General features: G+C 43.4%; 1 pseudogene across 1 annotated transcript; it reads left to right on the top strand.

Annotated features, from left to right (window-relative positions):
• The first annotated feature begins 26,180 nt into the window (after positions 1-26,180).
• Positions 26,181-120,618, top strand: LOC308334511 (cadherin-22-like; annotated as a pseudogene). The gene is made up of 10 exons: positions 26,181-26,273; positions 38,741-38,859; positions 60,861-61,104; positions 70,261-70,436; positions 73,675-73,811; positions 84,278-84,393; positions 107,915-108,046; positions 112,567-112,681; positions 113,624-113,725; positions 120,059-120,618. The product of its transcript is annotated as a cadherin-22-like (transcript).
• Positions 120,619-144,179: the final 23,561 nt, after the last annotated feature.

Genomic DNA, 144,179 nt, shown 5'->3' with positions numbered 1-144,179 from the left:
TTACTGCAGCGCAGAGATGCTCTGTTACAAGTAAGTCCCGGGATTCAAAATGTACAAAATAATTGGTATCAAAATGTACCAGAAGTATACTCATTATACAGAATGTCTGTATAATATATAGGCCTACAGACATGTCTTTCACAAGTTTTCAAATGTATAAAAAATCTTCTGAAAATAGCAGATCTACAAGCTTTTTTTCAAATGGCCATAAGGGCTGAAGTGGTTAATGTATGTTTTGTATAATAATCTAAATATATAAAGTAACAGTACCGAAAAGTACAATATTTGGATCTGAGATGTAGTGGAGTAGTAGTAGCCTAGTATTGGAAATTAGGAATGCTCAAGTACAGTACAAATACCTCAAAATGTTTTGAGGTCAAAGGCTTTTGTGTGCATGAATGAGCACAATAAATGTCTTCTTTGGCTGTGGTTGTTCGTCCCCAAAGGGCTACAAGCTCTGGTGCAGATGATGCTTTTAGGTTGAGCTGGTGGAAAATGCCCCAGTAGGCAACAGAGACAAAGCTTTGTACAATAGTTACCTTGTTGTCCTTTACATATTGTTCTAGCACTTTGAGATCTGATATTGGCTGAGATGTCGACTCGGAGCTTGTGATTCATGCGGCGATAAAGAGAGAGGAAATAAAATAAACATGGGGCATAATCGCCTCTGAAGTCCTCATGAAATATTTAGAAGATTGCATATATTAAGGGATTAGAGACTGTATGTAACATGATTATCAGCAAAACATCCCCAGCGGCATCAAAGTGAGAGGACATGAAAAAGGAGAGATGGGGTGGGAGAGAAGTAAAGAGAGGCAGAGGGATAGAGATTATGGGATTATTTGAATACGGGATTATTTCAATAATGAAAACAAAACATTAACAGGATATTTGAAATAAACATGAAGAGAGCCACAAAGTAAACAAACAGATGGGTTTGTATTCTTGTTTCCCCTCTGAAGGCATTTATCAGTTTTTAGACCTTCGGTAATGACCTACAATCTCTGCTAATTGAATACCACGCTGTGTTGAATATACTTAGACAGGTTTAATATATGTGCTTCCTTTTGACTGTCAATAAATCACATGCTTGTAAAACCTTAATCAAGTCTGTTCCCACTTTACATTTATTTTAGGCGCCGCGTTATGCAAACCACTGTGTATTTTGTATGCAAGTGTCATACAAATGAACATGCCTAGCCTAAAGACAAAGAGAACTATCGAATAGAAAGAATAATTAATATTGTCATTAGCATAATTTGTTTACCGTGTCTGCATTTATCCCAGTGTGGTTTTACTGTTTCTGCGCCAATAGCCTTTGATGCACACAGACCCTTAAGACTTAAGGAACAGATGTAGTGTAATTTGTAGAACACACACACACAAACATACATGTATTGGACAATTATTGTGTGTCGTTAAGATGAGGGTAAGAAGACACACACACACACACACACACACACAGCATAGGCTAATAGAGATTCCTAGAAGAAGCCATACCATAACAGAAAGCCAGCTTGACCATAATAGGATGGTCAGTAATGTGAGAGGATCATAACAGGAAATTCATACCAGCTGGTTCAGAGTAAACAGTGTGTAAGCGCACACACAATCTGCCACACCATACAGAGACGCCATACATAGGCATGCGTAGGCACACGCACATTAGACACATGTTGAGAAAGGCCAAGACACGTTTCTGTGAGAGGCCCCTCACTATGAGGTCAGGGCCTTTTACACATGTGGAGCAAAGTCAGAACAACAGGGCTGTGAGCTTATTGGACGAAACCCAAATCTGGGGGTACAACCCATGGAACATATACTTCCACACAAAGAGAGTTTGGGGCAGAATTTGGAGTGTGAATTTGGAGAGTAGGCTGTAGTGGAACCTGAGTGCTCATGTATTCTCCCCTGTCCCCCAATCCCCATGTAACTTGTGCTACAATAAATATACTATGTTAAAACCTTGAACCACGGGTCTTCATCCAATCCGACGGACAGCGTGTCCCATCACATCATTTATCCTACATTAATGGCGTCCAACGTGGTATGCGAATTGCCCCCAACGACGACTTTTGTGACAGGTGAGTGTGAATTTTTTACATTAATCCACACTCACCCGTCCGGTCGTTCCGTTGTTATGGGGGACATCGCAACAGACCCAACAAATCCACTTACTGGATGGGACAGGGCCCGTTGGATTGGTTGGGCCTGCAAGGAGTAGTATTGTGTTCAGTATTTTTTTTTATGGCGGTTTATGAATTTTTTCATTTTTTGATATTTTTGTTTTTGTGTCAGACGAAATTAATTTGACTGTGTACTCTGCTAGTGGATAGCAGACGGAATTTATTTTACTTTGTTTGTGCGCACACTCGCACAAGCATTCTGTGCTAGTAGTTTGGTTTCTGCTTTGTCGAAAGTGACGAAGTGGCGGCATGTTCATGTGGATTTCCAAAGGGGGTCCGGGTGATTTGGTTCATGGTTCCTGAGATGTTGGTTTTCATGTGGATCTAGAGAAGAGAAGTCCGTGTGATATGGTTCATTGTCTGTGACGATGTATGTTGTCTCTATTATTTAGCTATAATTTGGCCTGCCTGAAACATGGAATGAAAAAATGAAATGGAGACAAGGATATGAACCCTGCCTCCACACTGTGATGGAGGCTATTTTTTCCTGTGCCTGTGAGATGGCAGTGGCAGTCTGAATTACTTTGGGTATGGCTTCATCAGTAAAATGGCAGAGACGGATCAACTCTGTCATAGATGAATACAGCCTTGTGTTGCGATTAAATAGTGGACCCGGGGGAGGGTAAGGAGACTGAGAAAGAATTGACTGAAAGAGTTGACTGAATTAAAGAGTTGACTGAATTGAAGAATTTACTGAATTAAAGAATTGACTGAATTAAAGAATTGGCTGAATTAAATATTTGACTGAATGTATAGTGCCTGTCTTCGATGCAGTCGCTGGTTCAAGGATTTGTGTGTTTTGTTTTATTTTATGTTTGGCATTTCTCCTCTCAAAGGGAGAGAGAGAGGATAGAAAAAAAGGTGGGGGCTATGCAGGCGCACACGCTCCTGGGGCTGTTTTTGCCTTGAGATCTTTCCCCCCCCTGCTTTGTTCGCCCTTGCAAGGGGGGCGGGGCTGGGGGGATAAAAGTTTCTGCGGGAGGTGTAGATTGGCCGATGGGTTCTTCCCCCCCCTGCTTTGTTCGCCCTTGCAAGGGGGGCGAGGCTGGGGGGAGGGGGGTGCTCAGCGTCCTATTGGCTGCTCATGTGTGATTTTTTGGAGGAGCGGCGTGAAAAAGAGTGAAAGTTTCTACGGGAGATGAGATTGGCCGCTGGGATTTTTGTTGTCGGAACATGTTTTTCTCATGTTCTGAGGGGGGATGATGGATATAGATGGATTAATTTAATTTTGGGACTAGTTATTAGGAGTTTAATAATTCGGAAATAGGCTAAATGAAGGACTGGAATTAATGGATTAAGAAATAAATTGGAAAAATACCTAAACTTAGGTAAGAGAAATACATTTACGGTTATTATAGAAAGCACTAAAAAGGTGTAATATGCTATAATGATCGTGTGGTTGTTTAATTAATTGCGAGCCTGTTTAATAGTGCTCGATACAAAACTGGGGGCTGTCTGTGTTATAGGAGTCATTGTTATTTCAACACTGGTGGTGTTGCATTATTTGCATAATAGTATCGATTGCGCGCCGCGGTCCGGTAGTAAAATTATTATAATTGGCTAAGTTGGACACGGCCGACTGCAAGGAGGAAAGAAATAAATTACTAGATGGAAGCTAAATTGTGGTGATTGACTGCTGTCTTTCTGAGCGGACGACAATGAGTCATTTATTGGTGCCACGTTGCGTGTGATTCGCGTTATCTAAATTCCGTGAACAATGCATATTGGCAGCTCGGGCGATATAAATTAAAAGTTGTGGCTGTGTGCTAATATTGGCGACTACACATTACACACTATAACGGGATATCAACAAACTACGTCATCACGCCTTCACGTTCACGCCAACGATCTTGGTTGGTTTACAAACGATCACGTGATCACGACCCTCCATTCTGTTCGAAAGATCCACCAGGATCCGCCATTTTGTGCCTGGTGGCTGGTGGTCGCGCGGCACCGTACTACGTCAATTGTAACACAGACGCTTGCACCCATGAAGGGACTTGCGTGTAGGGCAGACCTACACAGAACTGCTCCATGCACACAGTACGCTGTGGTTTTTTATGCATTTATGACTGATGATGACGCACGAGCGTTATGCTGTTTAATACAGTGACAACCTATTTAGAGACGTTTGAAAGCGAGTTTTGAATGGTTTGCTGACTTTTAACCTGTCATTGATCAGTGAATGCCGATAAAATGTAATGTTTAAAGGCGATTTAAAATGTGGGCTAAATTAATCAGAGGTGAAAATGGTAGTCATAATAGTTGAATCTATTACTTCACTCAGTTATTCTAACTGAGTGTGGGATTAAAAGTAACTTTTGGTGAAAGAGTAGCATTACAAACCTCATTTTTGATCAGTGATGGTTTAAAAGGTGGATTGACTTTTTCATAACATGAATAAATATAGATATTATGGCGGGGATGCTCATTTAATTTGACAAAGTCAATAGCTCTATGTGTTGTGTTTTTCTGGTGTTCCGAAACTCAGAGATTTAAAGAAATGTGGGTTTTTGATTTGGGGGTTTAAGCAAAATTAAGAAGGTATGAGACTGCATCTCTCATTGAAATGATTACACTGAGATAATAAGAATAAGTAGGCAATAGGTTGATATTGGAATGTTTAACCCTACAGAGTTGTCTTGTTAGTAAGACGCATGAGTAATTGAATTATGAGACAAAATAGCGTTTAGGGTGAGACAAAAGTATGAGTCTCCTGTGTGCAGGGAGGAGCACACAACCAGGTCACAGAGTGACCATCTGGGACCACTAACCAGATGTGGGATAATGGGGGACCTTTTTGAATGGTGTAATATGAGTAAATGTGTTTATAAATAAACTAGATAAACAAACTGATTAATAGGAGGTTAATAAATGAAACGGTGCATGACCTAGATTAGATAAGGGAACTATACAAATGTTACTGTAGATGTATGATGTTTAAAGTATTTAAAAGTATAATATAACTATTATGCAACTAAAGGCCCTTGTTTGGGTACAATCTGTCCGTGCAAAAGGTCTCTTTTGGAAGCAATACGTTGCTTCATGTCATTATTCACTATGTGTCATTGGGTCATTTGAGTGGGTCAAGGGAGGCCCCTCTCAGTAAAAGAGACAGCAATTACTACTACTGTGGTAGTACCGATTTTGAATCTATTTTGTGGGAGTGGTATAGATCATGTGTGTGATAATTGGAGAACTGTTACTAATGGCATAAATGTTTGTGTTCTTGTGCCCATGCACGACACGCGGAGTATCCAGTGATGAATGACACAGAACCCAAATCTCCCCTGACTGCTGAATAAATCTGAGGCAGAGAGGAGACGCAGAGACATGCTGCAAACGCAGACGGCAGATGACCCGGACTGCAGCAGTTTGTAAAAGACCTGCCATGACATTTGTAGTTTGGACAACCTAGTCTAGTAGTAATTGTGAATCAAGTGTTTGAATGCTGGGCATGCATGAGTCATATCATTGAAAAATATAATAGGCAAAGCAAGGTTATGTCACAGCGCTGACCTTGAACATTTTCTTATTTTGGCGGCTGGAATGGGGACGGCGACTTCGCCTAGCCACGAAAGCCTGAAAACAGGGAGGAGCTTAGTGAGTATAAGATTGGGGAAGGTAGTGTATCCAGGGGGGAATATTGTTCAATGATATGAGTCACATGATATGATAGGTGTGTGTTTTGATTGAAAACGTATGATAAGTAGTTGTGTGTTTTGACAGTGAATGGTTGATGAATGAGATGTATGACAACAGTACACCACAGCACACATTCTAGAAGTTTGATTGACCCATAGGTATTAAGAAACGACCTAGGTGGGAAGGACTGATGAGAGTGAACTCTGGGGAGATGAATGTTTTGAAAAAACGATGAATGTATGGTTGACGGAATGAACTTCACAAATTCTCCCTTTTGGAATTTTGCATTGGTGAGAGGTTATCATGTCATGTAAGGTGTTGCTGGAAGAGGCCCTTTGTTCTAAGTGTGTGATAATTAAAATAGATGAATATGATGATAGAAGAAAAGCATAGGTGACACATAGTAAGCCGATTATACCGGATATGTGGTTGTGGAGAGAAACAGTGGAACTATGTATACAGAGTGACAGTAATTCAATGCACGGATAAAAGGTGCTGTTAACAGAGAGAGTAAGATGTACAGGATTCGTATGAGGACCTAGTTGGAATGATCGATAAAGAACTGAATACAATGATTAACTTTGGAGTCTGATGTCTTAAGTGATCACGAGTAGATGAAAACAAATACTGGCTTATGGGACTGTGAGTTTTGTGGGAGGGTGTCGAAGCGAAGGCAGAGACGCGCGCTTCCTAGAACTTATAGTGCACTAGGACCATTGGGAAACGCGTTCCTGTGGTCGCAGATCAGCTGGTAGCTAATTGTGCTGAGAGGGACGAGTTGGCCCCCGGGGAAACCTAAAGGGTTAAAGCTATATTGCCCCTCAGCAGACTGAAAGAAAGAACTTGGTGATTTGACATCAGTGAATGTCCCATTTCTTGTGAATAACGACTTCTGGGACATATAATAGTATTTCAGTGTTCAGTGTTAATAATGGCTGCTGACAAAGGGACACAAACAGTGTTAATACTGGACAGAGGGACTCAGACGCCGCAAGGGTGGTCGTATGCGCCCCCAGAGGGCATTAGGGCCGGACGTGGTCCGTGTTTCATATGTAACCGTTTTGGTCACTTCGCAGATAGATGCCGCCTGAACCCACGGCATCCCTTGGTTTCAACAAGGGCAACGCCTAGGGGAGGGCTACACTAGGGCTGAGGCACTTACAACTAGGGGAGATGTGTCTCTCTCTCTTGGATCGTGTCCACAGGTCATAAGACTGCTGTGGTTTTACATTTCAACTTGTTTGGTCATTGTTTGGTGTTTGTTTGTTTGTTTTGTTTGACCATTTTGAGAGGGTTTTGTGGTTAGTCAGTATAGGACTGTGATTTGGTCTAGGATGGACTTTATGAGGTGGGTTTGTAAGAGGGAGACCCAGAAATGTTGACACAGCCCGCTCCACGGGCCCCCCCCCCCCGTCCTCGGAGGGGGACCGGGGCTGCTGCTGTGAAATCCAGTATTCCCTGTTCCTCTGACTGATATATGCACAACATACAATTTTCTCATGACACGTAGTTACATATAGGAACATGTCTATCCTATCCTACCTCCTGTTTCTTCTGAGTATAAAATGGGTAAGGTAAGGTAAGGTACGGTGTGCCGGCCTTCCGGCGAAGACGTTTTTCTGGACGATTTTTTTATGTTTGTAGCTTGCGGTATTGTTTGGAATTGTATTGTGTTGTTTGTTTTTGACCCTAGGGTGGTGGGTCGTGTCGTTTTCGTTTTTTCTTGCTTTATTTTTGTTTTTTGTTGTTTGTGTTTATGTTTTTGCATGGCTGTCGCCTTCCAAAAACAGGGAGGAGTGTAGAGTATCTAGTATTCTGTAGCTTCTGTTTGTCTGTATGCATATAAGATGCACAGTATACAAAAACCTGCGGGTTCTGAAATTGTGCCTGAAAAGCCTGCGCACAAGGGGTAAAAAATAAAGATAACTATAGGGAATTTTGTGCATTTAGTAAGGTTTATACTACATGATAGTAGGCAAACTGACATACTATAGATGCAGCTAAGGGAATCTCTTCTCTTCTTTGGACAGTGTAAGGGGCTTTTGATGATATGGGTTTCCGTATTCATGTATGTTGTTTTATTCCCTTTACAGGTTGTTCTTTTGTTTATCATTTTTGTCTGTAGCCTTGTTTTGGTGTGTTCTTATTCTTGTTTGTTTTTGTTTGCTGTAGCAATCAGAAAACAGGGTGGAATGTAGTGTAATTTGTAGAACACACACACACAAACATACATGTATTGGACAATTATTGTGTGTCGTTAAGATGAGGGTAAGAAGACACGCACACACACACACACACACACACACGCACACAGCATAGGCTAATAGAGATTCCTAGAAGAAGCCATACCATAACAGAAAGCCAGCTTGACCATAATAGGATGGTCAGTAATGTGAGAGGATCATAACAGGAAATTCATACCAGCTGGTTCAGAGTAAACAGTGTGTAAGCGCACACACAATCTGCCACACCATACAGAGACGCCATACATAGGCATGCGTAGGCACACGCACATTAGACACATGTTGAGAAAGGCCAAGACACGTTTCTGTGAGAGGCCCCTCACTATGAGGTCAGGGCCTTTTACACATGTGGAGCAAAGTCAGAACAACAGGGCTGTGAGCTTATTGGACGAAACCCAAATCTGGGGGTACAACCCATGGAACATATACTTCCACACAAAGAGAGTTTGGGGCAGAATTTGGAGTGTGAATTTGGAGAGTAGGCTGTAGTGGAACCTGAGTGCTCATGTATTCTCCCCTGTCCCCCAATCCCCATGTAACTTGTGCTACAATAAATATACTATGTTAAAACCTTGAACCACGGGTCTTCATCCAATCCGACGGACAGCGTGTCCCATCACATCATTTATCCTACACAGACTAGTCCAGCAGGCGAGGCAATGAACAGAATGCAGTCGGGCTGGAACAGCCAAATTGGTCAGCTGAAAAGACCACTGGGATGTTTCATAAAGCACTGATTACCTCGCTGTGTTTGTTTGCTATTCTTTCATGACAGGCAGGTACCTGATATCTGTTGTTGGACAACAGGCAAGGCAATACACGTTTAGTTGTACAGCACATTTCAACAACAAGGCAATTCAAAGTGCTTTATACTCCAGGACCCTGGCTAAGATATGTACTGTATGGACTTCATTTAGCGGAGAATATCTCAACTGTTCTAGGCAAATATGACCGCTGCAAACAACTTAGGAACTGTGAGAAATTCTCTATCCGGGGCGAAATACCTCCATTTCCTTCATTCAATTTGTTTCTTATTTTTATCTGGTGAAAGAATGAAAGAATAACTTTATGCATACTACAATAATAAATTATGATTTAAAAAAAAAAGAAAGAAAGAAAGAAAGAAAGAAAAGAAAACCTCTTATTCCTTTTCATACTTCTTTGCCCAAACAACTGGGAGCCACGGGAGAGGGCCTAAGAGCCACATGCAACTCTAGGTTGCCTACCCCTGCAATAGACCATTATGCACACGGCGGTCATCTTTCCACAAGTTAATGGCAGGGTGGAAACTAGCCACAATTTGCCATTGACCGCCCATACCTGTACATCTAACAGACAAAGTCATATCTAATTGTATTACATTTTGTCAAACTCGCCAACATTGCAGCTGCACGAAAAGCTTGAATGAAGCTCTTTCTATCTGCAAAGCGTTTGTTTCATAAAAATCCACCATGTTATGAGTTACTTTATGTCAAGAAATTCCTTGCAAAAGATTTTTGAGTGGTGCAACCACTCCTACAACCAGCAATGTCCGTGTACCTGTGTACCTGTGTGTATGAGCACGAGTGGTGTGCGCATGCGTGAAATTGGAACGACACGAGTATGTGACTTATTAATACCAGTAGGGGGCGCCAGAAACAGAGAGAGGGGTATGCTGTGCCTGCTGCCTGCTAATGAGAGAGAGAGAGAGAGAGAGAGAGAGAGAGAGAGAGAGAGAGAGAGAGAGAGGAGGGGGAGAGAGAGGGGAGTTGCACCACTCGGTTCACACGTGTGTGATTTTTTTTATAAGTGTTGGAGATTGGAAGCGCTCCCTTTCAGTAACGCAACATCCTGCTGCCTCCTGCATTATGTGCAAATTCAAAACAGGTGGTACGCAGGGCCGTTGAGTGATTATTCAATGAGCACTTCCAAACTCCAATACTTTCTTGACAAAGTAGCTCATAACATGTCTACCATGGATTTTTATGAAACAAACACTTTGCAGATAGAAAGAGGATATTTCAAGCTTTTCGTACAGCTGCAATGTTGGTGTGTTCGACATAATGTTATACTATTAGTACTGTGTCTGTTTGGATTTGGTCAATGGCAAATTGTGGCTAGTTTCCACCCTGCCATTATCTTATGGAAAGATGCCCGCCGTGTGCATATTGTCTATTGAGCATTCAAACATGAGTATTCTGAACATTTTTGAGCATCTCAGAAGTTCTGTAGCTCCAACGGTTTAGAAGATAGAGGCATGTTTTAAGTGGCGGTTATTTTTAAAAGGGCGTGGTCATTTTGGGGTATTTCGCCCCGGATAGAGAATTTTTCACAGTTCCTAAGTTGTTCACAGCGGTCATATTAGCCAAGAACAGTTGAGATATTCTCCGCTAAATGAAGTGCATACATATCTTAGCCTGGTCCTGGAGTATTACACATAACATTAAGCATTAAGACATTAAGAAGACACAGAACATTATGAGAGTGCAAAATAAATGTATCATAAAAGGACATTAAAAAGAAAACGGGGATAAAGCAAATAAGAGAATAAATGTACAGTGCATAATAAATTACATGTGATTTTAAAACAGTAAAGGCGTGTCTTTGTGTTGCAACGACTGAAGTTCTAAACCATTCAGTGCTTTATAAACAGCAGGATTTTGAAATTATTCTTTAGGGAGCCAGTGTAAAGATATAAGAACTAGGGTGATATTATAAGGACTTGAGCAGCAGCATTCTGAATCAACTGCAGCCGTCTGATTTTTTATTTTAATTAATATGCTTAAGGTGACTGTCGGGGGATTTTGTAATTGTGTTAATGTGGCTGATGAAATTCAGGTCTGAGACTGAGAGACAGCGAGATCAATTCGTGGCGGTGGCGACTCGCCACGACCTATTTTTTTACGCCATGGCGTATTCTTCATTATCCGCCATGGCAGAACAGAATCCGCCGTGGCGAGTACAGAATCCGCCGTGGCGAGTTGATCAATTCGTGGCGGCAGCGACTCGCCACGACCTATTTTTTTACGCCATGGCGTATTCTTCATTATCCGCCATGGCAGAACAGAATCCGCCGTGGCGAGTACAGAATCCGCCATTGTTTATTATTTTTTTGCGTGCCGTGGTGCAGGTTTTATTGTCCTAGTAGTACAATTCTCGGAATTATTTCATCCTCTTCTAGCGTAACGGTTAGCGCTCTTGCCCCTATAGTCAAGGCACTGTGCCGACCCAGGTTCGATTCTTGCAAAAAGCAAACTTTTTTTTTTTAAAGTTATTTTTTTACCCGTACATAGAGTGTGTGTGCGTGCGTGCGTATACAGTGTGCGTGCGTGTATGCGTGCGTATACAGTGTGTGTGTGCGTGCGTGCGTGCGTGCTTCATCGTATTTATTATTATTACCTGCATATTAATAATAATAATAATAATAATAAATACGATGAAGCACGCACGCACACACACACACACACACACTGTATACGCACGCATACACGCACGCACACTGTATACGCAGTGCCTTGACTATAGGGGCGAGAGCGCTAACCGTTACGCTAGAAGAGGATGAAATAATTCCGAGAATTGTACTACTAGGACAATAAAACCTGCACCACGGCACGCAAAAAAAACAAAAACAATGGCGGATTCTGTACTCGCCACGGCGGATTCTGTTCTGCCATGGCGGATAATGAAGAATACGCCATGGCGTAAAAAAATAGGTCGTGGCGAGTCGCCGCCGCCACGAATTGATCTCGCTCCACCTGCTGAGACTACACCAAGATTTCTGGCTTGGGTTGTGTTTTTTAACATTACTGATTGAAGCTATAAGCACTTTTAATCATTCTTCCCTTGGCACCGAAAACAATGACTTCAGTTTTACCTTTGTTTAAGAACCTTCTGGCACATCCAGTCATTTCATTGATTTGTTCAACAGATTTACACAGTGTTTTTAGCGGAATATCATAGTCCCCTGACACAGTTATGTATATTTGTAGAGGCCTCATAATGAAGCCTTGTGGAACTTTTTGTCCGCCCCAATGTGTATACCTAGGCACAAAGTAGTCCTTTTAACCCATTCAAGACGGGACTTTTGGTGTATTTACCCTGCGAGCTTGTTGCTATGTACAGTAGATTAGCAGCATAAGATCAAATCGGCCTCAGTCCCACTTCTCCCATTTTCAACCTTCATACAATTTGTATAATTCGTCCATCTACATTACTTGGTGGGCTGTGGGCGATTAAATGCACTGCCATTGACATGTATAGCTCGTCAATTCAGGGTTTTCATTGATTACATTAAATTGCGCTCTTCGCCAACATGAATGGCTCTAGGTTGCTAGGAGACAGATTCAATTTTGCGTTACTCCATAAAATCGCCTGAGATGCAGTCACATAATTTGCCCCTTAACAAATCTTTATAATCCTAATAGAGGTCATACACAAGATCTTTCTTTATGCTCTTTAATACCAGGTTCTTGAACAAGTGAAGGAATAAAACAAACAATCAAACTCCACTCACGGCGGGGGCCGCTGCGGGGGGCACTGAAAGCAGCAGCAGGACGCAAGTAACTAGTAACTAGTAACGAAAGCAACCAGTAACTGTAATGTGATTACTCAATTTGAAGGAGTAGTGTCGTTACTTACTCGTTACCGACAAAAGTAGTGTAATTACAGTAACTAGTAGTGTAGTCACCGACAAAAGTAGTGTAATTACAGTAACAAGTAGTGTAGTCACGACCTTGAGTTGGCAGATCCGATGCCAGCACTTTCCTTCTGTCCTGGGCCCATGTGCACTGTCAGCTGACAACTACCCTGGCTGTCACTTATCTTAACACACACACACACACACACACACACACACACACACACACACACACACACACACACAGAGACTAATATATGCACATATATTTATACAAATACATGGATGGACACACTTGCAATAAAATATACCACAATGCACACACGCACACGCACAAACAAACATTGGCAGTAGTTAGGGCCAGCTTCGGGCTTTAGCTCCTTGCCAAGCATTTCCCTCCAGATTACAGTGACACCCTCTCATTCATATTCTCACTCCATCCTATTTTCTTTCACTGTTTCGTGTTTCCACGAAGCCAGGCAAAGAGATGGGTAGAGAGAGCGAGAGAGAGAGAGAGAGAGAGAGAGAGAGAGAGAGAGAGAGAGAGAGAGAGAGATCGACAGAGAGGTGTAAGATGGAAGTGGAAAATGAGAGGATTTGGGCGGGGTGGTCCCTGGGAAAGGCCCATATAGCGATAGAGATGGGCTGGAGGCTCATCTTGCTCTGTGGGTGTATGATTCAGAGCCCAGAGTGGAAGCAGCAGTCACTGGCATGAGACAGCAGGGGGTGTGGCGGAAAAGAAGCAATTAGCGTAATTAGGAGACTGGCTTTAGTTATAGGCCCTGACAATATGTCACGTCTCATTATGACCCAAACCCACTAGAATTGTGCGAACCTTCAGCCCGCTCATCCTAGCGCTACACGTCGCAAATGGGAAGAAGGCAATAGCGGGAGGGCGATACTCAATACTGTTTTTTTGTTTGTTTTTTTTACTTGGAAAAGCAAACAATGATATTTTCATATATCCAGTTGCTTGGAAAGTGCAAACTTGGCAACCTGGCTGAGTGGCCCTATTGTTTGTATTGCTTGTTTTTATTTCCGTCTAAAAGCAAGCCTTCAATCAATCAAAAAGCCTGGCAAGTGGCAATGTTTCTATATACCAAGTTGCTTGGATGTCGTAAATATGGCAACCTAGCGGGAACACTCCACTGTACTGCACTGTACTCCACTGTACTGTACTTTACTGTACTCCACCGTACTCCACTGTACTGTGCTGTACTCCACTGTACTGTACTCCACTGTACTGTACCGTGCTGCTGTACTGTATCGTGCTGCTGTGCCCTGTGTATGTGTGTGCGCGCACGTGCGTGTGTGTGTGTGCAGTGAAAAGGGGAGGTGCCGGGCAATGAGGAAGTTGTGATTTGCATCACAGCGAATTGTTGTGCAATAACAGTGTGTCTGACAAAGGTAGTATTTGTACAGTAAATATGGCAGTTGTGTGGAAGCGATGCGGTGCATATGGATGTTTTGTGCATGGAGAGATGTGTGCTGCTGACGGAATGGTTTGGTAGGAGAAGGAGCACGGATAAACGTGCTTGTGTACCCCCTTTCTGTTCGGGTAGAAGGATAAGTAAACACGGCAGCCTAATGCAAGGCAACACTCATTCTTTAGACGGTTCCTTGTGTCAGTGCACATTTTCCTCTCTCTGGCCACGCTTCACTGCATATTATTGACTTGCCAATACAACATAAGGGCTTTGGATTAACAATATCCAAAGGTGAGGTCCACAACAATAATGAGAGAGAGAGAGAGAGAGAGAGAGAGAGAGAGAGAGAGAGAGAGAGAGAGAGAGAGAGAGAGAGAGGCCGCAGCTATGTTGCTCCCGAGCACTGGAAGTTTGGCAGCATAATAGATAAGGACTCTAGGTCCTCATTAAGCCTCACTGGGATTGATTCAAATTAATGAAACGTGTGGGCTGGTTTTTATTACGGGTGGTTAGAATAGAGGATTAGATGTTGTGGTGGAGACTGAATTGATGTTTTTGGAGCAATTACTGGAGTTAAAAGGGCTGCTTCAAATGAATTGGCTGATTGAAGGGTTGTTCACTGAAATGCAAAATGTTACAGTATACCTGTATGTGAAGTTATGGTTCAATCATCTCCTTGAATACATGCAAATGTGTTACATTTTGTTCAAATGTTAAATTATATTTTTCTTTCTAGGCAAACGTCTCGCTACCCAGATCTCTACTACACATTGCTTTTACAATGTCCCAGTGCTGGAGTAGTGTCTGGCAGAACAGATTTACCCTGTGACAAAAACAAATTCACCCTCCCTGTTAAATAAAATGTAAATTACTCTAGATGGGTCATATACTATGAAACAGCCTACTGTATGTCTCATGACCTCATCGTGTAGTTAGGCCGATTTAACCGCAAATGTCTTAAATCAATCCTAATCTATCGATTTAGACTTTTGACGCAACTTTTGTTCTTTTAGACTAGAGAACTATATACAAGTTTCTCAAATCCGTTGGTCGGAAAGGACATTTTAATGTTAATGTAAGTATGTGTTTGTATACGTTGGATTTTTAGACTATTGCAGGCTGTGCATTAAGACAACAGCATGCTATGTCTGGACTGTGATTCTCAACGTTTTTAATTTCAAGGACTCATTGTATATCGATATGCATTAGACCACTGACTTACTGCTATTTTTTTGCTCGCTCTGGGACCCCAATCTACACGGTAAAATCCTCTGTTAATTGAACTCGGAGTTGCAGACCCTGTAAGGTTTCATTTGGTTCCTAACTATCAATGGTTTAGCTGGGGACCCCCCTGTAACCCTCAGTCACCGGAACCCATGTTGAGAAATAGTGTGCTATATCGCCTACGCAGCATATTTGCAATGTTCTCCCCTTTAGTTGACATGCTTGTTTTAACATCAACCTCGCTGTACACAGTACACTGTAACAGTGTATCCTGTCAGTCTCAGTGCAAACGAGCCATTAAAATCCTTGCCGGTGTCACATGCACATCTGCTTCACATATACACAGACGTGTGTGAGGCTTTTTATTTCATCTTATTTTAGTGTGCCTTCAGCTTTGTTGTATTTATTCATTTATATGTTTGTTTATTTATTTTTCCTTCCCCCCCCCCCCCTGTGACACGGTAGGGACTCTGAGCCAAGCGACAAATTGGGATTGGAGATGACAAAGCACACATGGCGGAGGGGATTGGACTCTGGCATCCGGGTTCACTTGAATAAGCAGACAAGCTGAACTCCTCCTGGGCCCGGCTTTGATGGGTAGCTTTCATCCGTCTGATGGAGAGATGCTGGCTCTGTCGTCTTCGTGTGTGTGTGTGCGTGTGTGTGTGTGTGTGTGTGTGTGTGTATGGCGTCTATTCCGTGCCACGGCAGACGATTGACGCGTCGTGTCACCGCGTGTGTTGGTCGCCGCTCTGCACTGCACCGTCTGAACGTGTCATTTTTTCCCCATTCATTTTCAATGGGAACGCGATGCGTGAAAGACGCCACGCGCGCACGCGGAAGGTCCCGCATACACACGCATGGATCAACACGTGGATCAAATATTTTCAAAAATCGCGTCAATCGCGTCAATATTTTTTTGTCATGCGGTCATGTGATGCGAAGCATCGTGGCATCATCTCATGCGGAAACACGTGGTTGTTGTTTCATGCGTCATGTGATGCGGTCACGTGGGTGCAGAGCTGGTGCACGCGGCGCAGACGCGGTGCAGAGCTGCTGACACAAGTCATGTGTCGCGAAATTGTTCCTTTGCAGCACACACTCGTACACACACTCGTATGTGTGCACGTGTGACCGCGTGCGCGTGCATGTTCGTGCGTGCGCACGTGCATGTTCGCGCGCACACGCACACACGCACGTGCTGTGTGCGCGTGCGTGCTTAATAAATAATAATAATATTAATATTAATAATATTGCCATATATACATATAATATAGATATCTGTATATTTTTTCTAATATTCCGAAGCATGGATGCAGATTTAATAGTTTATTAAAATAATTATTTATTAAATGTTTAAATTAAATTAATGTATTAATAGTTTAATTTAGTTAATAGTTTAATAGTTTAATTAATTAATGTTTAGATAGCTTACCGACTAGACTTTATAAATGAGAGATGACGGGTGTCACTGTATTTTCATTACGTGATTAATTATCACTTTATACTATTTTGATAACTATTATGAAACTAGTCTGAAATGAAATGAAAAACTATTGAAATGTCCAGCAGGTGTCACTGTTCCCCGTGTGTATTTTCATTACGTGAATAAATATCACTTTATACTATACTAGTTGAATGAATGAATGCCATATAGGCATTCATTTATGAACAAACGATACCGAACAAACTTTATTATTATTATTATAATATATATATATATATATATTATTATTATTATTATTATTACCCTATTATTACCCTATTACCTATTACCTATTACCCTATTCATTATTATTATTAGCCTATTATTAATAATAATAAATAATAATAATAAATTAAAATTATGAATAATCATTATCCGAGGGTGGTTTAATACGCACATGAGTACAATGGCGAAACAATATTATTTATTATTATTATTTTATTATTATTATTATAATGTCCATAGAGCATATATCCCCACCTGAAAGATGCTTATAACTTGCCTGGTGCCAAACGAATAGGCGCAAGTGCGCTCTGCGCAATTTCCGACGGCTTTGTATAACGAACCATGTACCGAAAACTCATCGAACTCACTCAAGTTCAATAAGAGCGAGGCTAGACTCTCCAGTCCTCTTAACAATATTTTTAGAATCTGCTTTTCCTTATAGCCTACCACTCGGCATTTAATACTGTTACAACATGCTCAGGAGTCAGGCATATCATAATAAAGAAGGGAGAAAAAACACGCAAACTAGCCGCACGTTCCACCCTTTGGTGCAATGGCAAGTGGAGCCATATTGCAAAACCAGAAGGCAATAAACACATGCCTATAGTACGGAGGGAAAAAGTCTGGCCCAAAACATTTGTATGGTGAGCACATCCAGTTATATATTTAAAAAAAACACCTTTGTAGGATGTTTCCACAAATAACCAAAATAGCCGCGCTATCGGGAAAGCTACAGGACTTGAGTATGTAAAACTCTGACGATCATTTCATATAGTGGGACCTGAACACATTCAATATTAATCACAAAAACAGGGGACATTCTAAACCACACGATTGGATACACAATCACTGGACAGTCAAACATGACAACTGGATGCAGGGACTGGGAGGGACGGTCAGATAATATCTGACCATATATTATATGACCACTGAGGGACACATGTCTTCTGCTATCATGCTCTCCCGCACAGATTACAGAAATGAACAAAAAGGTCAAAAACACACCAAATCATCTCAAAACGATCGAATCCTATAATTAAACGCTCATACATATACTGGCATATGCAGTCTAATGAGCCAAATCAGGGGCGTTATCTTCTTATAACGTCTGTGAGTGCCCCCCCCAGCCACGCAACTATTTGAATAAAGGTTGTACACATCAGTGAAATGAACCACTAAATCCCTAATTGAGAGAGTGCAAGCCACCACAGCTCATGAAACATATAGGCTGCATGGCTTATGCAGGGCTTAGTGCTTCCCCTACCATATCTCTCCTTTCTCTGGCTCTATGACTTATACACCCATGAAAAATGGAAAATATAAATTTCATTGAGTGTATACCATTTGGAATTATACCAATCGGTTGAGATTTGGCTGATTATAGCCAAAGTTAGATATCAACTTTTTGCGCTACGGGCCATTGGGACTGTGGCGGCGGTGTTTTACCTATACTTGTGAGGACCTCTGCTTGGATTCATGGTGAGTGGCAGTGCGCCCCGAAAAGTAATTGGAATATATTTTTCTTGCCACATTATAAACAAGTTTACTTTACCTTCTCACTGTCTTCAGTGAGAAGGTAAAGTGGGACGGGACATGTAGGCCTGTATCATGTGACATGATAATATTCATGTGCTGTCTGCGTGCATATAAGCTCCAGTGAAATTGTGCGGCTTGAGAAAAAATTGTTAATTTGTGTTGGATAAGGGCTTATTGGTGGGTTTTCCGTAGATATTAAGGAGTCCTTAATATCTGCGTATTAATATCTATTCGGCTGCCGAATACACAAGATTGACTGGTTGTTAACGAAACTATATAGAAAAAAACGCACATCACTTCGTGGAGGTGCTGGGTTCAAAAAGTGAAAAGAGAAGGGAACCCGCACACTCGTATGCTCCAAAAGATAACTTTATTGACGACGTAGTGCAGCCAGTGGTAGCGGATGGAAACTGTCAGCTAGGAGCAAGGCATTACTGACTCGGCCCCCAGCCTGGTACTCTAGTCAAAATATGGCCCTTGAGGAAAATTAATTGGGGAACCTGGAGTATGCTATTGGAATTTAGAGGTACGCCCAAATAATTAATTAGCTATTACCTGAGTACCTGAGTGCGCTGTTCAAAAGTAGGTCAAACTCTGCTGTCACTCAGTCTCCAGCTGTGGTCAACATGCTTAGCATGTTGACCACAGCAGAGAAGAGGACATTTATTAGGCTACTTTGAATATGTTATGAATTAATCTGGCTATTAATCTGTGCAAAACAGCAGTGTGCGGGCGGCACTTATAAACTCTCCCATTGTGTTGTGCAATCGGTGTTAATTAATGAACACCAAATTAATGAGGAATTAATGAGGCCATAACTCATTAAAAATAATAATCATAATGTTTATGAACACACGATTAATGAACAAACGATACCGAACAAACTTTATTATTATTATTATTATAATATATATATATATTATATATATATATATATATATATATATATATATATATATATATATATATATATATATATTAATAATTATTAAAATTATTATTATTATTTTTTAACGCAAACACGTTAACGCGTTAACGCGTTAACGCGTGCATAGCAGTGCATGCGTGCAAAGCATACGTCAAAGCAGCGGTGCTTATGCGCTAAACGCATAACGCATGAACGCATGAACGCATGAACGCATGAACTCATATGCGGTTATGCGGTGTTTATGCGGTGCAGTACTGCAGTACTGACACGCACTGCAGTACAGACACGCACGCACGCATTAAAAAAAATCACGCAGTGACGCGACACGTCAATCGTCTGCCGTGGCATGGAATAAGCGCCATAGTGTGTGTGTGTGTGTATGTGTGCGTGTACGTGTGTGTGTGTGCATGCGTGCGTGCGTGCGTGCGTGCGTGCACATGTGTGTACATCTGAGAGTGGATTTGGAACATGTTGGGTCAATTTCTGGGTCCGTTTTCATAATCCAACGTGCACCTGTTTCAATTGCTGACAAGAACTGTCAGCTTGACTCAGCTAAACCACTAAGTTAGATGCTTGTGTAGGGCATGTGCGTGCGTGCAGATGCGGAGTGGCCGGATGGTAACCGCAAGGTTGCCAGTTCGAACCCGGGCTCCCCCAGAGTTAGTGTCAATGTGTTCTTGAACAAGACTCTGGACCCGTGATTGCTCCATGATGTGTTGAATAAAATGGATGTCTTTGGATAGAGTGAGAGGAGGAGGCAGAGAAGAAAGAAAACAACAGTGAGACTGGGTGACAGACGGGGGGTGTGGAGAGAGACCGATAGAAGGGAGGTGAAGAGAAGCGGGAGTGAGACACAGTCAAAATGAGGGACGGAGAGACTGGGACTGTGCGTGCCTGCGTGCGTGCCTGCGTGCGTGCGTGCGCATGCATTCATGGACTACTAGATTGTGTGTGTGCATACTGAACTATACTGTGATTGTTTACATTGTAAACAAAGGCTCATGGATTTGTTGACATGCATACAGGGATCACTTTGGTGGACTGTTGACATTGGACAGGATTATTTATACTGTGTGTGTGTGTGTGTGTGTGTGTGTGTGTGTGTGTGTGTGTGCGTGCGCGCACGTGCGTGCATGCGTGCGTGAACGGTCCCTGTGATGGGCATATCACTTTTGGCTGATCAGTCTTCCCTGGCCGTGGTCTTCCCATACTACCAGCTGGCAAAGGGCCTGCTCTGGGCAAGGCCCCACAGATGGGAAGCTACGGCCATGTTCTAGAATCAATCCAACACTCTAATAGGTCACGAATGGCTGCACAGTGCTTGCCAATAGCCTTTATGTTAGAGTTTAGGGAAATTGAGAAGGGGGGGGGGGGGGGGTTCTGTTGGTGAGCGCGGGAAGCAGAGTCCGACATATTTACAGTGTATATCATCTAGGAATGAATTGACATGCTACTAATTAGCCTTCGCTAGTGGTTACTATTTTTGTGTAGCAGCCAACTGACAGTGAACGCAGACATGTCTGCTTTCTCTCTCTATCTCTCTCTCTCTCTTGCCATGATTTTTAGACCTTAATTATATGAGTAAATGTGTGCACACTTAATGAAGTACCCTTAGTGAGATTTTGTTTTTCACACACCAAGCAGTTGGTGTTGACTGAGCAAATGTTTCTCAGTTGGCAAAGCAACTTCAGAGCTAGTGTGCACCAAGAAAAATAAGTTTGATACAAATGGCTTCTAATTAAAACACTGTATAATACAAAATGGCCTGGCGCTCCAGTTAAGGCCATCTACTGTATGTGTAGATGTCTAGATAGATAGAAAGGAATTATTTTTTTGCCTTTGAGGCAGAAGAGACAAATAAACAGTTTGCTTTTATTTGTCTTTGAAGTTTCTTCTCTATAGCGTGAACGAGTCTAATTTGAGACATGAAAAGAAACATTTGTGATCAATTAGAGTCAAACAAGGGACATGAGATGATTTGTTTGTTTTGATCCACTGCCAGTCAAACTGGAATTAGATTGTTGCGCACGCACACACACACACACACACACACACACACACACACGGATGCACACACACACGTCCTAGTGGAAGGGTGCATGCTAGAAGAGACCTCTCCCATCAGGATAGCAATGTTTCATCGTAGTATGATACAGGTGATCAACCTGTATTGAATTGTAGCCACCCTTAACTCTAACCCTACGTTTTAACAGCGGGCGAACAGCGGAGAAGTGCACGTGAAATGAGTACCGTAAATGACGCTGCTGCTGTGGTCCAAACTCCATTGCGAAGTGGAACTACCGAACTAGGAACCATTCATTTCGGTGGTATGGGTCCATGTGGAGGGTAATCAAAGCAACACATTTTTGAACGGCGTTCCTCCACCAACGTTTCAACTGTCGCCTCTTCGCCCGCTATCGCCAGTAGTTGCCGAGTACCATGAACAAATAACCGGAAAATACGCCAGGCCTTAAAACGTACCGTAAGGGGACAAGTGACCCCATGAATCAATCAGAAAAATTACCCACTCCCCCCACCAGCATAACAGAGTCTATGAAGTTGTCTATGGACCGTTCGTTCATGCTGACACAGTCTGATCACGTCCCACATTGACATTCAATTTCTCAGTCACCCGAGGAAGAGTTGCTCTATTGTTTTTCCCCTATAACATCACACTAATGCACAAGCATCACTGTCACCGAATGTGAGCTTGCAACCACAATCTCTGTCGCTGTTCACTAATGTCTTTCCCGTAGATCATAATGCAGAAGACGTTTAATCACCGTCCCCATTGAAACGCTATAGCCAGTTAAAGCAGTCACTGACTGAATCTCCCAGCCATCTGTTAGGCCTGCTCAGCATTTTCATGAATGGCACAGATCATGATATTATGTTAATTGCTTAATTGTGTCATGCAGTCCACCTGAAGCATCTGCTTACCATATATTATTACCGACATATTATATTTCTCTACTCATTTATTCAGTTTTTTTTCCCTTTAATTTGTCAAGTCTGTATTTATGTAGGTATATATTCATGTTGGTCTTCATGTTCTCGTTTTTGAAACGTTACTATTCTGCACGGTCCCTTTTAATGCACAGCAGAGCATACAGTTATTGATATAGTTATTGAGATACTTCAACGCAACACTTACATGTCTACATTGACATCAGCGGTGGAAAAAAGTATCATACTCATACTCACATGTTTTACTTAACACACTGCCCAGCTCTCCAGGCCAGAGGGTGGCGCCAGCAAAATCCATGAAATAAGCCTAGAAGACGGGTCACTTCGCCCCCGCCGGACGTGATGTAGTGATCAAGGTTAATTTAATGAGGTTAGGAAGCGAAGACCGTACCGTGGACTCCATATTGCTCCCTGGAGAGAAAGAAACATGCGCAATCGGCTATATGCAGCCAACACTTCCGCGCTCAGCTTCCTTGGTCTCAATTGCGCATGTTTCTTTCCTTCCAGGGAGCAACATGGAGTCCACCGTACGGTCTTCGCTTCCTAACCTTATTTAATGAAATTATGCGTAGCCTGCGGAGTTAGTTCATTCAGTCTAATATTGTATGCACACTTGTATTCTCATTCTCTAATAAATATTAAATCTATTCGTGAGTTGCAGAGAGATAGAGATAGAGATATACTTTATTAGTCTCCCGAGGAAGACATTTGTCTTAGACAAAGGGCCCGCATGCAAGCGTAGCCCTAGTCCATGTCGCCACAGTGCAGCGCCTGACTGAACCTTGGTAATGATAGGGAAGGGACGGACAATGATCCCCATGAATTAGCCTACTGATCACTCATTCTGTCCTCACGTTGTCTCTTGCAGCAACACACTCTCCCACTCTGTTCCCATACAGAATGTTAACCCCATGAGTGCTGGTATAGAAATAGCAGGTACACATTGGTCATTGGACCCGGTCGGAGTCACATTTGCATACAGGGCTGGACCCGCCTGCCTAAATTAATCCAAGTGCTGTTAGGTCAGGTCAGCTACTCTCCTAAACCCTTTTCTCTGGAGAATGCGTATCCCCTGCCCTCTCCCCCAGAGCAGTGGCTTTCCAATAGCATGGATGCTGCCCTCTCCCCCAGAGCAGTGGCTTTCCAATAGCATGGATGCTGCCCTCTCCCCCAGAGCAGTGGCTTTCCAATAGCATGGATGCTGCCCTCTCCCCCCAGAGCAGTGGTTTCCCAATAGCATGGATGCTGCCTTGACCAGCAGTCTGAGAAGGAATCATTAGCAGGAGGTCTGAGCTCGCTAGAAGGCAGGGGGAGAGCTAAATTAGAAGTCCTCCCTAAACCAGCAGAGGCACAGTAGGTTAAACAAGTGGCCCAGAGGGTGCTGCTTTCCTCTCTCTGCTCCTGCAATCTCCCACTCTCTGGAGGCGTGTAAACACCACAGACATACTAATGCTATTGCTTTATTGTTCGTTTTCCTCCTCATCAAAAAGTTTCAAAAACAGACCAATGTTCACTCCCTCATACTTCTCTCCCTCTGTCTCTTTCATTCTCCTTCACTCATTCTCTTAGATTGTTACTGCCATTGTCATCGTCGTTCTTATTGTTTCCGCTCGTCTCTCTAGTCTATCTCAGTCTTTCTCATTCCCTCACTCTCCTTTTCCCTCAACCCTTTTTATCTCTTTTTCACTTCGTCTCTATCTTACACCCCCCCCCCCCATGTCTACCTCAGTGCATGTTTCACAGCAGCCACAGACCGTATCTGTACACTGTTACTCCCTCTGTGTTTGCTTGAATTATTAGCGGGGCTGTTGCTTCGTTGGATAGAACTAATTGATTAATACCTTTTAATCCAATTAGTGCTCCCTCATGCAATTAATCAGCTGGTGAGGTCCGGTGAAAGGCAGACAGATGCTACAGGTCTGGTGTGTGATGAAGAACTCTCTCTCTCTCTCTCTCTCTCTCTTTCTCTCTCTCTCTCTCTCTCTCTCTCTCTCTCTCTCTCTCTCTCTCTCTCTCTCTCTCTTTCTCTCTTTCTCTCTCTATCGGTCTCTCTCTCTCTCTCCACCATCTTCCACACACCTGGTTTCCTGTCCTGTTTTCTGTGCTCCACCATTGCTCTCCTGCTCACTGTTGATTGTTAGCATTCTTGCTGAGCACAACAATCGCTGGCCGAGAACCGTTTGGTCCAGATAATCCCGACCAGAAAGCCCAACCCGTTTTTGTTGTCGTTGTACATCAGAGAGGCATAGCAAAGCGCTGGCTGTGTGTAACGGACAGATGGTGTTAGGGGAGAGGCATTGTGCACAGTTATTTATCAATGTTTATGGCCACAGTGATGTACATTGAATAAATCACACAGTGAATTTCGCTGTGTTCACATTATAGCGCTGAAATGACATGGGCAGCATGTGTGATGTATAATGGGGAAATCTGTACGTCTATACAAAATGCAATAAATCATTCCAACACTGTGAAGTGCTTGCAGATTTATCAGGTTGATAAAGTGACGGAACCCTGTAGTAAAATAAAGTATGTATGTATGCTTGCGTGCGAATCATTTCAGGTGTGTTTTCTATCAGAAGTCTAACATTTCCTGTAACAGCTTTTCTCTTTTCCTCTCTTACAGGTGTGCTTCCTTCTAATCACTGCCTGGACACACTGACTCACTTGACCTCACAGCCAGAGCAACGCCAGCGGATTCTGCAACAGTGAACAGATGGACAGATGGAAAACGCCCTCGGGGTAGAGCTCTCCAAGATCAATCGGTGTCAGCAAAAATAAAAATCAACTAACTGCTTCTCCACTCAAGAATTCAGGAGGCAAACGGGATTGTTTGTGAGACAGCAAAGCCTGGCACAGCTTTTACTGTTTTAGTTACTGAAAGGACCTTGGTCATCATTCGTCTCATGAGCTCATGGAACCGTGCAAATGATCCCGAGGGATCAACGTTTTCTGTTGTTTTCTTGTATGTTATGTTATAAGTCATATTTCTGACAGCACATAGACATACTCAAGGATGGATTAAGGCTGATATTTCTGCTCAGGGAGGTTTTTCTCTATGCCGTTCCCATTTCCATATTCCATTTATATCAGTGATACACAGTGAAATTACCTGTGGCCACATAGCACTGAGGACAAACTTTCCTCTCCCGTTCTCTTGACTTCAGAAACTTCTGGTGCAAAAAGCAAATGCCCCATCGTTTTGTCTCTCCCTCGGCCTCAGATCCCCTTATAGCCTCTAACAGGGCAGTGAAAGGACTAATATAGACTAAGAATGACTGGCTATGTCTCACTGAATACTTTACCAGGACAACTATTCTATATCCAACAGACTCATGGAGAGCATGCATGACCTGCCCTTTGAGCAAACCCATGGCCAGAACCACTTTGTTCCAGAATCTTGTGGATTAGCGTAGAATCAAGACCCGTCTGCCCAGCTGAAGTTGTGGCAATTTAATAGATAACAGACTTTTATACATATATTATGCCCATATAAATACAAAAGGACTATTCCTGTTTCTCTCGCTAGCAGGGGAGTGATTTGCTCCCCCCCCCCCCTTAAAATGTCTCTGTACTGGACAGTAAGATCTTGGACAGTGTTTATAGCGCTTGCTCTCCTTAGTTGTACTTTTTGCTGGTGTGAGGCGTCAAGGACTAGTGCTTCAGCCCCAGGAGGGAGTAGCCTGGAACAGGGCTCCATGTCCCGTGAACGAGTGAAGAGAGGATGGGTGTGGAACCAGTTCTTTGTTGTGGAGGAGTACACCGGAACGGAGACCCTCTACGTAGGAAAGGTAAGGAGTGTTTACTGTCAGTGGTGGAACGTCACTAAGAACATTTACATAAGTACTGTACTTAACACATTGATTGAATTAATTGACGTTTGAACGCTTTCGTCCAGTCTTTTCAGTGGTAACGCAATGTACCCTGAATTTACCGGGCAGTCATTTCTTCTACTATGGCATTTCCGGGTTTTACCCGTGCCGATCTGGCTGGATTAATTTTATTTAATGATTAAAATAGTGCATTTTAGAGAGAAACTGGGGACCTGAGACGCTTCCCAGGTTCGAGAATAGACTTTTACCAAGGTCTAGCAGGCTTTATTTCGGTAAGTGGTTACGTCGTTTTGTTTATTTGCTGGTATTAAAAAAACAGCGCACGGGAGTGGAAATATGACCAGTGGGCTGTGGAAGGTACTTCCACAAGGCGTCAGAGAGAGACACTCGCTGTAAGCATTGGACCAGGGCTAGCACAATTGCACACGCACGTGCGTGCGTGTGCAATTGTGCATGCAAGCGTTTCGCTCCGCGTGTGTGTGTGCGCATGTATGCATGCGAGTGTTTTGTTTGTGTGTTTGTGTGGGCGCACAATGAAATGCATGCGTCACGCCTCCGACAATCTCTGTCCATTTACAACAAGCATTTATTCTCATGTTTATTATTTCACTCCAACTAACTGGGCAACGTTGCCAAGCCTGTCGGTCTCACACTACGGCCACCATTACTCTGCTAATGAAATATGATTTCCCAGTAAACGCTCACTCACACACCAATAAACGGGGAGCTTTGTTCAGTACATTTGGATAATGAATCCTGTTGGACCGAACTGCTCCCACGACTCTCACTTCCCCCCCTGTCTACTTCCCTAATGTGCTCCGTGACAAATGCAGATATAGGTACTGTATAGGCATTATGAAATGTACGGGAATGTCATTTTGCTGAGATATGGCGATGTCGTTCCCAGTCACGTCGGCAGGGATATGGAAACCGCTAAAAGGGCCACTTCACCCCTTTTGATCTTATTTTAATGATATTTGGGACACAAGAAACACTTTCCTTTTATGTGTGTAAGATATTGTAGTATTTCAAATGCCTGATGACTCATCAGGCGTTGATCTCACTTCCTTCCTGGACTACATTGTCTCAGTCAGACAAACATGACTAGGTGGGGCAGTGCACCAAAGCATTGGTGCACAGTGTAGTCATTGTATTAATCCAGCACTCCAGTCAAACGGGTACAGGCTTTAGTTCTGAAATACTATTGGTCCGACTGTCATTAGACCGACACTCTACCCAAAACCCTAACCTAACCCTAACGGCAAGCACGGCGCAACGCAAGTCGGATGAACGCATGGTCGGGAGCGACGGGTGATTTCCGCATGTCGGACCTTTGGTGTGTCGGATCTGCGTGTGCATCCCAGTCAAACACACAGCTTTCATTATGTTCTGACCATAGAGTGCAGATTTCAAATTGTGCTACTGTTATCTTATCTACTACAAATACTATTAACATTGAGTGACTGCATCCAGAGCTGAAATGTTCCTTTAAAGCTCACTTGTCAAGAAGTTGTTCTTGAGTTGCAGGAGGACTAGGTTAAGGTTAGGGAAAATGGGTCCGCGTCAATATGCCGACGGTCCATTGGTCCGATCGACAACCTACCTCAAACCCTCACCCTAACCCTAACCTCCCCCGGGGCAGACACCTAAACCTAACCACCCACCCTCTCCCGACCCCCAGCGCACCTCGGACCAATGCTCCTTCGGAGCAATGGTCCGTCGGATCATAGGGTGCTTCCCAGGGAAAATGTTAAAGTGTGTCTTGTCTGTGTCACAGCAGGCAGTCTACCGGTATGTATTGAAGGGGTTGAAGGTTTGTTGTGCTTTATGTATTGGCCTATAGCCCTCCAGACAGTATTGACTTGTTCTGGGTTGACGTCCTTATTTCATCTTTGTCTGAATAGAAAAAATAAAAAAATAAATAACCATTTCCTTTCCTTTCTGCCAATCCAAGTAAGAAAGTAAGAAGACCTTGCCTGCTGTCATGTAAACTGCTATGAGCAGTTAATAATGAATAATCTTTTTCCACATACTGTATACCACTGTCCCTTGCACAGCATTATGTAGGCTAACAAAACGTAACGAGAGCAAGTTTATTTATTTATGTTGAGGCTCATCAAACAACAAGAGTCACAGCACATCAGACCGCCAAGAGCAGATGATGTAGAATGCTCTCAGGAGGAAATGACACATGCAGTAAATACTGTATGTCTGACATTGGGTCCTATGAGATGAGTTTCTCAGTGTAGCCCAGTTCATAAGCTTCATTCATATCCTTCAAGTAATTTAGGCTGTTTGGGTGGATATAGTCTGGTTAACCAGACTAGGGTGGATATAGTCTGGTTAACCAGGCTAGGGTGGATATAGTCTGGTTAACCAGGCTAGGGTGCATATAGTCTGGTTATCCAGACTAGGGTTGATATAGTCTGGTTAACCAGATTAGGGTGGATATAGTCTAACCAGGCTAGGGTGGATATACCGTAGTCTGGTTAACCAGGCTAGGGTTGATATAGTCTGGTTAACAGACTAGGGTGGATATATTCTGGTTAACCAGACTAGGGTGGATATAGTCTAACCAGGCTAGGGTGGATATAGTCTGGTTAACCAAACTGACTTGTGAGTGTATCTAGGCCAGGGTTCCCCAATAGGCGGCCCGCGGGCCATTAGCGGCACGCGGAGCGCCCCCTTGTGGCCCCTGGAAGAAAGAAAAATGAAAAAATTAAAATACATTTTCAAGACCTCGACCTTGCGTGTGCGGACTCGGCCCCCAGCCTGGTACCCTAGTCAAAATATGACCCTTGAGGAAAATTTATTGAGGAACCCTGATCTAGACAGATGTGATCAGGGGTCCGCTATGGAAGCCCGATCTCACCCAAGCATGGTGACATACAGTAACACGGATTGGCAATTACGTACATGCACTAGAAAACTCTAAAATCCATACATATTACACTATACTACTGTTTGACTGTGACGGAGGCGTGGCTTTCACCCCATTATCTCAGTTTGGGCAAAAGCACTCCCCACAATATTATTTACGATTGCCTATCGGGCTGTGCTCAATCGAACTTCGCAACATTCGCCACAGCAGCTTGCTCGCTTTAGCTCACTCGGTGGTGTCTCTCATTGCTGATGTTCGCTTGAGACGGCAGCCCTCTGTCGCGGTCTAAAATTCAGTGGATTTCAGTGTAATATGTACAGATTGGGGGTTTTCTAGTAGTGTATGTACGGATGTCAATCCGTGTTTGGGTGAGACTGGGTTGGCTATGGATGTCCACATGGAAGGAAAGCAGACCATAGGCAGACATCTGTCTATGCAGATGGTCTGTGGTCTGTGCAGCAATAGGTCTTTCTTGGGTCCATGCATGCCTGTCTGTGTGACCTGTCCATTAGAACTGTCTGTGTGACCTGTCTGTATGACCTTGCCCATGATAACTGTCTGTGTGACCTTGCCCATGATAACTGTCTGTGTGACCTGTCCATGAGAACTGTCTGTGTGACCTTGCCCATGAGAACTGTCTGTGTGCCCTGTCTGTGTGACCTGTCCATCAGAACTGTATGTGTGACCTATCTGTGTGTCCTGTCCATGAGAACTGTCTGTGTGACCTGTCTGTGTGACCTGTCCATCAGAACTGTATGTGTGACCTATCTGTGTGTCCTGTCCATGAGAACTGTCTGTGTGACCTGTCTGTGTGTCCTGTCCATGAGAACTGTCTGTGTGACCTGTCCATGATAACTGTCTGTGTGACCTGTCCATGAGAACTGTCTGTGTGACCTGTCCATGAGAACTGTCTGTGTGACCTGTCTGTGTGTCCTGTCCATGAGAACTGTCTGTGTGACCTGTCCATTAGAACTGTCTGTGTGACCTGTCCATGAGAACTGTCTGTGTGGCCTGTCCATGAGAACTGTCTGTGTGCCCTGTCTGTGTGACCTGTCCATCAGAACTGTATGTGTGACCTATCTGTGTGTCCTGTCCATGAGAACTGTCTGTGTGACCTGTCCATGATAACTGTCTGTGTGACCTGTCCATGAGAACTGTCTGTGTGACCTGTACATGAGAACTGTCTGGGTGACCTGTCTGTGTGTCCTGTCCATGAGAACTGTCTGTGTGACCTGTCCATTAGAACTGTCTGTGTGACCTGTCCATGAGAACTGTCTGTGTGGCCTGTCCATGAGAACTGTCTGTGTGACCTGTCCATGAGAACTGTCTGTGTGACCTGTCTGTGTGTCCTGTCCATGAGAACTGTCTGTGTGACCTGTCCATTAGAACTGTCTGTGTGACCTGTCCATGAGAACTGTCTGTGTGGCCTGTCCATGAGAACTGTCTGTGTGACCTGTCCATGAGAACTGTCTGTGTGACCTGTACATGAGAACTGTCTGGGTGACCTGTCTGTGTGTCCTGTCCATGAGAACTGTCTGTGTGACCTGTCCATTAGAACTGTCTGTGTGACCTGTCCATGAGAACTGTCTGTGTGGCCTGTCCATGAGAACTGTCTGTGTGACCTGTCCATGAGAACTGTCTGTGTGACCTGTCTGTGTGTCCTGTCCATGAGAACTGTCTGTGTGACCTGTCCATTAGAACTGTCTGTGTGACCTGTCCATGAGAACTGTCTGTGTGGCCTGTCCATGAGAACTGTCTGTGTGACCTGTCCATGAGAACTGTCTCTGTGACCTGTCTGTGTGACCTGTCCATGAGAACTGTCTGTGTGACCTGTCTGTGTGACCTGTCCATGAGAACTGTCTGCTCTTTGAGTACACTGGACTATAAAAGGCAAAAGTCAGCACACAGTCCGCTGGAAACTCAATCTATACAGTGTGTGTAGCTCCCTGTTTTAAACACTAGTGTAATGACGGAGATGGAAAGTATGTTGTGCCTTCAGTATTCTGTGTGTTGTGTTACTTTTGTTGGATACAAGTAAGTAAGGCTGCACGATAGTAGAAAAGCATGCGTTCATTTGATAACGTTGTTGAATACCTCAATAACTTCAGGGTAAGTTTAACAAACTAAAAATACATTAATTCAATATGTAAAACAAATATACAGCCTAACAAAAGGCAATATAATGCCTCTGAACTTTGACTTTCAGTTGCATTATTGCACAGCGTCGATGCAATAATAATATTAGGCCTGCTGCCATTCAGGATTTAGAGAATGTAGCGATGATTAGGGCTGTGAATCTTTGGGTGTCCCACGATTTGATTCCGATTATTGGGGTCACGATTCGATTCAAAATCTTTTATTTTATTTTTATTCAAAAGCATTTTTTTTTCCAGATTCAAAACAATTCTCTATTCAAAATGATCATCGACGGGGGCACGGTGGCACAGCTAGAAGGTCCTGGGTTCGATTCCCGCTCGGGGCGCTGTGGGTGTTGGCGGCGTGTTTCCTCCTCCGCGTCATCAGTGCCCATATATCCGAAGGCGGGGTTGGTGTGGAGTTTGCATGTTCTCCCTGTGTCCCCTAGGGTAGGTACTGTAGGTACCCTCACAAAAACATGCAGTAATTAATCCTGGTCTCTAAACTGCCTCCCCCTGGCCAGCCGGGGCGCCTGATGGAGGGGAAAGGAACTGGTTGGAATAACGTGTTCCTTCCACGCGCTACGTCCAACCAGGGAAACTCCCCCCTGTCAAGTGTAAAGGAGCAACTTGGACACTCAAGCATGAAGGAAGCATGAGTTAAGTCCGTTGCTCTCCCCAGGTTGGCGGAGGGTGTGTAGAGCCCAGGATCACATTAGATGATTGACACAGGGGTGAAAAATGGGTTACAAAAATCGTGGGATAAAAAATATATTAAAAAAAAACAAAATGATCATCGATTCAATACATAGGATTTCATCACAATCTACTCCAGCCAACTGAAGTGACTATACAACAGTAACTTGAAATGACTGAAGACATGATGTTTACTGTGATTAGGGTAAGCTTACATTTCATATCACAAACACCATGTAGTGAAAACTGGATTTATTTTGACACCCCTAATGATGATGATGTGATGTCTTTCATCATGGCAAATCTGTTTTCGTGTGCATGTGCGGAAAAAGTGTCTGGCATGCATGCACGCATGTGCACGCATGTGCATGCATGCGTGCAGCATGCGCACGCCTTCTTCAGTAATTCTTCCCCCCGTAATCATCCAAGCTATAATTAGTCCAGCTGTGACATCACATTATCAAAGAGGTACAAAGTGGCTTTAGAACGGAGGAAGGGAAAGTGCACGGCCGTTGGGCATGAAGGGCTTTCACCGATTCACATCTCCTGGAAAGATAAGAGAGGAATTTAGGTTGCTCTGGTTTGTTACCTTTGAAATACTGTTATTAGTATTACCTCTTGATGTTTCCTACCTCTCTCTCTCTCTCTCTGCCTTCCTCTTGGCCGCCCTCTCCCTCATATTGACGGACCAGCCTGTTCTTTCTGTCTGAGGTTCCACATTTTCTCCTTTGTGCCAATCGCCATCTTTCTCGTAATCTCTCCTCTTTTGTCTTGTGCTTTCGCTTCACTGCCACTTTCTTGCCTTTTACATCTCAGTCTCCCGAGTTCAACGTGCCCGTTCCCTTCCATCTCTGCACCTGTCGTGTCTCTGATACAGTCACCTCGTTAGCACCGTTGGCAGTTAAGATCAGAGAGCTTGACAAGCACAGCAGTGAAATGTGGCAGAGATACTCCTGATTACACAGACTTGGATATAAGACGGCCTATTTGCCTTCACTCTGAGACCCTGTAAACCCACAGATTCAGTGTAAACTGCATTCTGCTGAATCCATATACAAACTAGAACTGCACTCTGTCGAGTGCCTACTTGCTTGTTGCACCCAAGTAGGCCATTTAGTGCGCAAGCAGAGCACGCAAGTATACTGTCGACCGCTTGATGCGTATGTCCCGTAGCAGCATATGACGTGATGAACATATGACGTGATTAAAGGACATGCCTCTATATGTAATTTGTGAGTTGATTAGTGGTATACTGTGGTTACTCGGGTCGTTTGATGCGTATGTCCCTTTAATCCACCAGACACTGAAACATATCATCATTACGTCACCATTGGTACATATCTTCATCATGCATCGTAGCACCGGACGAAAACATACCTGCGCGGTCTGCTTGCGTATGTCCCGTGGCAGCGTATGACGTACTGATTACTTGTGCTTGTTATGGCAGTGGTGTCGGAGTACATACATGTATACATTATTATTATAGGGGCATTACCTTTAATCCACCCGACACTGAAACATATCATCATTACGTCACCATCGATAACCAATTATATCCTGGCATTGGTACATGCCATGTTCATCACGTCATATGCTCATATGCTGCTATGGGACATACGTAGCACCTGACGAAAAACATTACTTGCACACTCTGCAAGTAATAAACAGTATCACTCTTCTCTTCTCTTCTCTTCTCTTCAATCCGGGAACCCCTTTTGGGGTTGCTGTTCATGTGTACAGTATATAGCAGCAACTGTAGGTTTTTATTTTATTTTTTATTGTAATATTTGAATAACATTTTTCAGAAAACTTTGGTCAGGATTTAGAAGGTGTCTTTAGAATCGGCCTCAGGTCTAAATGGGTTACATGTAGAACTGATAGTTCTACATGTGTCTTCTACATGTTTCATTTCAAGTCATGGAATGTTTGGGGCCACATTAACCAACATTGTGTATATGATGTTAGTATGTCCGATGTTGTATATTTTCTTTCTTGTAGCCTTAACGTTAAAACAGATCATAAAAGCAATGCTTGTTACACAATCTTCTTCATGACAACCCAAAGTGAAGCATTTTTAGTTATAGTAGAGACTGAGACACAGAACAGGTTAATACAGAGGCAGAGGCTGTGTGTTTGCAGACGTGTGTTAATTAATGCGTGCACACAACTATTCCGGCTCCCATTAGGACTCCCACCTCTGCACGCAGTGTCCAATTTTCTTGGCTTTGTAGTAGACTTTGTGTTTTGATTGCTGCTATGCAAAACATAAAATTTGCTTTCAAACAGCTTCTTGCCATAACTCGGAGGAAAGGCATATCTAATGCATCCTAGTTCAGGCTTGTCCCATGCCATACTACTAACCTTCATAAAGAAGATTATATGTGATGTTTCATCCTCACATTAAGTGTCATCTGAGCTTCCAAACATTGTCTGAATAAATAACAGAAATGATTAACTCCCGAACGGTTTTGCCGACGTGCTAATGATGGGGGACCATTTTCAAACAAAGGCGTGCTGTAGTTTGCTACTAACAGGAATTAGTAGGCTATCTTTTGTTGTTTTTCTTGTTTCTGTCTCTTCAAAGTTAGGCTGGACAAGCTCTAAACTGACTCGGCCACGGTGATAAGGGGGCCGAGACGCGACGGGTGGTTGTGTCATGGTTGCGCCGTGGAAGTATGATGGAACGGGTGAAAAAGTTTGGTTACATTTATATAAAGACAAGAGAGGAGCTAAATGCAATAATGTAGCACAGTTGCACGAAAGGGAACATTTCATAGGCATCCGTCAATAATGCATTGTATTAAACCCAAATGCGATACCTTTGCATGTCTGCACCGAGTCGAAACAACACGAGCCGTCAGCTCAGCTGTTGCAGCGGAACAACCGTCCTCTTCCACCCAAGACATGTGGTGCTTGTTGCCCAGCAAGACTCCGTTGCCATAATGTATAATCCAATTCATAATACGTTTGGGAATCTCAAAACTCCCTCCCTGCCAAGTGCCATAGAGTTATAATAACAAGCCCTTACCCGTTGTGAGATATTGCCCCGTGGGGGGTACTGCGCCCTGGGTGCGTTTTCACATTTTTAATTCACTAATAAATTCATTCATAATTTATAATTTGTTAAATTGGAAAAAGGGCTTCGTTAAAACCTCCATATTATTATGGTCAATGCCTGTGTGAAAAGTGGGAGCGATTGGTGCAGGCAGTGAGGAGCTACGGCGGTGTTTATGACGACTGACAGACAGACAGACACACATTCAGACAGACATTGACTGAATTATAGTATGATGATGATAATTCAATGTGCGACTTCTCAGTCTATCGTTGTCGAAAAGGCAGATCTACAAGCTCACAACGCAGTGCAACCAGACGCAGTGTGAGCTTGTAGATTCATTGGCTATTTTGGTCTGTGTCTGTGACCGTCGTACGATGACGTATACATTGCACTTTTAAAGTGACTGTACACAATTAACAGTTCCCTCTGTCTGTTAGAAAAGTAACGTATTTTAAGGTCCTAGTTAGTAAAATGTAGTGCAAGAGATGTTTTGGTTGGTTAAAATAAAGAGAAGATTATAGAAGGAAATTGAAAAAATATTCTCTCACACACACACACACACACACACACACACACGTCAAGTCATGGCATATACAAACTCTCACAACTGGCCAATAAAAATAAGGTTCTGTTCAATGTATTGTCTCCCATCTTTCCACAATGACAATATAATAGCAAATGCTCAATAGTGGGCTCAATAAGGACCCGGCTCGATAAGCCTGCTCGATAAGGTGATCTTATCAATAAAAATGAACGAGCTCCATCCCTACAGTCATTGCTTAGTGCAGGAAGAAGAGCAGAGAGATTGCAAAACCCCCATGGGAAAACAAAATGGTCATTGCATAATATCAATCCCTATTTTAGGCATTTTCAAAAAAAGAATATTCTGCAGCAGTCCATTGTTTGCGTTCTGGTATACAGTATAAGAAACGGCACTGGTCGAACATCTCTGCTTTGGAGCTTGGCTCTGCTAAATGCTGTGATATTTCCACCTCCTGGTACTGGAGAGTTATATTTAAGACTGTAGTCTTTACATTGTGTCTTCATCTTTTACTGGAGACGTGAAGCGACGCAGAGATGGTCTGATCAGCCGCCGTTAGTTCTCGCTAGTCGGCTCGGTGTGTTGGACGACACGTGGCAGCCAAGTGACAAGTCTATGAACTCTTAGATCTAGATCTACAAGCTCGTAGCGTGCTACGAGCTTGTAGGTCTGCTTTTTTTGAAAAATCGAAGAACGACTGACATAGAAACATAGCTTTTTCAGAAGGATGTAGAAGACATTTATAGAATCTGATCTCAGGTCAAAATGTGTTAAACATCGTAGTAGGCGCCACACATTTCACACACAAGTGTGATTTTCATTTACATGCTGTACAGTCAAATTATCTCTTTGGTCTGCTGAAGAAACAAATTAATAAATTATGAACTAGATATTAGGTATCTAATGTGAAATGGGACCAGCGGGGGAAGGCTATAATCATACTCAGTATACTATTAACTATTAAACAATCGTACTAATGTATCACAGCCTTGTGAAAGCAGCCTCAGACTATGTGCTTGTGAGACATTAGTAAAGCAAGAAATCCTCATATTATTTGTTTTTATTCCTTTTTACAGGTCAAATACAGACAGGCGATTCAGTCACAACAGTTCATTTTTATTTCTCCCCCCCCCCCCCTTCTCCCCTGTACCCTCCCCCCGTCCAGAGACAGCAAGTACAGCAAGAAATCCTGATTATTTTCTCCTCTGTACTCCTTTTTCCCCTGGTGACCAATTTTCTCATGTTTCTCAATAGAAAATGGTTGCACTCTGGCTGTGTATGTTCTGTTTTTCCCATTCCACATTTGACTACGTCTTTACCGCTAATGGTTCTGTTTGCTTTAAAGCTGATGTACGTCCTGGCAATGACCTGTGTGTGTGTGTGTGTGTGTGTGTGTGTGTGTGTGTGTGTGTGTGTGTGTGTGTGTGTGTACAACCGCCAGCATGAATCAGTCCAGTCAGTGAGGACGGACTGACAGATGGATGGACACATCTACCCTGAGGGGAGAGAAACAGAAGCATGCATCACAACAGAATCATCAACTCTGTGCGTGGTGTGTGTGAGTGTGTGTGAGTGTGTGTGCGCTACACAATTCTTCAATGTAGCATTTTTGTTTGTGTAGGCGGTTGGGTATATTATGTTTAATTGAATTAATGTGATTTAAATAGACATGAAAGTAAGAGAATCAAAGACAGTGAGCCAGAAAATACAGTAACAGTACAATAAACAGTGATACATCTCCAGTCACACGTTCATTGGATAACTTTCTCTCCCTCTCTCTGTCTATGTGTCTCTCTCTCTCTCTGTCTATGTCTCTCTCTCTCTCTCTCTCTCTGTCTATGTCTCTCTCTCTCTCTCTCTATCTGTGTGTCTCTCTCTCTCTCTCTCTCTCTCTCTCTCTCTCTCTCTCTCTCTCTCTCTCTCTCTCTCTCTTTTATTATCACTGAAATATTAATGGCGCCAAAAGTGTATACTTTCGCTGTTCAATTATTTGAAAGAAAGGCAGGTAAAAAAAAGGTTGGGGCAAAAGGATGAGCGAAGCAATATGGAGGCACGTGCTTGCATTATTCTGCGGTTTTACGACAAATACTTAATGAAAACCCCCGTGAGGGTGATAGAAGCCTGTATTTAATTAAGCCTTTATAAAGTATTAACCAGGGAGGCTGGGGTGATCTCTACCATAGACCCCATCCACCCCTCCCCCCACTCCCCCTCTCTCCTCCCCCTGGGCCTGTTCGGTATTAGATTGAACCACGGTTATACTGCAGAGAGGGCTCGGAATTATAATTTCAGGTAGAAGGCAACTGTGTGTGTGTGTGTGTGTGTGTGTGTGTGTGTGTGTGTGTGTGTGTGTGTGTGTGTGTGTGTGTGTGTGTGTGTGTGTGTGTGTATGTATGTGTGCGTGCGTGCGTGCGTGCGGGCGCTGAGAGAGAGAGTGCCTGCAGACCCCATAAGCTTTGTAAAGACCCAAAGCGGAGGTTGGGGCTGCTCTCGTCGCAGCTTCCAGAATGTCTTCTAATCACATTAGGGGAGAAGCTCTGATTTATATGGGCTCTTTAAGTTCACTTTTCAACCTCGGCGCCTACACTTCCCCACCTTTAACAATCTCTGAAATGACTTTGATCTCCTAATTTGGGCATCATGTCCTGTAAAGGGCATGCCGCGTGAAGATGGTGTAAATCATCATAGGAACCGCTGTCTTTTTTTCATTTTTTCTTCATGGCAGTGTGATGATGGCTGGCCCAGGGGGAGTTGAGAATGGACCTTAAGCTGCATTGGCTGCTGGGAAATAGATGAGAAAATGGAGGTGGAGGAGAGCACGCTGAGTCGTACGCCTGTTTCAATCTCCAGATGTCATTATGTGGAAATATTCATTCACATAAAGCACTGCTATCCACAGTGGTAGTTGGTTACATTGGAGCTTCACTCCATTGATATGGGCCAGTGCTGTTAGAAATGTACAGGGATTTCAACCTTTTGAAGAATCCCTCCAGGAAATATAGAATAATTGCTTTTATAAGCTGAAGCCATGATAATGTAAAAAGATGAATGAATTGAAAACAAAACAAACAAAGAAAAGCAACGTTTTAAATATATATTTGCATCCATTGTCAGATCCACACGGACTCGGATGAGGGCGAGGGGAACATCAAGTACACCGTCTCCGGGGAGGGAGCGGGCACCATCTTCATCATCGACGAGCTGACGGGAGACATCCACGCCTCTGTTCTCCTGTTTCCTTTGTCCTGGACATGCTGAAACGTTGTCACAGAGAAGAACATCATGGAAGGATTCTCCCCCATATTAACCACTTAAACCCTACATTTGTCGTGGAACAACCCAGGGCTTTTTTCCCCCCTCTCTTCGGGGGAAAACAGGAAATCTACAAGATTTTGTCAAATGTTGGCCTGTTATGCCCAGAAAAGCAATGCTAGGGTTCATGGGGTTACAAAAAAGAAAACAAAATAATGGTGAAGAGAAATAGCAGATAAAACGCGACAGGGAAATCAATCTCAGATAGGAGGAGGAAGGTACAGAGAGTTACAGAGTGTCTGAGCTGTTGCCCAGCTATCAAGGAACTGAGAGATGTGAGCATATCGACTGTACTGTACTGTTAGACAGTATTAGGGAGCCAGTATAGACTGAGAGATGTACTGTACTGTACTGTACTGTACTGCACTGTAATGTTGGAGAAGTATTAAGGAGCCAGTATTGACTGAGATATGTACTGTACTGTACTGTACTGTACTGTACTGTACTGTTGGAGAATTATTAAGGAGCCAATATTGACTGAGATATGTACTGTACTGTACTGTACTGTACTGTACTGTACTGTACTGTACTGTACTGTACTGTACTGTACTGTACTGTTGGAGAAGTATTAACACATTGAGTCCCATGTGGTGGATATAAGTGGTGGTGCTTCAGGGTGTAGCGTTAATGCCACCGAGCTAAAATAAGGCCAATCCTTGCTCTAGAAAACGTGAATGAAACACAAGCAGTGTGGGCGAGGCCCTTGCAACCGTGCATAGCAACCGGAGCGGTTCAAAAATGAAACCCAGCGAGGCAATGCTATAGCTATATCAATGCTATAGCTATATCAATGCTATAGCTATATCAATGCTATAGCGATATCAACGCTATAGCGATATCAAACCTAAGCCTGCTCGGCATCTGTACCCAGCGTCATTCATTTATAGGACAGGTAAGTTATCTCTACGTCCGAGCATAGACATGGCTTCCTCTGATTGGCCTATCGACACTGCCGGCCTTAACAGACTTTCCTCCGAGGTTGATATAGCTATGCTGGATAGTCTGATGCGAGGTTACTTTGTAGTTGAGGGATAAATGGATAAGAGCAAAGTGACACATGAGGAAGAGCAGAATGTAATGCTGAGTGCACTCTGAATGAGGAGAAACCATTCACACAGTGCAAATGTCATGTTTTCACTCTTGCAGACAAAAGCCTTTCATCTAGATTCTTGTTTGCTAAAATGCTGTGAGCTATAGAGCAGCACATCTTATCTCGGTGAAAATGCACAATATGTGGAAAGAAAAGCAGGTAAGAAAGATTGTGAGTGAGGTTCTGGGGTTGTGGCGAGGGTCATTAGCGTCTCGTTAGAGATCTCAACCCTCAGTCGAGAGGACGCAGACTGCAATTTTCTTCTGGGAGGGTTGTCAAAGGACAGCACAGTCTTCAGAAGCAAACCTTAGGCTTAAAATGTAAGAAGCTATTATGTGCTATTGTGTGCATGCATGGATCGGTGTGTCTGTGTGTGTGTGTGCGTGCGTTAGAAAGAGAGACACCCGGATCAGGACTAAATGGAATGGCTCTTCGCTGACTGATTAGAATTAATTCCTGCTTCTTCAGCATGATCCAGACCATGAGCGTTTCTGCCTACACTGCTTTCTTTGAAAGAGGAGCGGGTGAAACAGATGGGAAGCAATAAAATAGTTGACCCCTCCCCCCGAAAAAAATGTAAATAAAATAAATAATGAATATAATAACAGACTAAGCAAATTTATAGAACACGAGATGAAGACGATACAAACCCGGCAGAAGCTTTAACTTATCTTATCCACAAAGAGGAGAGGGAGAGAAAAACACAGTGATAGGGACCAGGTAGCTCTGGTCCATAGCCTTCTACTGCTTCTACGATTCTGCCCTGCGCAGTATAAGGCTATATGGGACTTTCAGTTTTAAATCTCAAAGCGAAATCAGACCAGCCTCTCCTCTTTGGCGTAAATAAAAAGAACGTTTTTGCTACTCACCAAAACAAAGGCAGGTTGTGTCATTAGAAAGCCTACTTTCCTTAGTGGACGCACTCTGAGCCCCCCACCACACGTATAAATGGTACTTTTTGGCCAGAAAGAGATTTTTTTTTCACCGGGGGAAAAATATTCTCTATGAGGCAGTTATCTGGGCAATATCTGTAGAGGGCGCATTGGAGTAACTAAAAGTATTTTTTTTTCCCGGTGGAAACAAAATCCCCTTTTGGCCAAAAAGTACCGTTTATACGTGTGGTGGGGGGCTCAGAGCGCGTCCACTAAGGAAAGTAGGCTTTCTAATGACACAACCCGCCTTTGTTTTGGTGAGTAGCAAAAACGTTCTTTTTATTTACGCCAAAGAGGAGAGGCTGGTCTGATTTCGATTTGAGATTTAAAACTGAAAGTCCCATACGGCGCAGGGCAGAATCGTAGAAGCAGTAGAAGGCTATGGACCAGAGCTAGGGACCTGCAGGGTTTGTTGAAGTTAGGGCACATTCCCGGAAGTTCCAGACCGACAGGAACGCGTACAGGGGGCTGGCCCGGTTCCGGAGATCCGTCCTGCGTCCGAAATGGTTGAGAAATGACAGAGTTACCATGTGGGGTTTCCGTGCTCGGACACAGCCAGCCAGGGACCCAGGGACACACATAGCTGTCTAGGAGTGGTTGCACCACTCAAGAATCACACCCATGTGAAGTGAGGGAAGCTCTTATCATCTTCGCCGACCTCCTCCACATGGCCTAGTTCTTTCACGTCTCAGGTAAATGTGGGGCATTACAGCACACTATACCCCTTCTCATGTTATACCGACGCAAATACTATTAACGATTATATACATAGCCGATTTGCTCAGACACATCTGACGTGAATTCGCCTTTCATTGTCAATGGCAAATGTGACACGAGTAATGACAAAAAGCTGTTTATAGGACTAGCGCCCCTCAAAAAAAGGTTGATTTGAAATCACTATTTTCACACAGTAATATTAAGCAGTGTTGTAAGAAAGAATAGAATAGAATAGATGTTTATTGCAATGTGTATAAGGAAATTAAAAGTGTCAACCGATCAGTGCATCAAATCACTAAAAGCTAAAAATCTATAAAACTAGTACAACAAATGCACACACACAACCGTACTTCCTGTTATTGCACAAGCCCATATTGCACTTTAAAAATGTATAGCCGCAAAAGATCCTGTTTTTGTGACTATTGTTTGCCTATTTATTTGTTGTCACCGTTGGGCTGTTTAGTAATGTCTACTAATAACGTCTTTGCAGGAGGTAATGACGAATCCATCGTCTCCTGGTGTTAAATTATACTATTCGTATATTAGTACAACTTGTCTGAATTCTATCTGACACTTGAACAAGCATTGATCTAATTGCCTTTGTAGTGGTGCCATCGCACCTGTTGGGCCAATCAATTCCATAATGATTGTGTGCCACCTAATCGGACAAATGTGAGAACCATTGATGTGAAGCGAGGCTGTGTTTTGCAAGGCTTTAGACTTGCAGCAGGTTGCGAGCATTATAGCCACACTATGCTCACTTTGCTGTTTCATGGCCAACCGTATATCCCACCGCTTGGGTGGCGGTGGGCTCTGCCATTATAATAAGAAAGTAATCAGGAAGATGCCTTGGGCATATTCATTTTCACTTATAGTGCCTGCCATGTCTCTCCGTGCATGGCTCTGTCATAGCTTACTCAACCCCCACCCCAGCCCCCCACTCTTCTCTACTGGCAGAGACTGGGCAGTGGCAGTCTGTTTGACTGGCATCTGCTACTAAAAATTACAATTGTTTACATGAGGACAGGCAAAGTGCACTGTCAATAAATGAATGATGAATAGGGACGAGGCTTGGGTTCAATCAAATTGATTGTGTTGTTGCTCTGAGCCTTGTGCATGTCTTCACGTTGGGCCAGAGTGGTGAGTGGCATAACGTAAATATTACTATAATGAATTGCATTTTTTTAGCCTTTTTTTTTAGACTTAAGTACATTTCTGCACTTTAGTACAATCTTGAGGTATTTGTACTTTACTTGAGTATTTTCAATTCCCAAAACTTGTACTTCTACTCCACTACATCGCAGATCTAAATATTGTACTTTTACTACACTATACATTTATTTGAAAACGTATTTGCTTCAGTGATAACATTTGGGACAATTGCTAATTGGACAGAGAGATGCATATCTCTCTCTCTCTCTTCTTCTTCTTCTTCGTTTGTTTTACGGTGGTTTGCATGCAGCTGTTCGGTGCATTGCCGCCATGCATATCTCTCTCAAATTAAGTGTTGCAGGCTGGCTGTACTGTACAGACCTCTTTGATAAATGGTTTCTCACTTCAAAACTGTGGGGGTCATCATGTTTCTCGTTAATGGTTCGCCAACCTCTTTATTTTCCAAAAGTGGACGTCACCGTAATGTAAATCACCTGCCATGTTAAAAGCTGTCCATTTGCTGATGGAGAGGCACAGTTCTGTCCATTTAAAATGAGGATGGCTTTTACTTTTTCAAATTCCTCTAATAGTAGTAGTGAAGCCCTGACAAAGCCCTGTGGCCCACTGAATGGTTGAATAGTATTCATGGAGTCCACTTAGACCTGTGCAGTTTGTAAAGGCCAAACATAGTAGGAGGTGGAACAGATAAAAGGCCTGGGGGTGGGGCTGTGTGGCTCGGGACGTGAGAACATGATTTACCTTTGAAAGTAGTACACAGAAGATGAGAAAACACTGTACTACCTGAACAAGCACTGCATTATATATGACACTTTGCTTTCATCGTGATGGGTGATGGCTAGGAAAAAAATGTAGGCCAGTGTGCGTGTTTACATGCATCCGTGCGTGCGCGTGTGTGTTTATTTATAGCAATGCAATGTATGTACAAAGTTCTGACCGTTGCCTGAGATAGGTGTGAAACTAGCATTGGGGATTTTTTTCTTCTTTCTACTTTTGCAATGCCTAAGGCTTGGGCTACACTGGGGATATAATTGACGCTTTGACCATTGAAGCTAGCTGCGGTGTGCAGGTTGTGCGTAAATCCTTATGTGCTCTATTTTTCTGCGCGTGCGCGGGGCATTATGAAGCCTTCGCCTCTCCCTGCGGGACGAACAAATTGTCGGTGCAGCCACCTAGCTGCGTGCGGTTCCGTCCCGTCCCTAGTGTAGCCTGGCCTTAAAGCTACAGTATTGTGTATCTGGTAGGACTTGCATTGCTGATTATTTGAGTTTGGGATATCCTTTGAATATCTTTTCTTTTTGTAAATGTTTTTTTTGTGGCATTCACCTTTATTTTATATTTTTTATGGAGGGACAGACAGTAGGCTGACAGGAAATGGGGGAGAGAGATGGGGGGGGTGACATGCAGTAAAGGCTGCCGGGATTGGGAGTCGAACCCGCGGCACACTGCCAAAGTGGGTTACCAGCCATGGTGCCTGGACCACTGAGCCACGGCCCAGGCCTGTGAATATCCTTTCTAACAATAGCATTTTCATGGTGCTGATTTGTGGATAACAGATTGAGGAGCAGCTTAAATGGTATCATCTTTGGGCTTTTAGCCCCCTCGTTAATGTTTTTAATACCCCACGCCCATGCCTGAGGAAGGTCCGGAGAGACCGAAATGTTCCTTCATTAAATAACAAAATACGCATGTACCGAGCAAATACACAATGTATTCTATTGCTTTCATTGATGTCCACTGGCCTACGCACCTGTGCATACGCCTGACTGTACCCTTACTCATAGTGTGCTTGAAGTAGAGTTGTCCCCGACTAAGGATTTGTATAGTCGAAATTAATATGAATACATTTGCTGTTAGTCGACTGATAGTCGACTGAGCACCCCCAACATCGACTGAGAGGCTTGTCATTAGCCAGATTGAGCACAGCAGGTGAGATTGAGATTATGGTCTATCAGGCCGGCGCACTGTGCGATTCAAGTCACAGGCAGTGGCACATTGCCACACAGGCAGACACACTCCACATGCACATTGGAGATTCTCTCCAATGTGCATGTGGAGTTTCTGACTGTTTTTAACAGTCAGAAAGCATGTTCAAATGTGTTTATGTCCCCCACAGACCTAGTGGAATAATATACAATAATATTTTGTGAACATCGACTGAGAGGTGGTCAGTCGACTGAGACCCGTTCCGATCAGGCCTAGGTCAGCCCTAGCTTGAAGCCTGTCTCGATGGGACCTCTCTTCATTAAAGCCATAGCATTGTTGATTGCTGTTCTAGTCTGACTATTTCCTGGGACCTCTCTTCATTAAAACCATAGCATTGTTGATTGCTGTTCTAGTCTGACTATTTCCTGCTATCAGTGGAAAGTTGCGTAACTTGACCAGTAACAAAGCCCACATAACATAAGGGAGACAAGTGTGGAACTGTTTTAAGTTAACCAGCATTGGGGGCACCAATGGCCGAATGGTTATGGCAAGACGAGTACCGAGTAAGCTTTCATTCCTGACAGAAAATCTCTGGTTCTCTTCCTGAGCCTGGTGGACATTTTTCTGCATGTCACTCCCTGTCGCTCTATCCCTGTTTCCTGTAAGAAAAGAAAGAAAGAAGCCAGTATCATGTGGTCTTAATATCACTTATTTACTATAATGTATCACTGTGAATATTCTGACTGTTACCTTTTTTTGATTATTCAAAATGTTTGATCCATGTGCATTTTTATCAATACTTGATCAATACTTATCAATACTACCAGAGAGCCTTCCAAATGAAACAAATATGGAGAACGCTATACAATGAAAAATCAAGGTTATTGTAATTGACTGTATAGAATATAGAATATGTATATGAAGGGGAAAAAAACAGACCACATCCACATCCACAAGATGTAGCAGTAAAGGGAACGCACCGTGAAAAGCTATTAAAAGCATTGATTTTATCACATTTTCCCTGAGAATGCTGCATCTGCAGACTTGTGCGTGCTAGACTAACCCTTGTTCAGAATCTATCCTATCTTACACCAAACGCAAAATGGCACACGGCACAAATGTCACTACAGTTTACAATCAAGTAGTTATCATTTTAACGCCCCCATTCTCAGTAAATTACCCACAATTTAAAGCGTGCAATGTTAAGTTCACCTCTCACAACGCACTCTGCTTATAATCAAAACCCATCCAAATGTACAGGGCGTAACATTCAACACATTCACACACTCACGTTAAACATTGCAGATGCAAATGCTGTGAGACTCATCATGAGAATGAGATACCAGTTCAAATGTATCTGCTGGTTGGTGTGTGTCTTTCAGCACCATGGAGGAGGAGAGATAGAGAGGCAGGGTATTTATTTCAACACTACACTTTATTGCTGATAGAAAACATGTTCAAAGGAAAATCCATTTGACTATGAAATCTGTTCAAGGACCTCTCATCTTTAAAGAATGTTATGAACATATGCCCTTCTTGTTTTCTTTATCTGCCCCTGCGCAACAGAGCATATACAGCAGTATAAGGGCCATCCACACCAAGAGCATTAACTATAATGATAACTACCGGTATGAATATTGGACAGGTCATCAATATCCATGTTGAGGCTCCGACACAGCCAGTGGTTACAGAACATTAGTTCACATCATCATCATCATTATAGTTATCGTTATAATTATCATTCTTGGTGTGAATGAATTGCCATGAAGTAAGCTGAGCATGTAAATATTAACGTTTAAATGTCAAGATATCAGATATGTTTCTTGGATATAAATTACAGACACACTACAGGAATTACTATTAGTGAACGCATCTGAACGTTATAGTTATCGTTATAATTATAATTATTGGTGTGGGTGGCTCTTAACATGTGAATATAATTAATTGCCATGCAGTAAGCTGAGCATGTAAATATTATGGTTTCTGGACACACTACAGTGTAACAATCGCCCTTCATGCACTAGGGAAAATCATCTACACCTCTCTTGAGTTTCCTCCCTTTCCCCCCGTGTTACTTGGGTGGGTGGCGTCATCAGTCTCTGACAGCTGTCTATCACCCCTGTACGAGGCCCATCACCCTTCTCGTGAATAGGAAATAATTATAATATATTCATAGTCAGCATCACACACAGTTACATTTCCTTTCCTAAAAAGAATAACATGCACAGGATAAACAAAGCAAAATAACAAAACAATGTGGTATTATCAGGAATTAATATTACTGAACGCATCTGAACTGCAATCCCTTAATATTCCCAGCATAGCCGTGGTCCACCTTCCTGTTTCCACTTTATGTTTTTGTTGAGCAGAGAGATGGGGCTGGATTTTGAAGGTGCGTTTTACCTATTACAGTAATATGAGCTGGGGGCGTGAGGTATGTCATATTGCAATTTTAAGCATGTTAAGAAGCGCTTTCGACACCCCGTGGAGTGCGCAAAACGGCCTTGAATTAGTCATGGGAGTGTTTAAGGCGTGTTTGAGAGTTACCCAATCAACATGTCCGTACTATTTTCTTTACCAGTCAGCTGATGTCACATACGGAATGCGCACTTTGGGGATCGTTATATTACATTTCTTCAGGCTGGCACCATAGAAGACATGACATATATGACTTTGTCACATTTGGGTTAATTATTCCTATTGCACTGCATGCTGTCACCTTCATGCCTCAAAATAAGTTGTTTCTATTGAGAAACACCAGTAAAATTATATTTAAATTTAAATTATAATTATATTATATTTGAAATGAGTAATGAGTTGAATGCCTGGTGCGTATGCCCGTGATGCGGTATGGTCCCGTGATGGTATGGTCTTCGCTCGTAGCATTTTATTGAAGAAGACTTGAATCGAGTGTGATACAGCGTATGAAAGCAAACTTCCCAAAGATTATGCATATGTTTTTGTTTTTTTTTAAGGTTGAGAAATGAAAGAATTATGGCCGTTTCTAATCTCAACATTCACAATAAAAAGACGCTGTTGCCATGTCTCAGAGAAACAAGTAAATAGGTCTATAAAAATAATCCCAAAATAAGCGCATATAACAGGGGTCTGTAACCTATTTAAAATGAAGTGCCATGTTTTTATTTTCTAGATATTGAGTCTGCCATATCCAGATTAATTTTAATGACACCACATTAAAATAAAAAACATATTTTGATTGTCCACAAATATAAAGTTCTTACATCTTTTTAAATATTTTCTTGCACATTGTTATAATGATCATTGTATATCCGCCTGCAGTCAGAGTTCATAGTTTTAATGAATGAATGTGATGCATTGTGAGCTGGTAGATCTGCTATTTTCAAAAGTAATCTTGGAAAAATGTAATTACATTTTTGTATTAGCCGTCCTTAGTTGGGCAAATGCATTCATCTGGGGATCCTTGACATGGGAATGTGCTGTGTGAGGATCACTGGTTTAAACAACATTAGGAGAAACCTTTAGAAACAAGAAAAGCAACCACAACTACCAATATTTACAAGCAACTTTACAGAAAAAGAAGCCGCTTATAATAAACAGACTTGGCAACACTCCAGCAGCGTCCCAGAGCCGCTCAAGTGTAAAATCAAACAGTGCTTTTTCTTATTTTTGCGTTTATGAGGTGCCTAGACCCACGTCTAATCGTTATGCGCAGGTCAAGGGGCTTAATAGCAAATTGCGCAAAGCGAAAATAATTAACATATGGACACTCCCACAATGCTAAAATATTCAGCAACGTCGTATTCCATATGTGTGTGCGTTCAACACGGGACGATAAGGCTTTCATAATATGATTGTGCGCAGAGCGAGGCCAATTTATGTATTACCACATGGTAAAACGCACCTTCAAAATCCAGCCCCTAGTGTTTTGTCTCATATCTCATATCACTTTGGACATTGTGGGCTGTATTTTGCGTGTCTTAAGTACCAGGTCTTATTCCCTAACTTGAGTAAACTAAAGACCTGGAGGCGTGATCAATGCCATTTGGCTATTCTGAGTGGCCAAAGAGCATTGATCAGGCCTCCAGGTCTTTAGTTTACTCAAGTTATGGAATGAGACCTGTTACTTAAGACACGCAAAATACAGCCCTGTGTGTCCGTTCTGGTGATGTCAGAAGATGGACACGCTTGCTCACAGTCACCGCTACCTCCTCGCACCTCTGATTCACCTCCTGTTTGATGGATACCTGCTGCTCCCATAGATGGCTTTCACCATGTGCATTAGCAGCAGCACCCATTTCCTTAGCAGAAAACTGGCCGCGTCTCCTCCAACCTGCTTAAATAGCATTGTGCAGGTGCACCTGGCTAAAGGGAATGGGAGACACTCCCATGATTAATTTAGAAACTAAACACGACCCCTTTGCACCCAGATTATATATGCCAATTAACTAGCATAACTGGAGTTGGACACGACCATTTGCACTTGCTCCATATGCTTTAGACCTTGTAGTTCACCAGGCAGTTTAACTAGGGCCATGTATTTATAAGATGATTTAAAGGAGACGGCATGCATGCATGGATGGAATTTAGACAAAACAAATCCAGGATAAGTCAGGGATCAAGATGAGGAAAAGAAATAAGCCTTGGGAAATGTATCTCTCCTTCATCTTTAACTTTTTTTCTTTCTTTCTCCCTACTCCCCCCGCCTAGCATTCTTTTTTTCCCCCCTTATTATTTTAAATAGTACACGCTTGTTTCTCCAATTTTTCCCTGTGAGAAGTATTGCATCCGGAGCTCTCTCTCTCAGAGTGAAGGCACAGGATGTTGCAAATTGCTGAAGTCACCATTAGGACAGCCTGTACTAACCATAGGTGAGACATGTGGAGCAGTGGGATCACAGGAGAGGGGAATGTGACAAGGCAGGTGCATCATATCATACAATCAATACATGCTGCCAACCACCTCTATTTATGTGACCAGGAACATCTACCGTTATGCACTCCACAAGGGTGTCGGACATAATAGATTCTGACAAAGGGGTGTGTGTGTGTGTGTGTGTGCGTGTGCGTGCATGTGTGTGTGTGAGAGAGTGAGATACAATCCAATAAAAGACACAAGTCAGTGGCTGATAAAGACTTAGATTTGTGCTCTCTGTAGGAGTCTATGCCTAAATCCTTGTAGAACTCCCCCTACTCCCCTAGGCTTTTATGACATGGCAGGTTTCTCACTCTCTCACCCTCTTCAGCTTGATGTAATCCATCATTCGATGGTGTCCCACTCTGAAAGTAGCTGATGTGCAAGCTCATTGTGACGTATAGATCTATGTTTGATGCGACACCATTTTACGATTCTCTCTGTCTGCCACAAGCCCCCCCCCCCCCCAACCCCCCTCTCTCTCTCTCTCTCTCTCTCTCTCTCTCTCTCTCTCTCTCTCTCTCTCTCTCTCTCTCCCTCTCTCTCTCTCTCTCTCTCTCTTTCTGTGCATTTATGTGGATGTTATAGGAATGAATCACGTTGGAAGTAGTGAAGAAATAACTTTTCATGTGAAAACACCTCAGCTTTTATGTCTTTAGTAAATGATCCATAATGCGTGCGGGGAGCACTCAGTCCTGCAGATTAAGGCGGGAGGAAGCCGGAGAGAAAGTCACCTGCGCAGCCGTTATGCCCCCTCCGTCGGAGCCAGTGTCGCCACCGCGCCAGTCGAGATGGGCACAAATCTCTTTTACGAGGCTGCCTCTTAAATAGCTGTCAGTCTAGTGTCTTCACACGCGGTGCGCTCCTGTGGCTCGCCTATCGGTAATTGAACCGTCTCCCCCAGAGTGCTGAAATGGTGAGGGGAAGCCATTCTAACCGCCTGTGTTGATACCATTAAACAGAACTCATGCATAAATCCAAGTCGGTAGGGGCCGATATAAAGCTATCACTGGCCTCCCTCGAAAGAAAATCTTCCTCACTTTATTTTACAGGAGATGGCCCCCAAAATTAGGTTTTAATTAAAATCCATAATATTTGTTTATTTCCTCCTAATCTAATGCATTGGTATTCCGTGTTTGTCTTAAGGTGTGATCAATTGAAATCATACATTACCCAAACATTGGAAAGAAACCAATACCTTGGAAAGAGCGACCTTATTCCAACTCACTTACAGTAAGCACATGGTTTGTAACCCCTTCAGTGTTATCATTAGTAGCTTATTCACGCCTCAGTCAGGCCTTTTAATGACAGGAATAGATCATTATAACTGGCAGCAAACAACCAACAATAGCAATACTATAACATGGTCTGTAATGAACACATAGCTCTCCCTGTTAGTGAATCCTATTGAAATAGCTAAGCCATATCCACTTCTACATTAAGCCTGTTGGGGCCTAGTGTTGTTTTTTTCAGCATAATTATTTTTGATTTAGTCTAAGTCTTTTGAATAAGACACATTTAGTCTTTAGTCCCATTTAGTCTTCTGAAATTCTTTTTTGTTTAGTCTAGTCTTAGTCGACGAAATATCAAATCATTTTAGTCTTAGTCTTTGTGGTTTAGTCTTAGTCTTTTAGTCTTAGTCTTAGTGATTTTAGTCTTAGTCTTTTAGGCTTAGTCAAATACATTTTAGGTACACATGGCTGCTGTACTTTATACCTCATACTTTAATGCTTAGTATGAGGTATAAAGTACAGCAGCCTTGTGTTCCTAAAATAGAAAGATTGGATATTGGGTAAGACTGACGTTATGTATCTTTCACTGCTTTGTCTCAACCATTACTTTATGGCTCTGGTCTCAGCCACCGCGGTAGATATTTTGACATTCCGTTTTTTTATGTTGCCACTACTGTTGGAGCAGCCATAAACGACACAGGTTCATCCCGATGTCCTGGGCATCTTTGTAATGTTAGTGTTAGTAAAAAGCATGCAGGTAGAAGAGTAACGTTTGAAGCAGACTAACATCAGTCACTTTTCCATTCACTGTAGTAGAAGCTTGGTGTGGTCGTCTCCGCCTACAGGAAATACGTAGGCTGCGACCATGAGACCCGCTACGGAATCGGTCTATAGCTTCATGTCAGGTAGTGGTACTTAGTATTAGTAATTTGAGGAATTGGGGGTGCTCAGGTGGAGCAGTGGGCCCACCAAGCTGAATCAAAACTGACGGGCTGGAGTGGCACCTGTCAGCACTGGCACACATTGGGAGATTAATTGAATTAACATTTAAATGCTATCAACCCATAATCGCCAGTAGGTTACTCATCTACTTGCTCGGCTCTACTGTGGCCTACTGGCTGCATGTGATTAGGAAACACAAAGTGAAATTACTGCTGCCCGAAGCGAAAACATTGTGAAGCTGCACTATACAACAACTTTGCTTATACATGGCTGGTTAAGACTGAGATTAGGGTTAGGTTAGAGTTAGGGTTAGTAATAGTTGGACAACGCGGCAATGGCTGACAACAACAACAATCAACAATGTCTCAACAAAGTACACCTACTGGTTGATAACACACAAATCCGCTAACTGGCAGGAAATTGTGAACTTGACTAAGACGGTGTCGGGTGTCCCAGTGGGGTTTCCACACTGGTATGTGAGCCAGACAGCCAGTAGCCTACACAACAGAGGATAATTGGCATAATGAGCACAAAAGAAATGGGTAGCCTAAAAAATAAATGGCTACTCTCAATTTAATGAAAGAAAAAACTAATTTGAGGAATTGAGAAAAAAAGTTTGTTGAAGAAGAGGCACAGAGGAAAACATGTTTTTTTATTTGCTGCTTTACACCATTACGGCAAACGGCTAAATAATTGCTGCCGCGACTATACTGTGTCATCTCAGAACAATTTACCATGCTCTTTATCTTTATTTACTGTAGAGAGAGAAAAATATGTATTTATTATGAATAATGAGAAATGTTCTTCATTAGCTTTTCCCCTTCGTTTTTCTTCGTTTTTTGCAATACAGTTTGTGTTACATTTGGTCAAGTCAGAAACTTCAATCCCTACTGTAGAGCATTGGATCGCGATCAGATTTTTATGGTTCCTTTATTTTTATTTACATTCCCAAAAAAGCAAAAATATTTCATGAATTAAAAACAAATTCACTTATTTAGTAATTTCATGAATAAATAAAATACCAATCTAAGAAATTCCACAAATTAGAAGACAAAGAAGAAGTGAAAATAAACGATAGCTCATTAATGTGGCACGAAGCGACTTGCTGTGCGCTTGTAGATCTGCTATTTTCACTAGATTGGGTCCCGGGTCTCTTTGCGTCATGGGCTAAAAGGTTTGGGAAGCACTGCTGTAGAGATCCCTCACCAGTATAGGATCTGAGAGCTGCCATCTAGTAACGACTTCTCCTAATTGTAGCCGGCTGAAATTGAGCCTTTGGGGCCACCGTAGACTGGCTGCCCTGCCACTTCCTGGTTTCCAATCAGTGTTACTATTTAAAGGCCTTGTAGTCTACCAAACAATAGTCTGCTTGGTGGTTACATGGCTGTGGGTCCTGAGACCTGAGTCATACACCTATGCTGGTTTAATGCTGTTGTCAGGGTGAGTGACATGATGTATTGTGTGCGTATGTGTATGTGTGTGTATATATATAGCATTTTAATTATTTTTGTTACTGCCCAGGTTTAGGTCACGTTGACGAGGCCATGTAAAGGAGGAATAACATGACAAAACACAGACACTTGAAGGTACACAATTATATATGCAAACAATTTGGTGTTCTGACTGGATGCAGTATTTTGTTGTTGTACTAAATGGTTGTTTGTCTCCATTTCCATAGTAATCGCCACTGCTGTTTTGTTTTAGTTTATTTTTAGTTTGAGTTCATACGTTTTTATTGCTTTTAGTATTTTGAGCCATTTCGTTTGTTTTCGGTTATTGAGCTGTTTCCTTTTGTTAATTTGTTGTTTCCCCCCCCCCCCATGGTGGCGAGTGTTTCATGTGGACGCCGAGGAGAGCCGAGTGGCGGTTTGGCTGACTGGCCGTAGGGGTTGCTATACCACTGGGATCTCACGTTAGCCCACGATTAAGGTTTGGCTGTGCACCTCTTTTCACGGTGTCGCTCCTGTTGTTTCCATGTATGCTGTGTGCTGTGCTTTGCTGTGCCTGTGCGTGTGATTTGTTATTTTAGCTTCTTAGTCGTCTTATTGGTTAGTGTGTTTTTCTAGTTGGTTGGCTCACCCTTATAGCCTTTTAACTATTTTGCCTATTGGCCCCACTGGCTCCGTAACCTCGCCTCCCCCTTTTATCAATAGTGTTGTACCTGCTTTTAAGAGATTGTTTGCCTTATATATATATATATATATGATATTAAACGTTTTGTATACGCCTTATATATATATATGATAGATGTTTTGTATTCATACTCTTAACTGATTAATACATTTCCGTTCTGTGGAACAAAGTCTCAAGTCATTATAACAAACTTGCATTTGTGGGGAACCCAGTTTACTGGTCTGTTTAATTCCTTGAATTATCTCAAGGTGGCCTAGTCATACAAAAGTAAATCCTTTGATACACTTGGTTACATAATGAAACAGAAGCCAACCAGAGCGACCCAGGCAGCAAACTCCCTGCTTCCCTTCCCTATAAACACAATAAAGTAGCATTTGCATTTATATAGTTCCTCCTTGGACCCAGCTAGGACCCAGAAACAGCTGAGTGTCGAGCTGATTGTTATACCTGGGGAAAATTAAGATAAGAGAATAATCCCAAGGATGGAAATGTCTTTGCTGGACGCACAGAGACAACCAGGTAGACATAATTACCAAAGGCAGGGGTTCTGTCTGTCGCCAGTAATGAAACGGCCTTGTCTCTATATGGCTTTCTGTTTTCAATATGAGAAACACTGTATCATTGATCCTCCTCCAACCGTGCAGTATATCGCGTGCGTGATTTTCTAAGGTTTCAGGCAGATATGGGCCAATTGCATATTCTGGCAAAAATAATGACTGCATTATGTTACTGTACTGTTTGAGCATGCATTAAGAACCACACACACACACATACTGCTTTAGGTACAGTACAGCAGGAGATGAAATGCACAGCTACACGACTAAGCGCTAAACGACTGCTGTGGCTGATTATCATAGCCTCGCACGTGTACATGTGTACACACTGGCATGAGCATATGTTGCACTAGCTGTGTTTGCATGCAAGCATTCCAGCTTCCAGCAAAAACAGAAGGAATGCAATGTTGGCGACAGGCAGCTTGATAGTGATCTGGGCTGCCCGTGGTAATGGCCCCGTGGCTTTTATGATAATCCACTGTTCCGTCTTATACGTGTCTCCTCTCCACCTTGGGAGCGCCAATTGATGACAGGAAACAAACAGCGCTCTGACACCTCCCGCTAATTAGCATCCTTAGCATACGGCCATTATGTGGCTGGACCGTAGCATGACAGGGCTTCTTAGAGAGGCTACAGCTGTGACCTTTGGTGGACAACACCAGCTGTCAGTAACCTATGGACCTTGCCAGGGGAATGGAGACAGACTCCTCGTCCTTGAGGAGTCATGGCTGCCTATGCCAGGATTCTCTGTGCCTTTTCTTTTCTTGTTTTTTTTGTCCTTCCGCCCTTTTAATGTAAGGTGTTTTTGAGTGGTGCAACCACTCCTACAACCAGCTAGCAATGTCCATGTACCTGTTTGTTTGTGTACGTCAATGAGCACCAGTGGTGTGCGCATGCGTGCACCACTGCGCACGCAGCACAGAAACAGATGTTGTTGCTACATAAATAGCGTCAATGCTAGCGAGCTAAAATATAGCCATCCTTGCTCTAGAAAGCACCAATGTTTCCATCTAGACCACCGGATTATCAGCAAAGACCTCCGAAAATCGCGCTAATTGACCAAACCATGGAGAGCTCCGTAGATTAGGAGTTATTCAGCTTTTAGTCTGCCTGTATAATGGGAGGTGGACGGCAGCGCGCATGCGCGATCCATAATAAAGCTAATCTAACGGAGCAGAGAGAGAGAGAGAGAAAGAGAGAGAGGGGAGTTGCACCACTCGGTTCACACAGGTGTGATTTTATTTATAGGGAGGGAAACAGCTCAGCCACTAAAAGGCTATAGTCAGTGGTTGGTTCTTTTCCCAAAGCAGTTAGAGGAAGCTGTTGCCCATTAAGCTTTACAGGCTTTATCTGAGCTTTAACTAAAGCGTGTGACTAAATGTAAATATGTGCTTGTTTGTTGGCTGCCAGAGGCTTGTGCGCATGTGTGCACACAGCTGACGAATAATATAGAACAGTAAGTGGTTAAGAAATGACTTTAAAGAATATTGTTGCTGTGCAAATGCTGATTTTAAAGGTTCTTATGGAAATTACCGCCATATTAGTGTTAGCAGCAATCTGCGATAATTGCTCTCTCTCTCTCTCTCTCTCTCTCTCTGTCTGTCTCTCTCTGCCTGTCTCTCTCTCTCTCTCTCTCTCTCTCTAGTATAATAACTCCTACAGTAGGCATGTAGACACTCATAGGCACACGCAGCAAATAACACAGACATTGGGAAACCCAGAGGTCCCCAAACACCTGCTTTGCTGTTGTACATAAACTATCCTCTCTCTCTCGCCCTGACTCTTTAAGATGTCATTGTCTGTCTGTGGCTTCCCAGGTGGCCTGGCGCTGAACTTCTCTTCATCTGAGCCTGTGTGTGTTCTCATTATCTCTCTCTCTCTCTCTCTCTCTCTCTCTCTCTCTCTGAATAGGAACATCCGTGATTAAGGTCATAGCGTCAGATGCAGATGACCCGACGCGGCGACGTATGGCAGCAGTGCCAGGGTGGTGTACAGTGTTCTGGATGGGGAGAAGTTCTTCTCTGTGGAGAAACACACTGGTAAGCTGCTTGATTCTCCATGTACATTAACCTCTCTCTCTCTCTCTCTCTCTCTCTCTCTCTCTTCCTGTTCAGGTTCATGCTCTGGTCGGGAGCAGATGACGCGAGGTTAGACATAGGCGGCCGGGGACAACAGTTAGGCAGAGCTAGTTGCAGAAATTATCATTACACAGTCACGGATACAGCCTCCCCATTTATTCACAGGCATACAAATTAACCAACTTGCTCGAGGTGATTTTTGCACTATATAGCCGTAAGCATTAATTACTTGTGCAATGTTAGTTTCTTTTACTATGTGCCCATAAGGCATGTTGGGACAGTTAAATCCCCAGAGGGTTATACGTTGAATATCCCCCAAGATGCAGATAGTGTCGCTGTAGAGACGTGCGTCCCCCAGTCAGCAGATATGGCTGAATTCCCTGCTGGTATTCCCGCGGATGGCGGGGATAAGGCCTGAGCCGCGATCTCTCAGGCATAGCCCAGCGTTGGCGTTGCCTGCAAATGGCCCCGCGGGAGAAGCGCTAAACTTTTAATGATCCCTCTTTTTTTGGTCCCTGCCGCTTTGATTCGGTCGGCCCCGGTGCCGGGATGATAAATGGCTCTGCCTCGGCGGGGCTAGCCGGGAGACCAAGCTCCTCGTCTCACGACCTGCCGGTGCCCCTCTACCCCTCACCATTAATCCAGTCCCAGCCAGGCCCCCCTCCACACACGCGCTCACACATAAGGCAAGGCATTTTTATTTATATAGCACCTTTCATACAAAAGGAAATTCAAAGTGCTTTACGGAATAAAAACAAATAGAGAGTGCAACAGTGCACTTTACAATGAATACAGATTATAATAGATACAATTACAATATGATGAAGGAGCATATCAATTGGAACAAATACTCCCACCTTTGATACAAAAAACACAGCTCATGTAAAGCCCAGGCAAGACCTAGCTGTTGTTAGACATCATTGGGATAGGCAATGTTAAATGAATATGTTTTTAAATTGGACTTCCTAATGCAACCTGGAATATTATTCCAAGTGTGGGGTGCATAATAGTAAAATGCTGCTTCACCGGGTGAACTATTAGTAAATAGTAGGCCAGCCCACAATATGTAATATTGATAATATAGATTGTTTTCCTGATCTGTCCTATGCTTCATGTAGTGCGGTACTGCAGTGCTGTACCCGACAACTGAAATTCCCCTGTGGGACCAAAAAAGATCAAAATATAATATAATATCTAATCCGAGGGTCGTTGAAATTAAAAAGGTTAAGAATCACTGTCTCTGTAAAGACATCTCTCACATGTTTGATTGTTATGACAGTATATCGAGGCGTCTTTCTTTGTTTCTTTCTCGGTAAAGAAAATTCTCCCAGGGATTGTTTTGTTATGATGGTATTGTGTATGAAGGCAATTCCACTCACCAGATCATGTGTTTTTTTTTCCAGAGACAGTATAATTAATTGAACAAAAGCAAAACACTTCCACTTCATGGTCGGCTGTGCATTCACAGACCAAGTTCTGTTGAGGAAGACTTCATGGTCGGCTGTGCATTCACAGACCAAGTTCTGTTGAGGAAGAAATAGAGCTATCGTCATTTACATTTTCATGCTCACTTTTTTTCCCTTTCCTATGTAGGCTAGCTTTTTTCGAGTTCCTTAATAGCTAGGGTTTTGGCGTTTTTGACATCCACACTGGCTTCCCCTGTGCCGTGTACGTTAATTTGCAGTCAGCATGGGAGACATATAATGAATATAAATCCTGTAACGGAATTTTACATTCAAATGTATTGAATAAAATTCAATGCAGGGAGTTAAGGTTGAGTTGGGGGGGGGGGGTGCATCATAAATGCATCCCTTCTGGCTTCCTGTGGATGAAAGAGGACCATGTCATTTGCCTCCCTCCTTAGCTCCGCTGCTGCATGTACTTTTGGCTACTCGCATACAAACATGGCCCGGAGCTACTTGGGAGCCAAATGTGACTAGAATCACTGAGTTGTGTTTTCAACACAATGTGAACCTCTGGGAGGGAGAGGAGCACAAGCCCAGGAAATGCAACAATAGATTTTGACATGTAAAATCCCAGGAAACGGTAAGAATAGAAATTACCACACAGTGAAGCGGCTAGCTTCTGTTGTGCCACCGCTGTAGGGCTGGCGGTGGCAGTGTGTATGATTGCATTACTATTCCTACATGGAATGCAGTAATATTATCATGCCATGTATCTACAGTAACCCTGTTGTCCCTATTTCAGTATTTTCCAGGCATAAGTTCACGTTTATTTTCTTGTCTTTTTCAATTAAACAAAATTATTTTCATAGCCTACTCTTTGAATGGTCTTTCACTTGAAACATTCCACATACATTATGCTTTTTTCATCCGGTTCCAATTACCTAAACGGCAATCCTGGGCACGACTCTCTCTTTGCCAACCTGGGGAGAGCCCCGAACTGAGCTCATGCTTCCTTCAATGCACGAGGGGTGATTAGGCCGCTTTTCATTACCTGACAAGGGGGAGTTTCCATGGTAGGACATAACTCGTGGAAGGAACATGTTATCACAACCAGTTATTTTCCTCCATCAGGTGCCTCAGCTGACTATATATTGTTTTTATGTATTTTATATATATTTTTATCCCACGATTTTGCAACCCATGTTGCGGACTGACCTTATGCTTCCTTCTATGCATGAGGAGTCCAAGCTGCTTCTTTTCACCTGACAGGGGGAGTTTCCCTGGCCGGACGTAGCGCGTGGAAGGAACACGTTATTCCGACCAGTTCCTTTCCCCTCCATCACGCGCCCCGGCTGGGGGGAGGTAGCTATAGAAACCAGAATTACTGCATGTTTTTGTGAGGGTACCCACCCTAGGGGACACAGGGAGAACATGCAAACTCCACACAGAAAGGCCCTTTCGCCAACCCCGCCTCGGGTATTGGCACTGATGACGCAGAGGAGAGAACACGCCCCCCAGCGCCCACAGCGTCCCCAGCGGGAATCGAACGCAGGACCTTTGAGCTGTGACAGCACTACCGACTGTGCCACCGTGCCCCCTTGTATAGGTTATATTGTATTCACATACTATTGGACAAAATAACATTTTATTCACAACAGAAGATTAGAGGTTACAATAGAGCTTCTATGTCTTAATGCCCTGATGTTTTATATAAAGCACTTTGAATTGTCTTGTTGCTGCAATGCGCTGCTATAGAAACCTGCCTTGTCTGTCCATGCCTACAGAAATTAAAGTTGACATTACTTTTTTGATATAGACATCTACAGTACAAGCTCACAATGCATATATACATTGTGATGTCTTGTGAGCTTATACATGTTGCTGTTTGTCAATCAACCATATATACAGAGCTTACCGGTATTATGCCATCATACTGTCACACTAAAATGCAAAACTAAAAACATGGAGCTGAAATTCCCCCCATTCTTCTCCTGTGCCTTAGTCACAATGTCAGCAATGACATCCCCAGCTGCCTGCGATTGGACAGGGCAACCTGACCTGAGTGCTGCTACTGTAGTTAGTCCACATAGTGGGTCAGTCACAGCGACCAATACACTGCAGTCATCTTTTCACAAATATCCAATTTCTGGAAGCATGCAGAGGATTGGATTGTTCTTTCTTTTCAAATTCTGCAGAACTCTTTTCTCTCTTTGAAGTGTAAGACCGGTGTGGCTTAACGCAGTAGAGAGCCTGTTTTCAACTCAGCACAGAGCCTGTTGAAATGCAACTACTGAATGTGCTCCCTGGGCAGATTAAGGGAAGCCATTGTGATTGTTTTGTCTACCGACTCCACTGCTTGCACTGTAGAGGTGCATCCTGACACAGGCTTTGCTTTCACCGTAGAGCAGTTGTCATGGAGCTTAATTCTCGCAGAGGCAGGCCTTCATTCCGTTGCCTATATATTATTCATTTAAATACAGCCCAGTCCTATAATGGTATAAGCACTGGGGGGGAAGGGAGGGAGGCGCATCGCTCTGAGCTCACTCGGGGGGTGATGGTGCGATGCCGGTTGATACATGCTCCGTCACCGCAATGACTGCAGGCTCTACGTTTTAATTAAGCTTGCCGCCTAAGCCTCCTCCGCTCCTGTATCCTCCTCCTCAACGGTAGCTTTGGGCTCCACCTCCTCCACGGTAGCTTTGGGCTCCATCTCCTCCTCCACGGTAGCTTTGGGCTCCACCTCCTCCTCCACGGTAGCTTTGGGCTCCATCTCCTCCTCCACGGTAGCGCTTTGGGCTCCACCTCCTCCTCCACGGTAGCTTTGGGCTCCATCTCCTCCTCCACGGTAGCGCTTTGGGCTCCATCTCCTCCTCCACGGTAGCTTTGGGCTCCACCTCCACCTCCTCCACGGTAGCTTTGGGCTCCATCTCCTCCTCCACGGTAGCTTTGGGCTCCACCTCCTCCTCCACGGTAGCTTTGGGCTCCACCTCCACCTCCTCCACGGTAGCTTTGGGCTCCATCTCCTCCTCCACGGTAGCTTTGGGCTCCACCTCCTCCTCCACGGTAGCTTTGGGCTCCATCTCCTCCTCCACGGTAGCGCTTTGGGCTCCACCTCCTCCTCCACGGTAGCTTTGGGCTCCATCTCCTCCTCCACGGTAGCGATTTGGGCTCCACCTCCTACACGGTAGCTTTGGGCTCCACCTCCTCCTCCACCTCTTCCCCCCCTTTTTCCACCACCTCCTACTCCTCCTCCTCCTCCTCCACGTCCGAAACGGACCTGCCCAGCTTCGTACACACGGATCCTCTTGCCATCCACTTTCTTTTTGTCCATTTGCATCGCACACTCGGCTTCTCTTGGGTTTACGAACTTCACAAAGCCGTAGAAACGAGACGACGTGCTCTTGTTTGTGATGACATAAGCGTCGCGAATGGTTCCGTATTCTTCGAAGGCCTTCGCCAACGACACATCTGTTGTCTTGGAGCTCAGCCCTCCGATTAACAGATTGCCCTTGTTGTCGCCTTCTGCACCACTGAATACGTTGATGTCCTTGTCGTCGTCGTACACCTCGCTTGGTATATGTTTGTCCATCTGTTCAAATGCAGACTTCTTCTCAAAGGGATCCACACTGATCCCCCTGTCAGTGACACCCGGAATTTTTTTTCCAGCCATGGCTTTCATCGCATGCTGGTGTGGTAAGGTGGTATTGCTTAAGGTAGCCAACTACGCCACCTGGGGAATTGCGCCCCAGGAGATATTTACTAAATGCAATACTGGACACCCGGAGCACGTAATGACTCCCAAACACAGGTTCAATATACAGTATAATTAGGCAAGGCAGAAACGTGTGTAACCAATATACAAAAGGCTTTATTAAAATACTTAGTTTCAACAATATAAAAGTTATAAAAACAGTCAATCAAGTAGGTATTTCATGTAGCAAGAATACAGTTCAATAAATAAGGTCTAAAGTGCTATACGGGTTATAAAGTGCTAGAGCATGGATATATATTATATATATGTGTAGCACCCCAACAGCCTGGCTAACTGGGGTGTGTTTGAGTTCGTAATAATGGACCCAGACAACGTGTTAAACCAAAAGGGAAAAAAGCACTTTAATTGTTTTTTGTCTTTTTTAGTTTTTATATCTATGAAGAAATCCCTTTTTTTTAAAGTGAAAGTGTTTTTTACTAAAGTAACAAAAATCGTAAACAAAATAAATAAAGAAAAGAAAAGACAGATCGTTATAAAATATTAGACAAGGCTTATTGACCTTCTAAACTAATACAATACACAATACTCAAACTATTAACAACTATCAAATATAGCTGGTATACTATACAAAATGAAATAATATCTAACCCAATTCCTTTCAATTGTTTGCAAACCTAAACTGTTCCCTATCTCTCTCCCTGACTATGAAACCCAAAGGTGTTTGTAAAATGACCTTCTACCCATGAACTTAAACCATAACACTGAACCTTAGATTGAATGGGACGTTACGTGTAAGACAGACTGTGGGCCCACACACACACGCACGCACGCATTCACACACACACACACACACACACACACTACGTTGCAGGCCTGTGCGTCGTCACTCCCGCGATGCGATGATTCTGGTCCCCGCAGCAGCTCCAAACTGACACAGTTCAACTCACAGTTTGTTGTAGACTCAGTACTGGCAATGCACACGTTTCAAACGGCAACACAAGCTGGGCTCCCGGGACGGAACAGTCCTCTCCAAGCCGACGTCTCGACAATCGCGACTAGTTGTTCTCCGTCCAGTAGACTCCACGCTCGTAATAACAAACGCTGAACTCTCTCGTCCACAACGTTTGCGCACCGTAAACGTCTCTTACACTACACGCACATGATGTCCAACAGTAAACATATCCTGGAGTTTGACAGAAAACGTCGGTAACAAACTATTTAAATGTTTTGTACAGTTCTTAAATCTTTCTCTCTCCAAAAACGTCTCTCCTCGTTTCTCCTCCTTTTCCTTCTCCTCTCCACTTCCTCCTTCCTCTCTCTCGCCTCCTCCTCCCTCAAACCCACAGCCAATTGCCGTCGGTGGTACTCACTAAAACCTTTATTGTCCAATCTTGAACACCCACACATACCCACATTCACACAACATAAAACCACACTCCGTAGTCTTTGCTTAATTCTTATTAAAGGATTCAGTTTAACCCCTTGTTTCCCACCCGGGCTACATATGCAATACACAAATACATATAGAATCCGTATGCACTTCAGTTGAAGGTCGGATGCAGGATAATAATGACAGTACTCTCGCTCTGGCCTATAGTGGGCCTAGTTGTATCCAGTTTAGGTGTAATATATATAATACAGCACTAAGTATCTATATATATATACACAAGCAAGGATAGAGAGGAATATGTTATAATACAGGAGGAATATAGATGACGCCCCACGCCCGCTATGGGCTACAATCAACAGGGCACCGTGCGCCTTCTCAAACACTGCGGTCCGAGTGTGGGTGGAATGGTTAGGTACAGTAAAGCAGCAGGTGTGGTGCCAGCCCTGAAAGCACAACGGCTGTATTAAAATACTACTCTTATACTACTAGTCACTGAGGCAGGAACAGCGAGACACACAAACTCACCCGCGTTAATGAGACCAACGTGCGCCGGCGTTGTACTCACTGCAGCGGTAGCCAGGTAATAGTATAACTGTAAACAACAAAAGTCCATGTTTATACTCCCATGGCATCACAGACACCAAATTAATATAAATACTGCGGAGAGGGAGGAACACCAACCTAGGTAGCGTGGTGTTGCTTCACAACACACCAAACAGGACCCAGGAAGGGGTGAGTAGCTCCGAGGCTAAAACATAACAAGCGCTCACAGTCAAGTTCACTGTCAGCCATTAAGTGCAGGCGATCGTAACAGCAACGTATAGAAACATACCTGCACTGAAGTGCGGACCAACACGCTGTCACCCGAGGGACAGCTTTGTGGAGGATGATCGCCTCAATGCAGGAGGAATAACTCCTGGCCGTGGTACGTGTGGCAGTGCACACACCAGCAGTGTGGCAGAGAGAGACTGACAGCTGACAAACACGGCCGACACGTCACCTTATAAAGCCAGCTGGGACACTAATCAAGCCCTAATCAGTGGGCGGAGGACGGGCCGTGACGGCGTGGGAACGCTCACGCCCATCCTGCCACACTGGCAAGCATTTTGGTCTGTGACCTCCACAAATCCGTAGAGCTCATGACGTCCCGATGAGTTGAAAAAGACATCACAATTGATGACATTGTAATCCTGGAATGCATCCGACAGTCCCTGTTGGTCCACTTTTTTTTGGTCAGGTTTCCGATAAACAGCGTGTTCGACTTGTTTACGTCTCTTGGGAGACCATATCCCAAGAGACGTCCAAGTACATTTTTAACCTGTTATTTAGTGTTCTATTTTACAAGGCTATAATGTTTACTATTATTTTAAGTGCTATTATAAGTGCTTGTAACAGAATTATAATTAGATTGGATCCATCGGAACAAATGAGCATTGCGCCTGTCGCAGACATGCGCGGAGATAGTTAATTCAGGAAACCTCAGTGCGGTCGCTGCCGGCCGTTATTGGGCCGCTTCAGCATCACGCTCTCATTCACATGATTCACTCAGCCAATCACACACTCACTCCATCTTCATACCGGCTACAGTGGCGTGCACAGACACTTTGAGGGGCAGGTGCTCAAGTGAAACAAAAGGGCACCTTATCTGGCGCGTGGAACCACCAGCTGCAACAAAATATTTCTCTAACACACACACACACACACAGCCGGCCCGTATCCAGTACTTCACAGATGGAGGGGTCCAATTGCCAACATGAAATAAGTTCCAGTTCCAGAAATAACCGATTTTTTCGATTATAAAGTCATTATTTTCGGGTCAAAAACAGGTCTGCACAGCAGAAACAGCCTAACCTACATTTTTGATGAGCCTGCTCTCTGGTCATTTTAACTTTTTTCAATATTGGCATATTGCCTATGGTAAATATCATAATAACATCAACACATCAATTTAACTTGAACAACCAATGTCAATTTGAAGCAGAGAGAGAGAGAGAGAGAGAGAGAGAGAGAGACGCATCTCTCTATCGCATGTTAAAGAGAGAGAGAGACGCGTCTCTATCGCGCATTAAAAAGAGAGAGAGAGAGGGGGGGGGGTCGCGTTAGCATCAAGCTAAGCGTACGTTCGTGGCGGCGGTGGGAATGGGATCATAATATGCATTGGACTCAACAACTTACTCTGACTATTCTTTGTGCTGGATTGGAGCAGTTGAAGGAAATAACGAGGAATATATATCCATTTGAAACGCGGGCTCCGCCATGACACTAGTCACACAGTAAACAAACTTGCACGTTACCACGTGTAGTACACACACACACGCCAGATTTCGATAGAGAAACCAGCAACCAGGTATGGAAAAACAAGCCCAAGCGACGTTACAGACAACACAAGCCCAGAATGACGAAGTCGCTTACAAAAAGCAAATTTGCCTGCCCTCAGTGATATACTTCTCCAGTACAGCAGTGCAGAACCGAGAGTGACACATTCTTTTGGATGTAAACTGCGGACACATACATCATGACAAATGTATAAATAAATATATTATAAGCTTTTAATCCAGAATTGATCGATGTCACCATGGGCCACATGCTATACAGTATACACGTACAAATAAATTATACAAAACAATAAAAAAGTGTAAAAACATTGACGTTCAAAAGGGCATGTTGGTCCAGAGAGGGCCACTAAGGGGTGCTCAAGCACCCCTTGGCGTCTACGTATGCACGCCCCTGACCGGCTATTTAAACTGGAAGGGTTTGCACTCCTCCTCCTGCTTGCTTGCTTGCTGCGCTGCTGTATACAACCTGCTGCTCACCCTCCTCCACCCCAGCTACCACCTGTCGTTTTTGGCTCTATACTGTTTAGGTACGGGGGATTCGGAGTCCCTATGGTCAGGACTGATGTGCTTGATCTGAGTACCTAAAAAAGCAGATCCAATACATCGCCAAACCAATGAGCAAAGAATGTGTGAGGATGTGTTCACACAGTCTGCCTGTTATAAAGAAAGAGCGACACCTAGATTGCTTTTTTCTGCTGAAAAAAGGGGGGAGGGTTGCAACAGAAGAACAGAAATTAAAATCATGTGGATCTCGGGAACCAGATGGGAATGGTGTTTCCCCAGTGATAGGGTTAGTAATGGTCGATCTAACGGGAGGTCAAACCAATGACATGTTACCGCCCTCAACTGGGTAGTGGTCCTACAGAACCGCAGCCAGAAGTGCCAGTGTTTGAAATGGATTGGAACACTTCACCAGTATCACCACTCCTTGGCTTTCTCCCCCCGGTGGACATCTGGAAAATGATTAAATAGTTTGCATTGGCAAACAAAAGTAAAGATGATGGGGCTTCTTTTACCCGCCTCTGAAGTCTGCAAAAACAGACAGGCAATTAGAGGAGTATAGCTCAGCTGGCCCCTATGGGCTCTGAGTTGAATGTTAGACCCGCCAGATCAGTGATTTATTTTTAAGGGGCGCTAGCCCCTTCCATAAACAGCTTTTGTCCCCACACGTCTCAAGATTTACCATTGACCACGGTACGAGAATTCCGGTCAAATGTATTTCTCGTATATAGTGACTATATAACTATATAGACTATATAAACGAGCAAATCAGCTAACCAATCACAGGCAACAGGCATTCTGATTGGCCAATGGCCAGTACGAGATGATGATGTAAGAGCTGATAGTTCCACTAAATATGACGTAAATTAAACATCAACACTTTAAACGCCATTGACATTGAAGGGAAACTATTACATATTGAATGTTGTTTTTTAAACATTGTATCATGGTTAAATGATAATAACATAAATTGATGTACGATAACAAGAGCGTCCCTCATTTCACACATTTTGTTTTTACCACGGATCGCCACTGTTTGTTTACATCATCCCCCAACATGCTTTGACATCATTTGTCCCAGAGAGAGAGAGAGAGAGAGAGAGAGAGAGAGAGAGAGAGACTTTATCTTGTGGGGCACTAACACCACTGACTGACCCAAATACTGTCAGAGAAAATCATTGTATATTAATGCTGTTGTTTTTATATTGTTAAGCACTTTGTGACACAAAGGTGACAAAAGGTGCTATATAAATAAAGTGTATTATTATTATTATTATTAATGCATGCATGTGCTGGTTCAACACTCAACCCATAACTGGCTATCAAGTGATGGGAACTGATGTCTGGCCCGGTACATGGGACTCTACAGAGGTCTGAATCAATATTCAAGAGAGTGACACTGATGTTTTGTTTTAGCCTCACAGCTCTTGTGGTAATTATACAGATTTAGTTTAGTGAATTAAGATCATCTTAGGTGCCATAATGATATTAATTCCATGTAAGTACAACATCTACGACTCATACATTGTATTTATTTCTTTCACACTGTGTCTAAAACATTACTCTTAGGGCTAATTGCATATTGTTGAATGACGTGTCATGCCAGTTCGGTCAAGACTAATATTGACCTTATGCTGTTTTCATTCAATGTATATCATTAGCCTTTGACCTCTTAGCTTAGGCCCTCCTCCACATTTTTCTATACACAAATGTGTTTCTGCCTAATTACATGATGCACACACAAAAGAGAAGACGCGCTCAATGTACAGTATGGCACCTTTGTTTATTGTCTTTCAGTGACACAGCAAGGCTCTTCTCAATCGCAGACACATTAGCATCACTTGGTATAGTCCACACTGAATAACCTCTGGCTTATGAATAAAACATTGTTATTATTCCCTTTCTAAGGATGGCAATGTCGGTCCATTGGTTGCATGTCGGCCCGTCCATACCTCTCTCTCTGTCCAGTAGGGCTGACAGCTTGTTTATTTCTTTACCTCTCCACAGACAGTCTCATTTTAAAGTAACACAATTGTTTGTTACAGTTGGCTGATTTGTGTCTAGAGTCTGGGGGGCTCATTTCACGAAGGTTATTTGTGAGTATGTTTCTCCAAAGTCCAAAGCGCTCTACAATTGATTGATTGATTACTTTATTAGTCATGGATATAGACAACTCGTGGTACATTCAGACATTAAAAACAACTGGGAACTGGCTAAACGGCAAAGATTACTTTCCCATGCAAGGTCAGTGGAATTAATCAAACAAAAACATAATGATTAATTGATGCTTCACTGCGTTACAGAGTGTTTAAAAATGTGGAAGACATTTCATCTTTTTTCAGCAGATCCATGCGCCACCCCCGCAAAATAATGTGCTTGAATATGTAAACCAGTTCCTATATGTACACTACAGTGTTGTGAATGAACCCTGGCAGACAGTACTGAACGTCTTACTGACATGGATTGACAGTTTTAGCATATAGCACTATTAACACTCAAACCTGCCAGAGATATAGTAATGCATAACCCCTGACAGGAACTCAATAGGAGCTGTCAGTGCAGCTAACAGCAATGGCATAATGTTATACAGTAGTATGTTCAACATGAATTGTCTATGTGAGAACGGTCTGATACTCTGAGAGTTGTGTGAACTGGATGGTATGCTGTTAACATATTGACCACAGACCTCGCTTAACTCACCCTGATCCCGTTGATCTCGTGTGTGTTGATCTTCTGCGCCTGCTTCTTTCTTTGTCTGTTCTGTCCATAGACTGTAAAAAATATGGACAAAGCGTTCCGCGGGTCTAACGTGAACGTAAAATGAAGCCTGTCAGTCCTTGCAATGGAAGTCGCCATCTTTCTAGATCCGTTTTGGCCCAGCTGGCCATTGGCTGGCCCAGACAACGAGGCGGGACTTCCCCCTTCTTCTTCGTTGGTTTTTATTTTGACTCGAGTGGGTGGGGGATCCCGTTCATAGACTGTAACGGTAGCCACGCCCCTCAGAACATGCGCGACTTTATGGTCATTTTTCTAATAAATGGGACCATAATTTTCCAAAAAGAATATTATGACATTAGAAATGAGACTTTAAACTAGTGACTGGAAGCAAAAAGTATTCATGACCATGTTTATTAAGGTAATACAGTCTAGGTGAAGTTGGGCCAAAATACATGGACTTCTATGGGGCTATGGGTTTTTTTGAGCCCAATGAGAGCGCCACAACAGGCCATTATATGAACTTTCATTTCCTTAGTGGCTTCACAAAATATCCGTCTGACTGCCCCCCTGGTTCTGTCTCATCTTCTCCACATGCACTCTCCCTCTAACCTCACCCTCCACCTTTCCTCTTCTTCCTCGTAACACCTTCCATCACTTATTTATTTTCCTTTCCTCCTGTAAGACTTACCCGGGGTCACCAACCAGAGATTGCTTCTTATTATCAATGGTAGTCTATCTATGTGATATGCAGACATACACTGCATGCCCACTGGGAGGTTCCATAAGCCTTCTACACAATTAGCACAGATATGTAATTGCCGCCATAATATTGATACTTGATGAAATACTCAATGAAAATGGCACACTAGAAATGTGTCTCCCTGCATGGAAGGGCTGATGCCTGAGGCTGGACTCACACATGCGTTCATCCAACGTGTCTGAAACACAGAGACTCGCGTGGTAGTGTGGCGGCAGCGATTACAATTTAGGCATTTAGCAGACGCTCTTAATCCAGAACGATTTACAGTAAGCAAGAACAACACATACATATAGTCATCAAGCAAACTAAGAACCTAACATGCAGTAGAATATCTGTACAATGACTATGAGTATATACACTATAGAGTGCTATGTATACATAATATGCCATCTATAAGATCATTTTGGCTGGTTAAAAACCAGGGTAACAGCGATGTCACCGCAACATGTCAAAGGCAGATCAGGGCATAATGTAAGTAGGCATGTACAGGTATACTGTATTACCGTATTATCGTGGCATATAGTGTCATGGTATTTCATTATTTATGTATGCATAATATGTGCATACATAAATAATGGAAGCGGGTGCCCTTACTGGGCTGGATTCAAGACACCTGACTTGTGTCTGAACACAGCTTTGATGGATGTGTTCCGCCTACCTCTGCCCCACCCCCTCCTGGTGCTGCGGCCATCTTGAAAACTGAACACAATATAAACAAAGGGAGAAGGGTGGGGGGGCTGAGAAAGGCCCCTTATTGTTTGGGAGTCCACGTCATGCGACCTCCACACGACCCCCCTCCTTGATGCCTCCACCTTGTTTCATTCATCTCCAGACCCTGGACTCCACACGACCACCCTCCTTGATGCCTCCACCTTGTTTCATTCATCTCCAGGCCCTGGACTTTGAGAGCAAGCGCACGCACAACGTGGTGGTGGAGGCGGTGAACAAGCACGCGGACCCTCGCGTCGTGGACCTGGGCTCCTTCCGGGACCAGACCATTGTGCGCGTGTGAGCGCGTCGGACGAGGACGAGCCGCCTGCCTTCCGTCCGGCAGAGGAAGATATTAGAATATTTTACGAGACTAAAAATGTCGACCATCTGTAAAGTATATAAATGTATGCAGTCAATATTTGGTCTGGGCTACTTTTGAATAAATTATTTCATCAAGGTGTGGCATGGAGGTGATCAGCCTTTTTCACTGTTCAAGCCCAGGTTTGCTTTGATAACAGCCGTAAATGTATTTGTATTGTTGACACCTTCCTCTTGACAATACAACCTAGATTCTCTGTGGGGTTCAGGTCAGGCCAGTTGGCTGGTCAGTTAAGCACAATAATATACCATGGTCAGTTACTAGTAGTTTTGGCACTGTGGGCAGGTGGCCAAATTGAGATGGAAAGGAAAGCTTTGATCTCCATATTAGTGATCGACATAGTGATCGATATGGTTTTTGGCCGATATATCCGATCACCGATTAGTGTACGATCAAAAAGCTGATAGCCGATATTATGAGCTGATATGAATTTTTACTGTAACATAAATTCCAACACAAGAATTCCTTTAAATGCATTGGAGAATATTTATCGCTTATAAAAAGTGCAAGAAGCACCAACATCTTTTCAGTAACACTTCCCCCCCTCCATCAAATGCAGCTTTTCTTTTAATTCAAGTGCAACATTTTTTCAATCTTTATCTATCTATCTATCTATAATTAATTGCATTTTTATAGCCCCAAAAAGGCCTCTGCCCGGGCTCTGGACCGGGCCCATGCCCAGCGTCCATATATGGAGGTGGTCTGTTCTGACCTCACAGCACTCCATATTTGGGCATGCCTGACACAGAAGACAGAACTCCTCAAGCTGGCTGCATATACTCCCTATTTGGGCATGCCTTACAAAGAACTCCATATATGGGCATAAAAGGGAGACAGACATAATATCTGGGTGGGGCATTCATTTCTAACTTGCATCGTTCCAAGTAGGTCAGTGCCCATGGGCTGTAGAGGCCCTACGGGCACCGTTCTAGTTTATCAAAATGTGTGATCTACAAGCCCACAGCACATTGCAGCATGACATGTTGAGAGCTTGTAGATCTGCTGCCCAAACTCTCCAAAGCCATGTGACCTTGTTGTTTTTACTCCACCACTGAAATTTGCCACCTTCAAGATCACTGGCCACTTTTTTAATGCATGTAGAATTTCATTCATTTTCATTTTATAGCAATAAAAGACAATATGTCTCAAAACACTGGCCAACAGTAAAATGATTGGTAACTAAATTAATATGAATTAGAAATTAAGACTGACGATGCTACTGATTGGTTCATTCTTCATTGGCTTGCAGTTAGTTATTGCATATAGCCAAAATGCAATAATCATATTAGGCTGGTCAGGATGGGGGAAAAACGTTGTCCTTCAGTTGGCTGGCACACGCGCACGGACGCACGCACACACACACACACACACACACACACACACACACACACACACACACACTCTCTCTCTGTGACTCTGTCCCTCTCACGTGTGGATTTTATTTTGGTTAATTGAAGATGAAAACAGCAAAGCTTTTTATGGTTACAAGGTTAGTAGCCTATAATCCTTTCTCCTCCCTGCAGTCAGTGCAGTGGCCCTCTCTCTGACTCTGTGTGTGTGTGTGTGTGTGTGTGTGTGTGTGTGTGTGTGTGTGTGTGTGTGTGTGTGTGTGTGTGTGTGTGAGAGAGAGGAGACGTCAGTACAGAGTGTGTGACACACACGGCCGTGGCCGATTATCGGTCGATCACTACTCCATATATGAAGCTGACCTGTTCTGACATTCCATAATCCATATGTTGATCCTTGTCTCCCTTTTGACTGATACCTGTCCATTTAAACTCTAGACGGGCCTTCCCCAAAGTCACCCAGAAGGCTGCTGTCACCCAGGCGGTTATGTTGATCTGACCCCCCATGCCAAAGTGTCAGCACTCTCCAGTAGTCTGCTGTCACTCAGGCGGATGTGTGCACACGACCTCGCTTCTCGCCGTCAGGCGTCCTACTGGTTTACTATAATTAGTGTAATATAGTATACACTATATTCTATAATGTGTGCACGTCCGGTCATTTGTGCTGCGTGCTTGTGTTTACTAATAGAATATTGACATTTGTATTATAGCCTCTTGAAACTGAAATGCCTCTTTGAACCTTGATATGCTGTTATTATTCTGCTGTTGTAATTTTGTAATTACGTAATTATGCTGTCAAAATTTGGTGGCTTTAATTAGTACAGTTGCAGATCTACTGTAAGCTTGTACTATTTTCAAAAAGCCTAAGTATAAAATAGGGCTTAACTGGTCAGTGTATGTTTTGTAATAATAATCCAAATGCAAAGTAAAGCACTTACTTAAATACAGTACTTGAATTACGTACTTGTTTAACATACTTGTTCCACCGCTGGACACAACTACATTGTAAGTGAAACAGAGTGGATAACTTGTGGATAACACTTGGACAGCGCCACTATAGAGAAAGCACAGATATGAGAGCTGCACAGGTGTTGACTACGCTACGCTGTGGACTGTGTTTCAAGTGTTGAAAGCATCACTCCTCTCAAATGAATGGTATTTGAGAACAGTACATATGATGCCGTTGACATTCTCTTTATTAATAATACTACAGTATACTGTAACTGTGTGCTCTCATACGATGGCTGCGGGGGTGGTGTGACTGTGAGGAGCCTTTGTGGGAGAGAGATTTAAAAAGCTGCCGTTGCCCTCGCTGGTTTAGGTTTAGGTTCAGCCAGAATACTGTAGTAGAAGGGAGAAAATTGGACAGGGGAAATAAACAGAAAACCGTCATTGGGTTTTCTGTAGAATTCACGGTGATGTGTTTTGATTTTGCTGGAGCGCATTTTAAAGTCTGCTTTCTTGCTCCGGGGTGGGCAGTGAGTAAACTAAGCAGGGTCGCACACACTGTCACAGCTTTCCAATAAACGCACTGTAACAGATGATTCTTTTTATCCATTTTCTTTGGTGGGTATGTTTTCTTCCCTTTTCTCTCTCTCTCTCTCTCTCTCTCTCTCATCATTAAATATTTTTTACAAGTTGCTCCCGCTCAAAGTAACCTGATATCAACTCAGTCCTTAGATAACCCAAAAATAATAAGTGAGAAGAAAAGAAAAAGGACTATTCATTAAATGTCGCAGAATTGGAATTTCACTTGTAAAAGTATTGTGCTCCTCATGCTTTTACTGTCTCTCTCTGTCTCCGGTTGCAGGTTTTCCATTGATCACAGCACGGACCAGGAGAAGGTCTTCCATATTGATCCCATATCAGGTGCCATCACTCTGGACAAGGTCTTGGATCGAGAGACTGCAGGCTGGCACAACATCACAGTAACTGCAGTGGAAGCAGGTGAGAGACTGCAGGCTGGCACAACATCACAGTGACTGCAGTGGAAGGAGGTGAGAGACTGCATGCTGGCACAACATCACAGTGACTGCAGTGGAAGGAGGTGAGAGACTGCAGGCTGACAGGCACAACATCACAGTGACTGCAGTGGAAGCAGGTGAGAGACAGCAGGCTGACACAACATCACAGTGACTGCAGTGGAAGCAGGTGCATCACCTTCCATGTCCTGTAGAGCTTAGTGAACAGAGACACTCAGTAGGATTACGTCCCCTGTCAATCATACTGTACTGGTCAGGCCGACCTGTTAGAGACCTCGATTTACACTGTGAGTGTTATTTTAACTCTGAGAAATTACAAGTAGAGTAGACCGATGGACTCGCGGATAGTGGAGTAAGTACATTTATTGCGACTGTAGGTCGCAGAATACCATGACAATTAACCTGCAATCAGTTAGTCTGTCTGTCCGTCCGTCCGTCACACCTCGTGACACGCTCCATATATGGCCGTCTCCATAATATGAAGATCACAACACTGATCTTCATCAAACCCTGGATAGCCATACATAGAGAAGACTGGATCATCACCTAGATTTGCATATATGGAGCCGGTCAGCAACTCTACATCTGACCTCAAACCCTTGGATGTCAATATATGGAGCTGACCTGTTCTGACATTCCATAATTATGTTGACATTTTAAAACTTGAAATGGGACATTCTGCACAATGAGTACTTTTACTTTTAGTAGTTTATATATTGCAGTATTGGTAGTTTTACTTAAAGTACCCTTTCTACAACTTCTTTACATGGGTTCCTAATTCTGTCATTTTGCCACCATCAAAGCCCTCCCCTTAAAGTGACTCCATCATTTTACAGCAGTAGATTTTCTGCACTTCTTTCCAGACAGTTCATCTCAGTAGACGTGCTGTGTGATTGTCGGTTAGCGTTAGACACAGTGAAACGGGTCCATTCGGTACACTTTCAGAGTTATACATTCCGTGACTTGATGTACGGTGAATGAAACTCAACTGCACATCAGGTGAATCAAGGTCGGGATATGCAGCTACTGTACACTTGCTCCCCCACTCTCTTAGTCTCGAACAGTGATTCTCATCTCAACCGTTTCGGACGTGGGGCGGCTCGTCGGAATCGGCCCGGCCCCATGGCCCCCCCCCTGGATGTTCCGGGGACCCCAGATGGTAACTCTCTCATATCTCTACCGTTTCGGATGTGGGGCGGCTCGCCGGAACCAGGCGAATTTGCTCCTGCCTCCTGGCTTAAATTGTGCGATGGAGAAAATACAGGAAAAGCCCACGCACAATTTATGGGAAAAACATGGCTCTAAGGGGGATTATACAGTATTACATTTTAAATTGTTCTCTCAAAAAGTAAAGTTGGCTTTGTTAAAGCAGTTAAAGCATGCAGACTCACTGCCTGCCAAGTCATTGCACCTGTCGAATCAAGCGTCCAAACACTTTCTGACTCGAGCTGCCAAAATAGCCGGCAGCTTCCCCGGGGCGGTTCTATAGACATGGACCACGTAGACCAGGGGTTCTCAACGTTTTTGGCTGTGTGAGCACATTGTTTGTCTGTAGTCTACTTTGTAGGGCATGGCATTGAGTCTTTCCTACAGTAATCGTTGTCTAATAACCACATGAACCCAGCTGTAGCATCCCCAGGGATTTGTAGTTTGGCAAATCTTTGGCAAAGAGATTTTGTAGTGTGTCTGCTCGCACGCGCATCCATGTGCGATTGTGCGTGGAAGGATTGCTGTATGTATTCTCTACCTCTAAGGAGTGGATGTAGTGATTTGGGGATTGTATGTAATGCAAAAGAGATTGCATTCTGAGTTGTAATAGTGCCCCTGCTCAACGGGTGAGAGAGAGTGCACAATGAAATGGAGCAGTCTTTCTTCCTCTGTCTCTTGGTTCTTTTTACCATCCCATGTAGCCATAGATACAATAAATTCATGCAAGCAATAAAATGCAACAGTAGCCCCTCAGCAAAACATTTTCGAATGAAATTTAAATTAGTTTTATGAAGCATACATTTAGAGCCATAATTCTCAAGACAAATTGTGTTCTTTTGTATTCCTCTTTATGCTTTTCATGACTGTATGCACATTGTAATGTTAATTGGCCAAAAACACATTGAGACAAAAACACAAGGGCGCACACATGCATGCATGCATGCACGCACGTACGCACAGACGTGCGCACGCTGCCAATATTGAGCATAAACACAAGCCTGTACTTGACAGATAAAGCCTCACGCACTGTCATTTGAAGGAAACTTCCAGACAAGCCAAGTCATCGGTTGATTCCATCGTAATTACAATCCTGTATATGGGCCTGCGTTGCATATCGGCAAGTCTTAAACTTGCTCATTGAGGAGAGAGAGAGAGAGAGAGAGAGAGATAGACAAAAGAGTGAAGGAAGGCTTGTGTGGGAGAAGCAGTACAGTAGAAGAATATTTTTGACAGAAGGCTTAATTTTCTCCATAGTGATTTTGTTATTATTATTTATTTTTCTTATTTTATTCATGGTAGAGCTCAGCCATTATAAGCCTGCAGAGCCAAGAGGTCAGGGTGACACCCTGACCTCTTGGCTACTTTCCAATTGGCCCTTTGAACACCTGTGGTGCAGGTGAATAATTAGGGATTGTGCCACAGAGTCATGTAGTTTTAACGACACCCTGAGTTGGAAAGTAGCCAACACATGCACATGCACACACATGCACATGCACACTACACTACTGCCTAGAGGCCAAGGACAAACCTTTGCCCCGCATTTTTCACAATCGCCTCCACAAGGAGGCCGACTTATGTAAAACACATTCTTTGATTTCATGCAAGTCGGTACACATGATCTCTATATTCATGTGATCGAGACAGATCTGTTAGTACTTTTTGTATCCCATCCTTTTAATTTAATGTAATTGATTAACGTAATTTAGACCTGAAATGGGGGGGGGGGGTTTGACCGGAAATGACCCAATTTTTCTATAACATTTTCAAATAAGGGACACCAATTTTTAATAAGGGACACCAACATTTTTCCGCGCGCCTGACACAGCGGACACGCGTGCCCGGGACAGAGTGACGTAGAGGGTGCGCTGTGACTGGCCAGTCGCTGTGATTGACGGCCTACACCTACACCTAAACCTAACCTTAACCTCAGTAAAACTATACCTAAACCTAACCCTAACCTTAACCTCAGTAAAACTATACCTAAACCTAACCCTAACCCTAACCTTAACCTCAGTAAAACTATACCTAAACCTAACCTCAGTAAACTATACGTAAACCTAACCTCAGTAAAACTAAACGCAGTGGCTGGGGGTTTCCAAGAACCCGGAACGACGGAATCCGTTGAAGAAACCATGCTAGCGTACTGCATGGTTGTCTCCTTTACTGCACAGTGACGAGCCACAGTACTGCATGGTTGTCTTTACTGCACAGTGACGAGCCACAGTACTGCATGGTTGTCTTTACTGCACAGTGACGAGCCACAGTACTGCATGGTTGTCTTTACTGCTCTGTCACGAGCCACAGTACTGCATGGTTGTCTCCTTTACTGCACAGTGACGAGCCACAGTACTGCATGGTTGTCTCCTTTACTGCACAGTCCCGAGCCACAGTACTGCATGGTTGTCTCCTTTACTGCACAGTCCCGAGCCACAGTACTGCATGGTTGTCTCCTTTACTGCACAGTCCCGAGCCACAGTACTGCATGGTTGTCTCCTTTACTGCTCTGTCCCGAGCCACAGTACTGCATGGTTGTCTCTTTACTGCACAGTCCCGAGCCACAGTACTGCATGGTTGTCTCTTTACTGCACAGTGACGAGCCACAGTACTGCATGGTTGTCTCTTTACTGCACAGTGACGAGCCACAGTACTGCATGGTTGTCTCTTTACTGCACAGTCACGAGCCACAGTACTGCATGGTTGTCTCCTTTACTGCACAGTCCCGAGCCACGGTACTCCAAATTCAAATCAGCCTTAACTGTTCCCACTCCCCCATATAAACCTATTGCCTAGGCGAGAGTGACATATAATCTTCCCGGACCGATAGCAAGTATGATATCACCTTGCAACATGTTTTTATTATATATATATTTCTTTTACATCCAGACAGGTAGGTGGGAGAAAGATAGTCACCCTGAGGGCAAAAAAGATACCAAAGTATTTGGAAAGTCTGTTGCATTCCTTGACACAGTTTGAGTTAGTTTGCTTTACCACCGTTGTCCTCGGAGTCCTCACCACAAGCAGGTCAAAGTTCATACTTTATCGATGTTAGTAATAATATGATGACTTTTCATTCATTAAAACCTATATGAACCATGAAACAAAGTGCAGACATTTCTCACTGCAGTGTTTTTTATTTATTTTTTAACATGCTTTCATATAGACGAATTCAGAAACGGGTCTCATGGTCGCAGCAAACGAAATTTCCTGTAGGCGGGGACGACATATCTGCGGAGATCTTCTACTACATTGAATGGTAGAGTGACTGATGTTAGTCTGCTCAAACGTTACTCTTTTACCTGGTAACACCGGTAACACCAGACACTGTGAGTCTGTGGCATCTCTAGTTTGAGTCCCTTCTTTCTCTCTCTGCTCTGCCTCTGTATGAATTGCATGCAGAGACGTTGCAAAAGGAGACAATTTTCTCTTTTTAATCAACGTTTTATGAATGCTAAAGGGGAGGAGGGAGGGAAAGCAGGAGATGATGAGGCATGGCTCAATTTAACAAAATCCTGCGAAATAGTCAGAATGAGATATCAAATTAATTATGCAAAACACTGAATAAGTCACGCCGGCATTTACAGACTTGATGAGTAATTGGATGGGTTTGGTAGCGCAATGCAGATAAGTTTGACGGAATGGCGCATCATAGCAAAAATAGGGGGAAATCACTATCCCCTGGGGAAGGGACACACATACCGTTCGATGTGATCATGACAGAAGAAAAGAGTTGTTGACCTTCAAGAAACTGACTGCTCCTTCTATGATCTTTTATCCAGAGGATTATGTGGGGATCCACCTGGAAATCTTTCAACTTAGTGCAGAGGATGAGGCTGCATGCAGTTGAAAGCTGAGGAAAGGTCCCCAAATAGCCCGTGGCCCCTGTGAAAAGAAGAATATATCAGCAATAGCCTATCAAGACCTCACAAGACAACTTGTAGAGTTTTTATTTGCTAGATTAATAATTCATTTAAATAAAATTATCTGTAAATATATATTTTTAATGATGTATTATTTATGTTTCTTCTCCTTTACAATTGACCCCTTTGACTGCCCCCTGGGGGCTGTAGTCGCCTCTTTGAAAGCCTGTGGACTAAATAGTTTGCAAATCAAACTGTCCCACTGGGACGATAAAGACAAATCAAATCTGCCAAATAAAGACTGGCAATCTGCCAATCGACATGAGCTCGTTGTCAACAGCTCTCGGCTGGTGCGGAGGATGAGGTCAAACCTCCATGTGTAGTTTTGAAGTGTTTTAAGTACAGTATTCTACAGTATATAGCCTACGTATACATTTGAGTGTTAACTGGGATTCATTTGGCTGTATTGCTTCTCATGAGAGACATGGAGTGCCACTGCACAGCGTCCATTAAGTTCCTGGCACTCAAAGCTATATGAAGAGCAACTCATTGACTTTACCACTCATTTGGTCCCATTGTGGAAACACTTACTGATCATAGAAATAGCTTTTAACTGAATTGCCATTTTATTCAAGTCACATTTATTAGCACATTTCATACGACAAGCGCAGACTGAATCTGCTTAAAAAATAATACGATTAATAATAAAAATAAGGAAATGCAAATGTCACCAGTGACACAAATTGAACACAATTATGTATGACATGCAAGAATGAGATTAGGCAGGTTTTTTGTTTGCTTTTGAAGGAAGTTCAGTGTTGTTAAAATCCTTAGATCAACTGGTATAGCATTCCACAGAGTAGGACCATAGTGACTGGAAAGCACCATAATAAACGTAGAGTTTATGCCGTGTATAGTGAGGAGAACTTTGTATGATCTGGTTGGCACCGTCATATCATACAAGTCTGATCGCACCTTATACAAACCCTCCAGAGCGCTCAGATCAGCCGACACAGGGAAGCTGCGAGTACCCTCGCTAAAAACGCCGGGACATCATTCCACACGTCTTAAACTCTTCTCCCACTCCATCTTAGCCCATAGCACTTTCCGTAGTACTTGCCCTAGCCTCGACCTCCTACAGGCGTATGCAAAGGCTCAACTTATGTAACTTAGACAGCATTGTATGTAGACTTAGATAGCATTGTATGTAGACTTATAGCATATTATGTAAACATATAGCACTATATAGTATAAATATATGCATAGTTTATTTATTTTTTAATATTCCACTGTTACGTTCTTAGCTTATGTATGATTCATGATAACTACTTTGTATGTAGCCTACGATGTATTGCCATGCTTTTTATTCTTTCTTAATGTAAATCGCTCTGGATTAAGAACGTCTGCTAAATGCCTAAATTGTAAAGAGTGCATTACAAATCATCTAGCCAGTAGTCCAGCGGTTCTCAAACATTTTGGGCCGTGCACCCCCTGTTACCTCCCGACCTAGCTGACGCACCCCCACACATGGAAATAAAAATTGCATGAGCTATATAGAGACATATATTTCCTATATATCCATATATGAACCTGAATATGACTATGAATATATGCGTGCACCACAACACCACAGTTTGGGAACCACTGTAGTCTACTAGCTAGACATAGTGCCACAGCTCTTTTTTTTGTTAAACCACAAATATGTAAGTTCAGTTACTCCTACAGCTTTGCTTCTATAATGATATTGTACAGTGTATAATACTATTATTGTAAATACAAAATATTATTCCAGTTTCCAGTGAATTTAATTAAAATGGGTAAAGGCATGTCAGCTGTCAATTTATTAGGAAAGTGTTGTTTATACAACAAGGTTGAAACAAAGTGCTGTACACAAAGAAATACTAAAAAAGCAACAACAACAACAGTACATAAACAGGGCAACATAAGGACACAATGCAGTGGAAGCAGCAACTCTTAATCAGTATGTTCAAATGCCAAGGAGTACAAGTGAGCTTTCAGACGTGATTTAAACACAGACAAGGATTGAGAAGCTCTGACATGAGGTGGAAGTTCATTCCACAGTGTGGGTGCTACAACAGAGAATGACCTATCCCCCCGGGATTTCAGCTTTCATTTAGGGATCTTGAGAAGTGACTGGTCAGTCGACCTCAGGGCCCTTGTCGATACTTTGGGAGTTACAAGTTCCGAAATATAGACTGGTGCCAACCCATTTACAGACTTAAACGCAAACATTAAAATCTTAAACTGGATCCTGTAGCGCACAGGAAGCCAGTGTAGGGAGGCAAGGATCGGGGAGATGTGATCATACTTCCGTGTCCCTGTTAAGAGGCGAGCGGCCGTGTTTTGGACTAACTGTAGTCGTGACAGACAGGCTTGAGTAACACCAACATACAGTGCATTACAGTAGTCAAGTCGGGTTGAAATAAAAGCATGTATGAGACGTTCAAAATCATTAAAAGTTACAGCAGACTTGACTTTCGCTAAAAGCCTCAACTGATAAAAACTGGATTTTACCACAGAATTGATCTGTTTGTCCAACTTAAAATCACTGTCCAATTTGACAGCAAAGTTTGTGACCACCGGTTTTAAAAACGGTTGCAGGGGGGCCGGGGGCCCAAATCCAGAGAGGAGGTGTCACAGGCAGTGCTGGGTCTGAACACCATGACCTCTGTTTTACTTTCATTGAAGTTAAGAAAGTTCAGGGCCATCCATGCTTTTATGTCCTTAAGACATTCCAGCAGAGTGTTCAGGGAGTAAAATTAGATGTGCTGTACTGGATTTGGCACACTTATGAAAAATGTCTGTGCATGACTGGGCTGTCTGGGCTCTACACAAAGACCAGCAGCAGGCAGATAGAGCACATTCATACCCTCATTTCCCTCCTGACCAAAGTGACATTTTAAAACAAACCGTTTCCTAAAGGCAAACAGGCTGAAACCACTTGCTCGCTCTGCACGCCTGCTGTGTGCATAGCACACACAAACCTAGGAACGCGATTGATTTAACACAGTTAAATCAAGTATAATTCACTGCTGCAGAGATCCACTGTACAATTTATATGAAAGGTCCCCTGCAGCTGGCGAGCGTCGAACAGACATCGAGCACGACAGTAATCTGTTTAAATTGTTTATTTGTTTATCCGAACGAATACAGAGTTAGAAAGTGCTTCTTGGAGCAGAGAGCATTGTCTCCAAGGATATATAGTTTATTGTCCTATAGTGTGTGAGGACAGGAGTGGTGGTGTATTGTCTGGGTGCGTGCGTGCGTGCATGCACGGAATTCTGACCATTTAGTTGTAAGTTGTAACAGACAAACCGTATGTTTACACTGCAGTAATAATACTAAAACAACATGTGCAACACCGATTACATCTGATGACTAACAACGTTCGTTCTGTCCCGGCGGGGACACATGAGGAGTAAATTAGAAGAAGAAGAAAAGAGATATCTGGCACTGGAGGAGCAGGATTTATATTCCTGCTGCTCAGGGAGGAAAAAAAACAAAACCAAACAGTCTATTAAAACCCTGCATTGATGTGAGGATTATGCTATTAGCTGAGACCAGGATTCCCATTAGCTGCTGCTGGGCTGCTCTGTACAGTCATTGTATTTGTACAATATGTTGGTAATTTGTAATAACCGCGTAAAAATCTCACTTTTTCTCTGTGCTCGGCTAGTCGGCTATTTCTATAGTATACTGACCACCTCTAGTCTGTCTGCCTGTCTGTCTATTACTATAGCACCAGCCGGGCTGACTGTTTGCTGTGTATCCGTTGGTCTTGCCTGTACTTGTTTGCTGTCCGTATGTGTTCAGTCAGTGTATTCAGTGGTGTAAAGTAACTAAGTACAATATTTCTATATTGCAGTATTGATACTTTTACTTAAGTAAAACATTTGAGTACTTTTTCCACCACTGTGTATATTACAGTATGTGCCAGTTTCCCTGTTTCTGTGATCCATAACTTATACTTAGTTGTGCGCCAGAGATGTGCACGTGTTGTTGTGAGCTTGTAGATCGGTTTTTTCTTTGTGCACACCACCCACGCTCAACTGTGTGCAGGTAAGTATTACCCAGGCGTCATCCTCTCGGTTTGAAAGTGCTACTCAAAGTGCATTAAGTACATTAACCGCATGGTAACAGCTGCTGGTTGTACTAGACACATAAACTATGCTATAATTAGCCAGCATATATCTACACCCTGTGGTTATTGCAATTAGGGGGTGATCGCACATAAAGAAAGTAGATAACATATTTAGAGGAGAATGGGTCCTCTGTTTAAATCTCTCCTCCCTTGCCCGCTTTCTCCCCCTCTCTCTTAATCATGCGATTAACAATGGGAGTTAAGATTCAAGGAGTTGTACAAACTAAATTGGGTTTTAATTGTGCTAATTAGGCAATATTCTTGCCTCCTATGTTTAAGATTGTAGCCTTTAAGGGTGTCGCGTGTGTTAACACTTAGCCCGCTAGCATTTATTGAAAAAATAGGATCTAATTCACGCCAGCATTTTTCCCAGTCGAGCTCTTATTTTGAAAAGCCACATTTCGAGTTGTTTACAATATGGGTCTATGCCGGTGCACTGGAGAGCTCCACATCGCCAGCTCTGTTCTATCAAAGAGACGGTTTTGTAGAACAACTGTAGAATAGGTGCTGGCGTTGGGGATCCAGGTTTGTATCCTGCATGGGTATAGGAGGTAAATCTCACAGATTGCAGCTTTAAGGTTTGTCTAGAAAGTGATTGAGGTCATGGATAGAACTTATGGAGTCTTGAGATTTAAAACCTCTTATCCCTCAGCATCAATGCCAAACCTCAACTGGCTGCCTCATGATGGAAATTATGTCTGACTCACTGGTCAAAATATAGAGAAGTTTGCACTCTAAATTCTAGGCTTACTATAGGACTGAAGATGGATGCGAGAGGCTAGCATGAAAGTCCATAAACTAAAGAAAGGTTCACAAGAAAATGAACAAAATGGGGTTAATTTTCTTTCTTCATCTTCTTGTGTTGTAATAATAATCAACATCTACAAAGTAACTAGTAACTTCTCAAATAAATGTAATGGAGTAAAAGTACAATATTTTGTTCCGAGATGTAGTGAAGTAGAAGTAAGTATTGGAAATTGGATTTAATCAAGTAAAACCTCATGCAAAAACCTCAAAATTGTCTTCTGTAGATAACCAGACCATGATGTCTCATTGTCTTCTCTAGATAACCAGACCATGATGTCTCATTGTCTTCTCTAGATAACAGACCCCAATGTCTCATTGTCTTCTCTAGATAACAGACCCCAATGTCTCATTGTCTTCTGTAGATAACAGACCCCAATGTCTCATTGTCTTCTGTAGATAACCAGACCATGATGACGATGTCCCACTTCAGTGGTCAGTATCCGTATCCTGGATGTGAATGACAATCCTCCAGAACTGGCAACGCCATCTGTGAAGACGCCAAGGCTGGTCAGGTAGGCTTTTCAAAATGGTCCGGAAACAGAATCACGATCGCTTTGTGAGCACTTTGTCCTAGTATAGCTTCATTCTATAGCTAATTAATATAAGGAGAGGACTCAAGATACAAGATTATAATCGCTTCAAGTAGTGTCACAAGATGTTTCTCTGCTGTGGTTGTCCTCACACGACATCAGTGAGGTTACATAGCCCTGATACAACACAGACAGGAAACCCTTTCACAGTGTTATGTTGTTGCATGATATCACAGAGTCATACAAGGTTTACCTCTGACATGGAAGACACAGAACGCCCCTATAAAATATATGCATCCATGTGTCCCCCTTCCATAGGTTTCTATATATCCGTTCTTTGGTCATGTGTGTGTGTGTGTGTGTGTGTGTGTGTGTGTTCAAGCATATGTGCATGCATGCACGTGCGCGGACACATTTGGTGCAATGTGCTCGTCGCTGCCTGCTGTCTAGGGTGAATGAGTTCGTATATAAATGAGTATATAATGGAACTGGGGGTTCCCCAGTGAAACCAGCCATAACCAGTTGTAACCAGTCCAGTATAGCATCTGTTCAGTGTGCAATGATAACAGTTCAATACAATAGGCCCTATTGCAGGCCCTATTACAATGTGTGACATGTGTGGATATTTGTGCATCAGACATATACAATAATATAAAACATCTGCTATACAAGATATAACCTGATATACATTTCCTATGCTAGCCTTTGGTGCCTTTGGTTCCTGTATGTCAAAGATTAAAGAAGTGAATAAGTGAGTGAAATTGTTTGCATTTAATTCCTCATCTCAGAAGGAAAATCAGACTTGTTTGAACTGAGCGGTGCAGGCTGTGTGTGTGTGTGTGTGTGTGTGTGTGTGTGTGTGTGTGTGTGTGTTGGGCGGCTCAAAAGTGCCCCTTTAGGTTACCCAGTGGAAATGCCGTACTCAAGCGAACATAATACGGTACATACATACATATGACATAATTATTCTGTTGATACAGTTGTATTGATACAAATAGTTTTGACTGTTCAATATCGTGTGCAGCCATTACTCTCGACAGTGTCTCCACTTTACCTCCCAATGCCGTACATTTTACCCAGGTTATTAAGAGGAAATAGGTTTAACTTATCATAGAGAGAGCAAGGCAGCGAGTGAGCAACAGAGAGAGGGCCAAGGGTGGCGGGGAGATTGACTGACGCCTGACCGTGTGCAGCCATTACTCTCGACAGTGTCTCCACTTAACCTCCCAATGCCGTACATTTTACCCAGGTTATTAAGAGGAAATAGGTTTAACTTATCATGGAGAGAGCAAGGCAGCGAGTGAGCAACAGAGAGAGGGCCAAGGGTGGCGGGGAGATTGACTGACGCCTGACGGTCAGTCGTAGGTTGGAGGCCCCCCTGAGGGTGGGCCCGTTTCAGCCAATCGACTCATATTTGTGTGCGTACGCTTTTCCGTCATTAAAAACGAATGGATTAAGGTTGGCGAACATGCGTTAAAGGGGAATACCACTTATATTCACCATTTTACTATGTCATTAATATACCTTAGCGCTGTTGTGTGGAAATAACAAGTCCCCCCATTCTGTGTTTCCTAGAACTGGAGGTAAAATAGGTAAAATAATTAACATTGTGAATCACAACTTGATGTCAATAAACTCATTATTATTTTCATACCTCCAGTTCTAGGAAACACAGAATGAGGGGACTTTTCCACACAACAGCTCTAAGGTATATTAATTGCATAGTAAAATGTTTCCTCCTTTCACGTTGGCAACCGGATAAAGGTTGGCGAACATGCGTTAAGGTTGGCGAACATGCGCTGCTCCATGCTTGCGGTTATGGTTAGGTTAGGGTTTGAGGTACAATGCTTGGTTGGAATATATAGCACTGCACCCAAAAAAAGGTAGCAACTTTCGTGTGACACTGTAGTATTACAAAAAGAAACAAAAAAACATACAAAATTGACATATGGAAATACACGGTTTGTGCAGAAATAGGAAATGCTGTTTCTGGTGAAGATAACACGTCTATGGTATGTATCCACCTCTGATAAATCATTTCAGACGTTGTACTTCCACCAGGGTCTTGCCAGGTATACTGGTGCTTGGAGAGCAATCACCTTGTCATTGATATTCCTCCTTCCTTCTTTTGTTTTCTTCCTACTACGACAGCCAATCACCATGCCTCGCCTCGCTTGTCTGAACTGTGTCATTATGGCATGCTGCTGGTTTGGCTCTTTTTTCAATTGGACAGCATGATCTATCGGACACTTTGTTCCAGAGGCAATTTAGAAACTCTGCCGTTGGGCGCAGGAAGGCACAATCTGCCAAAGTGTACTGGTGCCAGCAGTGGTGTAAAATAACTAGGTACTGTGAGCACTGAGCGGACACCAACACACTGGCAGTTTGAAACTGGGCCGCTAGGGCCGTTTATTGTCTATTATTTCGCTGGCAGAAACGGCAACTCAAAATGTCATTAAATGAAATCAAATCTCCGCCTCCTCTCTGGCGGGGTGGTGTTAGGATTCTCTATCCTAACGGCTTTAGAGCGCCACATATACGTCGATCCACTCTCTGTCCCCGGGTTGACAGTCCTCTGTTATCTGTCACTCTTCCGGGGAAGTGGAACTGTCATCAACAGTTTTGTCTGGGTAGCGGGTTACCTATAGTGAAGAGAATTGCTTTTATTATCACGGTCATATTCACATAAATGACTGATGAGGAGGTGTGTGTGTGGTGTCGCTTACCGCCGTGCATGCCCGTCATGTCCCCTTCAGCTGCCAGTGGGGAATGAGCGCAAGACCAGACGTACCTTTCCTTTTATTCAAGGCCAAGTGCGCGTGCACTTGGCCTTGAGCCAATAGTTGGGCTGGGTAGTACGTCTGGTCGATGACGAGGCCGAGGAGGCGTGTTCTCCTCGGCTGTGTTCTGCCTCCTCCCCACTGGCTGTCTGGGCCATGACGCTCACCTGGCGGCTGGTTGCCTAGCGACACCCCACATATCCTCCCCCCAAGCTTGTCGGTGCCACCGGAAGCTTCAGTTTCCTCTTCTCCCTCATATCGTCTGGACAAGGCGTCCGCGTGAGCGATGGTTCTTCCCGGTCTGTGTTCTACGTCGAAGCAGTAGTCTTGCAATTCCAGGAACCATCTGGTCACTCTATCGTTCCGGTCCTTATTTCTGGCCATCCATTTCAGGGGGGCGTGGTCAGTAATGACAGTGAAGCGCCGGCCCCAGAGATAATAGCGGAGGTGATGGATAGCCCACTTCACTGCCAGGCACTCCTTTTCCACGGTGGCATAGTTTCGCTCATGTTTCTTCAGCTTCCTGCTGATGTAGGTGACTGGGTGTTCTTCCTCGTCTATGCGCTGTGACAGCACCGCTCCTATTCCCGTCCCTGATGCGTCTGTGTGCAATATGAAGGGCTTGCTGAAATCAGGCGCCTTGAGCACCGGCTCATCGCAGAGCGCCTCTTTCAGAAAGCAGAACGCTCCTTCTGCTTCGGGGGTCCAGGTGACGTGGAGCGGGAGGGTTTTTTTTGTCAGGTCGTAGAGCGGCGCTGCAACGGTAGCAAAGTCTTTAATAAATTTCTGATAATATGATATTAGTCCCATAAATGACTTCACCTGTTTTTTCGTGCCCGGGCGGGGCCAATCCCGGAGCCGCTCCACTTTCCTCTGTTGGGGTTTCACACAGCCTCGGCCCACTGTAAAGCCGAGATAGTCAGTCTCCCTAGAGCCAACGCAGCACTTTTTTGCGTTGGCCGTCAGTCGCGCCTCTCTCAGGGCCCCTAGTATATTTTCCAAATGTTGCAAATGCAACCCCCAGGTGGCGCTGTGGATTATAACGTCATCCAGATATGCTGCCGAATATTCCCTATGTGGTCTTAGGACCCGGTCCATTAATCTCTGAAATGTTGCGGGGGCGCCATGGACACCAAACGGGAGGACAGTGTATTGAAAGAGGCCGTCTGGGGTGGAAAATGCGGTCTTGGGTTTGGCTCGCTCAGTGAGGGGAATTTGCCAGTACCCTTTTGTCAAATCAAGGGTGCTTATGAACCTTGCGGGGCCGAGCCGTTCAATTAATTCATCGGCCCGAGCCATGGGGTATGCGTCAAAGGCAGAGATCTCATTTAATTTGCGAAAATCATTGCAAAACCTTAGAGAGCCATCTGGTTTTGGGACAATTACAATGGGGCTGGCCCAGGGGCTATGAGACTCTTCTATCACTCCTAATTTTAGCATTTTTCCTACCTCTTCTTTAATCGCTATGCGCCTGGCCTCGGGTACACGATAGGGCTGCTGGCGAATAGTTTTCCCTGCCGTGGTTTCTATATCGTGCTTAATTAGGTGTGTTCGCCCAGGGACCTCCGAGAATACGTCACTATTCCGACTGAGGAGTTCTTTTATGTCCTGCCGCTGGGACGGGGACAGGTCCTCCCCCGTGGGGACAGCGGCTGTGGGAGGAGGAGAGAGAGCCGTTAATAGGACAGAGGATGGCACGGGGCCGGGGGCTTTCCACTTTTTGAGGATATTCACGTGGTAGATTTGTTGGCCTTTGCGCCGGCCCGGTTGTTTTACTCTGTAATTTACAGGTCCTATTTTCGCTTCGATCTCATACGGTCCTCTCCATTTAGCTAGAAACTTGCACTCGCTGCTGGGCACTAAAACAAGGACTTGTTCTCCCACCTGGAATTCTCGGACACGCGCCCCTCGGTTGTAGGTGCGCGCCTGGTCTCGTTGTGTGCGCTCCATGTGCTCGCGCACCATAGGCCAAACCTTGCGCGCGCGCGCCTGCAGCTTGTCCACGTGCTCAATGACAGAGCGGTGGGGGGAGGGCTGTGTTTCCCAGGTCTCCTTGGCAACGTCTAACAGGCCTCGCGGTCTCCGCCCATACACCAGTTCAAATGGTGAGAAGCCCGTAGACGCCTGGGGAACCTCTCGGATAGAAAACAAGACATACGGGATTAACTGGTCCCAATCCCTCCCATCAATGTCCACTAGCTTCCGCAGCATTTTCTTCAGGGTTTGGTTGAAGCGTTCGACAAGGCCGTCCGTTTGCGGGTGGTACGGTGATGTGCGAATACGCTTCACTTTTAGCCATTTATAGAGCGTGGACATTACTCGGGACATGAAGCATGTGCCTTGATCCGTTAAAATTTCGTCCGCTATGCCAACCCGGCTAAATAACATCAGGAGCTCGTGTGATACTGTTTTAGCAGTGGCTGAGCGTAGTGGGATGGCCTCGGGATAGCGGGTGGCATAATCAACTATAACCAATATGTATCTGTGTCCCCGAGCTGACTTTGGTAATGGGCCGACAATATCCATCGCTAGCCGTGCGAACGGGGTTTCAATAATGGGTAGTGGGATAAGAGGGTTGCGGTAGGTAGGCTTAGGAGCGTTTATCTGGCAGACTTCACAACTCTGGCAAAAATCATCTACAGCCCTCTTTATCCCAGGCCAGTAAAAGCGATCCAATATTCGATCGTATGTCTTTTGACAGCCCAAGTGTGCACCCAACTGGTGAGAGTGTGCTAGATGCAGGACGCGGGTGATATACTGCTTTGGAACCAATAGTTGCTCTATTTCCTCGTCTCTCTTATTTTTCGTGACTCTATACAACAACCCATTGTGCACGATAAAGTGGGGACAGTTTAAAGCACTCACCCCGTCCTGTTTCTTTCCTTCGACGACCGAGACATTCATTCGGGCCATTTCCAAGTTCGGGTCAGCCCACTGGGCCGTGGCAAATTCTCCCTGTCGAGTCGGGCCTGCCTGCTCCGCTATGGGGAACTCGGCGAAGGCGTCCCCTTCTGTGTCGCCGGTCGTGCTGGGGGGTCCGCGTTCCTCCTGTGCGCTCCTCTCCTCCTCGCTGGCGGCGGTCTCACTCCGTGGCTCGTCCATAGGTGGTTGGAATGCGGGGCATGCGGGTCGGGGGTCTCTCGGGGGCCGCGCTGCGCGTCGGCGTCGCCGGCGGGACGGGCCTCGCCAGCCCGGGTTCCAGTGTCGCTCAAAGAGCGAGCAGTCGGTTCCGATTAACAGGGGAACGGGTAGGTTGGGAACTACACCTGCCGTTACCGTGGCACTGCCTTTCGTGGTCTGCACATGTATCTGGGACACCGGGTAGTGCCGCTGGTCACCGTGCACGCAGCTTACCGGTATCGAGTCGCTCTCCAACGGGCCTGCGTATTCAGCGTGGACCAGTGTGACGACACTACCTGAATCAAGCAGCGCCTGGCTGTCAACGCCGTTGATTTTGACAGGCATGTTGGCGTGACCACGGGAAGCGGTGCCGGTATGGAGGCAGGCCTGGGGACCGTCAGTGCTGCTGGCCGAGGGCATCAAGACATCCGCCCTGCCTGGGCACGCCCATGAAAGGTGGTCGTCCTGGCCGCATACGTAGCAGCGCCTCCCCGGGGGTCGGCCGCCTCTATCCGGGGCGGAGGTGCGCTGTCCACCTCGGGGTGGCGAGCGACCCGAGGGTGGGCCTCGTCTTCTGTCGCGGCCGCCGCGCTCCTCGCCGCTCTGCTTCGGGTTCGGGGCCTCCGTTTTTTCTCCTCTCGTCATTTCAACTATTGCCTGGTGGTTTTCTAGTAGACCTATAAGCTCGTCTACTGATGCGGGGCTGACTTGGGACGCGTATAGCCGGGCATCCGGCGGTAACCCTCTGATGCATCGGTCAATAACTAGCCTGTCTACCGGCGGGAGGTCGCCGGGGCTGGTTAGCCAGCTGTGCGTCGTGCGTAACAGCGCGGACACCTGAGCGCGCGCCGATTGTTTTGGGTGATATGCCCAATTGTGGTATCGCTGTGCTCGAGCGGGGAGACTCAATCCTTGGCGGGCGAGAATAGCGTTTTTTAGTCTCTGAAAGTCTCGTGACTCGGCTAAAGACAAATCTCTCCATGCTTGTTGGGCCTCTCCAGTGAGGAACGGTGCCAGAATACCAGCCCACTCAGCGACTGGCCACCGCTCTCGGGCTGCTGTGCGCTCGAACAGCTCGACATATGCTTCAATATCATCGTCGGGGGATAGTTTGGTAAAGACTTCGTTTGGGCTTTTCGCCGCGGGGGCCGCATCTCGGGCGAAGTGGCGCACTAGCTCGTTAACTGCGGCGTGCAGGTTGTTTTGGCTCTGTAGGAGCGCGTCAATGGCTTGAGCCTGCTCCATTTAAGCCGAGAGGTTGGTGTGGCTCGTGATAAACCCACAGGTTCTCCACCAAATGTGAGCACTGAGCGGACACCAACACACTGGCAGTTTGAAACTGGGCCGCTAGGGCCGTTTATTGTCTATTATTTCGCTGGCAGAAACGGCAACTCAAAATGTCATTAAATGAAATCAAATCTCCGCCTCCTCTCTGGCGGGGTGGTGTTAGGATTCTCTATCCTAACGGCTTTAGAGCGCCACATATACGTCGATCCACTCTCTGTCCCCGGGTTGACAGTCCTCTGTTATCTGTCACTCTTCCGGGGAAGTGGAACTGTCATCAACAGTTTTGTCTGGGTAGCGGGTTACCTATAGTGAAGAGAATTGCTTTTATTATCACGGTCATATTCACATAAATGACTGGTGTGTGAGGAGGTGTGTGTGTGGTGTCGCTTACCGCCGTGCATGCCCGTCATGTCCCCTTCAGCTGCCAGTGGGGAATGAGCGCAAGACCAGACGTACCTTTCCTTTTATTCAAGGCCAAGTGCGCGTGCACTTGGCCTTGAGCCAATAGTTGGGCTGGGTAGTACGTCTGGTCGATGACGAGGCCGAGGAGGCGTGTTCTCCTCGGCTGTGTTCTGCCTCCTCCCCACTGGCTGTCTGGGCCATGACGCTCACCTGGCGGCTGGTTGCCTAGCGACACCCCACAGTACATTTACTTAAGTAAGTAGGCCTACTGTAGTTAAGTACAATTTTGAGGTATTTTTTTTAGGCTACTTTACTGGAGTATTTCCAATACTTTTACTTCTACTCCACTACATATCGGATCCAAATTTTGTACTTTATCTATTTGAAAACTTTATTTACTGTTACTTCATAGATTTTGATTATTATTATTACAAAACATACATTAGCCACTTCAGCCCTACAGTAGGCTACATTTTGGCCATTTGAAAATAGCCGTATTGATACATTTACTTAAGTAAAACACGCAAGTACTTTTTTCACAACTGGGTGCCAGAAAGCGGTTCCCTGCTGTTTTTCGACCCAAACAGGAATATTTACTCTGTGTTTCTTGATGCAAGATGCAGATTGAAAGCGAGTTGCTTCGCAACTGTTGCTATAGTTCACAAGGGGATTGTAACACATCATTCGGCGTTTCATCTCTTACATACTACATTGTAGACTACATGATCTATCTGCGAAGGATGCACCAAATTATAATCATTTCAGAGGCTGTTCATTATCAATACATGACTTAAAAGTTCTATTTCACTTTTTTTTTTTTTTTTTTTTGGATAATAAAGTTAAACTCCACTCCAATTTTGCATTACAAACATTATCCGACACTGTGCAAACTGTAGAGGCTGTCAAAACAGAGGTTCTCAGTGTGTGATCCAGGGACCCCCTGCTAGGGGTCCTTGAGGTGGTTACCAGGAGGCCCCCAGCTAAATGGTTGATATAGTCAAATGGACCGTGTCGACATTGTAACCATTTAAACTCTCTCAGAGTTTAAATAACACTGCAGATTGGTTGGTCCCAGGGATAATATTCGTATCAAATGGTGCCTAATGCATTATCAAATTGAATTCCTCGACAGGGTCACTTACAGTAAGTTAAAAAAGGTCACTAAACAACACAAAAACAATCTTGTCTAATAATCAGTTTGAAGAACAGTCCATGTGCAGTTTAATTGTTTAGTAGCCGTATACCTCCTGTGTCCTCCCAACAATCACCTTTAGAAATGGACAGAGTCATTAACAGTAATTTACTCTCTGTACTTATAGTCAACAGGCCCGAGGCTCAGTTGGACCCAATTAACATTTGCAGAGCAGAGGAATAATTAAAAAAAGCAAGGCATTAAAGCGGGGCCCTCCATGCTGGAAGCTACATTTACATGTGTAATGAGGCTTAGGCCTCTTGATCTGCAGACTTTACTGCTTATAGCCTCTCTGTGCCTTCGCAAACCCCACCACCTGCCTCTGCACCCCCCCCCCCCCCCCCCCCTCCTCTTGAACATTGTCTGTTCTGATCTCGCTCACTCCCACCTTGCTTATGTCTTCCATCTAGACGAGGCCACATTAACCTTCAACTCCTAATCATACAGAGACAATTAGTCTTCCGGCAAAAAAGGAAAAAAAAGGTTCCTTGTCGTGCTCGCGGAATTGTAAATGAAAAAAGGTTCGTTAATGTTCTCATCAGAGAGGAATGCACTTAAATATTTCACAGAGTAATTATGGGCCAGAGGGAGAAAGATCTGCACACCTGGAGGGTGTCTGTCTGTCTGTCTGTCTGCAGTGTCGTAAAATTGGTTTTGCACTTAGTGTCTCAGTCCTGTGGTCTTTCACTCTCTAACCCTGTGTTTTTCCTTTTAATATATATTCTGGGGAGTTCTGTCAGACTTGACTGCTGAGATTGAAAATGTGTTAGCCTGGGGTCAGAGACTTTCCAGCGATCATTCTCACCCCTGAGGGAATACAACCGACTGAGCCTTTGAGAAAACGCCTTATCTTCCATCTTGTTGTTTTTTTAGTTTTAATGATATAACAAAACAAAAGATAATAATAATGAAAAATGAGACGGCCGGACGTATGTTTTAGAATGTAATAATGTTTTAGACCAGGGATTTGACTTGTGCAGGTTAATGCACCAGAGCTATGTACAGTGGTAGTTTATTGTTTCTCGCTCTGTTTTCGTGGCAGGGATAGGGTTTTATTTGTATTGATCGAGTTCCAGCCCTCAGGGGAAAATGAATCACTGAATCAATCCATTAATTAATTACTCCAGCCATATATATGGGTGAAAACAAACCTCCCTCGTAGAGAGCGACTGGCAGCAATGAAGACATAACTCACTCACTTTGACACTCGATTTGCCACTCACCTTATGCATGCACATACCCTCAATCTTTGAGCTTTAATCTGCCAGTAATCTGCCCAATATACTGCTGAAATATCTTCACCAAGCAGATGCCACTTTTCGTGGGAAAATATTTCTTCTTGGCAAAATGATTTAGTCTCATCGTATCTCAAAGCAGAAGCATGAATGGTTGATGAATCTCTGTTGTCCATTAGAAATCTCCCGATGAAGAGACGGTACATCTGACACTATCTGAGAGCAGAGCAGCTTTAAGATCTGTGCCAGGTTGATGCTATCTGTTTGATGAGCATGTGGATGAAATCTATCAATTAACACATAATTTGCGCGGCACGTTTTAATACGTCATATGTAGGGTTGGGATTCGGAACCGGGTCCATTTAAGACCCGGTTCCGACATTGCGGATCCGGAGCCGGTTCCATCGTTTTCGTATTAACGGTTCCCCAAACGGTTCTCATAAGTCGTCATTTAGCTCCGCTGTGTCTGTGCATGCATGCAAGCAGAGCCTGTGGTGACGTCACCCCACCTACATGAGAGAGTGGGGTCGGGGAGGATACGCCCACTGTTCTGTGCATTCAGCGACCGCCGCGGAGCGAGTGGGACAGTTAAGAGATCTCCATAGTGTGGTTAACAGAGAGGGAAATGACTGAGGCTGAGCACGCAACGTGCAATAAATGCTATATGCTATAGTTCCCTGCAAAGGTTGTTGCAACTTGTAGGCTACCAGTTGCACCACGTCCACGAGTTCTCAAAATCAATATGTCTACACGAGTCCACAACTCACGAGAATAATCTACAGTAGGCACATCGCGTTTGAGAGCCATGCGGAAAGCCGTGCCTGCACTCCCCGCAGCTCTCCACAGCCGGCGGGGGACGAGGATGATGCAAGGCTCGTTCACTTTCCCCAGGCTAGTAACGTAATAGAAAATAAAAACTACTAAACTTCTACAGAGCTTTTCATTAGGCGTGTTGTAGCCTACAACTGTTGTTAATGGTGTTAATTTAGACCGCCAATGACTCGACGTCCTTCTGTCTGATATTATATGAATCACGTTAAATATCACTATCAATGCTTTTGATTTGTCTCTAAATTAATCGCGTGACTGTTGAGCCCAGTGTTTAGGTGCATATACCTCCATAGATTGATTACTTTATAAAGAGTTTGCAGAAAAAAGCACAGGAACGTAGCCTACAGTTACATTTTTATAATCCAAGAAAGCACTATTTGTTTCCATTAGGGTAAGGGCCCAGGGGTCCTTCATATTAAATTAATCTGAACATTAAAGACAACATTTGTCACCACAACAATATCATTATTGCAATGTGTATGTACTGTATATTTACTATACAGTACAAATTGCAATATACAGTACAAATTGCAACAATGATATTGTTGTGGTGGCTAGCTGGTGGTGGTGAAATTAAAATAATAGTGCCACCTCATAATTGTAAAGAGCATTTTCAATAATTGAATTAATGAATTTGTGTTTATTATGTACTTGGTTAGGTTAGTTATAATATAAGCATAATCTATGTCAGAAAAAAAGGGGAAAAAATTATATTGGGATCCGTTAAGGGAACCGTTAGGAACCGGAACCGTTAAGAGGGATCCGGGAAGGATTCGGAACCGTTAAAATCCTAACGAATCCCAACCCTAGTCATATGTCAGCCATGCGTCCGTTGCGAACGACGTATCTATACGCTTATATCACTTTTTTTTAATACTTTCATTCATCTTTCTATGCGCCCGGACAATATATAAAGTAGCTCCGATCGCGTCTTCAAAGATCCGGTTACGTGATCCGGAAAAAAGAGGGGGAAACCCCCCCCCCCCCTTCCTGAAAAGAGGACAGGGGGCCACTTCCTTGTGTAGAAGCCAGGGTATCTGAAATGGACGCGCCCATGATCTAGTGTGTGTGAATAGAAGAGAATCACATTTCACCCAACACCACAACACTCGATTCCCCCTCTCCTCCTGTTTTTACATGGTTTCTCCGAGGAGGAGGAGGACCTTGCGAGATGGGGGGGGGGGTCTGTCTCTCGAAAAAAAACATGATGGAACTGCCTAAACACCGACTTGCCCGTATGGATGCCAACCGCCATAAAACCCCACGGCGAATAAGAATAATCTGCACCGGATCGGCATTGCATAACGTCTGCAACACAAATGGACAGATGCATGTTTCCTTCTTCATACTATGAACTAACAAACGAATCACAGTATCGAGGGACGAGGGACCGCCGTGACAACAGTGGCCGCTGGCCGGGTTACAGGTCTTCCGTTGAGGGATCACGATCACGGATCACCATAGCCGTCTTCGTCGGCGAGCTCGGTCGTGTGATTGTAACACTTTTTTATTCATTATAATTGCAGCGATAAGACCGAAAGCAGAGTTATGAAGGTTTAAAGTCACAGACATTGACATACAGATATAAAAATGAACACAATAAATATGCTATACATCCTACACACCGAATGAAAGCCCTGAATGTGTACTTTTACGAGGAAAACTCTCTGTTTAGCTCAAGAGTAGAAATCCTGGCTGCCCGTGTGAGGGTTCCGGGTTTGTGTATTCCAAGTAGGAATAAGTCAGATTTTCTTATTCGTACAGTAAATGAGTCTCCCAGAGGTGCAGGCATCAAACAGCAGTCAGCAGTTGTTTGCTTGTAAAATATAAGCCAAATTTCCGTTCAGAAAACTCCCTCTACTGTACCCTCTACTGTACTGTCACTGTACTGTACTGGCATACCTGCAATCATCATATATACAGTACAGTTAATATGTGCGTGTGTGTTTGTGTGTGTGTGTGTGTGTGTGTGTGTGTGTGTTAGGTTGCGCACAAAATGGTGGAAAAACAACCATTCTGTTTTCGTGCTCAGACCCACCCAGCCACCCACACACATAGCTCCGTAAGGAGTGGTTGCACCACTCAAAAATAAATCATAGTTTGCTTAAAAATAACTAAAGCTCACAATGCATCACATGACATTGCGAGCGATGTAGTGAGTGCTGTATTAAGTAATCGTGCATTAAACACATCACTCAGAAGAAACATGCTGTGGTACAGTACATGCTGTCAAGCTAAACCCAGCAGGGATCATTCATAATAGCACTTAAGTATGACTAATGAAGCAAACTCATTTATTTTACACCCACAAATTTGTGTAGTATATGCACTATGTTGCATAATGCAATGTTGTTAACTGTCAGAGGGGTCTCTTGCCCTGCATTCAGAAGCCAGTATTATGTAAATAACCTTCCTGTGTTGTTGTTTGTTCTGTGATGGAGAACAAAAACAAGTCTTTCTTTGACATATCCATAGAGTGGAGGTTGACACTTTTTACTGCTTTAGTTTGGATTTAATGCTGTGCAGGTCAGCTCTAACGTCAACCACGCTGTTTGCTATTCACTCACCCCCCAAACAAACATCTGCACAAACCCTGCATTTAAAAAATAATGAACCAGATCAGTACTGAGACCGTTGTTATAAACACAACTAAAAACAGGCTATGTTTTGCTTAGAAAAGTCTCACTTTTGGCTCCATGCCACAGCAGTGCAACCACAACAAAACAGCACTTAATTGGGCCAGAACTTAAATAATGTTGTCTTTAAATTAAAGCTAGTGCTCTTTGCTCAGCAGCTTTTTAGCAACTTTGTATTTACTTGCAAAACAAAACTGCCACAGACTCACTAACAAAGTTGAGTCTGAAAATCAGCAAGTCTTAGCCTACTTCAACTTTCTCTGCAACAAATAGTATCATTTCATGTAAAACAAATGAGTGAACGCAATGTTTGCATTTGTTGTCTTCTTTATGCAACAACTTGTGTCTATTCATGAAATATTATATATTTTCTGTGTCCCAAATCTGTGTGTAAACAAAAGCACATGCACGCACGCACGCACACGCACACACACACACACACACACACACACACACACACACACACACTTACCCTCATATTAGCCTGTTTTCAGATCAGCCTTGAATTGAGAGGGCTAATGAGGATCTATCCATTGACTCCTCTCCTGTAGGGGAGAGCCAGGTCGGTTGACACGCATTTTACTAATTCCCTCCCTGCACAGAGATTAATTCATTTCAAGTAACCAAACTTTTTTGTGAACAAGATACACTTGTCCTCTCCCATTACCCCGAGTGTTTTTAAATTTTGGTGAAACGAGTCGGACGCAATCGGCAAGCCAAGTGATCTCGCGCTCACTTCCGCACAGCGCTTTTGGCAGGACGAAAGCTGCTACTCAATACTAGGGACCTGGAACCACCCGCCCCACCCACACACTGATTAACCCATTTTGGGCGGGAACCCCTTTTGGTGTTAGCATTATGTTATATGCTTTAGCTATTGAAAAATAGCAGATCTACAAGCTATTTTTGAAAAAATCGAAGAACCACTGACATAGTAATTTAGCTTTTTCAGAAAACTGTCAGGATGTAGAAGACCTTTTTTAGAATCTGATCTCTGGTCAAAATGGGTTAAATCACACACAGACACTATCCACAGGGAGAAGTGCACGTAAGCAGCTTATCTCCATAATTATTCAAACTTCTGTTTTCGTAAATGAATGCCCTATACACTCGATCATACTACAGCGTCATACAAAAGGTGCCGTTCGAAACGCTGGGCGAAGCAGCATGTTTTGAGCTTGTAGATCTGCTACTTTTGCTGTTTGTTTTTTTTTCCTTCTTTTTTTCCTTCCTTGTTTTTTTTTTTTATATATTTTTTATCCCACGATTTTTGTAACCCATTTTCACCCCTGTGTCAATCATCTAATGTGACCCTGGGCTCTACACACACCCTCCGCCAACCTGGGGAGAGCAACGGACTTGAACTCATGCTTCCTTCATGCTTGAGTGTCCAAGTTGCTCCTTTACACCTGACAGGGGGGAGTTTCCCTGGTTGGACGTAGCGCGTGGAAGGAACACGTTATTCCAACCAGTTCCTTTCCCCTCCATCAGGCCCCCCGGATGGCCAGGGGGAGGCACTTTTGCTGTTTTTTTAATTAAAATCTTGAAAACTATACCAGTTATGGACATGGGGTTTCCACCCGACAGATGATATGATATCAAACGTACACATCATTCTTCGACCCTGGAAAATGTGCTGTAATTAAATACATTTATTGAACATGGATGATTCTTCTGAGGAATTGAACCACACCAGGCCAGGCTGTGGACATGGACTTGAATGATGAACCAAACATACAGACAAATACACAGACCTACCAGCAGATGAACAAAGGCACTCCAACGCTATAGCCTTGATATGAATACTTGTATTCAATTACAGCATTCAATGTTTAACTTACTTTACTTTGATGGCTTAATCCATTTTGGGGCGGGAAACCCTTTTGGTGTTTTAAACATTATGTTATAATTTAGCAGATCTACAAGCTCATAGCGCGCACGAGTGGCGCGCTATGAGCTTGTAGGTCTGCTATTTTTTTAAAACCGTAAAAATTTGGTGCAAATCATTGAATATATATTTCAGAGCGAAGATTTGTAACTAAAATATTTGCTTCAGGGGGGTCCCTGGAACTACATATTTTGAGATGGGGGTCCGTGGCACAATAGAGATAATTCTGGGGGTCCAAAAAGGTTGAGCACTGACACAAAAATGTTTTTTTTAATCGACCTCAGTCCAAAATGGGTTAATCGTAGAAACAGCTGCTCTGAGCGCCTCTCTTCCTTTCAAGTTCTGTTGCTGCAGCCGTCGTGTGAAAGTACTTCATGTCTTCTACCGAGAAGAAAGCGGCTGCCCCTTGCTGTCCTCTGACCCATAGATGGCCTCGCCACAGATGGGATAGTTTTTGGCGAAGTCTTCTGCGTCCATCTTTCCAATGATGCTAGAGATTTAAGGAGGTCAGACAAGGGAACCGCTTGCAATTTAATTAGGTGATTGTGCTTCAGAGAGCTTTTGCCACTCGATAAACTCCCACACATTGGCCTCTGTGGTTTGCTCAGGACCCTGAGACGATGCAAGGGCAAAACAGATCATGACTCTTCTGATCGTATTTCTTCAGAGAAAAAAACTGTTGCTTTTTCCTCTTCAACTGAAAATAAGTTGATTGTCCTCTCCTCTTTGCTCCATTGCCAGCCAGGGCTCTACTAGGTTTGTTGTTTTGTCACATGGCACTCCAACATTTGACCACGTGTGACTATTTGTGACCAGATTTGACTGAGAGACTGCCATCGCTGTCTCTCAGTCAAATTTGGTCACATTTGTCCATATATCAGTATACGATTTCGTTTGTCCATTTGTCCATATCGGCAGCTGTTGAGCAGCCTTGAAATGAATGGACAGGGATTTAACATTGTTCCTGTAGTTTAATGAAAATGGCTGAGCGCCGTCACATGCACAAATCTGCGTTGTTAGTCAATGTTTTTTTTTGCTTTGTGTCTGACATCAGTGCATGTTGTCCGTCCGGGGACTACCCATAATTCCGACATCCCATTACTCAGACTACGTGGCTTTGTGTGTGGTTAGTGTTAGAGTTATAGGGTCAGGGATAGGGTTACTAATGTGGCGAGTCGGTCCAACACGATGTCGGAATGATGCACAGTCGGAAACAATGGCGCGGCACCGTCCACCCACCCATTAGCCAATTATAATATTGGATAGGATGGTTATGGTTATGTCTGATCCATGTGTTTGTGTTTGGAAGAATGCAGATCCCACACTCTATCTTCACTTAAGTGAGGATAGTGTGTGGGATCTCAGTTTTTCATGTATCAAATCAGTGCATGGGGTGCATATCTTTCTTTACAGTCCGACACGCAATTGTCCGACACACTACCCCAAACCCTAACCTAGCCCTAACCGAACGCTGAAGCCATGGGTGAGTCTTAACCGGCCACGTATGTGTCTTAACCGGCCACGTATGTGTCTTAACCAGCCACGTATGGTACAGTATGTGTCTTAACCGGCCATGCATGTCTTAACCGGCCACGTATGTGTCTTAACCGGCCACGTATGCCGGACTAACGTATGCCCCCCCAGTGCATGTACGCCATATTTTGTCATGTGTCATGTGTGTGTCCGTCCATCGGCACTCACTATACCCACCATCCACCCAATTATAATATAAGATGTTCGACGCCAGAATAGGGACGCTATAGGACACTATGGTTCATGTGGTTAAGCTAAAGAATGAAAACACATGAGGTGTAATTCTACAATTGCTACTGGCGGAGTGGAGACCCAGTCAGCCATTTGCTGGTTGAGCATAATGTACGATGCTTTCTCTGCTGCAGCGTGAACACATCGCTGTCGATTCACTGGTAATGTGTGCATGGAAAGAAGTTCGATTTTGTGTCACAGATGGTTTGTGTCATTATGATTTTTGCCTCTGCTTTGTGCTTGTGTTTGTTGTATGGGCGCCGGGCAGGCGTGCAGGTGCCTGTGCATGAATGTACAGTAGTATATCGGAACCACATAAATGGGACGCAGAATAAATATTTCAAGTATGGTACAGATAATATAGGGTGAGTCATTTTCTCTACTGCAGAGTATGAATTGTACGCAGAGGCTCTACGAACAGTGCACACCAGTGGGCTCAAGGGCTCAAGGATTTATTATCTAAGAGAAACCGTTTGACACCTTTACAACACCTACAATTGTAACGTATTATCATCATGGTCTATATACTATATATATATATATATAGTACTAAAAGCACATTGTGTAGTAGAAAACATTGTATAGCTATTGTATTGTGTGGACTCAATTTGTCAGTGTTAATTAAAAGGCTGTATTTCTATGGACACAGTCATCAGCATGAGCAACAAATCTGCCTTCGACTTTTCCCACCCACTTCATTCTCAACTAACACTTCTCTCTCTACCCGTCTGTGTCCTTTGCCAAGTAGATTGATTAATTCAATCTTTATTTCCCACAGAAATCCTTAACATTTCTATGGCCAAGGGTCGTTGAACTGAATGGACGTTGGGCAGCAGCAACAACGACGCAACAATGGACGGGAGGGTCATTTCGGCACACTAAAGTTCCACGGCACATAGGTTGGGAAACACTGCACTAAAGGACCAGAACATTTGCCTGCTATGGGAAACTGCTGTCTTACTGCTGCTAAATTAGGCTACTCCTTATCCGCTTTTTTCTTATCCAGACCTTTATACCTACCTATGTAGGTATAGTGTACCTATTTTTTGTTTTATTCTTATTTTTAGCCTTATTACAACTTTTTTCCGAGTGCATGTGTTTGGTCCGACGGAGCATTGGTCCGATGCATTGGTCTGATCGACAACCTACCTCAAACCCTCACCCTAACCCTAACCTCCCCCGGGGCAGCACACCTAAACCTAACCCCAACCCTCTCCCGACCCCCAGCGCAGACCCTCAGTCCCTCACCCTAACCCTAACCTCCCCCGGGGCAGCACACCTAAACCTAACCCCAACCCTCTCCCAACACCCAGCGCAGACCCTCAGTCCCTCACCCTAACCCTAACCTCCCCCGGGGCAGCACACCTAAACCTAAGCTCGGACCAATGCGCGTCGGATCATAGTATGCCTCCCCTTTTTTCCAGTGTCCCAGTAGTCCAGTAGGGTTAGGTCTAGTTAGGTTTCTAGCTTTGGATCAATGTGTTCGTCGGACTAAAGGCACATGGCACCTGACAACAATCTAGTTCTCAGATGTAGAGCACCACTCAGTTCACACGGGTGTGATTTTTACTTCTAAGACCAAGCAACACAAGCAACACCATGCACACAAGTATTCCTCCCTAGCCACCCACTTCCCAATCCTTTGTGCAAGTTTCTTGCGACTGCAAAAAACTTACCCTATATTGTTAAGAAAAAACAAGTTAAGAAAGTGAAACAGTTATGTGAAAAATGTCAGAATTTTACTGAGGCATTTACTGTACATAGTGTAGTCAAACATAGATAAATATGCAATGTCTATTGTGTTAATAAAATGTATATAAAATGTATGAGTGTACAATAGATACAGACAGCATAAGGGCATACGGTGGAGGAACTAGAAATAATATGTGAAGAAAGAAAGAAACATGCGCAGTTGAGACCAAGGAAGCTGAACGAGGAAGTGTTGGCTGCATATAGCCCATTGCGCATGTTTCTTTCCTTCCATGGAGCACCATGTGAGCAACATGGCGGCGCCCTTACGGTCTTCGCGTCCCGTCCTCTTTAGACAGTCCTTGGATGCGTATGCAAAAAAACTGAAACTATTTGCCGACGCTGCAATTGCAGCCGTGCGCGAGGGTCATTTCCATCCACCAGCTGTTTAAAATCAAGGAAGAGACGCCTGGTCTAAGCTGCATCTTGCTGCTTCTTGGCGCTACTGTCAGTACACCCAGATATACGCGACAAGAAGCTATATAGAAGAATCAATCAATACATCAATCAATCAATATTTGCTATACTTCCAAGTCAGTTTCTGTGGTGTTGAGTGTGTATGCCTAGTTCACCAGAGCAAAACATGCTTTTGGTTGGCTGCCACTCTCACTGTCTCGCCACACAGTGGGACAGTGTTAGTTGCTCCTGTCCTCAGTGGGACAGTGTCAGTTGCTCCTGTCCACAGTGGGACAGTGTCAGTTGCTCCTGTCCACAGTGGGACAGTGTCAGTTGCTCCTGTCCACAGTGGGACAGTGTCAGTTGCTCCTGTCCACAGTGGGACAGTGTCAGTTGCTCCTGTCCACAGTGGGACAGTGTCAGTTGCTCCTGTCCATGGTCAATGTGGTCATTGAACATCGCCTTCTTTCTCAGAAGCAAATACTGCTGCTGGTGTTCGGCATTGCTCTGTTTGTGCCACATTGGACACAGTAAAACCTGGAGTGTTTCCAGGGCTATAATTTAACACTCTGGATGTTATTACTTGTGAATGTGAATGGATAGGAAAGCAGGATCATCTAGCACATTTTAGTCATCATCAGATTATAGCTGGCTGTTTTCTAGTTTTGCAACTGGCAATGATGACATTTGGCTGTACCCTCTTTGACTAACTCTCTTGTCGACTTTAATCTGAGGAGACATAGATGTCAATCAACAGCTTATGCTTTCAGTGATTGTCATTCTGGCAGCATACTAATGATCACTGTGACCACTGCTGTGTTGATTTACTTTGAAGTTTGACCTCATTGCTTGCTCTGTTGTCATGGCAACTCTAGAATACCATTATATCCTGTACTGCTGTTAAATGAGTTATGTCTGTGTAACTACTGTACATAATATTTTACAGATTACACGGAGGACAGTGCATTTGTTGACTACCTAATGACTGCATTATGCTGTTAAGTCTATCTATACACATCTGATGGCTGCGATTACATGGAAGAATACATGAATGACTGGGTAGAAATACCTAAGAAGTGACATCAGGAAGGATGATATAACTAATCAACTAAGGACCACTGGTTGAAAACCACTACCATAGATGACTACATTTCTGAAGTGGTCCCTGATATGATATAAAAACGTTAGATAACCACTGGTTTAAACAACATTAAGCAAGCTACACTACAACTAAGCAACTATACACATTAGAAACGAGTACCCCCCAAAAAATAAATAAATACGCAACTACCAATATTTACAAGAAACTTTACCGGGAAAAAAAGACCAAGCTCTGTTATAATAAGCGGACATGGTAACACTGCCTGCAACAGAGTTCCACCTGGCCTTTCCATTATGCTTATTGGTCAGCTGGCTCTATGCAGTCAATTAAATAAGCCTGTGTAACCAGAAAGGACCATACACTCCTGCAACAAAGCAGAGGTGGAAAGTATATAACATTTACTTAAGTGCTGTACTTAAAAATAAATTGAGGTACTACTTTTGAGACAAATATTGCACTTTTTTTGTTAGCTGTTACTCTATAGATTTGGATTATTATTACAAAACATACATACACTTCAGCCCTATATACAGTACTGTACATGGCCATTTGAAAATAGCAGATCTACTGTACAAGCTCACAATGTGTCGCGGTCAATCAATCGATTGTGTTCTGGCCACTGATATGCTATATAGCTACAGTGTCTTCTCATTCCCTTTTGCCATACTATACTGTTTCCACTACTAAGGAAACAGATTGCACAGTTTGAGTGTGAACGTCACCTACAGTATTGTGCTCTGATGCTGCTAAAGGGCTGGTGGGATGAGAGGGTGGATGAATTGTCATCCTCACCTCTGTTGAGGCGAGAGGCGTCTCTGTTTGCCCAGCAGTTCCTCCTAGGATATTTTCCTTTGTGTCCGACTTCAAGCACAGGTCACTGTCGATGCTTTAAATGCTAAATGCGTGAACCAGCTATGCATAACATTCACCCATTCGCGCGCACACACACACACACACACACACACACACACACACACACACACACACACACACACACACACACGCACACACGCACACACACCAATGTCAGAGGCAACCATGCAAGGCTGTTCACCGGGAGCGGTAAGGGGTTTGGTGTCTTGCACAAGGACTCTTTTTCATGTCGGGATGTGCTGAGGATTGAAACTGTGCTCCCTGGATGCCAACGACGAACGTCTGCCCCAAATATTCCTCAACGACCTGTTATAGCGCCACCATGAGGCCGATTTAGGCAAAACACATTTCTGTAGATAACTCGTACACATTTTATCCATACATCACACAATTCAGTATACACTATCTCCATAGTCATGTGATCAAGACGGACCTGCACAATTTCCCATCTTCCATCCTGATTGGCTAAGATTAGCTTTCAAAGCTAACATAATTGGTCCGTTTCGAACAAAATGCCACAATTTCCCCCCCAAATCAGCCTCACGGTGGCGCTATAACAGGCCAATTCCTGTTTTTACCTATAACTGCATCGATCTGTATACAACTTATGTATGCGCACTCCCTAGATGCATCCCTGCATCTGCCGGTTATAGCGCCACCATGAGGCCGATTTCTGCAAGGATTAGCTAAAATTGCCTTCCAAACTTTTCAGGAGTAGCCCGTTTTGTACAAAATGCTGCACATGTCCTGCTCATCCAGAATTATATCCTCAGAGATGCTATGAGTGATCTGGCTCTGCATTTCCTCAACAAAATGAGGAACATTGTTGCAAGAAACAAACATACAATCAAACAAAAAAACATGTTTATATTACTCCTAAATATTTTGCCAATCACACACACTCCTATCCGTGGAGACCTGTGCCCAGAAGGGCACTTTTTCTAGTTTAATATATTTTTTTCACTATTGTAGTAGAGTTCAAATGGCAAGTTGGTAGAGGGGAGGTGAGAGGTTAGAGAGAAAGTTAATGTTGGAATCTGCTGGTTAGGCCTCAAGTAATTTTCATTTGGAAATGGAATAGTCTTGTCAGCCCACAACAGCTAGCAGTATATTATATACCCAGTGGATGTCTGCTGGAGGGTAAAAAGCAGAACTCAATATTGAAGCAGCATGTAAAGCCAAATACATAATAGAGGTACAATTCACAAAGGGAGGCTTCAAAAACCGAGTGAATGAGGACACAGTACTTCAACCATGGGCAATTGGTTTACATAACACTGTAGGCTATTTTATACGGTTAGCCAAGCCTAATTTATACTCCGAAAGGAACTCTATTTTCAAGCCAATTTTTCCAGGAAGCATCAACATTTTACAATGGACCATACATTATCCTTAAAGGACCTACAGTATGACATAAAATTAAACTTTTTCAAAAAGAAAATTGTGTTTTTGAGCTACCCTGTGTATTTTCTATCCCCACAAATATGCAATTTTGAGGATTTCTCATTGTATAGGGGCTTTTATGGAAATTGCTCTCAGGAACAGCTCAACTGATTTGGTCGTATTTGTGATGTCATCAATGTCACCCTACTTTGTATAATTCCTCCCCCTCTTCAGTCTTCAAAAGTGAATAGGAGTACAAGAGTCAGAGCCATATACTGTAGGCTACAGACAAAAACCTCTTACTATACAAATCTATTACTATATAGACTACTATTACTATAGCATACTGTAAGCTTTCAAATTGAGGCTTTCTATTTAAAGTATTAATGTATGTTGCACTGCATATTATTATCAGTGTTTCCCAAAGTTTTCCATTCCAAGGACCACAAAATAGCCATTAGTGTTCAGGTGTGTGAAACGGGTAAAATAACTATAGTAATAATAATACAAATAGCCAAATAGCGTACTTGTGAATATAGTTTTTTCTTGTGAAGTAGTAACATCGCGCAGAAAAGAATAGATAATAAATTATAATTAAAAAAAGGAATGCCTGTCTACAACTGGCAGCCCAGTGGCAACCCGTGTCTACGCTACACTTCCTCTGCCAACCTGGGGAGGCAGCGGACTGACCTCATGCTTCCTTCTTTGCATGAGTAGTCCAAGCTGCTTCTTTTCACCTGACAGGAGAGGAAGGAACACATTATTCTGACCAGTTCCTTTCCCCTCCATCAGGCGCCAGGGGGGTAAACCTGTGTCTTACTGACACTTCTTCTCTTCTCTATGTGTTCCATCTCTCACTCCCCAGTTAGTCCACACCATCAGCGTGGTGGACAGAGATGAACCCCAGTCTGGACATCGCTTCTATTTCACCCTGGCCCCCGAAGCCTCCAGCAATCGACACTTCACTCTCTGGGATGTCAAAGGTGAGAGGGCAAAGGTCACTGGCAGAGACGTGGAATGAGGTTGGGCATGGTGAGCGATTCTCCACTGGCATGAAACCACGCTGTTGTGTTAGAGCAACAGACCTATGCAGCTGTAAGAGCAGGCAGCAGTAAAAAGTAAAATAAGAGCAACTGTAGAGTACACAGTAGCCGACTACAGTACATAATGATAAACACTGTTGTATTTCACTGACATTTCACCATAAGGTCATACTGAATGTAGAGGAATGCGTTAACATGGAGTTGCACTAACCATTTAGCTCCCAGGGAACTACTGTATACAAGACGAGAGTTAAAGTCAAAGGTCAAGTGAATACCTAAAGGGGAAACTATGGAGCCAAATAGCGTTTGTGAATACATTTTTCTTATCAAGTATAGTTGCATAATCACAAGGAAGTATTTAAAGGCCACTAACATTCTTTAAGTAACTGACCACCCGGCCCTGGTGCAGTAAATTCCCAATAATTACATACTCTGTACTACACATAGTTAAAGACACACATTTTAAATAACATTGAACTGCTCTTAACACTCTCTGGAGAGAAAAAAATTAAACATATTCAAGCAACGTGATTATCTGTAAATGTATTCCCTAAGAATTGTATATGAATCGTACTATACCATCATTACTGATTAAAGATATGTAGGGTAAATATTTTGTTTACTACAAATTAAATAAACTATTATAGCCTACTCCCTACTTTAAAGGAGAATTCCATGCTAGAATGATTTCTTATCTTTCTTACCTTTCTTTGTAGTTGTTACGTCCCCACCAAAGAGGTCCAGGTGTTTTTTTGTGCAAAAACTCCTTATTGGCTATTTCCCCTACCATAAGCCCTCAATGAATTGCATTGAATGGGAATTGAATGGGGCTAAGGGGTGTTATGCTAGTTCGCTTATTTCCATCGAAATAAGTAGTAAAGTGTGCCGCTTGGGATATTATTTACATTATGAAGAGAGGATATATACAAAGAAATATCAAAATTATTTTGAGCGATGTAAATAAGCAAATTAGCACCCCATAGCCCCATTCAATTCCCATTCAATTCAATTCAATGCAATTCATTTAGGGCTTATGTTAGGGGAAATAGCCAATAAGGAGCTTTTGCACAAAATAACACCTGGACCTCTTTGGTGGGGACGTTTACAACTACAAAGAAAGGTAAGAAAGCCTTTTAGTATGGAATTCTCCTTTAATAGATTGTCAACAACTTTCATAATTGCCTAAAATGTCATCATGAATTAAACATGTTTTTTTTGTTTTGTTTTCTGTAAACCTAACCCGGGCCGTTTTTTGATGCAACTGCATAATGTAAGGCTTAGGCTACAAAAGATCCCTCATACTGCTGCAACTTTATTTGGACATACACTTTGCCCGCCTGGCCGCCTCTGTGTACTGTTTTAAAAAAACATTGTGCCTTTAGAGCCAAGTTGAATTGGATGTTTGCGGACGCCTGCTTGGAGATGTGTACCTACTGTAAGTGAATGTGACGCACGGCTAAATCAAGATTGATGTGAGAATGTCAGGGGAGTGGACCTGCATGGCGAAGTAAATGTCACCATGCGGAGGCTGCTTTGGTACTTGTAAACTGTACAACTGTACAACTGTACTGTATTTGCACAATTGTGCATTTCCAATGGAAGTCACATGGTTTGACACAACATTTTTGTTGTACGGCTTTCGGCTGTGTTTCGACTGCCCCCCTCCCCCTCATACAACAAAAGTGTTGTGTCAAACCATGTGAATTACATTGGAAATGCATTGCGAGCTTGCAACAGTCAACACTCAGCTATAAAACAATCTGTTGTGCAGGTATGAGTGAAGCCCAAGAGCGCATGGACAAAATGCTCACTCGCAAAGCAAACGCCATACAGACACTCGGGCAGACACACACACACACATGCACGCACGCGCGCGCGCGCACACACACACACACACACACACACACACACACATACAGACAGACAGACAGACTCCAAATCACACCAGTAGAGACTCCTTGGGACAAAAGCGTTTTAAGGTCAACCACACCAATGCAACTCATTGAGTTGCAATGAGTTGCATTAGTGTGGTTGACCTTTAAAATGGTTTAGTCCCAAGCAGTCCCTACTGGTGTGGTTTGGGCTTTTTATAAGACCCAGCGTGCACGGTCTCTCTCTCTCTCTCTCTCTCTCTCTCTCTCTCTCTGTCTGGCTCCCTACAACATACAGTATATGTATATCTAAACAAAGACAGGCAGAGCGCAGCACAGACCTTTATCCTCCAACCTCCCAGTCCCTATTTTCCACTCCAGTGTCTTCTCTACATTACATTTTGTCAACCTGTCACACTCAATCTGTCACTGTCGTGTTCTCCCTATCACGGCCTCACAAGACCTCCCCAAGTTGGCAATTGTTTGCTGTTGCCGGGAGACACAACAAACACAATCAAATGTTTCTCACCTTTTACAGAGAAACCCGTGACAAACATGTTATCTTGACAATGTGACATTTCACACTTGACACTAGCCCGGATACGTTCCCTCAGTCCTTATACGCTCATTCTGTAGCTCCGAGATGAGGTCACGAATCCAAGACCTCCCATTGCGTTTCAGAAACGGTGCATCGTTTCCACAACTTATGCTGCTTACCCATTTCTGCAGATTGTATCCAAAAAGTGCAGGTCCGATAATGAGCTAAACTAAATTTCATGACCAAAACAAGCGATTTAAATGCTTGTTTCATGCCACAACTTGTTTAACCTGTTTAAATCCAACTTTTGTTTGTGTTGATTGATACGTTTAGTGGAGTCGCTGGAAACCAAAATGCCTGAATCTGCCCTATAGTCCTTCTAAACTTAAAGCCTCATTTATGCTTTGTCAAATGACAGTGTTGCGACGCGCTGTGAGCTTGCAGATCAGCTATTTTCAGCGAGCAACATCCTTGCATCATGGAGTGTCAATAATGAAGTGTAAGACAAGAGGGAGTCTCCTCTGAGGCAGATAGAAAGACTGATGGACGAGACCACTGTGTAAAAGTCAAAAGGACAATGTCATGGGAGTTGCACTCAGCACAAGTTCCCCTGCATAAACGGTAACATGAAGATTGTACACCACACGTGCCAGAGAAGTGCTTGTGGATGGCGAGAATGACAGTGATATATGTTCCCGGGAGATGGATTGCTTTGTATCCCTTATCCGAGTATATCCACAGAAGCTGCTCTGACTATTATTTGTCAAATCCTCCTCCCGTATATGCTGTGATACATTTGTCTATGTCTCCTGGGAAGAGTGAGTATACACACACTGCTGAAGTTTAATTTCAAACGGTGACGTTTCCCCCTTTTTCTCTCTCGTCTTTTTTATTTGACTGAAAATGATTACCCGGTGAATGTTAACAACACGCAGCCAATTCACTTTGCTGTTGGAATGATTCAACCCTGAGTGTGACAATGCCTAGGCTGTGCCAGGCAGCTCCCCCCAGATGGAGTGGTCCTCGAACTGCTTATATTGTTGGATTATCTCTGGGGTTCGTCATCCGTTCCTGTCTGTTTATTCGAGTTGCCATGCAGTGAACAGAACGAAAACTCTTTCTCACCACTCCAGCGATGACTACAAAAGGATTACAAAAATACATCTATTTATTATTACACAGCAAACACAACATCCTCTCATCCAATCAGGGACCCAATTATACAATACCTTGAACTAATTTACTGTTATAATTGATTCAGTCAAGCGATGTTGCCCTGTTGCCCCTTTGTTAAGTGTTGACTTGATGCCATATGTAGTCCATCTGAAGAAAGCGAGGATTATACAGAGACATTGGAGATGGAGTCACTTGGAGGGGTGATGACGGGGGAGGGAGGGAAGAGGGGTGAAAAAAAGATCCTGGGAATTGCACTTGTCCTTGTTTGGACATGTGGAGTTTGCTTTGGAGTTGCCCAAACTGCAAGTGCACATTTGAGGGTAACATGTCATTGGTTCGACCTCCCGTTAGATCGACCATTACTAACCCAGTAGCCCCCCATTTGAGTGAGGGAGTCTGCTATAAACACAACACGAGATATATAGCTAGATAGCTGTAAACATAACATGAGATCACGACACTGGTATCGGGATTCGGTGTCGATTAACACAGAAATTGAGGTATCAGGGATCGGATCGGAAGCGAAAAAAGTGTATCGGGACATCCCTATGGCAATAAGTAATTTAAAGTCCTTACCTGTGGTGTGTAAATTCTAATATTATATTCCTGAATGCTTTACAGCATAATCTATTGGTGATCAAGATTCTACTATACCTGTACAGCGTTTTTTTATAATGAAGCTCATATAGCTGAAGTTCAGGAGCAGGACCACACCTCCAATGCAGCTACCTCCACCTCCTATCAAGCCACCTCCATCTCAGGCCACCTCCACCCCTATATTACCAGCCCATCTAACCTTGGCTCTCTCCCCTGTTCTCATTTCTCGTCACCCCTCCCCCCCACCCCATTTCTCATCCTACTCCCCCTTTCTCTCACCCTCCCCCTACAGGTTCCTGACGGGGGTCTGACGTGCCTCGGGAGCACGCCGGATCCCCCGAAGCTTCCCCACCTCAGCTCAATCCCCGCTGCCGATGGCCCGCCGTGGGCCAACACCCCGCTGTTGTGTTCATAATCGTGTCCTTCCTGTTTCAATGAACCTGTTAAATGTTTCCATTGGTGGTGTGTGGTCCTTGATAGTGAATGTATATTCTTTCCTGATCTATGCTGTTCTTGTTCTGTGTCCACGGATGTTTTACACATACAACAAACAAACAAACAAAATCTGATTATGGAGTTTACATGCTGAAACTAAAAACATTGCACTTGCAGTCATACAGTCAAGTGCAAACATGCATCTTGCCTTTGATTGTGACCTTTACGTTTGACCTTTTCAATCTAAAAGTTAATTATTTTCCTGGAGCACTATAAGTTTCATGACAGTTCCATTGCCAATTGGCATAATGGTGTGAGTAATGAACTGTACAACTGTAATAGCTGTGTCTCTAGCATGCTTACTGTGATGGCCCATAGCACTTACCCCACCCCCTTAGATAGCATTTATGTAGACTTAGATAGCATTTGATACAGACTTATAGCATGTTATGTAAACAGCATAAGTGCATTGTATGTAGTCATAGCACGTCATAGTACATAATGTATATCATAGTAGTATAGATGTATAGCTTATATGTATAGTTTCATTATAGATTCCACTGTTACTTTCTTAGCTTACGCATGTTTCATGATAAATGTTTTTATGTGATGTATTCCCCATGCTTTTTGTTCTTGCTTAATGTAAGTCGCTCTGGATTAAGAGCGTCTGCTAAATGCCTAAATTGTAAATTGTAATTAAGACCCGACCTTGATTGGGATTATCAGTCATGTTTATATGGATATTATACTACCTACATTGGGGTATGATTGAGTTTACACTGGCGATGTAAAAATAAATAACTGGTGTCAAAACGTGGTAAAACACAGCGGTAGATGGTGGTGCATTAGTGAGATTCAAGGGCCGCTTTTTGAATACAAATGGAGTGCTTTTTTTTTCTCTCTTTGCACTACAGATGGAGCCATTCAATCCTGCAACGCTACAGCCTACGTGATGAGTGCTGCTCTCAGCCCCGGAGCTCTCATAGCGCTGCTGGTCTGCATGCTCATCCTTATCGGTAAGTGTTCATCATAAGTATGATGAAGGGGCACGGGGGGTTCCTCTTCATCACGGACCACACCTTCAACAACAGCACGTCCATCACATTTCCCGTCAGAAAGGTGCTCTAAAGTGGAAATAAACGGTTTAGGGGCGGCCGTAGCTTAGTGGTATACTAATCATAAAGTCATCGGTTCGCCTCCCTGCGAGCCCATGTCTACGTGTCAAAGTGTCCCTGAGCAAGGCAATTAACCCCTAACAGCTACCCCTGAGCGCTCATTGTGAAGAACCACAGCCATCAGCCATCGGTGAAGCTCCATGGGATCACTCCCACAATTCTGTTAATATGACAGCAAACAGTGAAATCCTGAGTGCTAATGTGCTGTAACTCACAGTGTATACATTTAACCAAAATGGACTCGTAGGGTCAAATCTTACATGCTGTGTATGAAGAAAGTACTGTAAAAAAGGTTCATTGCACTCAGAAATTGATGCATTCATCTATATTTCAGCATTGAAATCACACACACGCACAGCAGCAGGAAAACAAGGGACAAAAATACATGAAAGGGGATACATTTTCCATCATTCCTTCACGGGTGACTCACGTCGGACATTTTGTTTGTGCTATATTTTGTACGAAGGGACAGCTTCTTCTGCATGTACGACGTACAGCCGATGCCGCCTGGATTTATCAGTGACGTCAAGTCACTTTGTTCTGTGCCATGCACACTGGAGATGGGATGGAAGAGGGGGGAGGGGGGGCTGAAAACAGGCAAAAAGAGCTGCCTCAGCACTGTATCCCTCTGGAACAGAAGGCTTTAAATAGACAAGCCTTTCTGCACTTTCTCTGTTACAAAGTTGTTTGTGAACGCGAGCCCTACACATACACATACGCACGCACACACACTCACGTACAAAAACAGAAACTGTCAAACACAGATACACAACCACAAACTAATACATATGCTATATTACACTCAAACACAAACGTGCGAGCACGCACGCACACACACACACACACGCAACGCACACTCTCTCTCTCTCTCTCAGAGGAAGAGGAGGGCCTGAGAGGGTTACCATTGTCATCACTAAAAGTTTGATGAGCCGGCTCCCTCACTCTCCTCATCCCGCTCTTCTGAGCCACAGAATCAAGATGTTTTGTCTCCCTGGCGCACAACACTTTACATAATGTTTTACATTATGTGGGCTGTGAATGATGGATGGTGTGACACAGGGTTCGCTTCAACTTTGAATAACGGGTTGCTTGTTTTGCTTTGCTTTCTTGCTTTGAAACAGCCTCTGTAATGAGGCGCGTTAAAGCCGTGTTTCCCATTAGCCAAGACATATTCCGGTGTGGCGACGTCGAAAGAAGGAGCATGATTTATTCATCAAGTTTCTAAAAGCCTAGAAATGCTGCATACTGTATATATAACCTCTGGCCTCCAGAGGTTATATATATTTGTTGTTGGTAAAGTGCCAATGTTTGTTGCTCTGGAACTTATACAAACAAACTTAATGTAAGCGTCTAAACTTGCCAAGAAGCTCAAGTTCATCTCCCCAAAAAAACGTATCTATCGACTACTCACCCCATGAACACTTGAATTTGTTGATATGTGTGTATATTTTTGTCACATTTAACTACCGTGCAGTGGTTCCCTGTGGAGACACAAAGAGACTCCTTTCTTTATGTCATGGTGTCAGATTTAGGGCTGAAAATTAGCAATAATTTAAACATTTATTATTAGATATTAATGTGAAATATTCCTAGTGTCACGCCATATACAAGTCCACAACGCACCACAGTGCATCTTTGTAGATCGCCTATTTTTCGATACTTTTGAAAAGGCTAAATTGTATATAAAATAAAATAAAAGTCCTCCAAAATCAATGCATTTTGTAAATCTGATTATCATTATTATAATTATTCATTTAAATTGATTGAATCAAATAATTGTATTAACTGTTGCACTTGCACATCTAGTCAGTTTGCACTGGTTGTGACAAACCAGTCACCACAGATTCAACTGAGTGCTGTTGAGTGGTAGAAAATACTCCCTCACGGCTGGAGGCACAGATTGAGTGGAAACACCTGATGCTGCCTGGACAGTAGAATGTAGGAGCTGAAAGTGCTGGGCTCAGGGGAATGAAAATGGACAGCAGTGTTCCAACAGTTGTTCGCTGGTATTAATAGAGTAGCTGGACTGGAATGAGCCGCCATGTGAAAGCTACAGCAATCATCACATTAGCCAATACTTTGCTGCTCCCTCTAAAAGCATGACAACATACTGTAATGTACTGTACACACAGATGGATAAGCTTTGTCCTGTTCTTTCACGGACAATACACACTAGCCTGGCTAATAAGCCAGACTCAAATCACCACCGGCAGGCAATTTGTTTTTGCCAACGGCTGATTCGGTCTGGCTTATTAGCCAGGCTAAATACACACATGCACTTCCAATGCACACAGTCATATACGGACATTTGAAGAAAGCATCTTTCCACCCTTAACAGGTTTACACCTGGAGTCCAAAAGTTGGGGCGAAACATTAAAAAAAAATTATATCGAAATTGTATTTAAAAAAATACAAAAACGTAAAATCTGTAAGTAAGGGCATAACTGCATAACCTTTGCAGTGAGGGACTGAGGGAGCAGCCCCACCCACACAAGCACACAGCCATTAAACAACCTAGCGCAAGCAGAGAGCGGGCTCCTTAATTCTCCCGAGGCCGGACCACCCCTATTACATCAATTGTTGGATGATGAGAACAATGAAAACACATTTCTGCCTAATTACCCTATAAAGCAAACAGTCCCTCTATCAGTTCATATAAGGAGGCCCGATGTGATGAATCCATTCCACTGCGCTGCGGCATCTGCACGCATCCGTTCCAATTACCAGCCATCTGCCGTGATGAACTCCTGGGCTCGCTCAGCCAGCGTGGCCCAAGGGGAAATGAGCCGTCTTGTCAGGAACGCTTATCGAAACACCTGTACACAAGGGGGGCCGCAGGGCCATTGTATGTGGAGGTAATGGTACAGGTACATTATGGTTCCTACAGAGGTAGAGCATGTAGCTATGCACTTGTACGTACATTGCCTCGGACATGCTAACCTGTAGCTAGATACTGTAGGCAACCCGTGGCAGCAGTAGCGTTTGTGGTGTGCATAACAGATACAGTGATGTATGAGTCTGATGCACACTGGCAAGATTTAAGTCAAAAGTGAATGTCAGACTATCTTGCCTTTACCAATCCTGCCAATAGCATGCAGTATAGTAAAATAAATAATTATGTCCTGCATTTACAGGAAGCAGCTGATCTGTATGTACGAAACAGTTTGCAGTGTCAAGGTCCCCACCTCCCATTACTCTCCTCATCAGTGAGAATTGAGAGTAATTGTCTGAGCGAATGCTTGGCACACATGGCGGCACGCTCCAGAGCCTATCACGTAGCTGTGACGGCTTCCTGGACCCCGTGGCAATTAACTCCCATTTATAGAGGAGAATAAACACAATGAGCTGAGATGCTGGCATCCCGACGGACCGCACCAAACAATGCAAGTGGAGGGTGATTGTACATTATCAGTCAGAGATATTGCATAAAAAGCCCCCAGACGCTTTTCAGTGAGTTTTTCCTCTTCGCCCGGGCGCCGCTCTTCGGAGCGGGCCGTTTTCCCCTCAGCAAGTTAATTTTTCAGGTCATTTACACCAAATAAAGACAATTACCGGGACCTGCAACAAGTCATTTGTATATGATTAATGCTTGTCACAGACTCTCTTAGTGCTTAGTGAGTGGAAAAAAGTGGAAAACAAATATCGTGAGCCACCTACCAACTTCCAAGGTAACGGAACGTGGGGTTACATACTTTACAGCAGTGTGTGTTTAATATAGCATAAAATTATATTTAACCACTTTAACCCTATACATCAGCAATTTTGAAAATAGCCGATCTACGGGCTTGTAGATATGCTATTTTCCCCAATGTTTTCAAAACATATTTAGGAAATCTTGGATCAGGGCCGCTGACTGCCACTGACAATTTGGGTCTGCTTGACATGAAAAGGAGAACCACTGCTTTACTGTATTTGCAGTCCCCTTTATGCCACACATACAGTAAGCACGTATCATCCATCTAGTTTGAGCGCTAAACGACCTGGCCATAATATATCTCATTTTACTCGAGCATGGCTGTAGTCATGTGAGCTTAGAGCATCAAACATTCTGTGCCATCCTGGACAGCGCAGGCACCATAATAGATGGTCTGTCTTCTATTGCGGGTTTGCTCCAATTTGTGTACGTTCCAGAAGATGTATTGCACCGCACCGTTTAATGATCTATCTAAGTGTCCTCTCATCGGCATGCGTTTGCTGTACCTGCTCAAGGTCCCTGTTGTGAAAGAGAGAGAGAGAGAGAGAGAGAGAGAGAGAAGAGACAATTAAGGAATGCATGGAGAGTCCTTGCTACAAAACAATCTGACTTGACATCTACCCTTATGAAATGACTGATCGCACAAGATTAAAGCAATATAATTCCCATTATTACTAGGCAACCTAAGGCCTTGGTTGATAAAAGAACACTTTAGTGTGAATGATTCACATTTGTATGCAGTGATGTTAATGATAACATAAAAAAGCCCAACAATCATTCCACTATGACACGGTTGTTACAACTAAACAGCCATGTCTAATTATCTAGAATCCCACCGGTCCTGTGTTTGAGCCACAATTCTACGGGCTCCACCTAAGCGGTCTGAAAGACCAATCATAATACTGAACTCATACAAAGAGACCATGTGTGAGATCAGACAGAGTAACACCTCATAACAACAGTGGGGTCATCACTACAGGAGAGAGTTCATGTTCACTCACCACGAGGGATTATAATATTTATACTATTGCACTTGCCAGAGAGAACAAAGTCATAATGCGGGTGTGTGTGTGTGTGTGTGTGTGTGTGTGTGCGTGCATGTGCGTACGTATTTCTTTCTTCCAGTGGGACAGTGCAGCTGTGCCATATATACGGTCTAATCGGGCCCCTCACTTCACACAAGTGTGCGTCTTTTCATATTAATGTAAATTAGCACTCTAATTTCCCTCAGCATCCATAATTCATAAAGATGTGTGGTGGTGTGTTTTCGTTATCATGATGGGAAGTGGTGGTGGTTGTTTGTTGTCATCATGAGCCACATCTATAGTTGAAGTTCCCAAGGGAATCAGAGCATCCCTCAGGAGGAATTTTGCGTGTGTGTGTGCGTGTGGGTGTGCGCGTGCGTGTGTGTGCGCACGTGCGGTAGGGATTTATGGACTTGAGCGTCTGAGTGAATTGAGATCTGCTTAATCACATATGTAGGCAGTGATTTATATAACTAAGATGCATACAGCCTTTGTTTTCCTCATCTCATTGAGTCATTAGTCCATTATAAGGGATCCATCCAAACTTTCTTATTTTTTTAATCCAGATTTATACCTAAACTTCATTGATTTATTTAGATGCGTGCAGCCTTTGTGTTCCTCTCGTCTCATTAGTCTATTAAGGGATCCATCTATATTTTTTTCTTTTTTTTATCCAGACTTTATTGACCTCGCCATTGTTCTATCCATATGTACAGTAGTTGGGGTCCTCTGTTTCTCGGCAGTGATGTACAGTAAACTTTAACTCTGTGGCGCTTTGGACTCACTTGACATCCACACTTGAAAGATTGACATCCCTTAAGCCTCTGAAATCATATTTCTGGGCAAAGCAATTAGGATTGTGGAAAATCAATTCTCATGCAAATTAAAGTTAAAATATAATTTGAGAAAGCTTATTGTCTTTATAGGGAGGATCAAAGTTACGGAAATTAGAACGTGTGTGATTTTAGCCTCCATGAAGTTCATTTTCATACTTGCAAATTTGCACATTCCCAGTGCTTGACAGAAACCTTATTGAAGGACCTGACTTTGCATTTTAATCCCAGGGGTTCAGTTGGTTATGTCTTTATATTTACTTTGATGAAGTGCACTTCCTCTTTTACCATCGACCTCTTCAAACCTTTCGCCTGACAGCTCGTATTCCGTATTATAAATATATGTATTATGCAGTCCCTGAACCTCATTCAAGTCACATGATTTCACTTAATGACAGTTTTCAACATCCTATGATTTGCGCCATTTACCTCAACCCAGTTCTATATTGGGGGCCTCATTTAACAACGTGTGTAATGCTGAACAAAAACAGTAAACAGTAAACATCGACTGTCCATATGATTTAATATCACAATACCCACCAGATGATAATCTTTAGTTTTATGTCTCTCTCACGGCCACTTCTCTCTACCTCTCTCTACCCTTTCCCTCTTTCTATCAAAGTCCTGGTCTTGCTGATCGTGAGCCTCAAGCGGCACAGGAAGGGCCATCGGATGTCCGAGGACGAGGAGGACATGCGCGACGACGTCATCAAGTACAACGACGAGGGCGGAGGCGAGCAGGACACGCAGGCGTACGACATGAGCGCCCTGAGGAACCTCTACGACTTCCCCGAGGCCAAGAGCTGCTCCTCCGACTCTGGGCCGGCGGACCTACACTCGCTGCCCCAGTGGGTCCAGACGGCCAGCCGGACGGGGGCGGGAGGGGGCGGCGCAAAAGGAGGCGGGGCAGCGGCGGCGGCGGACTTCACTGTCTTTTAAGGCTACCTACGCAAGCAGGTGGAGCAGGCGGACGCAGACCTGTCGGTCCCGCCGTACGACTCTTTCCAGACGTACGCCTTCGAGGGCAACAGCTCGCCGGCGCTCTCGCTCAGCTCCATCCACACGCTGTCCACCACCTCGGAGCAGGATTTCTCCTACCTCGGCGACTGGGGGCCGCGCTTCAAGCAGCTGGCGGGCTACTACGCTCCCCCGGGGAACACAGAGGAGGAGGAGGGGTCCTAGCACTGAGCTAGGTTTGCACCCGAGACCTGAAAACTCTCCGCTGTGCTCTTCTGCCTGTAAGGTTACTTCTTATATCCGCCTCCTCCTCTGACCCTCGAGCGTTCCACTGAAGGCCTATTCATACTCCAGTTTTAGGTGATGAGGTGACCACAGTTTCTGTGGTCACCTCATATCGAATAGTTGATAAAAAAAGAAAAGTACACAATCACAGAGAGCCAACTCACTATGCCGAATATAAGACCACCCCCATTTTTCATGACTCACTTTGTGGAAAAAGAACATTTATTGTCAAACTGTCTAGTCCCCGATTATAATACAACCCCGTTTTTCTTGAATATTTCCATTGGAAATCTTATATTCAGGCCAATTTAGTGTATAGGGCCCCTAGAAAGGCCTAAAGTGCCTGGAAGGTTAGTCAACCTAACAGACAATAATTAGCTGAAGAGTATACACAATGCATGTTTACAAAATACACTCTAGAAATATGAATAGACCATAGATAAATAGAAAGACATTTAATATCAATGAATTATAACTGTGATTCATAATACATTGTAAAGTATTATAGTTTGTTTGACCCGCGGCCTCTTCAGGTCAGTTACCTGGATGGATTTACACAAACGTTTTCTCCTTATGCTTACATGTTCGTCACATTTCTTTATGGAATTGCTTAGGGCTGCGACTATTGATTATAATATAAATATTTGGTTTTGAAAACATGAAGAAAAACTGAGTCAGTGCAGAAATAATGGAGATTTATTTATTTAGTTTTAATAAATTAGTCTGATTAACCACTTATGACAACAACTGTTCTATAATGGTGTCATGCAAAAATATACTGCTACTATTTTCGCTAGCCTATTTAAACATACATTTTCACCTATAATGACATGTTCAAATATTTTTGTATAATTAATTTAATTGCAGTTAAATTATCTGTTGCGCCTCTAGAATAATTGATAGATATAAATGACAAATACATGTAATAAATTTGGTCATTTAGTACCGCCCTATTCTTTCTCCCAACAGTTTGTATGCTGGCAGAACTGGAAGAGGCTGCTCTACGGGTCCCTGGTCTGTCTTCCGTGTGTCATGATGACCTTCCTGTTGGCCACGGTGGCACAGCGTGACCCTGAAGAGCTGAATGGCCGGGTCCAGCTTATCTTCTCTGAGGAGAGCAGAGACAAGCTGGTGACAATACAGGTGAGACCCTACAGTGTGTCTAATGGAGAGCAGAGACAAGCTGGTGACAATACAGGTGGGGCGATAAAAGTAGCATGTCCGGAGAGGCTTAAGGCTCATTCATAGTCTGGATTTCCGGTGAATAACGTTGAGTGGTGGTGAGTAAAAACAGAGAGAAGGGCTGGGGCGGTGGCGGTGGTTTGCTCTTCACTGCAGCTCGTGACGTCATGTTGTAGTTCGGTGGTCACCTAACCACCGAAAATCCAGACTATGAATGAGCCTTCAGAGACACCTGCTAGTTGCTATAAGGATGCATGAGGTCATCAACACTGTTTCATTCAAATCCTGGCCGAGTAATTTTCTTTCCTAAAGAAAGATACAGATAAGCTGTGTAATAAATGTTAACACAGCTTATGCATGGTAGTAGCACCACTGTTGACGTGACAATATATAGTATAATTTTCTGTTGAAAAAGGAAAATGTCAACGTGAGTACAAGCTGCTATAGAGTAACACAACACTTTGAGGCCTTACTGCTATGTGCTAGAAGGCGAGAGGGAGGGGTGTTTGTGTGTGTGTGTGCGTGCGCGCGTGTTAATGTAGTTTATGAAACCGTGCGTGTTAATGTAGTTTATGAAACAATTTTCTTAGATTTCTTTTTTATCCAGCAGGTTTGTTCGTGCTGCAAAACAGCAATGCAGTGTGTTTCCAACGAAGAAGAAACGGAAGAAGTAAAATAAACTAAAAAAACTAAAAACATTTCAAGTGACAGTTTACCATCACCGTCTCCCTCATGTCTGCAGAGACAGAAACTGAGGCCAGACTGCCTTCACCTGTACCTACACCAGTAGGACCTATAGCGATGACAACCAAAATGTCTCCCACATGTCTATCAGTTGTCTGACACCAAAACAGGCCCGAAAATCCACCTTTCAGCAGCCAAAGGGAGAAACCATTGCTCCTCCCTTAGTCAAGTGACTATACCCCCCACATTTTTATTGCTCCCTCCTCCCCCTCGTCTGTACAAACTTTTAATTTTATTATTATTACTTGTTATGATTGTTATGAATTTAGTTGTTATTTTTCATGTCATGAAAAAGAAAAATGAATACCCAGGACCTGGATGGTTGTTGACTGCAAGGAGTTTCCCCCTGATATTTTCATTCATTCATTCATTCAAGTTTTTTTTATTCCCAAACATACACAGAGTAATTAAACTCATTTGCATTTGAGTAATACAATTTGGTGTATATAAAACAACACCACAATACATCAGAGGATTAGGACAAAGAAGAAAATGACAAATTTAAAACAATCTAAAAAAATGTGCATCTGAAGTGTTTGACTGTACTCTGTACCTTTACATTTCTGCCAATAAAGTATTCAATCAATGAAAACAGAGACAGTTACTGAAGCGACTTCTGATATTGTTCTTTCCCCAGAAGTTTTCAAATGTATATTTTTGTTTTGTTGCAAATAGCAGATCTGCAGAAGTGAAAGCTAATTTCGACAACAAACAGTGATTTTCGTAGCATTTGTCAATTGTCAGACACAACCATATTGTACATTTACACCTATGTATTAGCAATGAAACAATATTGTAACTGCATCTAAAATGTATTTGTATAAACAGGACTGGTACACTGATGGAAAGCTTTCACCTGCTGGGGTGGTTGAGGCCCTGCCATGCTTTGTGCGGATGCTTGCAGCTGCAAGATGGAGAGTGCCTCTGGAGAACTGGCAGAGTTCTCCAGCAACAAGCCTATAGTGGCATGACTCTATACCGGGGGACATGTTTGTCTCCTCCTGGACTTTGTGTTTGATGGTATAGTCTGGTGGATTTGTAATGGCCCGGAGGAATTATCCTGAACTCCTGCCTGTTCGCACCAGGCCAGCAGAACTGTGGATTATCACCCCAGAGCAGAGCGGAGCGGAGGAGGAGGAGGCCTGAGGACTGGATTGCTGACTCCCCAGGGGCTCCTCTCAGTGGGGAGATCAGTGGAGGCTTTGTAGAATGCCAGCAGGGGATCATTTGCTTCCTTGGGGACTTGTGTGTGTAGTACATGATGTGCTGCAGTGCAGTGCACAGCAGGTGTGTGTGTCTCCGTGTGAGTGTTTGTTCATGGGAGTGAATTCGGTGGTGGGAATTCGGTAGGGTTGCATAATCAGCATGATTGTGTACATTTCTGCAAACTGGATTTGCGTGCGTGAGTGTGTGTGTGTGTGTGTGCGTGCGTGTGTGCGTGCGTGTGTGTGTGTGCGTGCGTGTGTGCGTGCGTGTGTGTGTGTGCGTGCGTGTGTGCGTGCGTGCATGCATGACTCATGTGTGCATGCGTGCCAGCACGCATGCTCTGATGCATGCATCGACCAGCAAATCAGCAACAGTGACATCCTCAACTAAATGAAATACAGGAATTAATTTCCCCCCCAGATATCATTCATTCATTCATTCATTCATTCATTGACTGCAAGGTCCAGGCCCAAACAGGATTACGTTTATTAGGGCATGCCCTGACCTAACCTTTACCAATAGATCTGCTAGTGAACCCTTTATCACAGGGTGGGGAATACTGTACGTGCTGAACAGTGACCTAAACTAATGCTGCAATGGAGAGTATGCACAATGCGGACGCATCACCTTTACACGGGGATACGCCCTCCTCATCTGGATTGGTAAAACATTGAGCGTGGAGCATTGGCGTTTGGAAGCGGTCCTGCGTTCTGCGTAGCCTACCACCTGTTTCTAAATTCCACAATTATCCAACTATAGGCACAAACCTCTCCATCCCGGAACAGAGAGAGCTATTTCGTTTTAATAGTTTGTACACTATTAAAATGAAATCGCTCTCTGTTCCGGGGGGACAGGGGGGGTCAGAGCAGCTCACAATTCATTTTCAATGGGAGTCCATGGGTTTCACATCAGACACACGTGGCGCTCTGTGACACACGTCATACAAACAGGGCATGTGGTGCTTGTAATCACTTCTGGCGTCATGGCAACCTGAGAGAACATTTTGAAAGAGGAGGCCTTGGTGATGATGCAGCTCTTGACCTTTTCTAGTTTCTCTGGGAAGAATGAATCAACGAATGCTGCATGGCACGGCGACATGATGGGGAGAAATACTGCCAGCCTCTGTAACAGCTAGCGCTGCCACAGGGCCGCAAGATAGCATTTGTCAAGATTAGTTTTTGTTAGTTTGTTCAATTGCATTAAATCTCATGTCTGAATAACTTGTCTGTGTTGTCCCGGAATAACTAACTCAATTGAGAATAATAGGAAAGCTATTTCTCCTTGTGAGCTGAATTAATCCTTGTTATGGAGCCGTTGTTGGATGTTAAATCGTGTACTTTGCAAATGTGACAATATGGTAGACATGGACTAATCCCGTATACCCCGGATAATAAGAATGTGGATATGTTTTCAAACTTTGAAATTAATAATATTGCGTTGGAGAATCAACCTTTCAGCGCCATTGCCGTAGATTAAAGTCAATTGAAGCCTAATTTTGATACTGACGCTTAACGCCATTGCCGTTGATTAATGGCAATTGCGCTTTTATAGTGCATTCGATCGATCGAGCCATAATGCTACTTACGTTAGCCGGTTAGCTAGCTATGTTAGCACAACACTGGATCGTCCATCTTAGATCGTCGTCGCCATAATAATACATTCTATCCGTTTCTTTCAATCGCCTGTATCTCCTATTCCTTGTCCCAGATGGCATTTTGGTCAAAACAGCGTTTCTTTGACGGCACAGAGCCGGCGATGAGGGGCCCCCAACTGCACTGGCATGGACCCATATTGTAAACATAATATATTTGCATATTTCATGTCGAGGTGTTATGATAACTGTCACCGGGCCTACCAGGTTTCTTGGAAAGGTTTGCTATCATCCGCCCGCACCCTCCAAACTGGGGTCCCACAGGGATCTGTACTTGGTCCCCTCTTCTCACTGTACACTAAATCCCTTGGCACATCATCTCTGCTCACAATATATCCTATCACTGCTATGCCGATGACACACAACTGTTTCTATCCTTCCCCCCCTCTGCCACCCAGGTGGAAGACCGCATCACTGCATGCCTGGCTGACATTTCACAGTGGATGTCTTCCAACCACCTCAAACTGAACCCAGACAAGATTGAGCTTCTGTTCTTCCCAGCTAAGTCCTGCCCTATGCGGGAGCTAACTATCTTCGTAGACAACGCCCTGGTAAAGTCTGTCCCGACAGTCAGGAAACTTGGTGTTGTCCTGGACAGTCAGCTCTCGTTCAAAACACACATCACAGCTGTCACTCGATCCTGTAGGTTTACCGTCTATATAACATATGACGAATTAGACCGTTCCTCACCCAGGAGTCAGCCCAGCTCCTAATCCAGACAACAGTCTTGTCAAAACTTGACTATTGTAACTCCCTCCTTACTGGCCTACCGGCATGTGCACTTATGCCCCTCCAACTGATCCAAAATGCCGCAGCTCTTCACATGTCTCCCCCCTTCTCCGCTCACTCCATTGGCTCCCGGTCGCTGCCCGCACAGAATACAAAAATCTGATAATGGCATTAAAAGCAACCAAAGGCATGGCTCCCCCATATCTCACATCGTACCCTACAAACCCTCCTGCGCACTCAGATCAGCCAACACAGGGAAGCTGGAGGTACCTTCACTAAAAACGCCGGGACAACGCTCCACATGTCCCAAACTCTTCTCCCTTCTGGCTCCAAAACTATGCTATGCACTTCCCATCGCAGTCAGAACTGCAGCCTCACTCCCAATCTTCCACCGTAGTCTGAAAAACCACCTCTTCAGACTCCACCATGGCCCATAGCACTTGCCCTAGGTAGCACTTTATGTAGACTTAGATAGTATTTTAGACAGACTTATAGCTCGTTACGTAGACAGCACTATAATTGCATTTTATGTAGTCATAGCACTTTATAGTACACATGTATATTGTATAATATATAATATAGTATAGTATGTATAGTTGACATAGATACTCCACTGTTACGTTCTTAGTTTATACATGATTCATGATAACTAGTATCCTTTGACACTAGTAACACTCAGCTGGTGTTTGAACCTATAGTGAGGAGTTTTATATCCCATTGTAAATACTGGGATCAATTCACAGGTGTATAATTCATTCGTTTTTTATCAAAGCATCACACATTTCATAAATATTTTTGTTATTATGTTTCTAATTTCAATCATCTAAGCTAAACACAGAGGAAGACAGCGGAAGGCATCACATAAAGCCAGACAAAATAATTGGATCTGGAAAGCTCCACGAAAAGTCACATATATAGTTCAGTTTGATACACTTAAGATGGATTGTGCTTTCTCAGTCACCATCAACAAAGGTCAGAACGGCAAGACAATGAATGAGTTGGCGTCTAACTCAATCATTCAATCAATCGATCAATCAATCAGAGATGCTATTCAATACTCAATACTTGCATACTGCAATCACCCTAAAACATCTAAATGCAGCTTAGGCTATAGCTCTGAAGTTCGGGAGCAGGACCACACCTCCATACCAGCTACGCCCACGGTACCACACCTCCATACCAGTTGCCTACATCCACCTCCTATCAAGCCACCTCCAATCAGGTCACCTCCACCCATCTATAAAGGCCCATCTAACCCACGGTTCTCCAATGACCAGCTGGATGACCAGATGACGTGGGTGGGTTCTGTACATTATTCGTTTTGTTAATCGTTTCATGCATATAATTAATTAATACATTTCGTTAAACTTATTAACATTATCTGGTGGTGTGGTCAATACACATGTGTCATGCGCACAGTGCCACACACACAGTACCCCCCCTCAAAAGGCCACGTCATTTTTAGTCTGAGCTCGCCATGGTGTGGCACACACACACATACACACACACACACATGCACACACACACACACACACACACACACACACACACACACACAATTGCTGTGCTTCATCAGCAAAAGAGATAGGCTTCTCAAGAGAAACTGTCGGCAACAATCTGCGGAGGACTTCTGCAAATCCCCACCACTTCTCAATCAGGAGAGCGTCCACAATAAAAAATATAGTCACGTCTAAATGTATGACTAACAAGACCACATGGCTCACAACAACAGTATAGGCCCATACTGTATATGTGTGAAATGTACAGAGTCGTTCAATCATCCCCACACTGGGAAGAAGATTCATATTTCTGAATTAATTAATTTAATGTCAACTCATATGATTTACATATTACTGTGTCCCTGTGGTCTTGTATACTGCATGTATACATGCCCTTTAAACAACGAATACTGAGGCACAAAACTGCTATGCAGACAGGAAAAAATGGATTATGCAAAATAGTATGCTGAAGCAAATCATTGTTCACCTCTTCGTTACAACTCCATGTGATATTCTGAAGAAATTGGCTCACAGACAAATGTTTGTATAGTACACTGAATAATCTCTGTGCTTTAATATAACCACTTAAACCCTGTACTTCTTTGAGCGAGTCCCCGGGTTGGTCTATCCTGGGCCACCACCTACAGTACTTAATTCCCGCTTCACAGAATAGGTAACCGGGATACTCGCCTTAAAACACGCTCACCCTTATTTTTTTCTGAGAATAAGGTTAGGAATAAGGTTAGGTTTAACCATTTAGGGCAGTAGTTTACTGAGGTTACGATTAGGAATACCAGGCAGAGTGTTCTGGTATTCACAGACTCCTTGCCAAGAATAGCAGATCTACATGGAAATGGTTGAAATGGTTAGTTACGGCACGCTACAGAAACGGTAGGGAACCATTGGCTCCCAAGGCTCCTTTACGTGATGCATTGTGACATGTTGTGAGATCATCATTATAGCGTCTCTTTTCTTTCCTAGAATAGAGCGTCGCAGTCCCGCCCCCTTTCATGACGATGCCAGGCCCAGGAAATAAATCTGAATGCATTTTTCCCATAGACATTTCAAAAAGTATTTATTTAAAGACCTTTTAAGCGTCGTACGAAGACAACTCGAGTCGTGACAAATCATGACAACAAACACAATATTTTAGACCAAACAAATAATTACAAAGAAGAAAAACAACCAAAGAAGTGTTGTAACCTGCTGTTTTTTTCTACTTTCTAATTCTTTGTTTGGCCCAAAACATTGTGTTTATTGTCATGATTTGTCACGACAAGAGTTGCCTTTGTCTGCAGTGTAAACGTCTTCAAATAAATACTTTCTGAAAAGTCTATGGGGAAAATGAACGGGGATTTATTTTCCGGGTCTCTCGTGGGGGCGGGACTGCGACGCTCAATAGGGACGCTAAGGTTCAAGTGGTGTGAGAGGCTCTGAAACATCTAAAGAGTTTTTTCTGTTGAGACAAAATGAATAAATGTGAATATTTTGTCTCCCTTGACTTTGAGGTTTTGGATGAAAGAAATTGTCAGCACCTCTCTCTCTCTCTCGCTCGTGCAGAATCAGTCTTCCATCTACATCGCCATCATTTATTATTTTTATTTGTATTTTATTTCCACCAGCTGTTGCTTGGCTTCCACAGCATATTCACTCAACTTGTATTTTTTGCTAAAAAAGAGAACACATTCGGTGGACATTATTCCAAGGTGTCCCCACGCCCACCCACTGTCCATCCACATGGCCTGTACTATATCCAAAAATAAGTGCATGTGGCTTATGGCATATATGACTACTATAACTCAATGTGTCAGAATACTACAATAGCGCCTGGACGGTTAAACAGACATTTAATGCCAGCTAGCATGAGGGGCAGCATGATATGCTGTAATGTTTCCTTCTCTATCTTGTGTATATATCAGTCCCCTCCACGCCCGTCCACAAGCCACTGCTGGAGGATCAAGGGACACGTGGGGCTCTGGCAGCTGATACAGAGTGGCAACTCTGAACTCAGTGGAGGCTGCGAAGGAGGACGGGAAAGGAAAGATTTGTGATGCACAGTGGCATTATTTTACAATTGTTGAAAAATGTATTATGCTCTCAGAGTATTGTGCTCTCAGAATAAGTTTTATTAAATATTAACAATGCATGAATAGAAGTTTGAAATATTTAAATGATGACCCATGTAGGTTGTAAATGAATGGCCTTGATCGTGTTACAAACCTCGTGTCACACAAAAGTAGCAATAATAGCTGATCTACAAGATCATAATTCGTCAAAAAAGGCCCCACAGGGCCTGTGCAAAAGGGGAAGCAGAGAGAAAGAGAGACCTAAGCCAAGTTGTAAACAGTACTATGTAATGGTGCCCCTTCTCCTCTTCTATGGAGGCCAATTAAACTTGGACCTCTCTTAAATTATTCACAGGACCAGCAAGGAGCCACAGGCTACTTCATCAGTCAACCAACCGTCACATACTAGATTAGCCTGTTGTATTTAAATACATCTGGCTGGGCAGTGGATCTTCATCAGTCAACCATCTTAAGTTGTTTGATTACGGGGATGATTGCTTCATTGCGATTAATCCTCCATAATATTGGCGTCTTACTGGTGGTCTTATTCTCAAGTGTTCATGTAGATGAACTATTTCCCTATAAAGCAGCTCTGGTTCAGCCTCTCCTGAAAAAGCCATCACTGGACCCCTCAATTTTAAATAATGTTAGACCAATTGCAAAGCTCTCTTTTTGTGTAGATACAAAAAAAATATCTACACAACTTATGTCTTTTATGAATTCTAACAGCCCGGGTTACGTGCGTGTCACAGCACAGAAACCACACTAGTAAAAGTCACCAATGACCTTCTGCTCGCTGCCGACTCTGGTAATTGTTCTGTGTTGCTCCTTCTTGACCTTAGCTCAGCGTTTGACACAGTCGACCACTCAATTTTAATTCAGCGGTTAGAAAAATGCGTTGGGATTAGGGATCGGTCACTCGACTGGTTCCGCTCCTACCTCATGAATAGGAGTTTTTCGGTAGTCATTGGGAAGGCCTCATCCTCACAGGCCCCCCTGTGCTCTGGTGTCCCCCAGGGCTCAACTTTGGGCCCGCTACTGTTCTCTATCTAGATGCTTCCTCTAGGCCACATAATTCGCAGACTCAATTTCCATTGTTATGCAGATGACACACAGTTAGAAATATTTCTAAAATTAAGTCATTTTTATCAATTACAGACCTTGAAAAAGTCATTCGACAAAGAGTAATGGTGACTTATATGTCATCATTAGCAACCCTGCAGGGGATGAGTTCAGATCCCTGGCGGAGCTGAAAACACACTTGGAGATCGTCGAAGACAACACCTTGGACGACACCTTGGACAACTTTGACTTCACTTCAACCTTCACTTCAACCTCCCCTGGTGAAAAGGATACAGGCTCCCATGAGGGGTCCCACGATGACGCAAGTTCCTCCACCAGTGGAGCATATGGCCAGAGAGATGCATTTTCATTTGATTGTTGTTGGTTATCCTTTGACACTGTAAAGCACTTTGTAAACATTGTTTTCGAAAAGCGCTTTATAAATAAAGTTTATTATTATTATATCTTATATTTGGGTATATCATTATAGGCAGAGATCAAAAATGTTTAAAAATTAAAAACGGGGGGGGGGGGGGGAGAAGCTGATCTTCAAGCTTAAAGCATCACAATGGGATCTTGAAAATCGTTGAATAGAGTTTAAGTGGTTAATATAAGTACTCATATGTATGTTAATATGTAGGCCTACGCAATTTAAGAAAAGGTGGAACGAGATAGAGAACTCCCAACTCTCCTTCCTGGAAGGTGATTTCAGAAGAGTATCTTCATGTTACTTCTCTTCTGTCCTCTTCTGACCTCTCCATCTCCTCTCACTACTCACAGTTTGGAGTTGGTATTTGAGGAGGCCTGCCTCTAGGTCTTCTCAACCCCCCCACCATCAAGTTTTCCTCTCGCTGAAGCTTTCGTCACTTTGATAAGAACATTGATGATATCAAAACTCTTACATTTCTCCTAGTCAGCTCGCCCCAATGTAATAAATGAACCCGCACCTACTGTAGCTATCCCCAACATATCATGCATGACTTCGTTTCCGACCGTACCAACCACTGTCCTAACAAGACCCCATCCGCTATACTTGATATGATCTTCCACACCATTAGCCCTGGTATACTCCCATTCATTACCAGCATCATCAACATTCCTCAGGCAGTGTCCTGCCTTCCCAGTATCCTAAGTTGTCTTTGAACTCTATTTATTTGATCTGAATTTACCCTGTCGTTTGTTGACTATGATTCATGCCACTTACTCCAATATTGCGCGCGCTCTTGATAAGAGTGTATGCTAAATGCTTGACTTGTAATTGTAATTGGTGGCTAATCAGTCGAGAACCAAACGCTCTTTTGATGAACAAATGCAGTGAACCTATACTTATTTTTCTGTCAATGGCAATTCTGTTAGTGTGCTTGCCAGAGTCAACCAGACTGTTTTTGTACCATAATATTACCCAACAGACCACCGCTCCGACGTTGCTGTACTGTGAATGATAAACTGGTCTCCAGCTGCCACTGCCTCGGTCTTGTTAGAAGCCATACTGTCTGCAGGTCTATAATGACTTGTACTGCTGGCATGGGAAAACAGCTATTCATTAGCCTAGAAAACATTTCCTAAACATATACCTATGGAGTGCGATATGAACTTATATTCTTGTTTGTTGTGTTATTTCGTGTTTGGTTTTTTTCTCACATATTTCCGTTTGTGTCTCCTTTATCCTTGAAAAGTCATTGTCAAGCCAACAGTCCTTGGAACAAACACTATTTCTGAACGATTGTCAACTTTGTCATATAGATGGTTCAGGAATATAAAAGAAGACATATCTCACAGCACAGGTCGTTTTGTCCGATGTGCACAGTATGTGGTTTTATTGAGGCATCTAAGCAGCAGCAGGTATCGTTTCAGGCTCGGTAGAATCACGAGATTTGGTTGTAGAAGTGTACACATCAAAAAGCAACACAGGAGAAAACAATGTGTGATATCTTCTTTTATTCTCCTGGAACGAGTAAAAAGCCTCATTTGTCCCCTTTAATAATTCCAATTGGTATTATATAATTTTATATCATTATTATTGTTGATTAGTCACACCACTGGTGCACGCATGCGCACACCACTGGTGCACGCATGCGCACACCACTGGTGCACGCATGCGCACACCACTGGTGCTCATTGACACAGGTAGGTACACAGGTGCACAGGTACACGGACATTGCTGGTTGTAGGAGTGGTTGCACCACTCAAAAAGTGTGGGCACCCCTGGACTATAGATGATTAGATATATATATATAACCTTCATTCCGTCTGTAAATCCCTGTAGGCTACCCACATATTGGTAGCCTATATTAGCCCAATATTGCCATTACGCATTTCACTTGAATAATGTTGTGTGCGCGCGTGCAAAGAAAGACAGTTATTGTTGAGTTAAAACTCATAAATGGAGCATGGATCTTCTACAAGACACCTCAGACAACTACATCTCACAGAATGCATCAGCTGCAAGATGGCTGCTGGTGCTCATTTGGCTGATTGAACACCTGTTAAAGGCTGGTGGTGGTGACACTCACACAACTAACAAACAAGAAAGCTGAAGGTCTACCCAAGAGCTCTACCCCCAAAGACGCCAATGGTCTGTTATGTTTATTCTACTTCTACTTTATGCTTACTGCTTAATGTGGTTAAAAATCTGGCCTTGGGCTAATGCCTGTAGATGAAGTTCAGTTTGGAACTTTAAGTAAATATATGATTTACCATGTTTAAAGGCATGTCAAATGCCTAGGTTATTGGAGCTGATCTACAAGCTCAGAGTTCAGTTTTTTTACTTACTTACTTAAATACTTATACGTAACTTTTGTTGTTGTTTACCATATTTTCCTAAATGTATTACAGCTTACAGCTCTGAAATGTTTAATTGAAAATGGCTTTAATAATTGGGTTAAATTGTCGACTTTATAAGTTAATTTAAGACATTACATTTTGGCATTCATTGTGTAAACACTATCGTTAAAACACTTAGTTTAAAAGACGTTTGATTATTTACAAAATATATTTAATGTTTAAAATCAAGCATGTTTGAAAAGATGTTTATTGTTTGGCATTTGGAATAAAAAAACAAATGATGTAGCCGCTGCCTATAGCCTATGTATCGGGTCTGGATCGCATCTTGGTGAACTCTTGCAGTGTGTGATCCGTGGTCGGTGACTCTGCGATCAATCGTTTAGTGTGAAAGCCACAAAGATATAATGACAGACGATTTAAAAAGAAAACACTCCTGCAGTGTGAAATGCACAACGATCTGTAAAACTCCTCCACTGTGTAGGGGCCATTCCACTACGTGGTGTTTGTCGATGGTGTGGTGAAGTGTTCGCCTGTCCGGCACAGCAGCCAGAGGGGGAGGGGGCAGGATGAGCTGGTGTGGAGCAGAGGCTCCAATGAGAAGACGGTACAATGTTGCCAGGTTCGCGAATTGTAAGCGAGTTGTAGTGTGTGTGTGTAAGTAGCGTAGTGAAAGGGCTTGTTTCTGGGCCTGTTTTCATAGACCAGTGGGGCAACAGTGGAGTTGCCAGTTCCGCGAGTTTTAATTGAGTCGTAGTGTGTGTAAGAAGCGTGTTGAATGGCATTTTTTTTGTGGGCTTGTTTTCATAGACCTGGCGAATTTTGCTCACATCTTTTGCGCACATGTTTTCATTTGTATAGATAGATAATTTAGGAGTATGGGAGCTTGTTTTTTGTAACAGTCAATCTTTTGTTAAGCATTAGAGTAGTTTATATAGTCTCATTATTTGTAACCTTCCTTTTGTTGGCTAGGTTTAGGTAGAGGGTTCTGTGTTCTGCGTTTAGATCAGGTATAGTTACTTATTTCTGTTCTTTTCTCTGGATTGCCCCGTACAGCCATTTTTATATATTTTTATCCCATGATTGTGTAACCCATTTTTCACGTGATCCTGGGCTCTACACATACAGTACACACCCAACCTAGTACAGATTTGAACTGATGCCAAACTCGTGTCCAAGTTGCTCCTTTACACCTGACAGGGGAGAGTTTCCCTGGTTGGACGTAGCGCGTGGAAGGAACACGTTATTCCAACCAGTTCCTTTCAGGCAGTTTAGAGACCAGGATTACTGCATGTTTTCTGTGAGGGTACCACTACCTACCCTAGGGGACACGGGGGAGAACATGCAAACTCCACACAGAAAGGCCCTTTCGCCAACCCCGCCTATGGGCACTGATGACGCGGAGGAGGAAACATGCCGCCAGCACCCACAGCGTCCCGAGCGGGAATCGAACCCAGGACCTTCTAGCTATACAGCCATTTTTGATCATTGTATAATTTCATAACATTATCTTTAAGTTGTAACATTCGGCTCAAGCAGGGTGCGCAGCCCTGTTTCTTCATTTGGTTGGAAACCCACTAAACTATCACACTAGTAGTACATCATGGCTGCCTAGAAGAACATAGATTTATATACTCTCATATGTATAACTGTGTAATTTATTGCATTGTATTCTTCTATTGATACATAACCTTGGCAAAGTGTGGTGAATAAACTACAGTTCACTTTCCAACCTTTGTTGCATCCTTTGATAACCCCTAGACCTAAGGGAATGTAACAAATATCCACTAAAATACCGGGTAGACTGATAATATAGACTCTATAGAGGGATAGAAACCTTGAATAGAATCCAGAAGTGTGATTGGCAACACAGCTAATCAAGCCTTCAGTGTGTCTAGACACATCTCATCTCCTCCCACGAGACGCTAGACAAGGTTGCATTGCTTTAACCCTGACATTACCTCAGTTAATCTTTGGTGTACCATTTATATCAGTAACATTAAACACTCTAAGCCATGCAGTGCTCAGAAAGTCATTAGCAGGGTCAAGACCAAACAACTAATTATTTATGAAGGCAATGATACGACGAAAGCAGACAATGAAAGGGGTGGGCCATGGAGAGAGACAGTGGACAGAAAACGGAAAGAAGGGAGACAGAGTGAGATAGAAAGATAAAACAACAATAAGTTACGGTCTAATAATAGCTTCCATGTGGATCTCGGTCTTTGTGGCCAGTCAGTCAGCCTGTTTAGCAGGGAACTGAAAAGAATAACAACGTATAGATTAACCACTTGAAACCTTGCATCCCTATTCTGGGGATCTACAGGTACAAGCTCACAACGTGTCTGCGACGCATTGTGAAGTTCCGCTTTCGGCAAAGAGGTTTGTTGCACAGAGAAAAAAGGGCACACAAAGTATTTAGGGTTTATGTCGCTAAATGTCTGAAAGTACACAGATCCAAAAGATAAAGATCCCTATGTGCCCAACTTTGTTCTGGGATCTTGCCCTTGCACCTTGAGACTGGGAGGTATAGAGGAGTTACAGAAGAAGAACGTATTTGTACCTATTGTGATATAAATTATATTGAGAATGAGTTCCATTTTCTTTTCTATTGCCCGTTCCATGAGCTACGTCAAAAGTTATTTAACAGATGTAAAAATATAGATCTGATGTGGTTAAGTGATGCAGAGCAAACTGAGATGAATTTTCGAACAGAAGATATTTGCATTAGCAGAATATATAGAGAAATCTTGGGAGATGCGGACAAAGAAAACATATGTGATGTATTTTATTTTTATGTTTTTGCTTATTTCTGTTCTGTTTTTGTTTTAACCAAATACTTGGTGTAGCTTCTGTGTGGGAAGGGAACGTGATATTGTTTATTTATGTTGTTGGTGTCATATAATCCCGTAAGGGATGGGTCTTAACGACAAGACACGAATATAAAGATTAATTCATTCATTCATTCATTCATTCATACACATTTAAGATTAATCCAATATTTTTTAGACTTTATGTCCATCATCCACTGTGAATTGACTGTTAAGTACTGACGTACACTTTCCTTGGGATAGACAAGCCATATGTACGTAGAATTTGACTACAATTATAATTAGACCTGAGCTCATTCAAGAGCTCATTCAAAATGCAAATCCTGGGCAGTCCAAGTGCAGATGACCCTAAATCTCTATGTATTTGGTACTTATATTGGTACTTATAATCATAATCCCTGTACATTACTACAGAATCTGTGTACTTTTCACACTGAGGTACTGCCATGACAGGTAACTGATGACAACTTTATTGATCCTGGTAGGATCCATATCAGAATCAGAATCATTTTTATTTGTCATTTTCCTATGTACTTACATACAAAAGAATATGAAATATCGTTCCCCCACAGTTATTGGCAGTGCAACATAAAACATAGAGCCTATTTAAAAACACAAGCTAAAAACTAAAACCAAACATGGACAGACATTTAAAAAAGAGACCCCAGTATGTATGATGACGTGCAATTCATGTGGACAAGTTAAAAGTCACCAACACCACACACAACCTATAAATAAATAAAGTGGCATGGTGCAATCCTTAAAAACAAAAGTTACTAGCACTGTTAAAGTGCTGTTGTGCATTGAAAGTGCATTTTTTTGTCCAGTTCAGCCCAACGCTTCATTCAATTTTGCCGGGGGAGGGGGGGGAGGGGGCGCAGTTCGTTTATGAGCCTCACTGCGCTTGGGAAAAAACTGTTTTTCATCCTGGTTGTCCTTGCCCTAATACTCCTGTACCTTTTCCCTGAGGGTAGGAGCATAAACTGGCCGTGGGAGGGATGATGGGGGTCCCCAATGATGCTGGTGGCTCTTCTGGCACAGCGCTCTTTATAGAGCTCCAACAAGGGGGGAAACAGAGGCACCAATGATCCTTCCAGCTCATTGGTGCCTCTGTTCCCCCCTTGTTGGAGCTCTATATATCATCTATCTGTACACTACCCTCCCACAAAACCAGAAGTAGAGGTCAGCAGTGTCAGGAATTACATGTGGGAATTGGGCATTGTCATTACGACTAAAATAAAATGTAAAATGATGAAAAACTGCTTTGGTTTTTTTACCCAGCTCAGTGTGAGCACACAGAACAGTTAACTACATATACTGCTGTATAATGGCCTTGGTGTCGGAGCAGATAAATGCACGAGAAGATGCAGACCGATCCTGCTGCGGAAACAGAGCTTTGGAGAAAGTGGGCCATGCTGTAGTGGCTTGTGCCGTAGTCTAATGTGAAACCATTGGTCTTTTATCTGGAACTCAATTATTCAAAAAGCAAGCAGCCTCCCCCTCTGAGAGGAGAGCACGGATTGGACGCTACATTACATTTCGGCTGGAGAATAGTGAGGCCGCCGTATATTCCACCTGCGAGAGCTGTTCTGGGACCAGGCTCCGGCTGTGCCCCTAATGACATCATCCATTTTGGGGGCCTTCTGGAACACGATAATTATGATTTACAATTTATTAACATCTGCTGCGGTGTTGTGCTGTCCCGCTCTCTGTTTTGCTGTTTGTTGCTGCGTGATCTACTTCTGGGCCATGAGGCACTGCAGATTACCCAAAAAATCTCATACTTTTGCACTGCTGGATGCCTTTTAAATACATGCCTCTGTCAACATTCTGCAAACAATTTCTAAAAAACTTTCCTACATCGCCAAATACTGGGCATACACTATACTATACTATACTATACTAGGTCTGCTACCTTTTCCACTCTACACCAACAAATTACTAGATATGATCTACAAGCACAAGCAATGCAACAACATGCAAGTTTGTAGATCTGCTATTTTCAATGAATGTTTGGGGTGTATATCTTTGGTTCGACATGCAATAGTCCGACAACCAAACCCAAACCCTACACTTATCCCTAACCGCCCGCGTATGTGTCTTAACCGCCAACGCATGTCGGAGCCACGGGTGAATCTTAACCTGCCACGTATGTCGGACAATTGGTACGTCGGAATAACGCAAGCCCCCCGAATAGAGACACATGCATCCTCTACCACGTGCAGTACAGTAATCAGAACAAATATATTGATGTCATTCATCTTTCAAGCATGAATCAGCATCCCTGACCTCCAACAGAACATGACCACCTTCTGCAGATGAATAATTGCAGTGATGTGTGGCCAATATGTGAGTATTTAGACTAACGTTATTGCACTTCTATGATTGATTGAGCATGATCAAACAGCTCCTATCGCAGTGAAAACAGCTCCTAGAGTATATTACAGTGAGTACAGTATACAGCTCCTATCGCTACATGCTGCTATAGGAGCAGTAGCGAGTAGTATAGGATAATTGATTTGGAATTTGATGTGCCATTCGATCAGTCGGCGAACTCGACCTAAACCGTTAAGTGTGATACAAATGCTCATCAATCTCTATCAGGTGCACCTTAACGTGATGGTGTATCATCAACATGTGTAACGCCCAAGGGGCCAGCTAGGCACTCCAATGTTGAAGCGCTGGGCCCTAGTGGTAAGAGGAAGGACTGCAGGCGGACCTGTGGATTCATGACGAGGAAACCCCGTGCAGCTGGGCTTTAACATTGAGCGCTCGGTTGCACTTCCGCATTGGACCACCAAAATTTGGTGGTCCAATGCGGAAACGCGCCCAAAAAGGCGTAAATAGACGGTCCCTCCGGCGGCTTCAAAACGCCACTGAGCAACATCCACTGACATGAATAGCGGAGGGGGCGGAGCTTCGCGCCAGTTCAGTCTCTATCCTTTTAATACTCTATGGTAACGCCCAGGATTCTAACCCTGGTCTGCAGGGATATTAAGATATTAAGCTTTTGATCATCAGACAGATCGAGGCTACTATACTGCCTATGATCGCGTGCACTGCCGTGCATCCAATCACATCAGGGTGCAGCAAGCTAGCCGTGTTGAAAGCCAACGTCTCAACCAATAGTCTAAGAGGGAATTCCCCCTTGACCAGCGGAGATATCTGAGTTTTAATCATCAGGCACAGACTCTGAGCCACCATACACATATGCACGCATGTGAGCACACATGCATGCAATCACATCGAGCCATATTATTCACACACTCATCACACTGATCTATAGACTCATCACCCGACTGACTCACACAAAACATTCAGATCGAAAGCAGATGGTGAGTTTACTAAGATGTCTCTCCTGTTGGCCATTTCATTCAAGCCAGCGATCCAGCCATATAATATAATACATACAGTAAAACAGCAGCCCGGCTACAAGCCATAATTATTTGTATCATGCCGAGCTGTTAAATTCACCTTGAATGACCTTTGCTGTTCAAGTGGGGCAACACGCCTCACGTACTGTACAAGTTTAATACATGAATACATCAATGCATATTGAATTAATTTGAGGATGTACCTTATTCTGTCTTCCTCGTCCCTTCCCTTGTAACCCAGCCTGGGACTGATTGGTGCAACAGGCAGGATTTGTCAGTGTTGGGACAATAAATAGATACAGCTCACAAATTAATAAAACATTGTGACGGGCCCACAGGCTGCTGACCACAGAAAATGTATGGATATCTTCACAATTATTTTGTTTTTAACCAATATATATTTGTTCTCACCTACTAGGTTATGTGTTTTCTTTTTTCAATAATACCCATACATGGCCAGGAAATGAACCCTTTCACACATTGTGTCGGTTGCGTATATTTGGCCCGATGTCAGTTCGTAACACGCAATAGTCTGACACCCTATACCCTAAAACCTAACGTAACCCTAACCGCACGGGGAAGTCGCGGGTGAGTCTTAACCAGCCACGTATGTCGGAGCCACGGGTGTAGTCTTAACCGGCCCCATATACAGTATGTCTTAACTAAGCCACATGTGTCGGACCCATGGGTGAGTCTTAACCAGCCACATACAGTATGTCGGACTATTGGTGGTATGTTGGATTAACGCATCTATCCCCCAAATTGTGTCGCATCAGGGCACACCACTGTGCCTCAGCACACCGTTTGGGAACCACTGGGTTAAATGGCTTGTTAAATTATCTGTGTGGAGATGCATTCCAAGAACAGGTTGCGAATGTAACATGGACCAGGGATAAATAGCATTCAGATAAAGATGCTATCCGCTATGGACCATTTGGGATGCACTGCTTATGCTGTCAGTGTCGGGAGGACAATTTCATGAGAGGAAATGTTTTACACTGAACAAATGCAGAAAATAATAAAAGTACAGGGCATTTTGTCTAGCCATATATCCTGCATCAGACAGCCTGCACTTCATGCAGCCACTCTGTGGCGACTTCTGTTTTGTTTGAGTAAGCAGCACTATATCACCCAGCACATTAGGCTCGTACAAAATGTTGCTGGGTATTTGAGGACAAAGCTGAGTAAAGGCACTGGACCATTTGAATCACTTAGAACAACTAACAAGCCATTGTCAAATGGCAGTCTGTTTAAAGAGTTTAACAAAAAATGATTTATATTGTTTACTCACCAAGTCTGAGAGGCTAAATGTCATCAACTGGTGGTCCGTGGCTCAAATGCTGCACAGACTTGGCGAGCTTCAGGCACCCAGTAAAATTTCTTGAAATTTTGTTTCTAGTATATATATTTTTGTTTCCCTTTAAGAATTGTAACATCGGAGGGAGTGACAAGAAATCTTTTAATTTTGTTGTTGTTTACAAGAGTAAAATATGTTAATATAATTTACAGTATCAACAAGGTAAAATATTAAACACAGTAGTTAATCCAAGGTCCCTGTAAAAAGTGCACACAGTTTAGAGGACACAGGATATCCCAGTGGACAGACGCTGCAAAAAGTACACACAGACGGGATATATCCTATGTGGACAGACTGTGGGATATCCCAGTGGAAAGACCTATTCTTTGGAAATATACAATGTGTTTTATTCATTTTTAATGCATCTGTCAGTGGATAATGGTTCAACTGCTTGAACCGCTTTTTTGCACAGCACAGACTAATCTCGTAAAATGTAAAATCATCAGTTTTAATAACGGACTCTTACAGCCATTTGGTTCCATCTTTTGCACGCACTCAGAGTTAAATTAACACTGAGGATGTTCCTGTGTATAAGAATGGCCAAAGCAATTACACTTTTGCTGTATTTTTCATCTGCTGTGGAGACCTGATTGCACTCATCAAAATGACATGGCTGTTCCCTTTGGCAAACTATTACTGTTGAAGCCATTTTTAGACTTGCTTTATAATTTATGATTATTATTTATTTTCTATGAATTATGCCTGATATATGAAATGATATTATGAAATGTTGAGTTATATTTTGCTTGCTATTGCTGTTGTTATTTATACGATGATCTTCTGATTGTTATGGTAATGTGAGGACGTTGGACGTTGACTAATGGGTGTCACTCTGATGAGGCAGGTGACTGCAGGTGATCCAGAGTGGCAGGGACAAACATTTCAACCACACACATAGCACATTGTATAGCAACGGAATAGGCCTTCTATACGAATTATTTTTTGTTTTGTTGTTTAATCAAAAGTCGGGCTGTTGTCCAATAAATGACCTGAACCTACAGAATACGGAATGAATGTGTGTTGTTATTCCGAAGCCGCTCTAACACTTACCATGTAACCCTGCACCCTCAATATGTCTCCATGCGTGATTGTTTGATTCCCAAGCTACTCATTAAAATGCACCGGCATGGCTCACCAGGAGGTCTTTCAAATTGGCTAGGTAAAAGAATTCTGGCCTTAAATGTCTGAGGCACAGGCTGCTGCTGCCTTGATCATTGCTGTAAACATTCCTAAATCAAGTTTTACGCATGGAAATATCCTGATGGATGGATGATGGGCTCGATTTTATGGATGAGTGGATATTGTTCTCTATCGTATCGAGACTATGTTGCGCCAGTTTACGCTCCTGTGGTGTAGTTCTTTCTTGTGGATCTGGCTTCAGTGACACAAACAGAACGCGCTGGGTCAGTCGAACATTTCCCTTCAAGTTGGGCAGTCATCACATATTGTTGTATTGCTGGCGGTACTCACGTGACAGTGGTGTAGTTCTGTCACAGACAGGACGTGCTGAGTCTGCCAGGAGCATGCCTGAATCACAGCCATTTGCACACTATACGGTGTATCGCTGATGGGGTCAGCTCACACGTCCGTGGTGTGGTTTCGTTGTTCGTTGTCAGATCCTTGAGTTGATTTCAGCCAAAGTAGCTTTCTTTGTTGACTTCTTAAGTGTTAGTTTCAAAAGGAAAAGAAAATAAATTTCTATCGTTCAATTCTGTCATTAATTTTGTACTTTATTTTCTGAAACAATACCCATGCCATAGCGGCCTATATCTGTATGTCTCTCTCTCTCTCTATAAGAACATTGGGGCAAATTATGGCACTGAGAAAATTATCTCTGTCAAGCAGATACAATTAGTATTGATAAGGTATGGGCCATCCACCTGCAGCACAGCCCTGCCATTATGCACTCCTCCTGTCTTTCCTGTCAGGAAGAGTGTCTGACGCCATGATTCGGTGAATGACTGATAAAAGCCCGGGCAATCACGGGGCCCCTGACATTAAAACCTTTTATAGATTTCCACATGCTGCCATTTTCTGATGAGACGGGCATTTTCAATGGGCCGTGATTGCTCCTGTCAGAGGACCTGCATGGGCACGGGAGAATGGGGCTGAAAGGATATGCGGTGAGTGAGGCAGGGAGGGGGAGTGGACAGAATAGAAGAGAATGGCCTCAAATGTGGTCACCTCTCCCCTTTTTTTCTTTCTCTCTTCCCTCTCTTCTGTTTATGGGAGCTATAAAGCGTCTCTGGTGAAAACTATTTACTACTAGGCTACTTCCTTCATTTTTGATTTCTGGTGTGCGCACCTGGATGCCTGGGCCTTTCTGCATGTTACATGTTATGTTACATGCTTTTATTTGCCATGTTTTAGGGCCTTCTACAGGCTGACAAGGGAATGTAACCTTATTTTCTGTGTCTTTGATCATTAGAGGTCATCATGACCTCAGGTCAATCAAGAGTAATCTTATTTCTGCCTTTGATGTCATGGCCTCAGGTCAGGTCAATCAAGAGTGCATTAGCTGCACCTTTCAAGGGATTGTAAACCACACTTTGTCAGTTTAGACACTACTCTCATTCTACACTTACACTGACTGTTTGGACCTCACAGAAGCTTTGTTTGAATGTTGGTGTTTTGTGTATGTTTAACTTTGTAAAGAGACAATTCATGCAAGTTTATTTCATTGTGCTTTTGAGAGACAATTCATGTACTATTTCATCAGGCTTTTGTTAGAGTAAAAACGTTTGCAGTTTATTGATGCCAGATAAATTAATCTGTGCATTTGCATTGCTGTCTTAGTACTTCATGCATTTCATGTTTGTCAGATAAGTTTTTGATATGCTTCTTTTTTCTGTATTTACAGTTTCTTTATTAAACGGACATTAATTTTATGAAGAAGACGAGTGTTTGTGCTATCTGGTGATGCGTACACATACACGTGCTCAGGTTTCAGAATAGCGTGTGTGCGTGCATACATACAGTACATACATCCTCAACCTTTTAATTCCTAAGTATAATGTGA

This window comes from Protomyctophum bolini (genome assembly GCF_963924005.1).
Source record: "Protomyctophum bolini genome assembly, chromosome: 2".
In the NCBI taxonomy this organism is placed as follows: domain Eukaryota; kingdom Metazoa; phylum Chordata; class Actinopteri; order Myctophiformes; family Myctophidae; genus Protomyctophum; species Protomyctophum bolini.
The sequence above is the reverse complement of the archived record's forward strand: the minus strand, read 5'-3'. Positions and strand labels throughout refer to the sequence as shown.